This window comes from Stigmatopora argus, chromosome 22 (genome assembly GCF_051989625.1).
Source record: "Stigmatopora argus isolate UIUO_Sarg chromosome 22, RoL_Sarg_1.0, whole genome shotgun sequence".
In the NCBI taxonomy this organism is placed as follows: domain Eukaryota; kingdom Metazoa; phylum Chordata; class Actinopteri; order Syngnathiformes; family Syngnathidae; genus Stigmatopora; species Stigmatopora argus.
In genome coordinates, this window is record NC_135408.1 from 3,643,685 (window position 1) to 3,744,709 (window position 101,025).

Here is a 101,025-nt window from a genome sequence, read left to right on the forward strand (position 1 = left end):
GTCATAAACCGCCAGGTAACATTATGAAGTACAACACATACTATAACAGCAAGTATTGACACCTGAGCCCGGGATGAAACATTTTTAATTTCAGTGTTAATTTTAAATGAAAAAAAATATATGTACTCCAAAGCAGTAGTAGTGAATTCACAGTTTTAATCTGTTTTACGGCAAATATTATTTCATGAAAACAAAATGGAGAAATACATGTGTCTTATATTCATAGCAAGATTAAAAAATAACAGTTCATTCATTTTGATACAGTTGCAACAATTTGCAATGAGTGTAATTGTGAGTGTGGATTGTTGTTTGTCTACACGTGCCCTTCTATTATCGGTCAACACACACTCGCAAACTTTTAAATTACATTTGCATTTAAAATCTCTGTAATTAATTCCCAGACTGGAGAAAATTAACATTAATTTACAATAAGGCAGAGAGATCATGTTTTAAAAAAATGCAATTGTTTGAAGGGGTTGGATTTTTTTTTATAGATTAAAAAGCTATGTAAATTGCTGCTTCATTTTTAATATTTCTGGAATAAATTAAGTTATCACACATTTTTTTGGTCTTTTCAATTTCAACAGGTCACTGGTGTCATAATAGTCGAAGTGGAAATTCAGACATTGTGTTTAGAAAGACACTTACTTTTTATTTACTTTTCTGCTATTCAGATTAAGGCCACAGAAATGCCCTTTAACAGTGAAACTGTAATGTGTTTATGCTCTGCTTATTCATGCTTAAACACAACTAAGCTAAACATTTTAAATGTGTGACAAATCCTTTCTGAAGTACAGTTCAGTTGAATTTTAACTTTAAAAGATAGATTGCATTGCATTGGTAGCCCCTGCTGGACTTGGACTCATGTCACTGTTTTTTAAATGAATTTCTGTCTGTGTACAGGTGGAGGGTAGTAGGAGTGAAACATTTCCAAATCAAAAGAAGAGAACCATGTTTCCAAACGCTGCAAGCGCAGAGTTCAAACTGTGAATATTTTGCTGTCTTAAAATAGAGTGTATCATTACTTTTGAAAAAGATGATAGTGTGTTATGTTTTTGATGGATACTAAATTAATCTATTAAAAATATGTGTCATTGTGGTGGCACTCGAGCAACCATGCAATTTTAAAACACATTGGCAATCATTGGTGGCCCGGCAGATGAGTAGTGAGAGCGTCAGACTCACAGTTCTGGGGTCGAGAGTTCGATCCCAGGTGGGTCCTCACAGTGTGGAGTTTGCATGTTCTTCCAGGGCTTGTGTGGGTTTTCTCTGGGTACTCCGGTTTCCTCCCACATCCCCCAAAAAATGCATGTAGGCTGGTTGATCACTCTAAATTGCCCCAGGGTATGAGTGTGAGCGTGAATGGTTGTCCGTCTCCTTGTGCCCTGTGATTGACTGACCACCAATTCAGGGTGTCCCCCGCCAGGTGTCTGAAGTTAGCTGGGATAGGCTCCAGCACCCCCGCGACCCTTGTGAAGATAAGCAGTTCAGAAAAAGAAAACGAGTGAATGCCAATCACTATACATATATATACATATATACATATATACATGTATACATGTATACATATATACATGTATACATATATACATATACATATATATACATATATACATATATACATATATACATATATACATATATACATATATACATATATACATATATACATATACATGAGTTCAAAAGTGACAAAGGTCAAACACAAATATATACATAAAACCAAGTTGAGCACAGTATTTTTCTATGGAAGGGATCGCTTGACAAAAGGAAGTATTTTTTTATGGAAGGGATAGCTTGACAAAGGGAGACTGAGGGAGTGAAGTGAAATTTAGGAGGGCGTTCCTCGTGCATGTAATGATGTAGGTCAAAGCAGTGGTGGGAGGCCTGTCCTCCGTTGAACCCGTGCCGTGGATCCACTTTGAAGGCCTGCAGAGGGCGCGCACATCCAGCCCACGCCAGCATGCACACGCAACCCCTATCCCGAATTGAGGGCTCCTCACACTCCTAGCACAACTCGTAGATGGCGATTGTCTGAAATATTTTAAATCTCCGGTGTTACCCGTTAAAGTTTTGAGACTTTGGATCGTGACGAGTGGATGATGGGCAGCCACTATACTAAACCCGAAGCCCACGATGCTTCGCATGGAGGCAGTCGTAACCTTAGCTGACCTCCCCGTCAGGAAATGCTTTTTTTTTCAGTCATGGTTTTTTCTAAGACGTGTCAATCCTTCGTTTGAAACATTCTCCGTGTGTATCCACAGCACGCTTTTCACACACGAATAATACACGGACATTAATTATCACGACCCACCGCGTGCTTCATTATTCTGATGTGGACTACAAACACGCGTGTGTGCGCACACACGCACACCTGTCACTGTCTAGACAGCGAGGGAGGGGGGACATTAAGGCGGGGAGTGGGGGGTCCGGGGGGGTTGGTCCCACATGACCCATTTGCTTCATTCTATGCCAGCCAAAATCTATCTGAAGGCGCCTGAAGAAGAGAAGAAAAATCAACAACAAGACGAGCGGGCGAGAGAAAAAAGCAATCTCTCAACTAAATCTGATTGGCCCGACGAACCGGCACCGTTTTCCCCCCTGCTCCCAAACTCGAGGTCAGTTCGGGACGTTAAAAAATAAATAAATGCGAAAATAGAAATGCGTAGAAAGTGGAAGACAAGGCAGACAATCTAGCTTGTTTGGTGCCCGGTGCTGGACTGACGGCGTTGTGGGCCAATCGGGAGACGAGTTGCTGCTGCCTCCTTTGAGTGACAGTCGCGACGTCCAATGGGAAGTTTGTTCTTGTGATGGACACATGACTGGCTCCTCCACCGTCCTTGTGATACAGACGAGGAAGAGAGCGAGGAGGGGGCAAAAGTGAGAGTTCATTCACATTTGTGTACGAGCTTCATTCTATTAGTCTGCCTTCCTTCTGTTACGAGCACAAATACAGATATTTGTCGGTTTCTAACTCATGCTTATTAGCAATCACGCCGACAGATCGCCGTGTCACCACCGCTCCTTATAGTTTTAAATATTGTGGCTCCTCAGCGAGTAGGACGCACATTACTACTAGTAGTAGTAGTACTATAACAACTCCCACTGCTTGGACATAATGAAGCCTCTCTCGTTTCCCTCTCTCTCTTCCATGGGGGGGCTCAGAAAGTGACGAGGAACCCAAGACGGTGCACTGTTCTCCCCCAATGGCAGCTTTAAGTGAAAAGGCGTGCCTGTACCCTCTCCCACCCCCCCTCCACCCCTCTCAAAGTACCCGATGTATAGTTAAAAAATGGGAGGGCACATTTGAAGCTAGCGGCTTCTATGAAGGTAGGCTGCAGCGTGTGTTTATTGATGAGATGAAAAGAAGATGGAAGTGAGAAATGAAACAAAGTAAGAGGTACACGTTAGACATACTCTCGTTCCGACGTCGTCTATGCCACTTTTTGTGACGGCCAGCGAGCTTCGAAGTGGAGGTAAGACATGGGTGTTTTTCTAAGTAAGTATAAATGGAGTGGATGGGTATTTGCAGTAGGGAAGGGATTTTCCAATATGTGTGGAGTTTTTGTTTAAGGGGGGCACTTGCGTGCACTCTCGTCCTTTTTTTTAGTTACATCGTGGACTTAATTATGTTAATTAAATAATGTCAGATGGCGACACCGAAGCCTGCGCCGATCGCTGAGGCTCAGTCCACGCTGTCACCGCGCTTGCATGTCCATTTATATTCAGTGATAAGAAGGGGGAAAAAAACAAGCTGGACATGACGCAAGTTTCCCCATCTGTCACTATTCGCAACCTGCCCACCTACCTAACATGACCCAACCTAACGTAACCCTCTTTACTTTTTTTATTTATTTATTTTTTGGAAATCTCTTGAGAACAATGGTGCGTTCAAGTGTCCGTCAGTCTTGCTTTCGTTTTACACGCTGGTGCGCGTTTCGTGTTTTAGGTCACTGTAGATTGGTTTTCTCGAGCATAGCACGAAAGGTCCCACTTCTTTCTCCACGCGATATCACTTTGTGGAACTTAGCCTCGATCCCAACCAAGCACATGCCCGGCCCACATTTTTTTGGGAACATGAATTAATATCAATAGAGCTCGTGGAGATGGTGATACACGAAGACGTGCTCATCGGAGCGGAGAAGGAAGGCTGGCTTAAGATCCAACAATACAGTTAAGCTTCGAATCGCTTGTGTGTGTCACCAATTGACTTGTGTACCTTTTATTATCTGCCAGCGATATGTGAAAATGTTTTTTGGGTGACGGCTGGCCTAGATTTGGAGCCGTGCATGCTGTAGTGTAATTAAAGTTGCAAGAGGAGATTTTCAGTGCGCCTTTAGGGCGTTTTGTTGAAGGGAGGTATATCACAAGCTACTACACCCCCCATGTATATACATATATATATATATATGTATATAAGTATATGTATGTATATAAGTATATGTATATATATGTATTATATACATATATATATATATATATATATATATATATATATATATATATATATATATATATATATATATATATATATATATATATATATATATATATATATATATATATATATATACTGTGATGTAGATGCAGGCGGGGCCTAAATTGGAGCAACATGTCAGTTATTACGGCTTTATGCGTTCGAGCTCCTAAATTCATGTATATCCGTGTGTACTAAAAGGGACGAAGCAGAGGGTGCGTGTGTGTGGCTTGCTCACAGATGTTGTCTCACAGTCCATATTTTGGTCAGATTCAGAAAGAATGATACAGCATGTTGTTGCATTAACACCGTACAGGCTGCAGCAAGATCCAGGTTGGGATCATTGTGGGTCAATGCCAGAGGTCGATCCTGGTGTCGTTGCTAAAGTAAGAGCACTTCTGATTATTTTGTCATTTTAGTGCTCTTGTTTCATTTTTTTTATTCATATATTTCCACACTAGCAGGAATGAGTATGAGTCTCTTAATGGAATGAATGGCTCTTATGTGAGTTGACACATGCGTAGGGAGACTATTGCTGCCTGATGTAGCACATGTTATGTGAGATCACTCCAAATGTGATCGTATTGATCGACTGGCTGGCATGAGGGGGAGTGCAGTAAAATGTGCATGTGGGATTGAGTCCTTTTATCTGTAAAGCCTAAACTCAACACCTGTATTTTTGGACATTTTATTATTTGATGAATAGAAGAGGTCTTGTCTTTTGTGTGAGTGTGTATGTGTGCAAATGTGTGTGAGCTCTCACCACAGCTTGATGTCCAAAAGTGATTTCATCAACCCAGAGGAAGCGAGATAAGGCCTCAGTGTGACTTGTTTCATCTCAGTGGAATCACTATTTATTATATGCATATATTCCACATGTACATTAATATGCACAGTGTTTGTGCATCAACGTGCGTCTGCTTTTTGTGTCACTGCTTAAAATCCTACCCATGACTAATGAATATTTAAGAGCATGTCTGCAGACCAAGGAAGCTCATTATTATATGAAGGAGAAACTGTAGAGGTAGGGCTGTGTGCGCCTGTGTGTGAATAGGGTGATAATCCACACCCAGCAATCAATCCCAATTTTCTTTTGGTGTCACTATTCTTCCCTTATTATCTGTTTCCTTAAAAGTATTTTTTTACACAAACAAAATGCAGACATTTGCTTGTAATGGACACAAAAAATGCGGAAATTCCCTCAGTAGCACATGGATGATTGCAAATATTTTACAAATATTCGTTTGGTACAGTGCACCAAAATTCTGTTTTTACTAGATGTGAACACAGACGGCGGGTTGATGCCAAATGAAGTTAAATCACTGTGGCCCCAGGAGGAGACCCTGCAGTGTTACCTCTCAGTAGTATTTTTTTTCCTCTTCTGAAAATATTTTCAAGATAGGAACAGGGTCAAAGGGCATTTAATACTGTATTATGTGCTCCCGATTTCAGTTCCCACTGGCAAAAATACAAAAAAAGTGCATGATTACAGTTGTTAAATTAAGTTTCTAAATGTTGCTTTATTGTGAATTTGGCTGTGAAATTTAGCAGTGCCACATGTATTTTTTTAACATGATCATTCTATTACGTTGTGTGTTTAAAAAGGAACAGTGAAATCATGCACTAGAGTCCTTTCCTGGCTGAGCCACAGCCTTAACAACCATTTTGGCAATGGAGTTTGTATTTGCTGTTGAAACAAATGATACACACCAAAATGCATTTCTTGTCCTTTCGGTGAGTCTTTATGGACACTTGCTGTATTCCTCTAATATACTATTTGATAGAATATTCTTCACCCTTGAAGAAAAGTAGCATTTAGTTAGACGGAAAATTGTAGCACATTAAATGGCATGAAGCCATTTGGTAACGTAACTTTTCATTTAGATTAAAAAAGAAAAAATACACTACAAATGTCTTGTATAACACACCAGTAATAAAGATGGATTTTCCTTGTATAATAAGTATTACTCTGTATGTGTATAAGCAAATGGATTTAAAAAAATAATATTTTTAAATCCTGTAAAAAAAACAAAAATGTAAGGATGGGAGAAAAAAAAGAGTATTAATGTTTTTATGTTCACACACAAACAGACACATTTACCAGATAAGCACTCATTGTATGGTTCACAGATTTGAAAAAAGAATTGATGAATGCCCAAATCCTTTTAAATCTTTTGGTAAGCTTGGAGAAGTTTGACCGAAAGGAAAATAAAATGTATTTTTTCTTATTCATAGATTAATTCTTTTACCCAACAAGTACCAATATAGAATCTACTATTGTGTATTATTATTATTGTATAGATGGTGCTGCCTATCAGGATAAAAACAACATTGATTAGATGTTAATTAACAAAAATAATGATATCTTTAATTATCTGCACATAGATTTAAAAAAAAAGAAATGACTGCAAAATACTGGTAATCCTCCCAAATATTGTGCCAAATGGGAATGTTAGATTGCTGCCATTGCAAAACACACAATTTTAGCCGTACAAAAAAAAGAAACGTGGCCCATACTAGTAACAACAGGCAAATGTGCTGCTGGTGCATGTTATTAATGAGAGTTGTCTCCTGTGAATGCTCATTGCTTTCATGCAATTGAAAAATGCTGCTACATGAATTTTGGTGATTTTCCTCTCAGCAGCAAGACAAGGAAAGAAAGTAATCTGGCTGGTTTGGGATTGTGTGTGTGTTGGGAGGGGTTTGAGGGGGAATCTTTTGTAATGTGGTGGTGATTTTTTTTTCTCCAATCAAGGTCAAGCATTGAATAAACAAAATGTTTCCAACCACTTTAATTCAATCATGTGATGCCAATTTCATATAACAGTTCTTTATTTTTTTTTAAATTCGGTAGCCTCAGCTGCTCCCAAGTTTAACGGAATATGCTTCAGATTCTTAGAATTTGTTGGATTGTAGAACAAAATTTGGAAGCTTTTCAAAACCTTTGAATGCCATAATGAAAATGTCAGGGAAAACTTGAAGGCATATTTTTACTTTTTCAGAAGACTTTAACTTTGGAATATCTGCTCTCTGCCATTATCATGGAAATGCATAATTAAAAAACATATTGAAGTTCAGATTTTGATTTTTTTTTTGTCAAAACTGTCTAAAAGTCAGTCTAATAAAGCACAATATAATTTCCGTCATTCGGTGTGATAATAAATGCAGCATTTCTTAGATTGTATTTTTTAATATTCTCTACACTCTGAATACAAAACAAACATTCCAAAAACCTTTTAAAGCTGACATTAATGTAATTTCCCTTTTAAATGTATTATAACAGCAAAGCAATATCATTTCAAGATTTACCCATTAAAACTTTCACGTCAAGCCATTTCAATATTTCCCAGGGTTTTGCAGTTATTTTTAAATGCATGCACCGTAAACCATTCTAATGTAATTACTATACAGTGTTTATCAGATTCTTATGCTGCATGGGTCTTTGAGTTTCCAGTACCTTGTCTAAACTGCTGCGATTCTCTTTTCATTTGTGACTCTCAAAGCCTCTTTTGTTTTCTATAAAAATAAGACAATGTCCAAAAGCTTTTTGGTGTCAACGAGTAAAGGTCTTTATAACACAGAGCACTGCTAAACTATTCAAATCTGTGGTGTTAGTTTGGGAGAGAAAAAAACCCTTCATTTGTGTGTGTGTGCGTGTGTGTGTATGGCTGCACAAAAGATATAAGCATTGAAACTGATTTTGCATTCTGTTGCTTTGAACACACAAGCAGGTCCTGGCATTCAAATCATGTGAAAAATGTATCCTGGATTCTAATAGTGAAGATGTGAGTTTGCCAAGAGGCATGTGTGTCCTCAGTTCACCCTGCTACCCATATGGTTTGCTACAAGTCATGGTGAGCTGGGCCTGGCTGCATGGGAAAATAATCTAAGCAGAGGTTGAGCATTTTGGTATGTTGCTTTGTTTTATTTATTTTTTTCTAAGAGTAGTTGCTGACTCTTCAAACTAAGATCCTGACACTTTTGTATTTTTTGCTTCCATCTTTGCTCAGAAAATACTCTTTTTTTATGCCTTCAGCCAGCAAACAGAGAGCACAGTGGCCAAAACTGTTAAAGTTGCACACGGCCTCTCTCCAGATTTGTCTGGGCACTATGCACTGTACAAGGACTAATTTAAACCCATGATGCTGTTTACATTGTGGCTGTGTCTTAGAATGAAGGCATTTTGGTAGTGTTTACATTGAATTTATAGCATTTTTCTTACCCCTCCCTACCTTCCTTTTGATGCCTCCAAAAGAATTTGCATTGTGTTGAAAGAAGCTCTTTGGCAGACATGTTTCTTTTTGAATTCACATTTTCATTGGAAGTCTGATATAATCGTTCTCCAAATATTTCTTGGATACTGTCTCCATTGTTTATTGCCTGAAAGTCAACCTTGATAAAGAGGCAAGAAGATCTAGATTTCCCCCTCCTTCTGGAGACTCGTTATTAATTTGGCCAGTTTTAACGGTAAACTGCAAACTGAAACTTCCTCGTGTTTGTTGCCAACACTTTAAGCTCATGATAAAAGGATCGGTATGCAGTACCTGTTTCTCAACTACCAAATGGCTAATACTATTTTAGGATCTGGTAAAGTTAATGCGACTGTTTAAAAGTTGACGTTTAGAATAGGACTAACAAAGCAAATAGTTTCCTGTTTGTGGAATGTATTGAATTGTTGCCAAACATTTTCTCTTTAAGTATACACCACAATACTAGTTTTGACAGTTTATAAAATATATTTCATCACAAATTCATTCAACATCTGATCAAAATTGTTCCGCAAAGGGTTGCCTACAGATTTAAATTCATGTATCATTTAGAATTATTGCCTTAAATTCAAAGGTTGTCAGGATAATTCTTGCCAAACTAGCTGCCGAGAGGGTAAAAATCTCCATTCAATTATTTTTCGGTCTGTTATGGATGAAGATGAGTCGATTTAAAAGTCTATACATCTATGTTCAAAGCCTTGTTCTTGTGGGGTAAAGAAACCCCAAAAAACACATGATACTTTGATTTAATTGAAAAAAAAAGTGAACTAAAATGAGTAAAAATAAGAAATGAATGAATGAATGTAGTTGCACTACTGTACAGCCCATATAATAATTTGGATGTAACACTGGTCAGAATTTACCAATCACATTAAAATTGTATTCAACGAGAGTCCATATAATTTTGATACTATCTAAACTGCAGTTGGTTAACCCTCATGTTACATTTCAATGTACATAGCTAGTACATTTCATTTCATTTTCAAGAAGCAGCTAAGTAGCATTGGTAGCTTTTCCTGGCATGTTTTTTTTGCTTTTGAGCCTGATAGTTTTGTACTAACATTGAATGCTATTTCACACTTTCATCATGGTGACTTAATGTAGTTTTTTTGGGTGAATGAATAGTGTTGTCTTCGTGTTAAACATACCTTTTGAAATAATGCGCAAAAAGTCAAACGTTGACAGAGCAGTATCCTTCACCTGTATTTAAGATTTCGGAAGGTTTGGGACTTTTTGGAACAGCAACAGTCTACTCTTAAAAAAATATTTTAGAGCAGTACAGTAAAGTCGTGTTTAATTTCAAAAGAAATTAGATTATTCGTCTCTTATTTGCCCTTTCCATGTTATTTTTATTTTTTTTTGAATCAGTTGAGATGTTGAGTTAATAGGTCACAAAGAATTCTGAAGCTATATGGCAACCTCTCTCATTATTTGTATCACAAAAACCCATGATTTGAGCAGGGGTGATTATACTTTTTAATCTCCACTGTACACGGTTATTCTTTGAAACGCATTTTTTCAGCTGAGGTTTTGAAAAAAAATCTGTCTCTACACAAAGATGCATTTGCCAGCTGTCAAGCGCTGTTAAAAAAAGCACGAGCAACTGCTATGGTCATGCATTCTAATTTGTCAATGTACTGAGACATTTGCTTTCAAATTTGTGTGACATTGATTGCTGATTCAGCATTTCCTATGTACAGATTTAACTTTTTGCTTTTCAAGACTGCTCATGTACAATACAGACGCTCCCCTACTTACGAACGAGTTAGGTTCCGAGCGATTGTTCATAAGTTGAATTTGTTTGTAAGTTGATTCAGTGCTATATTTTGTATTATAATTTATGTTTAAGGCCTATATAAGTATATTGAAGGTTTATATAAGTGCATTTGTATGTTTAAGGCTTGTATAGGTTACACGCATTGGTTTGTACTGAAAAAAACATTTAATAAAATGGAGAATATGTACAGTAATGTATAGAGAGAGAGAGATTTATGTATTAGAAACTGGCCGAAAGAAGCGATCTAACGACGATTGCACAGTTTTCTTCTTTTTTTCATCATAAATGATGCGGTAGCACTGTATGGCATCATTCAATTGATTTGCAAACTTTGTGCAACGTTCAATATTTGGGTCCTGCTGCTCGATCTTTCTGTTTATAAATGGTACTGACGGTCGAACGATTCAAGTTGTATGCCTGTGAAACGCTCACCACTCTCACGCGCATCAAGCTTCGTTATTATTGCCGCTGGTTTCAAATGAAATGGCTTGCCTCTTCCTTGCAACTCCCTCAATAGAAGCCTTTCGCTTTTTACCAACCATATTCAATAATGGATGCACGAGATATTTAATGATACAAATGAAAAAGGTTCTTTGCGCACTGGAGATACGTTCACGCACTTCCGCATTGCAACGAAGAAGGTAGATGCTGGGTGAGCTGAGCCCTCACAGCGCCAGGCGTATTAGCGGCGGAAAGAAGCACTACTCGGAAAAAAATACAAAATCGAACTTACGAACATTTTTCGCCATAAACGCAATTTGCAGAAATGTTCGTATGTACCGTTGTTCGTAAGTCGTATGTTCGTAAGTAGGGGAGTGTCTGTATATATTTATACATATATGTATGTATGTATGTATGTATGTATGTATATATATGTATATGTATGTATATATGTATATGTATGTATGTATGTATATGTATATATATATATATATGTATGTGTATGTGTGTATATATATGTATGTGTGTATATATATATATTTAAAAAAACAAACAGGATAACTTCAGCGGTAGTTTGGAATCCTTTTGGACATGAGTTGAAGTGACCAAATATGGTTCCTTTTTCAGGAACGTGCGAAGCATCCGATCCAGATGCTCTGATGTAAGCCCCAATTGCCATATGTCGGGAGATTGTTATTATATGTTGTGAGGTGCTGCATTTACCAGTATTATCATCAATGTATTCTTACTTTTCCCAAGAGGAGCATCTATTAGCATTCATGCTCAATATCCTTCTTTCAAATTAAACATCTCCTGCCTCTATACAGGGTTAGGTCCCGTGTATTGCAAAACGCATTCAAAAGAAACCAGCGTAAACAGCTTGGCAGGTCAAATGATTGACACCTACAGTAATTTCAGAAACACTCCTATTGATGTGGCAGAAAGTAGTCATTAAAAGGTTGTTTCTAACTTTAGCCTCATTTTGGACAAAATAAAAATCCTGTTTAAAAGTGAGGCTGAAACTCGCCTTAGCCGCAAGTGTTGCGAAAAACATTCAAATGGCAAAGCAATGCCAATGGTCATGTGGCACGATCTTTAACGGAATGTTACCAGAACCAGCTGACTTGTTTGGGTTGCATTATGTCTGTGTGGGGGGGACGACACTGCTGTTCAAAGAGAAGAATTCGTCCACATCCAAAGCGACCACACTGGCTAGCCATTCATGTGCATTAGCAAGGCTGGTGATTACCATCGGCCGAGCTGAAGGGTGATCATGTGCTATGAGGCGTATCTGTAGTGACTCAGATATGAGACAACAACCATACACCAGTAAATAGTAAATGACAGTAAATCTGTGAAGTGTAGCGCCGAGGAAGGCAGTGTTCTGTTTTGCTGGTAAGATCCAAAATCCATTGCATCTCTTAGCAACAAACAGTACTCAAGTAAGATGTTGGAAATACATGCAAACAAAGTGGGATTTACAGCTCGACTGGCTTTTCTGGTTAGAAACTGTAAACATCTAAGTATCATGTACATATGCAGCTTCATTTGATACATTACTGCTAGTACTTTGAAAGGCTTACAGCTTGAGGCATGTATGACAGTAAACAATCACCCTCCCCTTTTTCAAATTATTCAAATCTAAATTATATTTTTAAAAAACGGTCTAAACGATGAAACTTGAATGATTTGGCAGCAAAACATACCGTGTGATAGTATAATGCAGGGTTTGTTTGCACTGTAATTTATAAGCAATACAACTTGTAAAACCACCTTAACATTTTCTTCCGGGAGTCATTCCTGAGCATGACCAAATATTAAGTAATTACAAAGTTACACATAGGAAATGAAGGCCAACTGTCGAAGTGTACTGAGACAAACTTCTGTATAGGGTATTTACATGTACAACTGTGTTCGTTCTTTTGTTATGTAGGAAAAAGACATCCATACCATAAGAAATTCTGGTGACTTTGGGTAATTTAATAGATAGTTTGGATGAAGCACGAGTGGAAAGATCTCTAAGAAGAGATTCTTTAAAGGCCTATGTTCATTATGCCTTTTAAAATATATAAATTTAGTTTTTTTATCTTTAGATTTCGTCTACAGCTTCCAATTGATTGACCAAATGCGGCCCAGCGGATGAGTGGTTAGCGCGCCGGCCTCATAGTTCTGGGGCCCTGGGTTTAAATCCAGGTTGGTCCACCTGTGTGGAGTTTGCATGTTCCCCCCGGGCCTGCGTGGGTTTCACCCGGCTACTCCGGTTTCCTCCCACATTCCAAAGACATACATGGCAGGCTAATTAGACACTCTAAATTGCCCCTAGGTATGAGTGTGAGCGTGAATGGTTCTCTGTCTCCTCGTGCCAACCGATTGACTGGCCCCCGATTCAGGGTGTCTCCCGCCTCGTGCCTGATAATCCGCTGGGATAGGCTCCAGCACCCCCCGTGACCCTTATGATGATAAATCGGTTCAGAAAATGAATAAATGCTCCTTTTGTTGGATAATATAATTTTCCCTCCAACCTTAATAAAACATTTTTTCTTAAACAATATTAATAATTTGATTATTTTACAGAATGTCCAATTGCGAAATAGATTTTTTTTGTCGTAAACTTTGTGACCGAGCTTGCTTAAGAGATCTGCCTTGTATGGCTGTTTTTTAATACTTGCACAATGCAGCTCTACACTGCTTTGTTGAGCAATAGCTATACCTTTGCATTAGTAATGCATTCTAGCATGTTTCGGTGTATGGTAGAAGTTGCATTACATAAGACCAAATTGTTTAGCTGGTCCACAGAGCACTTGGCTAGAGTGCATAAGGCGTCACGTGGTTGAGCACATTTCAATGTGTCAGCATGACACTTTTGGATGGGTCATATAGTATGTCAAGTGAGCTGATGAGGTATGTATTATATACATGTATTTACTACACAAAGACCACCCAAACTATAAATACATACATACGTTCTTGTATCTCATACATATGACATTCATGTGTAAATGGTGATCAATGATGACCTAAGAAACAGTATTCAGTGTTGTACATCATTGTTTGTATGCAGCCCATTTCTTTGTTATATTCGTGTATTTTTCACTGTCGGTTTTTCCCAAAGTGTGTTGTTGAGCTGGCCACAGTTTACAAGAGGAGCTCAATTGTGGCCCTTTGAAGCACAGGCCAACTGACAAAACGTGCACGGTCAAGTTGAACAGCTTAAAGCACCCTAGCACATACTGTATGCCAAATTTGCAGATGCTCACCTAAAAAAATCCTGCAAAATCCAGTTGATGTCATTCTATTTATCAGGATAATCACTGCCTGTTTATTATTGTGGTTGCATCGCTCATGAACTTTGATGCACGAGACAAACGGTGTCCATCATACACCGCTCCAGATTGCGCCAATAGCTTTTACAATTGCACGTTATTAACGTTTGAAATTTCTGACTCGGTCCCTCATTCTCATTGGTTTGTGCTTGCCTATCTAATTTTGTGTCCAATAAATGTATCATCATGATGAGATCCAAGTATTCTATGCCAAAAAAGCTCAAACCCAAAGGATTTAGTGTCCATGTAGGGAAGAAGAAGCTTGCTTTTGTGTGTTTCAATGCACAGATGGATGTAACATGTAGGTCACCGAGCTGGAAGTGTTTAAACCATTCAGGAACACACGCACATGTCCCTACATATGTCCATACACTTACACATACACAACACGATAACCTTAAGTGCTGAAATACTCTCACTGCTACAACTGCAGATTTTTTTTTAAGACAAGGCTATAGTGAAGAACATTCTGGCCAATTTTTGTCCATGACTAAAGCCTTGCTTTTATTTGTTCCAAATAATATTTTTTTTATGTTAGTGTGAAGTTTTTCTTCCCTGCAAATATCTGTTCTCTTTTCTATGGATATTCAATGCATAAAATAGTAATGTCATTAAAACCCATATTCGATCATGAACCAAGGAGATTTGTTTTTAACACATAGTACATATGATACTACAGAGTTTTTGTAGTTTACTTTGTTAGGCATATGCTGAACATAATGGCTCAGAACTCATAGTTAACTACTTTTTAATGTTGGGACATTTTTTTAATATTTATAAATGTTGATTTTATTTATTTTTCTTACAAATTGTCCTTGACATAGCTATGGAGAGGCTGCTCCTGATGCTTGCCTCCAAATGAAGACTCTTGAAATGAGCATTACCTGCTTTAGAGTGAAGGGGGTAAGGACTTCAGGAGACGATCATGTGAGTTGTCAGATGGTTCTTTTGGGTCAAATGCTCTTTAACAAAAGCACAGCTCATTGACAATTTTTGCCATTTATAATGAGGACATGCAGCGTGTGATTTTGCCATGGAATAGAATATGCTGGGTACAATACACTCACATAAATGTCTTTGATAACTTTGTCTGACCAAAAAAAACAAAAAAATGAGCGAGAGAAGATATTTAGTGTAGAATTTGCTCCCATCTGTAACTGGACAAAGGATCTGCTGTGGTTAACGGGTGGTGGTGGGTGTGTTTTTTGACAGAAAGTTGAGCAAGCTGTCCTGTCAAAAAAAAATGTAGACTGTCCTGCAATTGTGTTTATTGTATGTTGTTCTCTGCAGGGATTTATTTCATTTCACCACATTTGATTTTTTTCCCTGTTGTTGGACTAAATGTCTTAACACATTCATCTTTTGTGTTATTTTTCAGCCCGAACTTGTACTTAGTGCCGCGTGCACATATTAGGTCCATTTCCTTGACCAAATATAATAATGTAGTTATTCAAGATATCTCAACTGAAGAATGTTGGCAAATACTTTTCATGTTACTATACAATGTGATTGACTAAATAAGCAATCCTTTTGAACTGAAATGTTATTTTCTGTAATTGAAAGAGTGGCATTTTAAAAGGGGGAATTTATTTCGGTACTTTTTGGGGGAAACAGCGGTTAAGGAACAGAGTGTCTCTAGATTAAATTGTAAAAATTGTATTTCAAACATTCCATAATAATCAAACGTCATGACTTACTTGAAAAAACATGAATTGGTGAGGATTCGGTACGCCTATCAAAGTCCTACTTGAAGAAACGAAAACTGTTTTTAACAGTGGGCTCGCCGACACATACCTGTTAATTTCCATGCAACGCTATAGACAAATACCTAATGAATTCTTTAATACCTTAATGAGGGGCTTAGTGAGGAAAGAGAAGAAAACAGGGCCTCTTCTATTGAGGTCATTTTCACCTGTCTGATCAATGCTCTTTTATTTTCCATTGTTCTTGCTACACATTTACATTGTCTCTTTAATTAAAGGCAACATATCAACGCATGCACAGCGCAGTAGTTTTCAAATAAATAATTATGCCGCTGAATGGTGTTCATCAATCAGTCAGGGCTTCAAACAAACCCATAAATGATCCCTTAAAATCAGAGCGATGTAGATACTGTAGTATGGCGTGCACGTGCGTGGTCCACAAATCTCTGTGGCCTTTTGTCTCCAGATGTAAATGTGGCAAATGTAGCAAAGGCCTTGAATGCACGGTGTAAGCACTATTAGCATATCTATATTATTCACATGGCTGATACTGCTCCTTTCATACGCGTGCCTCTTGTGTCTGTTCTCAACCCCCATCCCCCAGTCTCGCCACTTCACCCCCTTCCACCCTCACCCCAATCACCACAGCCTTATTAACTGATGTCCAATTTGATGCAGCATATTACATGAGCTTGTCACGTAATACAGGCAGCTGATTAACCTGGAGTCTGCCTGGTGGAGTTATAGCCCAATTTTTTAGTAAGCCCCCCAGCCCCGGTACCCTCCACCACCACCCTCCTCAGTCTTTGTTGTGGCGGTTGCAACAGAGCATGCATCGCATTGGCGGTCTGAAGCATTGTGTCTGATTTCCAGCAGACAAACTGACCTCTGGGGATTTATTGACAGCAAACTCCACAGAGGCAGACACAGAGCTCGGAGCACGGAGGCAGGCGGCGAGGGGCGGGCTGTGGTGGGGTGGGGCGCTAGGAGAGACGAGGAGTGGTGGGTGATTGTTTCAGACAGGGAGACAGACAGATGGAGGGGGTAGGCGGCGAGGGGGGGTGATGAAACAGGAAACAGGTAGAGATACAGAGAACGACGAGATCAACGCGCTGGGTTGGGTAGCGGGGGCCAAAATTTGGTTGCATTTTCAGAAAGATTTTTTGGGGTGGAGCGTGGCGGATGTGGGAAAGAAAATGGCTGCCACCTAGGATGATCTAATTAATTTTGAAGGATCATCAGGCCCTTTAGTGTGAGGCAGGGTACAGGAGGTAGGGGAGGGGGTGGCAGGCAGACCCCTGGACTGATTAGAATTCACTGCAGGTAGGCGCTGGCTGCTGCTCACCCACTGTGTCACGGCTAAAATGGAATCACTGTTGTGAGTGGCAGTCTGGGCAAGTGGATCCTGCCTTCCTTGGCCTGCTCCCCTTTGTTGGCACAATTCACATGAGTCTGCCCCTAAGGCAGGTGGATTTCCATGTCTGCATGAACTGGAGATATATGTACAGTAGGTTTGCTTTGCCTAACTGTAGCGCCCCTGGCAACAGGCTAACCTGGCAGACAATATTTGCCGTGACAAATAGAATTTTGGCACATGCGTGGATGTTATTCTGTTATTAATTTGACTAGTCAAATTGGAATCAGCAGGGAGACAGGTTCGCTATGTTCCACCTATATTTTTGGTTCCAGAGTTGGGGGAAGGTCAGTAGCATTTTTTTTCAAGAAGTAGTAACGCTTTCTCCAACTGTGGTTGTTCAGTGAACTTTTAGTCTTAGATTGCTCATTTCTTGAATCCTTCTATTCTGCATTTCTCCCCTCTGTCACGGAGCGCCGCAGTTTGACACAGCACCTAGGCATTAGGTGGCGTGACCATTGAATGCAACATAATGTAACTTTAGACCGGACGTTTGTATATTGGAAGCTCCTTTTCCGTAATGTTTCACTATAGTCTTTGGTGTGGGGATACTCAGGGCTTTGTGCTTGGCCCAGTTATGTTCATCATTCGCTAGCTGCCACTGGGAAATCTCTTTAAAGTTATCCATTTCCATCTAACGCAGATGATACCCAAATTACCCATTGTGGCTTACAGAGTGCCCTAAGGACATTTTTACGTCGTTGGCCTAAATTTGTCATAATTCAAATTCAAAAAGACCAGCTCGACGTAAGCTTGCTGTTGTGTAACTTTGATATACTCTCATTCATTCATTTTCTGTACCGCTTACGCCAGTGGTCTCCAAACTATTCCACAAAGGGCCACAGTGAGTGTGGGTTTTCATTACAACCAAGAAAGAGGACACCTTTTTTTCATCAATCTGGTGTCCTACAAGTGCAATCAGTGGATTGCAGTCAAGTACTTCTTGTTGTCTGCAGAAATCTCATTGGTCAAAGTGTCTGTGCTCGATCGGTTTTTAACAAAAACCTGCACCCACAGCGGCCCTCGAGGACCGATTTGGGGACCCCTCGCTTATGCTCACAAGGGCCGTGGGGGCTGCTGGAGCCTATACCAGCCAACTATGCCCAGCAGGTAGGGGACACCTTGATTTGGTTGCCAATTGCAGGCCACACTTGGTACTTGAAATTAAAAATCATTTCAATTAAAAATCACATTTTAGGTGGTGACTATAACTTTCAATTTCCACACCCCAGTCCACAGTTTAAAAAAAACAGTACATATCAGTACAATTACCCCAAAATGAAGCAGCCAGGATTTTAATGGGCACTTGAAAACTAGAGCAAATGACACCTTTGCTTTCAACACTGCACCAACTGCCTGTTCATTTTGCAGTCATTTTAAATTTGTATTATTTCAAACTGCCCGAAATGTGCCGACCCAACTTATCTTAAAGCCGTTTATAACTTGTTACCTCCTATCGACGTGTGTGCCTGAGTGCCAAAGGTGCTTCTAAATAGTATTGCCTCTTAATATATTAAAAAGGCTATTTTCTGCCAAACCCGAAAAGTGCCAAATAACTATTTTGTTACCAAATGAATGCATGACCTTCTTTTTAGTTGTAGAAATATTTGGCATGCTCCGGACTTGCTCAGTTGGAGGGGCTTTGTAGAACAGGGGATGGGGGGGGGGACATCCCATGAATTAAGCTTATACTCATAACATGCAAACTGACAAAGGCATTATAAGTGCTGCTTTTGCTGCCATTTACCAGAAGGCTAGAGATATGTGATGCAACTGTAAAGTGTGGAAAATTTGATTGAGACATGCCCATTGAGTGCTTCTCACTACTTCAAATGATTTTCTTTTTCTGAGTGACCTGAAATGACACGATATCACTTATTATTTTTTTCATTTGAACTCTTTTTTACAGGCTGAATTTTCTTACATTAAAAAAGCTTGAGTCTAAAAACTTGCCTTAGCCTCTTCCATAGGAAGTCACATGCTTAATGATTTTGAATGGCGTGCTTGTGTTTTGCAATGAATGTCTTGTGTGTTGAAGATTGAAATTCATTTTTTATTATTACAACTTGTAAGAACTGCAGGACGTCTTTGTCTATTTGAGCGGTCGGAGATGAGAAAATAGCGCGCACGCACACGCTCACTCACCCACCCACCCACATACACACATACACACACACACTCACACACTGTGAGTGCATTAATTAATGTGGAATCAAGATCGTTTTTTTAAAGGGTGTGGTTTTGTTGCCCAGTGACTCAGATAACTGCTGGGAGATTCGCTTTCTCCAGTATAATTTTCACTCTTGTTGCGGGATTGCATGGAGGACCATCCTTTTTTGTTTTCTGTTTTAATTTGGCATTGAAAACTCTTCACACATCTGTTGCAGCATGTCAGAGGTAGACGTTTGTGTTGCTTCGGGTCTATAAAGGGAGTGGTTATTGGTGTGATTCTAAAGATTTGTTTTTGTCATTTTTTTTTCTCGCCCTATTCTTTCCACTGCAAACACCTTGGCAGAGCAACACATGATTTGGGAAGAGAGGACTGACAGCCTTGCCTAGTGCCCGGCCTCTGTTCAGCCATCTCCACCAGCAAACTGAAGCTTGACCCGCATTTCATCACCAGCCGCTCGTCATCTAACTGTGAGTTTCTTTTGTGGTATTCTAATTCAGCAGTTAAAATGCTTGGAATTATGCACCATCACATCATCTCATTGATTCTGGATTTTAGAATATTAGTGCTTTTATATGTGGTACTCTCACTAATGTAATCTAAAATCTGTGTGCAAGTACACACTTTAAGCATTAACCAAAAATGATTTCATTTGCTCCATGTGGTTATTCTTTTTTTTTCTCCCCAGTGTAATGTTTCACTAGAAACTCATTTTTATCATTATTGTAACAATTGCTTAGTGTCACCTAAATATCTTTACATAAAAAGCTTTGCATTCTAGCAAACAGGCCAATGATTTTGGTTGAAATTATGCATTTATATAAAATGTTTTTTGAAATACTCTCCACTCCCACATGATAATAAATTCAGGATAAACTAGTGAGTAGTGGGGATGATCAAAAGTGAAGTAATTCAATATTGATGGAGAAATTACAGTTATTTAGTAGCGAAATTATGAACCCATCTATAAAGATTTATCTAATCACACTTCTCTGCTGCGGCTCTTCCAGTGTTTCTTGTCTTGAGTTTAGGAAGCAACATCATAGTAAGCACATGACCAACAAAAGAGCCCGCTTGTCCTCTGAGCCCTGTGCGCCACCCACTGGCGATTTAAGGTGTTCCAAAAAACATTGTCTTCGTTAAACCGTGGTAAAAAACATTTAAAACTTTCAGGTTAATACATATGTACAGTTTTATTAGTAGTATTATTATGATTACTGTTACTATCACTTTACAGCTTAAATGCAATGAGATATAAAATGCATTTAACGGGCCTTTTTTGATGAAATAAAGATGCCATTTAGTTCTGTTCACCGTCAGTGTTAGTTTAATGTTGGGTTTATATCCTGGAATGGTGTCTATATAATTTTCAAACTGTAGGTAAAACATTGACAAAAGGACGAATTTAAAAATGCAGCTCTTGTATTATTTACCGTACCTCTGAAATTGGATAATTTATTAATGGACTTAACACATTTTAAAAAATAATTGAGAAAATCAAAGGAATTCATAGACATTTTTTTAAACAAGTAATTATAATCATTGGTTCAGAAAATGTCGGACTATTCCTCTTCTTTCTGTGCCATCAAAAGTAACATTTTTATGCCCACCGGTGTTCCTGTCGTTTCTTTTAATAACGCGCTCAAGAAAGGCACTGAAACTACTTTGGCTTATGGCGATGAGAAATTCCAGTATGGTAGCAACACAAGTGAGGCAAGTGCAGCGTAACTAACGAGGCTAAATAATTCAGCGTCTCTGAATGAGGTGTGTTGCTGCCTCGTTTTCAGGTCACATCAGTTGCAAGGGGATGACCGAGCGCATTCATAACATCAATCTCCACAACTTCAGCAATTCTGTACTTGAGACCCTCAATGAGCAGCGCAACCGTGGGCACTTTTGTGATGTGACTGTTCGGATCCATGGAAGTATGCTGCGAGCTCACCGCTGCGTGCTGGCTGCTGGAAGCCCCTTCTTTCAGGACAAGCTGCTTTTGGGCTACAGCGACATTGAGATCCCCTCGGTGGTCTCGGTGCAATCCATCCAAAAGTTGATTGACTTTATGTACAGCGGGATTCTGCGAGTTTCTCAGTCTGAGGCCCTGCAGATCCTAACTGCCGCCAGCATCTTGCAGATCAAGACCGTCATCGATGAGTGCACTCGCATCGTATCGCAGAATGTGGGCCTGGCGGGCCCGGGAGGCTTCCCCGTCATATCCGGAGACTCCGGTCAGGACACCCCCCGCGGCACGCCGGAGTCCGGCACGTCCGGGCCGAGCAGCGACGCAGAGTCGGGCTGTATGCAAACGTCCTCGCAGCAGAATGCCGATCGACCGTACACGTCGCTCTATCCCTACTCTGGCCTGTCCAACGGCACCCGCGAGCGCACCCTTTACATCAACCCCTTGGCCAGCAACTACGATCAGAGTGCCGGCGCTCAGAAAGACCAGCAGTCGCAGGATCCCCCGTGGATGAACCGCATCCAGGAAAGGTCGCAGCAGGTGGATCGCTTCATGTCCCAGGCAGAGTCCACGCACTGCCGTAAGCAGCCCCGACCGGTGCGCCTGCAGCCGGGCGGCGTGCACATCAAGCAAGAGGCCGAAGACGAATATGGCTGCTTCGACAGCGTGAGCGACTGCCAAGTGGAAAACGACCACGGCGTGGGTATGGTGAGCGAGTCCAAGGTGGAAAGCTTTGACTCCGGCGTCAGCTCTTCCATCAGCACCGAGCCGGATGCCGCGGAGCAGCAGCCATACTTGAGCTACAACCGGGAAGCGGGCGGCGAAGGCCAGCAAGGGGAAGGCGGGCTGATGCAGATCGAGGTCAACGACTCGTCCCCGGAGCAAGCGCAGGAGCCTGACGAGGGCGACCACGGCCACATCATCAGCGATGGTCTCATGATGCAGCCCATGACCAACCCGATCATGTCCCAGTCCCTGGCCGGCGCAACGCACTACCTGCGGCAGGTGGAGTCACACACCAGCAATCTCCGGATGGCGCACGCGGTGACCAGCAATTCCCAAGTGATCGGCGGCGCCGCCGGGGGCACCTTCTTACCCACGCTCTTCCCCCCGCAGCCGGCCAGAGATAGCAAGTCGTTCATTTACCTTCCGGGCCAGCAGACGAGCCAGTTTGTGGGCGTGCCCCCCAATGCCTTGCCGTCATTCCCCAACGCCATGAGCGTGCCCCCGGTGTCATCACAGCAGCAACAGGCAATGGGTCAGGGGGAGAAGAAACCCTATTCATGCACTCTCTGCTGTAAAACCTTTACTGCAAAACAGAACTACGTCAAACATATGTTTGTGCATACGGGTAAGTCACATTCTCTCAATATCTCTTCAAATACATGAGTTGAACAGATGCTTTGCCAAACAGAATTAGTATGACAAGCATAAACAATCATCATGTAATTTTAGTTCCAACTTTAGAATGCAGCATTTGGCTAAAATCCTTTTCCAGAGGATATATAAAAAGCAAAATAGTAGTAGTAGAGTAAAAGTGACTATACATTAATTGAGGGATTTTTTAGTTGTTGGATCACAATGCCTTGACAAATTGTATATTTAACAAAAATATATGAGAATTAACCCTGATTAAGGTTCTAATGTAGTATTTCTATTCAATCATATGCAATTATTTGCATTGACAATGCAATTTCATTTAACATATAAAGTACTTGCTTGGTGAAGCGGTAATGCCAAACATTTCAATACTATTTCATCATTTACAGTTTGATTCCAGCAGAGATAATAGTAGCAATTAAATATTGCATGCTTGCTGCAAATTTTATGAATTACTGATGGAAATGAATTCCAATTGTAGCAAGATTAAATACATTGTTGGAATATTGAAATTTCCCTTTTGGGATAAAAGCACAATGATACAGCATATGCTACGTTACAACTCGTGGAGATGAAAAAGTAGACAGCTACTGGATTAAAGTGGTTTAGACTTCAATAAAAATCATTTTTATTATAACACACTAATATGCCAGACCTGTGTAGATATCAATACAGAATCAATGTTTCATCCAAAGGAAGACTTAAAGAAATGTGCTTTTTAAAATATAGTATGTGGGGGATATAATGTCTTGACAGTAAAACATGAAAAATTTAATCAGTAAAAAAAATCTGGAGTTTCCGGCCACATCTTGTACTTGTTATTTATTATACTTGAAAACAGCTTAGGCGGCTCGATGAATTGAGTGGTTAGTGCGTCAGCCTCACAGCTCTGGGGTGCTGGGTTCAAATCCAGGTCGGTCCACCTGTGTGGAGTTTGCATGTTCTCCCTGGGCTTGTGTGGGTGTTCTCTGGGTATTCCGCTTTCCTCCCACGTTCCAAAAACATGCGTCGTAGGCTGATTGGACACTCTAAATTGCCCTTAGGCATGAGTGTGAGCGTGAATGGTTGTTTGTCTCCTTGTGCCCTGCGATTGGCTGGCCACCGATTCAGGGTATCCTCTGGCCCGAAGTCAGCTGGGATAGGCTTCAGTGAGGATAAAGTGGTTCAGAAAATGAATGAATGAAAACAGCTTGTGGGGCAATCAATGTCCTCAGATTGATTGTCTATCCTTGGCATTGTGGCTTCTTCTAGGCAAAATTAGAAGCACAGGATCACGGTGAGGCTGATGTTCTTTTTTTTAAATTCCCCTAATCCTATTTAATATGGACTAGCGTCAAGTGACAAATGACTTAACAGACGTGGGGGGGAAAAACATTTTTCCGTCATTTAACCAGACCAAACAAGTCTCAATGTAATAGAATTTTGAGTGCCCATAATTTCAATTTAGGTAAAGTAAGTCTAGCTATAGTGAATGTGTCTCTAGCCAGACACAAAGTGAGTTTTAATGCTTCCCCGGCAGTGGCCTTGAGGCGTCCACGAGATAAAGGCAGCAGGAGCAGTTAACTTTGAATTGTCAGCTGCTGACGAGCTCATATTCTTTAATGAAATGGGGACCGGACACCTTCTGTTCGATTCCTACTGCCTAACACGTGCGCAGTGTTACAGATTTGCGGAAATGACCAATGTTGGCTTCGACATGTGTTTGTTGATGCCTTTAACAGATGGAGCAGCTTCAGCCTCAGATAAGGAAAGGGAAAACATTTTTTACATTCATGAGTTTTTTTTTCCTCTTCCTCTGCGGATGAGAACACGGTGAGACGTGGTCTCGTGCGCGGCCGTTCAGAATCGGTATTTGCACATCCTGTGCATGTGAGGGTTTACCGGAGGATGAAAGTTTGGTATAATTGTATTGTCTCCCCGATTTTGTTCCTTTCGCCCACGCAGGAGAGAAGCCTCACCAGTGCAGCATCTGCTGGCGCTCGTTCTCCTTGAAGGATTACTTAATCAAACACATGGTAACCCACACCGGGGTGCGGGCCTACCAGTGCAGCATTTGCAACAAGCGCTTCACCCAAAAGAGCTCTCTCAACGTTCACATGCGGCTGCACCGCGGCGAGAAGTCCTATGAGTGCGTCATCTGCAAGAAAAAGTTCTCCCACAAAACCTTGCTGGAGCGCCACATGGCCTTGCACAGCACCGGCAGCGCCATCGTGGGGCTGACGGGCGCCGCCGGCCCTCCCGGCCCCGTCTCCATCCCCATCACCCTCCCCATGGCCGTTCCCGAGCCCGGCGCCGGAGTGGTGGCCCTGGCCATGCCCGTGAGTGGAGGCGTAGGCGAGGGCCCTGTTGTTGGCACGGGAGTGGGCGTGGCCGCCGAGGCAGGCTGCCAAGAAGGGACCACCTACATGTGTTCTGTCTGCCCCGTCAAGTTCGACCAAATGGAGCACTTCAACGACCACATGCGGATGCATGTCTCTGACGGATAAGTACAACTCGATGAACTTCTCCAAAAGAATGACAAACAAATGGCACTAGATTTTCCTTTTTCTTCTTTTAAGGTATGGAGAGTAATGAGTATAGACACTGGCACATTAAGTTTCCCAAAAAAACAAAACAAAACAAAAAAACAACAGATTTTCTTTTTTGTTATTCTAAAACAAAAAGATGGTGGCCTTAAGGCTTAGTAGTTTGATATTGATCTACTGGATGGATCCTAACTACAGGCCTCTAAATGTATGATTTCCTAAAATACTGATTTATGTGTTGAACACTACCAAAAGGCCTACGAAAGAAACACATACACACAAACACACTCTGAGTGTAGATCTAGATGAGCGAGTATAAGTGTGCGTTGTGTGTGGATGTGCATGTTTCCCAGTGTGCGTGCGCGTGTGTATGCGTGCGCGTGTATGTGTGTGTATGCGTGTGTGTGCGTGTGTGTGCGTGTGTCAGTGTGTGTGTGTGTACGTGTGTGCATACGTGTGTGCGTGTGCGTGTGTGCGTGTGCGCGTGTGTGTGTGTGTGTGTGTGTGTGTGTGTGTGTGTGTGTGTGTGTATGTGTGTGTGTGTGTGTGTGTGTGAGTGAGTGAGATGCCATTTAAAATGGCTCTTGTGAACGCATACTGACCAGTTTGGAAACGATCAATGTCCAAACTTACTGTGGTATAATTTAAAAACAACAATAAGAACTACAAAATTTTCTAAGGTCGGGTTGCATGCTCCCTCAAAAATACTGAGTCACAAGATTGCCTTCTAAAGTCAATTTAAAACAAAGAAAGTACTAAATTTGACACTGGGTTTTATTTATTCTTTTGGTATTAAAAGATTGTAATGCAGCTGTTGTCAAGGTACAAATTTCAATCAGTTCCCGTCAAACGTGGCAGGAACAATATTTCGTATGTTTTGTATTTGTCCATGCATTTTTGATTATTCAGTTTATTAAATTAGATTTTATTGATGAGACAAAGCGACAAAAAAAGAAACAAACGAATAACAAAAAAACAAACGCTTTTTCTGAACTCATTTGCATACACTGCCACTAATCTCCTAAAAGACTGTTAGTCAAGGCTGTGTCAATCATAAAATAATTTATTTCCTTTCTTTTTAAATACTCTTTTATTTCTCAGCCATTTTTTCAGTCCCTGTTCGAGCAGCCGGAATAAAATACAAAAATGTCCTTCCTATTTGCTGCTCCTGCCATTCACATCAGACGGTTAAAGGCTGTAGATTTTAAAATAAGATTTGTCTCTGAAACTATTGTTGTTAATGATTATCCTATGTGGTATTTCCTTTTCTAATTAGTCTGTTCTGTATTGGGGCTTGAAGTTGGCTGTGGATTTTAACAGTGCACAAGCAATACTAATCAAGCAATTTCAATCCTATTTTTTCCTTTTTAAATAACTGAACCTGAAAAGGATTTTAGCAAAAACACTCAAAAAGCCTGTGACATTTTGATCGGTAGGATTGGAGAAAAGCAAATAGCTCTCTCACACACATACAACCACAATTTGTGGATGTGCTTTCTACATGGTAGTATACATTCCAGTTTTTTTTTCTAAAAGCTTGGACACACATTTACATTTATTAGATTTGGAACTTACTTTAGGTAAGATATCATACATGAAACATTATAGCATTTAAGGCTGATATGCTGATTTTAACAATTTCACCAGGAATAGGACAAACACCAATACACACACCGACATACACTGCATGTATGTGTGTGTGTCTGTATGTATGTATGTGTATATATATACACACATACAGAACCACACATCACTAGTAGCTGTGTGTGCAACTGCAATTTTAAGGATACACCCCTTTATAATGATGTTGCTCACACTGCTGCAGATATTAAATAAACACAACACAAGAACGTGCTATTTTGCACATTTTCTTAAAATGCCCGTGCTTAATATTTAATCGTATTCGTTAAAAAAACAACAACTATGATTTGATTTTTTAATTTTTTTTATTTTCAAAACTTTTTTAAAATCTTAGTAAGTGGACTGCGTTATTTTCTTGCGTATATGTTGCACTGCTTAAACCAATAAGTGCACTACTGTTAACAGAGATATAGTTTTAGAAAAGAGGATTTTTAAAAAATCTAACATTTGGTTATAGAGTTCACGTGTTAGCATAGCTTTGTTTCAATTTAAAGTAATTGAGCGGTTCTTGGCTTTCGTTATTGTTTGCGGTTACCTACAGTATATTAACACATACTGTTTGTACTGTACTTGTGCCGTTTTGATGCAAGCATTTATTTAAATGTATAACACGACGTGTGCTCATCAATGTTTTATCTTTCTTTTTAAGTTCATGTTTTATGGAGTCACTTGCCTGTAACTCGATGAATCAATTGCATTTCTTTCGGAGACAGAATTTTCTTTAGAGCCAAACAATGAAATGGCAACAATAATAATAACAGCAATTTCTGTCCAATTTAGTAATCGTGATAAAAACAGCCAATATCACGCTACTAATAGTAATGAGAAAACATTTATCGTGTGTGTGTGTGTGTGTGTGTGCGTGTGTATGTATGTAACATAGATGATATATGTGTCCTAGAACAACTTTTGGGCAGGCGCGGAAAGGTGATGGAATGCAGCTTCTTTGATAATACTGTATGTGTCTGTGGGTTGTGCACCGTTGTGTCCTTTCCTTCCTTTAGTGAGTGTCGTCGTGTCTGTGTGCTTTTCTAGCCGAATCAAACTGTTGATAAGAGAAATATCTTGACCTTGTAGGGCTTCCTTTGCAATACGCAGCGCAGGTACAACACACGGAGCAGCTCCTTGCCACACCTTTTTTTGGGCTTGTCAAACACCTTGAAAACTGAGTAAAAAGTCAGTTTGCTTTCCCAAATTCCATCTGAGATTCTACTGTAGTTTCTCCCCACGTAAACATCGATATTCATGTCACATGTACCCCTCTCATTTTCGGTGTGCGTATCAGCCTGAAAAATGAAAAGAATAATCGGCGCAGTCCCTGTTTTGTAACTGTTGCTGCCAGGATGGCAAATGTGCTGCATGCTAGTGTTCTATTTGTCTCGACACAGCACGTGGAGGGTCATCTCTTGCCTTAACAGACAATGCACTAAATAGTCTATGTAAGCAAACTGCCGAGTTCTCTTTTCCAACAGTATTGCCACTTTTTTGGCGCACAGCTTACGGCGTCTCGCCAGTCGAGCGCCGACACTGCCAAAACTAATGTCATCTTTCAGCGCAGAGGCAGACATGTTTTAGTGTAATGTACGTATTCAGTGATTTAGCATTCCTTCATGGCACCCGCTTTTTGCATAGTTTGTATAAACACATATATCTAATGCACTATAGACTGTAGCTAGATGAGTAAAACCAGCTTTGTGTTATCAATGGTCTGAATGGTAGGTTAAGTAGCTTGTCGTTGGCTTTGGACAAAATTTTCATTTCAGAATTACACTATAAGAGTGTCTCGCTATCATTTTAATGTTGTTGTTGTTGTTGTGGTGGTGGTGGTTTTCTGGAATAACAAGTAGCCAATTTCTCCGGGTGAGGGTAATACCTCCTCCCATCATCAGTTGACTTTTTTGTATGAAAAGATTGGAAGGAAAGGAGCCTTCTTCTTCTACTTTTTCTTCTCCCTGGTGTGCATTAGCTTCCCTCCACTGTTCACAGTTATATAGTACAGTATATATTCTTTATTCTGCTTCAGATACTCGTGGTGGTGCGTCACAATATTTTCTCGCTCTTGCAAAGGTAAATCATAAAAACAGGCTTACAGAGTTTGGAGCCTTTTTTCTTGTAGTTTTGGTGAAGGGAGATTTGGGGTTTGTTTCCTAGCAATGTGTTGGTGTATTTTTCCCAGAACAAACCCTTTTGGATACCAACCTTGCAGCTCTGTGCATTGTGTTCTCCAACAATATGACTCTTTTTGTTTATTTGTTTGTTTCTTTGTTTATCTTAGTGTAGCGATTCGGGATTCTACAGTACATTGTTCGTCCGTCTCACACTACATTTGAGTCTTCATTTATACGTGAGACTCCTTTAGTTCATCCTGCTCACTTCATCTGGTGACCACCCCGTATGGTGGTTTTGTTAATACATGCATATAGTTTTCATTTAGCTGGGTTGAGGGTAGTTAAGTAATGGAGTAATATTTACGGTGTATTATACATGTGCATACAGTACAGTACAGGCTTTGCGTTGAGGTGAAAACACAGGACTGGAAAGATGAGGATTGATTGTAGTGTTTGTCTTCCTGGTTGTCTCCATCAGTTGTTCTTTTTTTGTCCATGCTTGAAATAAGTCACAGTAAAGAATAAAAAAAAAACACTCAGATTATACATAACAGCTTTTTATTTGCGCTTCTACAACACGCATCCGTGTGAAACAGATACTTTCTGACAAAGATATTTATATATACAGACAGTATATATATATAGAAATAGAAATGTAAATAAAATAATCACCATCTCCACACAGTTGAATGCATTTTCCCTCGTGGGATATCGGGAATATGCCTATCAAGTGCCTATCAGTACGTTCGGCAACTATACAGAATAGTTCCTTTCATAGTTTTTGTCTCCTACATTGCACAGATACAATATATACAGTGCACGATGGTCTATTTAGTTTAAAATATACTACAGTATTTATAAGAGTGAAACCAGGTGGTTGTGAGAGCATCCAAACCCTTTAAAATACCTGAGATGACCTATTCATATACAGTAAAAGCAGTAGTTGTGTTATTTTACATTTACGCTATGTGGAGGATTCAAAGATATCAAAGATGTGCAATCGCTTCCAAATGTCGAACTCATTTACTGCATTTTTTTTTTCAATTAAACCTCAACAAATTGAAGATGTTTTTTTTTAAATGCCTACTTCATGTGGGATTGTAAACCTTCTATGTATGTAGATTACCAGGCCCCATAGTTCAGAGTGTCAAAGTACACTGGGTGCCCTATGAACCTGATAATAGAATGTTATTGCATTAAAAAAAAATCCTTTATTGAGGAATGCTTTATCTTATTTGACAGCCTTACCTTACTATGTCGCTACTGAATGTGCCAAAAGAAACTATAGCAAAGATATTTATTTGCAATAACAGATCTTAAGGGAAATGGTTTTGTCATCAAGATTAGAAATTGGAGTGAAAATAACAGGATTATTGCACAAAGGTCTGTAAAAGCGCTTTGTGTCGGACATGAAGTTTTAGGATGGCGATGACGGTGTGGCTGTCAGATTAAAGGTTTTGGACAGGCTCATTATGGTATCCCCCGCGGACTAATTACCACAATTTCATTCTCTTGCCTGGTCAATGTGCCAAATTGAAAATTTTTAAGGGGGTGGGAACACTTCACATTAAAACTACTATTGTTAATTTCTCCAAAGGACTATTAGGGCGAGACTGAAAGGAAAAGAACAATAATTGCACAGTGTGGATGAAGTCCTTTCATTTTTTTCAAAAGTGAAAGATGCAATCTTATGAGGGGAGAACGGTCCTTGTTGGATTACATTTTTTTTTTTTTTACTTTGATGAGTTAAAAAAAAATCCCCCCAAAAATGAAAACAACAACAACAGAACAGGAGTCAAAATGTTGACTTTTTTGTTCAATGGAAGCCTGTTAAGATTGTTAGTCTTGTAAAACACTCACAGCTCATAACTAATGAAGTGATTGCCCTCACTTTGGTTCTTGAAGTCCTCCAAGCGTAATATTTACTAGGAGAAAACAGCTATGACTATAAACAGATACTTTTTCGGAAAGCTTAATTCCACTCGCAAAATAAGCATCAGCGATATAGGCAACGTGATAGCTCGTCCCTGTCATCCATTATCCACACACACACACTCTTCTTCCACCCACAATTAAATGTCAGTCTTATTTTTATGTCCCCTTTTCTCCTCAAATACACTACTTTTTGCAATTTGTTTAACGCAGCAGTTACCACCGTCCGATTAGCACGTCGTCCCTACAAGCAGTGGTTCTCAACCGTACCACCTTCAAAAAAAATCAGTTTTGCAATATTTTCAGTTGAAATCGCCTCATTTTTTAGGCCACACTCCACAGTTTGAACACTAACACTGTATTTATTATAGGAAATCAAAAACTGTACCTAAAGAAGGATTCTATAAAAATAAAAGTTATGAGTCAGAGGAAAACTTTTAGATACCATTGCAAATGGTAATTTAACAAAGTATTTCTGAAATGCTCAGTTACATTTAATTCAGTGATTTTTAGCAATAGTTGTACTTTTTTCCAGCACACTTTGAGAATCACTGTTCTGGATTACCTTCATTTTGGCTCTGCTCACCTCTTTGGCAGCACCATGGCATTCCTGACCCATATCGAACATTCCAGCCAGCATTCACATAAATTAAAATAAGCGAATTACATACATTTCAGTGAATCTGTAGTTTATTTTCGAGCCAGAAAATGACAAAGCTGTGAGCTTTTGCCGCTAACATTCGCAACCGCGAACAGGAAAAAGCAGACGTGGAGATTTAAAGGAAAATTGGCATGCTAGGCCGTCTTCGTGATTTGAAGTTCAATTGGCGAGGGAAGGCTGAACTAGACATTGTCGGTTCACACAAACCAAAGAAAGGGTTGAGATTAGGGAGTATTTGGGAGAAAAGTTTTTTTTTAATCTGGTGATTCTTTTGTTTTTTGGGCAGATATTTTATGTTGGTAGTTTTGTGCTTGTCTAAATTAGATTTTTATGTCAAATATAAAAAAAATCTTCAAATGAAAAAGTACCCCTGATATTTGAACATTTGAAATCATTTGTATCATTTCTAAAAATGCTTCTCATGGGGTCTTCCCACTTTTAACTCAATGTAGACCCCTCGCCTTCACTTTCACGTGAAGTTGAACGTTTTTTTTAAATTCCTTTCTTAAATGTACTCTTTGTAATTGCTTCTTTTTTCCCCTCTACATATTGAATCAATCCAGTTTGAAGAAAAATCCCTTCAAAATTAAAACTAACATCACAACTTGTGAAAAAAAAACATTTAGCCGTTTATACTTGAGATGGACCAAGACATTAAGTTTGCACATATTTGTAGGTTGTAAAGCCAAAAAAAAAAGGAAGTGGGAGAATAACGACACGGATTATCTTAAAGCTCACGGTAGCAACAATGAAAAAAAAAAAGATTCAATTGAAACCTGCTCCAAATCCTGTGCTCAATATGAAATAATGTATTTTTGTAATAAAAAAAAACCCACCATCATTCAAGGTCTTTCTCGCAATTTGTTAGCAAGCCCCCACGACCCTTGCGAAGGATAAGCGGTTCAAAAAATGAATGAATGAATGTTAGCAAGAATTTGATGTTTATTTAATTTCAATCTATGCTGGCTAAATAGGAAATCAAATTATGAACTGGTCTAAATACTAAAAAAACACAAATTGCTTCAATTCACATGGATGGGCGACTTCTTGCCCCCCTTTTAAAAAAAAAAAAAATTGCTGCACTATCTTTTTTTGTAGATGTGATGCTATTTTGTAAACTAAGATGTTGCTTATGTGTATATTTTGGTAAACTTTGTTCCTGGCTAAATTAGCTTTCTTATGAATGCCCCCAAAACCCTCTGAAAGAAACAAAACTTGGCAAAAGTGGAGCTGTTGTAGTACAAATTGTAGTTAACATCAAACTAAACAAACCCTGAGATAAATGCTGCAGTAACGTGTTTTGACGTTTATTTTAGGTAATTTATCCTCCCTCCAAGGTTGTATTTTATTATTATTCATATGAGGAAACGAGCTCGTTTAATTTTTTTTTTACTGCTGTTCCGAAATAGGGGGAAAAATGTTCTAATGTAGTATGTGCACGGACGTTGGATTTGTTTTTAATATATAGTACTAATATGATTTGTCAAACACTGGACTGGAGTGAGATTTTCAAGATTTCTAGGTTGAGCAATGTATCTGACAGACATGACTGCACAGGATATGGGATGGAGAATGGGGGGGTTGTTGTTAAAAGACATTGGCTGCCATTGAAAGCTATAGACGTTCTGCTTGGTGCAGGCAGTGATTTATCTGGCAACCAACTCATTTGGAATTCACAGCAGAACTGTGAAAGGAGCCGCACTTGGCTCTGGAGCCACAGTTTGCAGGAGTCTATCGACGTCAATGGCACTGAAAGCGTTAAAGTGAGATGTCAAAACATTTTCTATGATTGGGGTGAGGGTGTTTACTCGCAGATGCGACCCACTCAACCAAATTGTTGCTCGGTAACGGAATAGTAATCAATTGAATTTGTTTATTTCGACAAATGTGAGGAATTCCAATTTAGTCCAACTCTTGCATGTATTTTATTGATTATTTATAATGTTTCCATTAGTTTGGTGCCCATCTTATGACTGATCGCATTGACAAAATATAAAGGGAAATTCCTCCATGTGAGAAATATACAGATAGGACGCCGTTTTGCCACGGTACTACGGTAATTGTCATCGTTCCACTTTCTCAAACCAGAAAAGAAATTTGCACTATAGACTCATTTTGGTCTTCTTCTATCAAAAAGCAATATAGTTCACTAAACACCTTGTTGAAAACCATTGTTGTTGGCAGGCGTCCATGCGCGGTACACCGTATTTTTTCCCACATTTGAGGGGCATTAAAGTGTCGTTTGCTCCTGTGGTCTTTTTTTTGGACACATCAAAGCAGATGTTGAGGGGAATAAGATGGGATGTCAGTGAATTAAGGGATCCATTTTGAGTCAAAATCAAATATTTTTGTGTACACAAAAAAAAAACATTGCATATTTGGTCTATTTGGTTATTTGTATGTTTTGTTTTTGTTTTTTTAAATCTAGAATGTTCCAAAAAAAATGAAATGCACCTTTTTTTGTGATATTACCTTCATTGGCTGTATCCACCAAATCAACAGTTTTCTGTCCCACCATCAAGGTCGCAAATTATCATCACCATCGTACGCGGCATAGTAGCTTTTCTTCCTGTTGCCATCACTTTTTCTGGTGTAGCAGTTTGTCTAAATATCTTGCGTGTCCGAGGAAGCATAAGTACGTGCCTTCTTGTAATCTCCTTGTTATTATTGAAAAGCTGAAGCCAGCCAATTGTGTTTGCACTAAAAACCAAATTGCTTTTTTTTGTGATGTGGACTATTTTTAGTGGTCTTGTCACTTTAAAGCGTACAGTATGCATGAGGGTAGATTGGCTCATCTGTCCACCTATAAACAAATCCAGTGCAGCTTCTTGAGGATGTTGTGAATAGAATCACGGCTTTCGTCTCCATCTCCTTTTTCTCATCCAGTTTGTGACAATTTGTGACAATTTCACTTGTAAAAAAAGAGGGGGAAATGTGATTTAAAAAAATAAAAAAACACATACACAAGGCAATGCCATAACTACAATATAGCTTTTATTTTCAGATACCACGAGAAGAGAGTTACTAGCATTTTTTTTTCTTTCAATCCATCGGAAAGCATGAGGTCGCCTCAAGACTATTGGTCAATTTTATTTTATTTGACTTGTATTTATTACCGATTTTCTCAAAATTCAAGGAAAAAAATGTGTAGTCTTAAAATGCACCTTATCCATGTTATGGGGGGAAACAAAAGAATAATGGCTTTTTTTTTTCTAGAAAACAAAAAAAAAACAAAGAAGAAATTCTGGCAGTGTTATATCTCTAATTTAGCACCTTACTACACAGCATGTTTTCACTTTATGCCAGTTTAGCTTTTCTTTCATTTGGAATCTGATATTTGTGTGACTTGTTTATTCGTGGGATGTGCCAAAGTTTGGAGGCGATCTCCCCAACTGTTGACACTTATCATTTTCTTTTTTCCTCCTCCTGCTTCAGTTATTGCAAACTTTCCTATAATAAGTGTGTGGAATCATTTTATCTCAGCAAACAGTATCATAACTTGCCATTTTACAATAAGCCCTGTATTTCACATATATTTACCAGTGATGTGTATTCGTTATTATAAAGAAAAATAGCCGTAAAAGCTTCATTATGTTACACAATATTGTGACTTTTTTCGAAAAACTGTGAAGACTTATCTTGCATATACTTTATACAGAAGTATTAAGCCTTAATACAAAAGACTAAAAAAAGTGTGGAAGAATAAACTGATTGTTGCTAAGTAAGGATGATTTTTGTAAATGTTACCAGCACTTTTTTTGTAATTTTCACTCTCTGAGGTATTGTACAAGTTCAAGCTGTTTGTGAAGTTTGATTATGAAGGAATAAAAAAAAACTAGTACGTTCCTGTACTTCACACAATGTCCTAAAGGCTTTTCATTTCCCACCGTTTCTGTCGAACTCCAAATACGATGAAACCTTGAAGGATGATCCACTCCATTCTGACTCATTTTCTCCCATAGGATGTAATGGAAATAGAAATGATCAGATAAAACAAACCATTCTTAACACCATTGACTTTAATGACAAGCGTGGGTGTAATAACAGTAAATAAGAAACACTTGTTTCTTTCTTTTTTTACCGCAACTGTCGCACAAGTAGTTCTACACTAATCTAAGATCAATAAAACACTACTGCAATTGTACCTCAGAGGTGTTTGAAATCTGAGTTGTATTTTATTTTTTCCACTAAAGCCTCAGCTCGTGACCTCTTGCATAGCTGTATAACAGTAAGCCTGTAACTCATTATACTTAACAAAAGAACAGCCATAAATAATATGCCTCATACAGTTGGGTGTTGTCCCAGAATGCATTTGGCAGCAAAACTCTCCGGAAGAACCGCCAATGTTTTATCACACATTCATAAATAAGCATATAGTCTTTCTTTGCTTCACACATATGCACATTTGGGATTGGTTTGTTCATTCACATGCAGTTCAAATTGACTCTTGAGCATGAATGAAACTGACTGTCGGAATAGGCCAGTAAGAAATTTTCAGGAACAGTGTCAAAATGATTTAGAGGTTGGGTGAGAAGGTTAGGGTTGCTCTGGCAGCCGTCCAAAATCAAGAGATTGGACGTCGAGCGCCGTCAATGGCAGATAACGACTTTAATAGGAAGTCACGCATGCCCAAATCACACTCCCACGCACTTAACTTGGCCATAGAAGGAAAATAAGGAAATATAATTTCCGGACACGAATCGCATTCAAACTACACTCATTTATGGCAGCGTTTTGAGCATTTTAATCTCTAACATCAGTTTTAAAAACTAGACCCATAATAATAAATATAATTCACGTTAGAATTGCTTTAGCGTGCATTTCAGTGCTCCTAAATAGGGTTTCGCTATAATACAAAAAATGGGCACCTTGAGGTTAATTTATCTTATTGAAAATGTTTAACTGCCCCTTAAAGAAATAAAATCGTCTTTAAGCCGAATACTAATACAAAACGAATCAGGACGTGGAAATGGAAAAAATAAGGTGCTTATTTGCCATACTTTGTCGCCACCTAGAGTCGTATTCCGAAATTGCCAGCGGTATTTTAAAATCATTACGTACATGGCCCTTGTTTGTTGTAATTTCAGTAGTTTCCCTCATTAGCAGTCCGATCTGATACAACCATCCAAAACAAAACACTTTCCTGCTTGGATTTTAGGACTTTATATTCGCCGGAAATGCTTATGTAAGCTACATGAAACATATCTATTTATGCCATTATGAAGAAAATACACATTTGTTTGAGACATGACTTTAATGTTCCAAAAAGCAAGTGAAATGTCAAAGGTTTATTATTTATAATGGTACCAAAACTATCACTGAACATATTTTAAGTATCCACCCAAACAGAATTTAACCATCAATGCAGCCTGCCAACTAAAAAGATTTGCCGAACCATTTAAAAAGTGACAAGGATCTACTGTGCCTAGATGCAAGCCTAACAGTGAACACATAAAGGGAGGCTCAAGAGGAGATAAGCACAGGTAAATATAGCAGTTGAGTGTAATCCACTTTTTCATGAACCAGTGTATACTCATGCTACGGCAGTGGAGGAAAGAGAATGGACATTCATTTTTGTAGTTTGTTCCCCAGAATGATTTATTGTATTTGGGACCATACAAACCTAGTGAATAACAGGTATTATACTTTTAGGAATGACAATGGTTGATAGAGGGGGTTGCGGAACGCTTAAAATCAAGATGCACAACTTACAGCCATTTACCCACAGCTAAGTGGAGAGGACACTATAGTTTTGTTCCCATAAATAAGGCAGAATGCAGAGTCCATAAGAAATGGAAAAGTATTACATTTAGCCGAATTGGACAGTGAGGTGACGATGTGACGCGTTATTTAGAGGACCTTTTTCAGCTCGTCGTACAACACCAGCACGAAGGCGCCGCCCATGCCTCGCAGCACGTTGGACCACGCGCCCTTGAAGAAGGCCTTGCCGCCTTCATCGCGGGCGATCTTACGCCAGCAGTCGATGGTGCCGGTGTACATGATGTCGGCTGTGCAATGAGACAGAGCAGAGTTAATAAGTCGCCCCCAGTCGACGGGTTCCTAACCCACAATAAGTCAAATCGACTCACCTCCTTTGCGTCCGGACTGCATCATCATACGTCTACGGACAGTGTCGAAGGGGTATGAGGTCAGGCCGGCGACGGCCGTCACGCTCTGGGCAATCATCCAGCTCACCAGAATGCTAGCATTCTTGGGGTCGGGCAACATACCTGCCAACGACACAACACGCTCAAGTCACGCGGCCTTTGGTCAGGATGGAAAATAGGATCCGAGCGCGTGTGCCTACCTTTAGCGGTGTCGTACATGCCGAAGTAAGCGGCCCTGTAAATGATGATGCCTTGCACGGACACGTTGAAACCCTGATACAAGCCACGCAGACCGTCAGACCTGAAGATCTTGACCAGGCAGTCGCCGAGACCGTTGAATTCCCTCCCGGCGCCGGGCTTTCCGACATCGGCCGCCAGACGGGTACGGGCGAAGTCCAGGGGGTACACGAAGCACAGGGAGGTGGCTCCGGCGGCGCCGCCCGACGCCAGGTTGCCGGCGAAGTACCTCCAGAACTGAGCGCGCTTGTCCACGCCGTCCAGGAAGATCTTCTTGTACTTGTCCTTGAAGGCGAAGTTGAGGGCCTGGGTGGGGAAATACCTGATGACATTGGCAAGGTTACCTCTCCAGAAGGAAAGGAAGCCCTGCTCCTTGGGAATACGGGTCACACAGTCCATAATTCCCTTATACTGCTTATCTGCTGTGATCTGCTTGCTGGCATGTTGCACCTGGATGGAAGGAAAGTGAAAAGAAATGAGTTATGTAAGAGTAAAACCAATTAAGCTATGAGCATGAGACACATCACAAGGTTATGACCTTGGGAGCCATTAAATCTTAACCTTTCACGTTTTGCAACTAATTATTCACCACTATCAGTTCACGAGCAAACTAGGGTGGCCCGCAGTTGGAGTCTTAATTGTTGACAAGCATTGATAACCACGACAAAATTCACCTTGGTGAGTAAAAAATTGACAAAACGTGACACGTAAAAATGATACATTAGAAAGATGGGAATAATAAAGTTAAACTTGTCAACCCAGTCGTGAGTATAACACAGGACTAGCAGCCATTTCACGAGTCGACTTCCATATTAGCATAAAGCTGTCGGTTGATTTACAATAAGGTAGAAATGCACAAATGTCGGTCTAACTCAAGTGTGACGAAAAAGGCTGGTAATTATCAAGTTATTAGGTTTTAAGTCCATTAGTACACGATGTCCCGATGCCGCTTGAGTGTGTTTGTCCTTTGTTAGCAACGCCGGCTAAGGTTAACGTGGAGTGGAGGGGACGCTAGCATTAGCAGCCGGCTCGTGTAGGTCATTGCAATCCCGTGATGACCTTACTGGTTTTTAACGACATTTTCCTCGTCCACACGCTTCATATATATAAAAAAAGATGCGCATTGTTTTACAGGGGACAAACACTTAGTTGTCAGAAGTTTATCGATGAGCAACGTGACGTGCCGCATTGAGGAAGTTGCCACAAGCTAACAAACTAGCGGAGGAAAGACAGCTTTTTTCCGGAAGACGTTTTTCACCTGAAGGAGAAGCTTCACTCTCTCAATGGGTGCGACGGCTGTTTTGGAGATAGCGGCGGAAATGCCACCAGCCAAGAAATCCTTGGCGAAAGAGATAGCTGTCTCACTCATGGTTGGATGTTCTTGTTGTGCCTTTCAGATAACCAGTAATGCGGATTTCCCCGTTGCCCCTGTACGGCTTTGGCCTGAACCGACGAAATGGCCGATTGGAAAGCCGCGTTGCGGATTTATCTGGGCGATAGCTCGCGATATGAAGCGAGAAGTGCGTGTGGCGTCACACACGAGATTTCATATCCAATTCTTTCCACGTTAAATCTGTCGCAGACAAATGTAGATCAAGAGCTAAATTTGGCCACTCGTTCGTTCGGGATAATACGTTCGCTTAGCCGCCATATTAGATGTGGCAGTTCTATCTAGAAATCAATTCAAACTCAATACAAAGTCATTTTGACAACTGAGCTGTAATAAATTGATGTTGACCCAGTAGCAACAAGGGACTTCAAATGATAAAAAGGAAATAATAATTATGACTAAATTAAGTATTTATTTAGCAATTAAGGGTGGCAAGAACCAGGGGCGTAGCACCAAATTCGGGGCCCCCTGTACAATTCCAATCTCAGTGGCACCCCTGTGCCCCACTGTCTGTTTCAAAGTCGTTAATGCTGACAAATACTAATGTTAGCTCACCCAAAATTGTCTTGATATAGTACACTAAAACAGTTACTTTAAATAATAATCTGATTGTGGATTACGATAACTCATTTGAAGTGTAATTTAGAAATAAATATTTGTTAATTAAAAAATAACTAAATACAATCATAAATTATTTTTTTAGGTTAAAGTACATTCTTCAACAGAATCAAAATATAACTCCCACCCGGAACCTATCCCAGTTGGGTACATCCTGAAAATCAGGGTGAGAGGGGAAGTCACCATTGATTCCCATTAATTCTCACAAACATGAGCAATATAACTTGTGATCGTGACATGATTTATCTACTTTTGAAAGGAGGATTTAAATGTTTCACTTGAAGCTGCTTCAACCTTGAAAGAATATCTTGGGAAGTGTTTCATTCAATGTATTATTGTGTTGCTACTTTTCACTGTGTCATTTATAATGCTGGTTTTCTTTGGCTTTGTCTTCAACAATGCATCCTCTCAGCCTTATTCGACCTGTCTGATTGTAAAATTACTAGCTATAGCAACGAATGAAAGGCACCTCTATTCCACATCCAATATGGTGCCTATGCCAGCTTATTAAGTAGTACTCAAGATGGCTTCTATTTGCAACTCTGTGTATGTTTGGGGGTTGGACACTTTGCATGAGTACTAATCTGCATAGTATGACCATGGGAATGGCATGCCTTTTTATTCGATATGGTAGTTTGGTGCTGGTCTTGTTTGATATATCCATTTTTAGGCCTGTCAAACGTCACTCTTAAACATAGCAGCCATTTAGGTTAGACGTACTGTATGCGTCATTACGTTGCTGCATGTGACTCTCACCGCATTAGGTTACTGAATGTCAGAAAGGTGTCACCTTCACAGTATTCTTGTGTACCACTACTCACATTGGAACACAACTACAGACATTTTGTCTTGAGGAATATGGTTTTAAAGCTACTGAAGTGCTCATATAAAAACTGCAACATTAATGAGGCCTGCTGATGAGTGGACTAATTAAAAATGTGTTTGATAAACAGGCCTAGTGCAGTTTTCCCAGTATGTGTCCTTGTGGAAAGAAAGCCCACCAGTCCACCACCTTGAAAGGCCAACCTAATTTTTGCTTGAAAAAAATAATTATAGAGACAAGATTGTATTTTGCAACTCTTTCTTCTTCAATGTTCAAATTCCTGTTTCATTTGTGCCAAAAGAGATGTTCATTACATACAACTTACCTCTATTTGACACAGTAAATATTTCCATGTGTAAAGATATTGTATTAGTATAGCCTCAACCATGTGACCAAATAATGATTGCACAAAAGATTTGACCTACACTGACCAGTCTTTGGTGTTGATTCCTTCAGATGTAATACAGTATGGTTGCTCACCCACCACAGGAGGCTACTTTTGTTCTAAATTTAGTCATAAACACAAGACATTTGACTGTACGCATACATGTAGTGTATGTACAGAAAATTTTATTTGTCTTTGTTTTTGTTTGTTTGGTTACATTTTTTATGTGGCTGAAATGAATGTGTCCCTTTGATATTGCTGTCATTGGCCTACGTCAATGACAAAAATATTGGCAATGCTTAAAACAAGTCAACAACAATGTTTCAGGAATCCCCTGCAGAACACCTATTTGCCAGCTGTTGCTGGCTTGCAGTTTTGTGGAATATTCTGGTCGCATATAGAAATATACTAGATATACATCTTCATGTTTGTGTATAGACTTGTTATTTGTCCTAAGTAGTATGAGAATTTAGGCCTACGTGTTTGCTAATGAGTACAAATTACAGAATATTTTTGGTGCCAATAGTCCAGGAGGGTGCTAGAGGGACTCCTAAAAAACAGTGGAGGCTGTATAACAGTGGTGCAACGCAAAAAAGTAACCACTTGAGGGCAGTGCTGCAACGTGATAGAGTAAAACTTTCACAAAAGAATCTGTTGAATTTATGAGCGACTTGAACGAAGTACAAAATTAGAGGGTTTAGTGGAAGTGAGGTTTCATAACTTTAATTTTTATGTGTGTCTTATTTTTTATGACATTTCCTGCTAAGATAATATATTGCCACTTAACCATACAATTCAATGGGATATGCATATAGATCTCCCTTTTTTTCCCACAGGCAGGCCACATTCTATTTTAGAATTAAATTACCAGCAAATTATACTAAGGACATTACTGAAACATTCATGCTTTATCTTTTTTTAAGTTAATAAATGCCCTTTTTCTGCTGCAAAGAGATCAACCAACCAAATCTGTTAATGGCGTTTATTTGCTCCGCTCAACCCTTGATAAATTATCTCATCTGCTTCAATTCCATGTGGCTGCACAATCATTGTCTGAGGTGAGCAAAATGAAAAATAAGTCAATATTTACCGCGCAGTGCAATTCTCTTTGCGTGTCATTCCCTGATGACAAAAAGCACCCCATCCCACAGGCTAGTTGCAGCAGTGCAGAAAGTCAAAATTTCACAGTCTCAATCCTGCTGCAAGCTGATATGAAAGCGCCCCGTCTGCAGGGTACACAGTGAGCCAGGAACACGTTTCATTAACATTTAACCACAAAGAGTTCTCTGAATGTATTTTATTTCAACACATGAAACATCTGCATATGACTAAATGTGGTAAAATTAGATTAGATTAGATTAGATAACTTTATTCATCCCGTATTCGGAAAATTTCACTATCATAGTAGCCAGAGGGTGAGAATACAGACACAGGAAAAGACATTTTAGAAATAAATAAATAGGTAATAAATAAGTTAATTAATAAATAAGCGTGTTGCTGAAATATTATATATACATAACATACATACACATAGATGCACATGTATACATATGGTTGGTCTTAACAGTCAGCCATTTCTTTTGTTAAGGAGCCTGACAGCTGATGGGATCCTTCCTGCAATGAGGGTGCATCAGTCTGTTGCTGAAAGAGCTTCGGAGGGACTCCATAAAACTGCCATTTAAAAAAAAGCATGTATTATGCTAAAACATGTAGTCGTATGCTTGTTTTGTACAGAAAAGAGGTTAGCAGATTTTGATGCATTTTTGGTGCAATTTTAACCAAGTGCCATGGACGGCAATAGACAAAAAAATGGGATGAACGTCTATTGCCGTCAATGGCTCACCTTTAGGAATTTTTCATAAACCCCCATGGAAAGTTTTTTTTTAAATATTAACACTTTTAGGGACAGTGGTCACTATAGTGGACATCTATTCAAAATTCACACTAATTTGATGATTAGCCCTTTTATAGGGAAAGTTACTATTTTGGATTATTGAATTGTTTTTATTTTTATTTATTTTTTGACACTTACGGTATTTTAATATTTTACCAGGCAAATGTCTGTTTTGGTCATTAAGAAAGACTCCACTATTAGCAGCTGTGATTCTACCCATTATATCCAGGGGCAACCCTCCCAGTCAAAATGGATTGGACATCTTGCGCGGTCAATGGCAACCAATGAGTTAAGATTGCCCAAGGGGGAGTTTAAATAAACAAAGATTCGTAATTTGTGCATGAAATGACTCAAGCACTGGGTAGGAAAAGCACATCAACCAACACCAACATAGTTCCTCAGCACAATTCACAAATGTAGCGCCCATAAACTTTGCCTGACTACAATTATGAGCGCATTAGGGTCATAGCCTGAGAAAAAAAAACGGGTACTTCAATATCACTCCCCATCTAAGCCCCCTTCCCGTCACTGCTGTCCATCATGCCATATCTGCTCACAGCTGTTCCCCCCTAGGAAACATTCTCAGCCCCTCGGGATTTTCCAGAAGCGGATCACGTGCCCCCTATAATAACGGGAGACGCGGTCGGGGCCAATTCCCACTCTCCTCCGAGCGGAGCCACACACCGAGGGATCTCTCTTTTTTTTTGACATCGCAATCCATCCAAGCGTGGATGGAAGAGACGGAGATGGAGCGGCAAAGATCGCGAGAACTTGCGCGTGTCCTCCAGTAGCGCGCGCGTCCGCGGTGTTGTTGGCCAACTTTTCAGCCAGCATTTCTCACCTGGCCCTCGGAGTCGGATCGGGGTTTACTGCGTGCGTGTGCGAGCGCCTCCTCATCATCACCTTCCTCTCACGACAGGAGGATTGTATGTGGAAGCAGCAGACGGCTTACTGAGCTGCGATCCTCCGGGTGCCACTTTGACACTTTCCCTCACCAAAAGTGTCCGATGTCAACGCACACGATGATGTTAATCGGACTCCTGCTTCAAGTCTTCTCCCACGGTAGGCACTTTTATTTTTTAAATCACCAGAGCTTTTGCGCTCTTTGAAATAGACCAGGGGCAAAGTCCGCTGTTAATTACACTGTTATTCCACATAACTGTGTTACTACACATGGCATTGCAAATATCTCATTTCTGAACAGCTTCATCCTCATTAGGGTCGCGGGGGGTGCTGGAGACTATCCCAGCTGACTTCGAAGGGGCCAGAGGCGGGAGACACCCTGAATCGGTGGCCAGCCGATCGCAGGGTACGAGGAGACGGACAACCATTCACGCTCAGACTCATACCTAGGGGCAATTTAGAGTGTCCAATCAGCCTACCATGAATGTTGTTGGAATGTGGGAGGAAAACGGAGGACCCGGAGGAAACCCACGCAGGAGAACAGGCAAACTTCACACATTTGGATCGACTTGGACTTGAACCCAGAGCTGTGAGCCCGACGCGGTAACCACTCGGGCCATTGCAAATATATCGAGTATTTTAAAAATACATAACAGACAACATCTCCGTTTAAAGCTATTCATAGTGTTGAAAATGTACTTTCTGCATCACATTACAAAACAACGTATCGCGTGTCCATTCTGTAATATTTTGGGTTTGACACGTTCACGATCATTTAAAGAGAATTAAGAAAACTGACTGGCAAGCAGTACTAAAATAATATTCGTGTCCACTTAAAGTGGAATTTTTCCGTCATGACTGAATTCTTTAAATGCATTATGTGAACATGGTGGGTAAAACATGCTTTTAAAAAGGTGTCCGTTTTGAAGCACCTGTAAAAAGCAAACAGAATTCATAAAAAAAATTGGATCTGTTTAATTACATCTTGACCATCTATTTATATGTATAAAACCTAATCTATGCAAATCCGGTGCAGCCCAGGTCGGAACAGAACCTTTGAACTGACTAAATTATCTCATTAAGGCCACTTACTATCAATTTCAAAGGCAGTTTAAATGTGGATGACATCATGCATGGATAAAGTCTTTCTTCTTTCTTTGGACATGTTCCAAAGGGGGGTGGTTGGGGGTCTCACCCAGCATATATTGATTAGACTGTCCCACATCATGGAGACATTTCACTTATCTGGTATTTCCGTTTAAGAGGGGGCTTTTTTCCCCATTAGCACATGCGTAAATCAGCGACAAGGTACATAACGTGCATTAGATGGTGATTGCAGAGTGGTTTTCATATGATGTCAGGAGTTGCAGGATTCGCCATTTTATGGCAGCAAAATAAAAACCCACTTTATGGCACGTCATCATTTGGGCCACTTGGCTTGATTAAATTAGACAAATACTCTGGGATATTAAAAAAAAATGATTAGGATATTTTTTTTCTATCCAAACTGAATTTGGAAAGAAAATGTGTTTGTGTGCTACCATTGCGGGAAAAATCCCAGTCATCAATTCAATGAAATTGTTGAAGCTGAAAAACAATTCTCCAGTGAGCCATTAATGTTAGCTGATCTGCAATATCAATACAAAAAAATGGGGTTATTTATTTATTTTGCTTTATGAGTATTCTTCATTGCTCAAGGCAGATCATCAATTTGATGAGTTTATTCATGTGTGTGTGTGTCTCATCCTCAGGCTGTCCATTCATTCCTCTGACAAAAGACCACACACAGATCCTAGAATGTCACTTTATTGACCATATGATCATATGCATATCAATGGAAATGTGGAATAGTGCATTTCTCTTTGCCAGGATGCTGAAAAGATCATTCATTCATAAAGTATCCACATCTGCCTAGAACTAGAGTTCACGTAAAGTCACAATTTCGAGAACTTTTTAAAGGTTAACTCAAAATTGATACTGTGAGAAAGTACCCCCCTCCTCCCTTTCATCTCTGATCTATTTCAACGGGAACGCAAATCGTCAGCGATAGACTTTCATGCCTGTTTTAAAAAGAAATCATCACATTTGAAATTTCCTTCACAGGTATTAGAGAAAACAATGGAAGAGATGGAGCAGTAAAATCACATTTCATGCAATGTTATTTTTAGATTCGAATACATTTGGCCGTGTACATTCCTGTCACCTTAACGCTAGCAGTGTGGCACTTTAGAAGAAGCCTTTCCCCAAAAATGTCTGTCAGTGGTGACAAGCCACAGAGCTGCGGGCGGAAGCTCGCCAAAGTCGTCATTAAAGTGTGTATTCAAGATCGAAGGAGGCGGCGGAGGAGGATTGCACCTGTCTATGCGTCCTCCCCTATGGAAACAGCATTTGAATTTCACAATAGCAGCAAGCCTGTATTTTATTCAGCAAGAAAAACACAATGCACAGCAGATTGAAGAATTGGTCAACTGTTTCCTTCAAGGCTTTTTTTTCCACATTTACAATGGAAAAGCATGAATGTGCTTCCATTGGCTAGAAAATCGATTGGGAAAAAGTCATTGCTAAATGACATTAAAGCTAACATTGACCCCTGTATTATTCACATGAGCTGACTGTGACTGTTTTGGTTCTTTATTTAGAGGATGTTGACTGGAGTGTGACATGAATTTGCGGAGGTCTATTTAAAGTTATATTTACTCTGTATTGCAAATGACCAATTTGAGTTTTTATAGATAAGTATATTTGACTATATAACATTTGCTTCTCCACTTTTCCAACAAGACCACCTGTCGTGCACACTTTTTCTATATTGTGTGCTCACGACTCTGTTGTGTTTTGGCCGACTGCACGCAAAGATTGAACTGGCAACACGCCCAATGGAAATCATGGAGATGAGAGAAAATATTAGAGAGACTTCATTTCTTGCATCTGATATAGTAAAAATATCATTTATAGATTACAACGCGTTCAGCAATTGTGTTTTTTTCTCCATGGTCAATGCAATTGAGAGCATTTATATAGTGTTTTGGGGAGTAAACTGTTCTGTGGGTCGGTTTTAAAAAAAAAAGATGCTTTAGTTAAATGTTAAAGACTGTTAGTACACCAGATAATTGTTCTGAGAAGTTTGCCAGCCAATCGCAGTACTAAAACAGTGTTTGAATGTAATTCTGTGAGGACATTTGGTTGAGTGGTGACTGATGGTGTAGTGGTTCACCCAACTGACTTTGGTGTGGGCAAGCGTGGGATTGATTCCCATTCAATGGCGATGTGATTGTGAGTGCGATTGATTGTCTGTCTTCTTGTGTGCCCTACGATCGCCTGGCGACCAGCTTAGGGTGTTGTCCGCCTTTCGTTTGAAGTCATTTAGGATAGGCTCCAGTACCCCCACGAAGGATAAGCGACATTGAAGATGAATGAATGGCATTTGATTGATCGGATACAGTTGCTTAGGGGTTGGTAGTATAACAGTATTAAGGAACTACCATATTTTCTCGCATTTTAGCCGCTTCCGCGCATAAGCGGGACCCTTAAAATTGCCTTAAAATCGTTGAATTGTACAATTTCTCTCGTATAAGATGTCCCCAATTCACTATTTTCACCTCTATATTCATGGTTTTAATAGGGAGTACAAATATGTGACTTTGAAGGGAAAATATTAAGAAAAATCATCGCATGTGGTATTTCTCAGATACTGTATGAATCGAAAGGATCGTCTGCTGGATTGCACATTATTTGGGTCAATATCATAAGGAAGTTAATATGCCTGTCTTTGTAAATGTAAAATATCGAGTAAGTCTATCTTGACGAGAACCTGATGCTTTTTAATGATAGAAATTACATTTTTTTTTTTACCAGAAGTTTAAGATGTTGTGGGGGCCATATTGCTTCTAATGTTGAAATATTTTAATTCTTTCGATGGTTCATATTCCTGAAATAGTTCTCACTCGAACAAGAAATAAAAAGGAGATACATTTTTTTTTATTTAATTCATAGACGTCAAAATAAATTTTGTTGAACTTTTTATCTGTTAATCTTTTCTATATTTTGAAATAAATGACCATATCGGCCGCATTGTCTTGCATTATGACGTTTGGTGCATGTCAAGTCTAATTTGTGCGCATATAAGCCGTGCACTTGATTCAATTATCATTTTGTTGAGCTACAAATACAGGGTATATCCGAGAAAATGTGGTATGTTGAGTAAGTTGAAGAGTACTAGAGCTTTACAGCTTTGGGGATGGAGCTCAATTGCAGTGCCTTATCATATGCAGCTAAATTTAATAAACTGAGATTTCTTTTGTGAAATAAGAATTATAAAATCATTCATTGACCTTCAATCATCTTGTTTGGAGTTTTTCTCTCTCTCTCAGTGAACAAAAACAAAATACTAGAAGAATAAAAGGAAAATGATAGCTTGTTGTATTATCGTTGTAAATATCATTTCGACATATATTGAACAATTCACAGGCTTCCAACTCTATTTGATACAAATGTAAGTCTTAATTCTTGCAAAGACCTCTGCATTTTGATTGCAAGCTGCACAGGCAGAAGCATTTTGCCAAGAAACCATATGGCACATCATAGTTTGGCACTGCACAGTGCAGGAACATGAAATATTGACAATGCTGCAGGAGTAAAGCCGGAGCGCTCGACGCGACCTCGAGGCTGGCGGTTGTATACCAGAGGAGGAGTGATGATGTGATGCTGCTGCGCTACATTCCGGAGTTCCAGTTCATCAAAACCATACACAGGTCCATGTAGTGCTCTTGTGAGGCAATTGTTGACGTGAGAGCGGTCTCTCGTGGCTTGCCAGGCGGCTCCACACTGCCTATTCTATCTCTAGCAGGGCTGTCTCTGTTGGCTTTGTGCATGAAAACCGATTAGAGCGAGTGCAACTGTGCTTTACCTCTCACCGTTTTTTCTTTGCTTGATCAAATTAAGGCTCAATCTCAAATCATTTCTCCATTAGAGATGAGGACTTGGGGGTGGGCGGGTGTGGGGGGTGGACACAAACAAATGCAAGTTTGTCTGTTGGCAACAGAGTTCTCCCAATGCTTTTGTTGCCATAATTTGAAAGTCCTTTTGCAAAAGAGAGTGCCATTATTTTCGACATATGCAATACAATTGGCCACTTAGTAGTGGGATTTGTTGATATTTTCTTGGAAAAATTGTAAGACTAATTGTGCTATTCATCAAAATCCATTTAGTCTATTTAGAATAGGTACATCAACATTAGGATGATTCCGAATGTTTTGAAATGCAGACTATGATTATATCCTTTGTTGCAAGAAACATTACTTCAACATTGATGGGACGTGTGTATGTATATTAAAATTATGCTTACACTAATTATGAATTTTCACAAAAAGAGTGCAGCAGGGTTTTGTGTGTACCATTAACTCAATAGTTGCCACTGTTGGCAATAGATGTCTAATCCATTTTGAGTGGTTGATAGGTCACTGCCAGTCTCTTAAATATAAAATATGTTTTTAATTTAAACATAATTGTAATAGACCGTGATCGGACGTTTGGTCACCGGACGTTTGGTCGCCGGACGTTTGGTCGCCGGACGTTTGGTCGCCCGGACGTTTGGTCGCCCGGACGTTTGGTCGCCCGGACGTTTGGTCGCCGGACGTTTGGTCGCCCGGGTGAATATAATTTTGAGAGCTGGTTTCAACAGTAGATATTTAGATATTAAACTCTCTCTCTCTCATGCATATAATTTTGAGAGCTGGTTTCAACAGTAAACTCTGTCATGTTGTCAAACGTCCGGCGACCAAACGTCCGGCGACCAAATGTCTGGCGACCAAACGCCCGAGTACCGTAATAGACTATACACAGAATGGATCATGTAACTGTCTTTTTGAAGTTTGAAAATATTTGATTCTTTTTTTTAATGCATGCATTAGTACTGTAGAGTGACAACCCAGGAGAACAATGGTAGACATGTTTTGTGTTTATCACTTCCCTTCCATCTAGCGTAGACGCATTAATCATTAAAGTTATATAGGAGCATACACGCTGACGGAGGGGATTCAAAATAGATCTGGGAAGACAAGCTGAGAATCCACCGCCCCCCTCCCCAAAACTCCCCCAACTTTTGTCATGTGGCGCACGTAAACTAAACAAGGATTTAAAAAGTTGCTATCTAGATGTCTGAAAATATAAGCTCCAGAATTTACTCGTTGGTTTTTGTTTTGCCTTCAAATGCCTTGGAAGAATAGTCCACAGTTATATTAATAGTCTAATTGTCCATCGTGATGTTCATGATTAGTATTTGTAAAACAAAAAGCCTTCAAGCTAAAGAAAATGTCAGAACTTAATGAAGAACTTAAAGGAATGAAGACACTCATGCAAGTGAGCGCTATGGTTCAAGGTGGGGGCAACGAGGGGCAGCAATAATGGCCCACCGCATGGGGTTAGTGGTTAAAAGACAAAAGTGGACATGGTTGCTGACGGATGGTGATCACAGGATTGCCCCCCCCATCCCAAATGAGATTGCTTGTGCCTGGCAGATGGGTCGATTTCAGTATCTATAGCTTTGACCTAATTGTCTCCAAAATCAATTTGGCCACAATGTCCTTCTCTCAGGTGTTATGTTAGAGGGCAGTCAGGCAATCCACAGCATTAAGAACCTCATTACATCCTCTTCTGTACACCGGGCTCATGCTGGGCTCTTTGTTCTGTCAAGGCTGACGGCTCAAAACATCAAGCGAAATCAAACAAAGGCAGACTCTCAAAAAGGGTGATGTCCAAAGTCTTCTTTTTAATGAATTCATTTATTTTTGCAAAAATAATTGGAGGGCATGATATTTCTTGCCTAGTTTCCGAGAAAGGATTCATTATGAAACCTATACTACTCTTGCGTAGTTTCTGTGTGCAGTCACGTGACTGCCCAGCTCCATACGAATTGGTGAATTAGACACACATTCTCATGGCCATTTTGGATTGTTGGAATTCAATTTGTGGCATTGAAGTCACCGCAGTGGCAAATAAATAAATGAATGCAGATTTCATTCTAATATTTTACACAGTTAAAGTGCAGAGCTAGTCTTGCAATTCATTTGGATTGGGAGTCACAATTCAATTAATATGGACGTCTTGAGCGGTTCCATCTTAAATCTGGTATATGGTTTTGGCTCAAAATAAAATGACTTTAAAAACAACATAGTATAGTAAGGCTTTTTTTCTTTAAAAAAACGACATAGTATGGTAAGGCTTTTTTTCTTGAAAAAACGACATAGTATAGTAAGGCTTTTTTAAAAAAAAAAACAACATAATATAGTAAGGCTTTTTTCTTTAAAAAACGATATAATATAGTAAGGCTTTTTTCTTTTAAAAAAAGCGACATAATATAGTAAGGCTTTTTTTCTTTAAAAAAAACGACATAATATAGTAAGGCTTTTTTCCTAAAGAACGACATAGTATAGTAAGGCTTTTTTCTTTAAAAAAACGATAATATAGTAAGGCTTTTTTCTTTAAAAAACGACATAATATAGTAAGGCTTTTTTCCTAAAAAACGACATAGTTAGTAAGGCTTTTTTCTTTAAAAAAAACGACAATATAGTAAGGCTTTTTTCTTTTAAAAAAACGACATAATATAGTAAGGCTTTTACTTTAAAAAAGACAGTATAGTAAGGCTTTTTTTGTAAAAAAAAAAAAAAAAAGGACATAGTATAGCAAGTAATAGTATATAGTAGTAGTATATTTTGGTAATGTGACAAATCTCATCTCCCATATATTTTAAGTGTTCGACCTAAAACTCCTCGAGGTGTCAATCTGTACGACAGCCCACTCTAACCATATCCAATTATCTGATAATAATCCGCACTATAGTTCGACATGGCTGTTATAATTAACAATATATTGCGCACCTAATTTGCTATGATGTAGAAGTGCACAGCATCATAATGAGTTGTTTGTAAATCATCTTGAAACGCTATTCTAAATTGGCGCAATGGCAAATGAGATAATGTATAAGCTTTTTACGATGAAAAAAAACAAAACAAAACAAAAAATTTAGATTCCACTGGTGTAACGATGCCCAGGGCTTTCACTGCAGTCTTCCTGCTTAAGCATATGTTTAATTTTAAAAGATGTTGGATGACAACGAGCTGATTGGAGGAGAAAGTGGGAAAAGAAAAGGCTGCATCAGCAAGGACTAACACCAGCCTTAATTATGGCCGATTAACCAACTGTGTCCTTCTTAAGGAAACAACTCTGTCCAGGGGCGAGTGCAGCACACAAGCCAGAATACACAATTAATTCATTCATTAATTCACTCGCGGCTCTTAACACAAAGTGAAAAGCCTTCACACACTCCAAAAGTGATGGTGCCATGTTTTTAATCCTTAATTCGGTGGGGAATAAATGCATTTTAAATGTTGGCATGACTCGGGGGTCACTCATGTGCTGATTGGAGAGAGTTTGGACATCTACTAGAGCTTGCTGTTATTTGCCATCTGCTCAGCCCATTTTCTTTCTGAATGTCTTTTAGTTGACTGTGTTGAATGGCATCCAAGAGGCGCACTTTTGGCAGAAAAAATAATCATTACACATTATGGCCATGCCGTTTTGCTATTTTCCAGTTTGGCCATTCTGCTTGCAGGTCAATGATTGTCTTTACATTAAAGTACCACTTTTCTGAGTTTTGACACACTAATTAAATGATATAATCTTGTCAAAGAGTACGCACAGATCCACGACTATGTAAACTGTGCAATAAAAAATAATTTTATTAATGGTTTGCCTCAAAATAGTTGAAACCAATGGCGTGATCGCAGGCAAGGATTTCAGCAGTCGTTTTATCAGAAGATGAAGCTGTGTCCAAAAAATGGCCTGCTATCATTTTAAAGTCATTTGCTGTCATATGTTGTATGTGTCATGATATATTGAGAAGCCAGTAATAAAAGTCTGTATCAAATTATTGTATTTTTAACAAGTCAGCTCACAAAAATATATTTTTTCCACATGATACATAGAATGTATGATTTTTTTTCTCTTGTAGAAAAAACGAAGGACTTGCCTGATGAAAATTTCAGGAAGAAAAATGAGGGCTTCAGCCCAACGGATCTACTGAAAATAGTTATGAGTATCAATGAAAATTTTAGTGGCGAAATACAGGCGTTTCAAAGGCACCTTATACAGGTGTTCCTAATGTTGTGTCCAGCTGTCTAGTTTCATCTTCAGTGTTGTGGGTACCACGCGGGAATTTCTTTCCGTCACACTCCCCGTCTCCCGAGTCCCTCCAGACTTCTCTGCCACACTCTCTCCTCTCATCTCCAATTACTGGCCGCCAGCGTGGATGGCCGGCCATCCATCCCACGCCTTTGAATGGCTAGGAGATAAATTGGCCGCAGCCAATCACTTCCCTGTGAACGTTGGCGTGTGGTCTCCCATGAACGGTGTGAACCTTCATCATCTTTTCCTGCACACACCGTATTAATCAACCCAGTGAGAAATCAATAGAGTGCGTTATGACGCACATATCACAATAATTCACCCCCCGATCTTCTTCACACTTGCCCTGAGTCTTAAGAGATCTTAAGTTAATCAATGAGTGAAACTCTGTACTCTGTGAAGCTTTTATGTTTGTCAGATAAACGTTGTGTGTTCATAGATTTAACCCTGACGCTCCGCATGTGTTGTAATGATTTCGGAAGCCAAGCGTTTGGATTAGCGTCGCTTTTCACGAGGCCGTTTTGGTCCGTGGAGTCGTGGCAGGAGCTATGGCAGCTTTCCTGCAGCGGCAATAAAGCTTTGCCTCTGTTTATGATATATTTCATGCGTGAGTGAAACGTGGACCTCGTGCGGCGTCCGAGATTGCCAAAAAACGCGGCAGCAGAACGGGAATGGCGGCACTGCTTGGCCCTGCCGCTCGCCAGCAGTTAATCAAAGCGTGTGACCAATCTCAACACAATGCTGCGTATTTGAGTGTGTCTGCGCGTAATCTATATGTTAATGTACGTGAGCCGACAAACACCCACAGGCCTGTGCAGTTTGTCCAAGCATGTATTCTTATCAACTTTTTTTCAAACTTGCTTTATAGTTCGTATTTTCCTCTTACCTGTTCAGGAGAACGACAATCTGTGTGTCATCTAAGATTGAACTGTCTTAATGGATACACGGTCGATTGGTCGCCGATCTTTTGGTCGCCCGGAAGGTTATTGATAATTACCATTTAAATCGTTGCTCAAATTCCCTAAATACAAACTGCGAATTACTATTTAGTCATACTTAATGCCCTAGAAATTATTAGGCTAAAGAAAAGCTCCAAATTTCCCAGACTTTTATTGTTTTTTGTTGGAGAACTTGTTAAGACCCTGACTGACGTACCTTCTTAAAGGGACAATGCATGTACATACAAACTCTTATACACTCACACGTCGGCTCAGTGAAACTGCTCATGGCCATTGTTGGCTTTTATTGATGCGTAGACCGTGTTGTTTTACCTTGTTTTGTCGCCGGTCTTTTGGTTGTCGGTCTTTTGATCGCCGGTCTTTTGGTCGCCCGTTGTCGCGGTCAGGGCGACCAAAAGACCGCGACCAAAAGACCGGCGACCAAAAGACCGGCGACCAAAAGACCGGCGACCAATCGACCGCACACGGTCTAAATGTGCCACCTGGGAGTTTATTATACTCTTATTGTGGTTGTTCAGATTGTTTTGTTTATTAAGAGAAAGTCACAGACAGGGAGATGTTTTGGGTGAACAGAGAGAAATTAAGCAAGAAAAATAATCTTAACTATTATATAAATTGTAATGCAAGATATTGCCTTTTTTTCAAGCGCCACAAAATATTTTGTTCTCTGGCTAGATGAACACCAAATTGACAAAAAGACAGATTCCCATCTTTCTTCATGAAAATAAAATTTATTTGTATTTGAAAATCCTGAATTTAGCAGATACAACATTTCATTTTTTGGCAAGTTTGTTTTCTCAGAGAAACACAATTTGCCACTTTTTCAGTGCAATTGACAATAATAGATGTCTAATCAGGGACCTACAAAGTGTGCCTCCAGAGCCGCATTTGGTGCTTTTCATCCTCCCTAAATTGTCACTTGATTTACATCCAACCCATTTGAACTGTGATTCTGGCAGTGGATCAAGAGATCTAATAATAGTTCAATGCATAATAATGAGTAGTTTTAAGCATTACATGGAGTCACAAATAGAATTATGCACTTTTATGTCTTATCATGTGAGCCCTCCTTGATGATTTTTAAGAAACGAAGGTAGATGAGTTAGGTGGCGAAATGTAATTAAAAATCATGTTGAATTTGATTGATTCCCGCCCATGTGTTAAATCAAATATACCTAAACATGGGGCAGCAAAAGGAAAATGATAATTTATTCCTGTATACCGGTTGTCACTTGGAAAGGTGTTCCCGCAAATATTTCAGTGTTCCTTTCTTGAAATATCAAGTATTTTTACGTCTTTTATGATGCAGAAAACCCTTTTTCAACTTAGAATCGTTACATGCTTCATTATAACATGTTGTTTGAACACACCTGTCTGCAGCTGACATGAGTAAAGCAGAATCAACAAAAGAAGAACAAAAAAAAAGAATTTTCAACGGTTGTTAAATTGCAAACTAAAAAATTGGCCAAGCGGCAGTTGAGATTTGGCTGTGCAACAACATCCTTTTCCATGCAAGCCAATGTTCTACCTAAGGAATGTGACGCTATTCAACAACCTACACACAAAAAGGTATCTAATATGCACTCTAGGGAGTGACATGAGGAAGGCTTTGCAACTGAAAGCAGAGGTTTAAAAGAGAAACAATTTAGATGGGAATATATTGCGCTGTGCGAGATGTGTGTTTCAACCCTGATAAGAATGAGCTCATACAATGCATTATTGTCAGAGGATTTTGTGTTTGGACAGTGCTTACATTTTAGCTGACTGTTTACTTGGAGGCTCTCCAAAAAAGATGAATGCCCTCCTTCCCCCACGACTGTCAATCAATCTAATCAACCCACCCGCTGCGGTGTTTTATGACCATATTGCGAACGAGGAACACTTGCGGGCATTCAATTGAATCTTCCTGCGGGTTATGATAATGAGTACGGTCGTTCTCTGGTGTGTTCACGGAGCACAATTAATTTGATGTGTTGTCTCAATTACAAGCTATTTAGCCTAACGGCAAACGGCGGGACAATTAAGCCAGCAGCTAAGCGCCTTCCGTGAAGACCAGGTGTCACTGTGTCTCCATCAGGTAGCACTCCGGTGTCAGCCTCCTTTGATTGTCTGCTGGCAGAGCAGGGCTGCGTCCAGGAGCAGTCTTGCATGGTCCTCTATCGACTGCTGGAGTACTGCGCTGCCGAGGAGGCGGTCTCGCCGCTCGGCCCAAACGCCCGAGCCGAGTGCCTGGAGGCTCAGAACTCCTTGCAGCGCCACCGCCCCCTCCAAGTCTGCAAATGTCAGCGCGGCTCTCGAAGGGAGGAACACTGCCTCAGGGTCTACTGGACTGTGAGGTTTGGAGGTGGGATTGAAGCACGGCCAGCTTTGTGGATGTTTAGCGCTTACCTACAAAACACTTCCAGATCATATCAGTAGACAGGCACACCAATATACTGAAATAACATTGCGCTTGTATCAAGCACTCTAAACACTAAACTCAACTTTAGATAATTCTTGACATTTCATTAATGCCGTTATAACAAATTTGATTTGGGAGGAAAAAAATATTGTCACCTAAACTAAATGCTAGTGTAAAATCAATGCGTGAATTGGACAATGGAAAACGGTTGCCTACATCCTCCACCCAGCGGGCAGTATTTTTCAGGGTAAAAAAAACAGATACATGAACAAAGAAATGGACAAAATCGGTACTCGGACGTTTCGTCGAAAGACGTTTGGTCCCCAGACGTTTGGTCCCCGGATGTCTGGTCGACCAGACGTTTGGTAGAACGGACGTTTGGCAGAATGGACGTTTGGTCGCCGAGTTGTTACTGTTGAAACTAGCTCTCAAAATTATAATCATGACTGAGAGAGAGAGTGAGTTTAATATCTAAATATCTAATATCAAAATATCAACAGTAAACTCTCTGTCATAATTTGACAGCGAGCGAACCCGGCGACCAAACGTCCGTTCTACCAAATGTCTGTTCTACCAAACGTCCGTTCTACCAAACGTCCGGTCGACCAAACGTCCGGGGACCAAACGTCTTTCGACGAAACGTCCGGTAACGGACAAAATCTATAGTAGTGTGGCTACAGTTTATTTAGTTCCATGCGTACCATGAAAAATGACATCCATTTTGTTCAGCGTAAATTTCAATGAAAGATGGTAAAGAATCATAAAATAATACACAGAATATTTTCATTTAATATTCTTATACACTTTATATACTTTAAAAGACTGGATATTTTGGCTGTTCTATTACGGTTTGGCACACGGCAAACTGCAAAACATCAATTTCTGTTAGTTTTTTTGTGCCCTGGCGACCAATGCAGTGTGTACTGTAAGCTAGAAGAGACGATAGCTCAAACCTTAATGAGGATAAGTGATAGAGAAAACAGAAAGAATATGTTTCCAGTGGTTTAAATTAAATGACTCTGAAAGTACTTATTCTGATTTTATACAGCAATGATGGTTTCTATAAATGTAACCAATAGACAACAAGCTTTTGCTTCTGTTTTTAGCATATGACGAATATGAAGTGTCTCCATATGAAGAACTGGAATTCAGCCTGGTGAGAAACATTGAGATGTCACATATGGCCTCCATCATGGCAGGTACAGCCCTTGAAATAAACAAATCAATGAAAGGTTGTCTCCTCACAGGAGACCTGACACATTTCCTTTCCCATCAGCTTCATCTGTCTCCATGGACGGTCACAATCAGTGTCTCAAGGCGGCACAGGACTGCGGCCTGTATGAGAAATGCGGTTCCCTGCGTTCTGAGTACGTAGTGGCGTGCACCAAACGAATGGCCGCTTCTGACAACGGCTGCAACCGGCAAAAATGCCACCGGGCCCTGCGGCGCTTCCTGGAGCGTGTCCCAGAAGAGTACAGCTTTGCCCTGCTCTTCTGCCCGTGCTCCGATACCCTTTGCGGGGAGCGGCGTAGGAAAACCATCGTGCCCTCGTGTTCCTACGAGGAGAACAACAAGGGGGAGGACCGAGTGGGCAAGCCCAATTGCCTCAGCCTGCAGAACTATTGCACTCGGGATGAGCTTTGTAGGTGAGAACAGATAAAGACAACCTGAGCCATAATAATGACATTAGATGTTCCGTAAGCAGTATAGAAAATAATGTTATGGAATCTCGGCATTTGATTTTGTGTGAGAGTGTTTAAGAAAAGTTCTCACTTCAGAAACTGAGATTGTCATGCCCACTATCACCTCAGGAGGTACTTCACCAGATTCGAGAGATTGGAATTTACTTGGCCACAACTTTTAGTCTTTCTCTTTCTTTGTAAAATAAGTTTTAAAAAGCACAAAACACAGTTTTACAGTCAATAACCATGTAAGCGATGCCAGGCTTTTTCATTTGTTTTGTTTCACTGCTGTGGTAGCCAGCGTTTTGACTTTTTTATTTATTTTTTCCTCCAAGAAAATCAATTGGTAGATACTACGTGTTGTGTGGAAAATTGCAATTGTAGGGAATTGAGCACATATAAATTGACCAGCTCGTATTTATTCTGATGTTTTGATCAAAACATTTTAATGAGGACAGTTTTGACCAAGTGACAAAGATGGTAAAGAAGAGTTGTTAACAACGAAATAAGAACCGTTACAAAAAGGCTTTTGCAGTTATTGTTGCCCCGGCCAATGTCGTCAAACTGCACTACTAGTAAATCCTGGGTGTAATATTTTCAGATAACAAGTTATTAGTTTTTCAATCACTCTTTTATGCTTGTAAGACATTTACTATTCAGTAAATCCAATGTTAATGGAGCCAGAAATGCTTCTGTGGCGGGCGCTCTCTCTTTCACTCACTTGCGTCGTCTTATGAAGATTCTGCCTCCGTTTTGAACTTATATCGTAAAATCTTTTTTTACATTCCAATATGTCTGCTTATCTCTGAAAATCTCATTGGTTTCAACTATACAGTGGCAAACCCATTGCAAAAGTTGTTTTATTCCACAATTTCAATAGTTTTAGATCTGCGTCAGTCTTGATTATTGATTTTTAAATTCTCTTTTATATGATTCTATAATTCAATTAGTGTGTCAAATCTTGTGATCGCTGGATTTTAACGTATTACATTTATTTATAGCAAATCCCAATCCATTTCTTTTCCTTACTCTTTGCAATGCCAAATAACAATGTATGTACACATTAGGGGAAGGCCATCATAGTTAACTTGTGAGAATTTGTAGTGTAATGATCAATAAGACTTCTTTTAAGTGAAAAATTTAAAAAGAATTGCATGCAACACTGTAAAACAATTTAAAAGGAACTTCCAACCTTGCAGGCATAACTGATCAACTCATGATTAATCTATTCCAGTTTGCTTTGGCAATAAAACTGTCATGAATGTACAGGCAGGGCACAACATATCATGGCTTGAGACTGTTTATTGATGACCAAATAACACAATTTCCACCTGAGAAAGTGGTTCTTTGCGATAGTACTGGTGGGATGCTTTGTCATTGTCTTTGGCTTGGCAAAAGAGAGGGAATTTTTACCCTCAGGTACCTTTAAAATTCTGAAATCCTGTGTTTTTGTGTGTGTGTATGTCAGATCCCGGTTTGCTGATTTCCAACACAACTGTCAGCCAGCTCCTCTGTCTGCTTCTGGCTGCATGCGAGAAAGCAGAGCAATGTGCCTCAAGGCCTATGCTGGACTCATAGGTGAGAAAAAGTGGAGAAGGTGTTGAGAAATTGAATCATTTTGGGGAAAATGGCAGAACACGGCTGGAAGGATTATTTAAAAATAATCAGCAGGTGTCATGCACTGATATTTGACTTTTAGAATCCTTCTTGGGAAAGAGACACTCGTTTTCAAAGAAATCTTTGCTCATGTAGAGCTTTTGGCAATATACTTTCATTATGTTTGTGAGTCATTTTTGGGCGGGTTTTAGTTTCAATGTATGTCCCTGATGGTCTAGTGCACATGTGTCAAAGTGGCGGCCCGGGGGCCAAATCTGGCCCGCCGCATCATTTTGTGTGGCCCGGGAAAGTAAATCATGAGTGCCGACTTTCTGTTTTAGGATCAAATTAAAATGAAGAGTATAGATGTATATTAAATTTCCTGATTTTCCCTTTTAAATCAATAATTGTAATTTTTGAATAATTTTTTTTCTGTGTTTTTAGTTCAAAAATCATTTTGTAAAATCCAAAAATATATTTAAAAAAAAGCTAAAATAAACATTGTTTTTATATCTATAAAAAACTGAATAGTCAGGGCTTTTAATCCATTTATAAAAAGTCTATCTAAGTTTATCTAAAATGGTCTGGCCCACATGAAATCGAGTTGACGTTAACGCGGCCCGCGAAACAACCTGCGTCTGACACCCCTGGTCTAGTGGCTAGGATTCGATGCTCTCGCCGCCGTGGCCTGGGTTCGATCCTCGGTCAGGGAAATTTCTCTTTAATTTGATTTTTTTTTTTTTTTAAAGCACCAATTTCGTTATACGCAGCTCTGTATGATGACAACAAAGGCTTTTGATTTTGATTTTTTGATTTGATTTGAATGAATTTCATACAAAGATTACAGTTCCTTATGAGTACAGATTCTGTGCAAAATATAGTAAATACAAACGGGTTCATGTGAAATGAATCTGGCATTTTGATGACCTGTAGAAGCAAATTGTTAGCATGAATGATAGCTATTACCAGTCAGAGACTCAGTCTGAACTTGATGGTATGTTCTAACCGCCATGTCCGTCCTAATTACGACTTTCACACCTTAGATATAATGTAACTCAAATATTGATGAGATTTCTAATTCTATCACTTTCCTCACAATACCCTCTACATTGATAATAAAGATTCAAGAAAAAAATCACCATTTATTTAATGAACAATTCTTTCCAAAAAAACTACAATTTCTTCTACTTTTTCTACTGCTTCAGAATTCCTCTTAGAAAGACCATACAAAAGAACCTCACATTTGAATATCCATCAAGCAAACCAATTCAATATCTTACCTTTATATTAAAAAGTGCATTCTTAACATTTTTATCCCTTTTATTGGACCATGAATGCGTTCAACAGTGTTTGCAACAGAGACACGGGGTATTAATATCTTAGCCTACTTGTAGCTGATGTTCACCCTGTTTTGCAGGCACCATCATGACTCCCAACTATGTGAGCAACAGCAGTACAGAGGTGTCCCAGTGGTGCACTTGCGATGGCAGCGGCAACGAATGGCAGGGTTGTCAGCGCATCCTGCACATGTTCAAAAACAACATCTGTCTGCGTGAGTATCATTTCCTAGACATAGCAATGCATCTCTTGGCTGTACTCCAATAATTTCAAGAAAAAATTACCTACACATCATAATGCAATCTTTTAAACCAGGGGTAGGGAACCTGTGGCTCGGGAGCCACATGCGGCTCTTTTGATGGGTGCATGAGGCTCTCCGCTAACCCGTGAGATAAAATATGGAAAAACCCGAGTCCTAAACACACCAATAGCAGAATTACGTCGGCACGGTGGCGTTGACACGACCTCTAGCGCATTTTTGATCATATTTTTTTAATTAGACTCTTCTCCATGAATATCGTCATTGACACTCATTGATTAGCAATGGCATAACAATGTTGTCAAAAGAATTCAGTCTTTTTGTACTTTAAAAGTGATAAAATGACAAAAAAAATGCCCACATTTTCATGTATTTTGGCCTTTAAAATTTGAGCATGGCTCTCAAGGAAGAGCATTTGAAAATATGATTTTTTTATGGCTCTCTCCGTCAAAAAGGTTCCCAACCACAGTTTTAAACTATACAGTGTTGTTATTTTGTCCATCAATAAAGCGGAACCTGGCAGTCCCCAAACCAACAAACCAGGTAGAGCCTTGCTGTTTTGGTTCCCATGTCATTCTTATCAATGGCAGCTAGCCCAGATGCAAACCGTCTATTTTTACACAGTTTAGCTAAAAAAACATCCCATGTCATTTGTCAATTGGTCAAAACAGTCTTCAGCAAAGAGTTTTGACTCAAAACAACCGAATAGGCTACTCACTGTCTGCTTCTTTTCCCTGTATGTGCTCAATCTACTCTGCTCAACACTTGGTCAGAAAGAAAGAAAATAGAGGTTTATATTGTAAGGGTTGGTGTTTTCCAATAAATGATTAAATTTTTTGGAAAAAATATTAAAATCCTGGCTGCCACAATAATAAAACTAAATGGAGGGCGCAGTAGGAATTTGGTAGCAATTCTGAATTTCTGCCCAACAGTGCTGTTAGATAAAAACAGTTTTTGTGCTTTTGTGGTTAATTTTACAAAGAAAGGGACTAAAGTTTTTCTTTTTGCGATTGAACTATTTTAATATTCATACGGGGCGAGCCGGAGGCCATGTGGTTAGCGTGCCTCCTTTACAGTTTTGGTGTCGAGGGTTCAATCACAAGTCAATTCCCACTGTTTGGAGTTTGGATGTTCTGCCCAGCCTTGCGTGGCTTTTCTCCGGGGGCTTCGGTTTCCTCCCACATCCCAAACACATACAACTCCGTGGTTCAGAAAATGAACAAATATCCTAAATCCTGGACTAGTGTTTTTTTTATATACAGACGCTCCCCTACTTACAAACATTCGAGTTACGAACAACGGTACATACGAACATGTCTGCAAATTGCGTTTATGTCGAAAAATGTTCGTAAGTTCGATTTTGTATTGCGCGCCTTTTTCCGAGTAGTGCTTCTTTCCACCGCTAATACCGACGACGCCTGGCGCTGTGAGAGCTCAGCTCACCCAGCATCTACCTTCCTCTGCCCAGTTCGTTGCAGTGCGCAAGTGCGTGAACGTATCTCCAGTGCGCAAAGAACCTTTTTATCATTCAATATCTCGTGCATCCATTATTCAATATGGTTGGTGAAAAGCGAAAGGCTTCTAGTGAGGGAGGTGCAAGGAAGAGGCAAGCCATTTCATTTGAAACGAGTGGCAATAATAACGAAGCTTGCTGCGCGTCAGAAAGTGGTGAGCGTTGCACAGGAATACAACTTGAATCGTTCGACCGTCAGTACCATTTATAAACAGAAAGATGGAGCAGCAGGACCCAAATATTGAACGTTGCACAAAGTTTGCAAATCAATGGAATGATGCCATACAGTGCTACCGCATCATTTATGATGAAAAAAAGAAAACTGCAATCGTCATTAGATAGCTTCTTTCGGCCACTTTCTAGTAAATCTCTCTCTCTAATGTATGTATACAGTACTGTATGTATTCTCTCCATTTTATGAAATGTTTTTTTTCAGTACAAACCAGTACGTGTTACTTATACAAGCCTTAAACATACAAATGCACTTAGATAAATCTTCAATATACTTATATAGGCCTTAAACATAAATTATAATACAAAATATAGCACTGATTCAACTTAAAAAACAAATTCAACTTATGAACAATCGCTCGGAACCTAACTCGTTCGTAAGTAGGGGAGCGTCTGTACAATGTTCCTTTTCATAATAGATTTTTCAATTTGTCCAGAGCGTGATGTCTGAATTAGAATACATTTCCATTTTTAATAGGGTTGAAGGTTTGCTGGACTGATTACCAGTCTATCACCGATATATGCTCATCCAAAAAGGCCAGGATTGTACATAAAATAGTCAGGAATAAGTTCACTTCCTCCATCAAATCCCAGTTTTATAACCCTAACAAATGCAGTCGTCCAATGTATTCAAATATAGGACAGAGTGCCCAAGTCAGAGCGACTTGCTATAATGATGAATAATGAAGCTTGCAAAGACACCCCCTGCTGATTCTGCCTCAGGTGCCGCTATCAGCTCCATGGGAATTTCCGTGGCACCCCCCACTGAGACCAGCCCGGTTCCAGCTCCCGAGCCTTCCCCGAGAGTCGAGGAGGAGAGCGTCCACGCCGTCAACTCTCTCCCGGAATTCACCACCGTAAGCGAGCCCTCGGCGCACGAGCGTTTAACACACACCACAACCTCGGTGCAAGACTAACGGAATCTTACATGGCAGCAACACCTGTTATTCCAGAAACTTACCAGCATTGCTAAGCCCCTCCTGGCCCATTGTGGTTGCCGATTAGTTGAAGGTGTTTTCGACGTCAGACTCAACCCTCAACTTTTAATATTCATGTATGCACACCCCTACACTCTATATTCTCTTTCTTTTCTCTTAATCCTCCCACAACAACCCGCTGCCGCAAAATCTGCCACCAGTGGGCTGCCTTCAACATTGATAAGCATAGTTTATTTAACAATAAGCTTCGTTGGAGTTCTTTTAATTTTTATTTGACTTTGCAGGATATGATTAGGCGAGCTACATAGCGATAGTGCGTCCGATCCGTCAACACGTCCGGCGTTATTGACAGTTCGTTACGGCCAGCGCGGTGCAACGGCAGCCATATGTTTTAGCCATATGAACCTTTGCATGCATCAATTCACTTAATTAATCATTAGCGGAGAAAAGTGCACATCTTCGGCTTTCGGGCATAAGTAGGCATCGTGACATAGGTCGACAGCTGGGTGAGTGACTTTCCGTGGTGACAGCTGTTTCCTGCTCACATCACAGAGCAGCAAATGTGTTTGCAGTGTACACACTGTAGAGACCATCCGCTACAGCTGCAAATAGAACCTTTTAAGTGAAGTAGCCAATAGAACTTGTGAAAGGAAAAGATTGTACGTGTAAACAAAGTTTCGAGGTGAAAAATGAGTTTTTGCTACTTCTTTTTGTCAGTCTAAACTTTCTTCATTGTTCACATCCGGTACAAATAAGCATGTTAATAATATTTGAACATTTTTTACATATTGAACTCAAATGCATACATCGATCACAAGCAGAAAAGACCGTAATTTGGCCAGCCTAACTTTAGTATGATAATATTAATAATTAATGAGAAGAATGTTGAATCCTAACCTGAGTAAAGATGTGTTTAGCACAGATTGAATATGTATATGTGCTGGATAATATTTTCTTCCAGACATCCTCAGATAAAGCTATTTCCAAACCGATTTGAGGGTTCTTGAAGTGGAATCTGAAATTTTGTAAATATTGGAGTAAACTGCAGTTATTGCACACTTTAAGAGTGGCAAAGGCCCACCCAAAAAATCTCTAAGACACCGACAGCAGGGAGTGTTGGGAAATTTGGAGCAAATGAAACTACAGATTTGAAAATACCTGAAAAAAAATTGATTAAGTGATTTTTTTTAGATAGCTGATGAAATCAGGAAAAGGTTTAATTAATATATTATTAATTCACAAAGGTGCCTGGTAACTCTTTTTTTTTACTCCCACTGCCATCAAAACATCTCTTTTGTTCAACATTTATAAACAATTACAACGTTTATGCATAAAACATCATATATTATAGCAGGTCAAGAGGAGAAAAACAAAGTTAAAAGATTGCTAAAAGTAATTTTAGCCCTTGTTATGATTACATGAAATGTCCGAAAACATGAGTAAAGAGAACAATTCAGTGCTTAATTCATAAGAAACAACTCTAAACATTTTTTTTCTCCTCAATTGGCCATATTTTTTGTGTTGGACAAAAAAGTAGACGTAGACAACATCACATTAGCATCACTTTGTGTCCAGATTGCATAAAGGTTTTTCTGTACTGCTTACAGGAAACAATATGTTCCCTAACATCTTACAATTGAAGTGAAGCATCAACCTGTTGTTGTTCCACCTCAGCACCAGCCAGAGATGGAAAAATTGTGTTTCCAAGTTGTTCATTCATCCATAGCATTTTTATGATTGCCGTCTCAGTATTGCCGGAGGCCAATTTCTTCCCATTTGATACGAATGTTCATTTGAACTCAAGGATGAGCTGATTGTTTTCTGCTGTCAAGGTCAATATGACCACACAATGAACCGTTTCCCTTTACCTTGAGATTCCTTTTTACTTCAGGGAATTCCTTTAAATTGGATGCCAACTGACTAATGGAAGAATATTTTTGCGATGAAAAGACGGCATGTCCAACCCCATGGATAAATTCCAAATTTTGAATTCATCAAGAAATGCCATATTTTCCCGACTTTACGCTGCAATGGATTAAAAGTTTTACCAGCCAAAATATGAATAAAGTGGGATAAAACAAGGACAAATGTTAAAAATTGTAGCCATCACTAGAAAACAGAGAATAGCAGGCTCAATAGTGCAAAACATTGACTGTTGTTCAGATAACTAAGGCTTGGACAAAGCCACATAACTTATTTGCCAATTTATTTTTCGAAATGAAGGGCGACTTGAGAATTTTAATTTAATTTAAAAAAAAGAGAAAAAATTGTAAATATTCTCTATAATCTTCAGTTAAATGACACACAAAGTCGAGAAACGTGATTTACATTCGTGAGCCGCACAAAATGATGTGAAGGACCGGGAATGTATCAGGTATCTACGATAATTATTATTTATTTTTATATCTCCTCTTCAAATTTCAACCCTTTCCATTTCCAGATTGAGACCAGTGAAGAAGCGGAGCAAGAAGAGGTTAAAAATGAAGAATTCAACATCATCCCACCGTATTCTGAGAAAGACTCCGACAGTGAGTCGAGGGCCACGGAGAGGCAGCGCGGGGCGGCTAGCGCAGCGGCGCCAGTCTTCCCGTTATTCCTGCTGTCTATACTGGTCTTGGACTGGGATTGTTGGAGCAACTAAAACGTGCATCGTCTGCTCATTTCTCTGTCATTTCCACACTCCGACACACAGGCTCACCTTTGAGAGAAGTTGCCAGAAAGAACTGCAAACCAGGCTTTCATTGAAAACGAAAACTCCTCTCCCTCCTAAGAGTTCAAAGATATCAATTGTGCGGCAGTATCTGTGTCTTAGCTCCGGTGCAGATAGCGGTGCATGGCTGAACTGAGAAGTGCTGTCTGGGCAAATAGTCCTTCCAGAGACTGCTTCACACTCAAAAGTACATCCCCTCTTTTAACAAGAAGCACATTGCCAAAGGCCACTCTCGCTGTACGTGCTCGCCGAGACAAAACCGCCGGAGAAGTCGCGTCGTGTGCTCTGCTGCGCCCGCGACAGAGTACTCCTTCTGACTTCTTTTTCGGGCCGCATTTGTTACTACTACTATTTTCCTCCATGCTCTCAATGAGTGTGTTTCTATTATCGGGTTATCGGAAAAGTGCCGCTTTGCGAAAAACACATTTGCGTCAAAGTCTTTTCTTGAGCTTCAAGTGAAGAGATGCAATACAAAAGAAAATTCAATCTTGCTTTTGCAACGCCGTTTGATTACCGTATTTTCTCGCATATTAGCTGCCTCCGCGTATAAGCCGTATCCTTAAAATTGCCTTCAAATCGTTGAATCTTACAATTTGTCTCGTATAAGACACCCCCTGATTCACAATTTTCCCCTCAATATTCATGGTTTTAATAGGGAGTACAAATGTGTTACTATGAAGGGAAAATCTTGAGAAAAATCATCGCGCGTGGTATTTCTGAGATATATAAATGTATAAATCGATTCCTGGATTGCACATTCCTAAAGGGTGTTGCCAGCACATAGACAAATTCAAAAAGGAAGTCACGTGACCAGTACAACCAAAAAGTGTGTCCGTAGCGGTCTGGTTTGTCATCCAAGAAATGGCAGGCACAAGTAAGTGAGTTTTTTCACGTTTCATGCAAAATAAGGTTTATCTTTTTTCCTGAATTTCATTCATAGACATCAAAATTAATTTTCCTTTGCGTTAAGGCATTTCTTCCTGTTCATCTTGCAGTTTGGTGCATGTCAAGTCTAATTTGTGCGCATATAAGCCGTACCCTCGATTCAGTCATCATTTTTTGAGCGACAAATACGGCATATATGTGAGAAAATACGGTAAATGTTGCGGTGGCCAAAAATTTGCAGATATCATGTTGACTTTTACAAACCATTTGACAGCAATCTTTTCCGACAGACTGCTTGACCTTGAAGGAAGATTTCGAGTTCATTTCCCCTAAAGCAAAGTTGCAAATCTGTTCTTGCCATGAATATTTTGTCATTATTTCAGGGCAGATTAATTATCCAATCATCTGCTGCCATTAGCAGCAATAGATGAAAAATCCTTTTGAACAGAGATTCCGTGATTATTAAACAGCATTCAGTGATTATGTTTCAATGCCATTGATGACGATAGACATCCGATCCATTGACTGGGAGGGGCTGGCGTCTGGTACGGGATGGCAGCTAATTCATGCAAAACCATTAAGGCAGGTAGTAAAATTGAAAGGTTGTTATGTTTCCCTAATTTGAGTGTCATAAGTGGTCATTTGTCACCATGTGCTCAACATAAAAAGTGTTCCTTTTTAGAGCAGATAAAGGCAGCCTATAACATTATCGTAACATGTGGGCACCTTTTCCGGCCCTGAAAAGTAACATTTAGCCATTTAGTTCGACAATTATCCCTATGGGGTACATAAGGGTAGATGAAGGACTTGTATGTCGTGGCGTGCATGTGCCAAAGAGAAAACACATCAAGCACTCCCCATGAGTAACAGAAAATTAAATGGTGGTGACAAAAGCAAGGAGGGCCTTCGGTCAAGTCGGTACCACGCGGCGGCTTTTATGCCCAAGCGAATTTCGTCTCTGCAACCTTTGTTCCTCTCACAGGGAGCTCCTCTAGTCACTTGGAATTATTCTGAGCAGGATGAGTAATGAGAGAGGGCAAAGGCAATGAGGTAAACCTCCACAGCAGAAATGAAGGGGGCTAGGGGGGGCTTGAAGCAATTACGGCACAATTCAAAGAAGTCAACATTTGGTGGAAATGTGGAAGGACTGCTCATGGGAGGAAATTGGCAATTTATAGCTGTCATAGTCGCCCCCTTTTTTTTTTTAATCCTGAGGTGATGTGTTTTGGTGGCACTTCCCTGTCATGTAGTGCAGATGTTGCGGAATGAAGATAGGAAGATAGGCACGGACACTGGAGGCTGCAAAGGCTGCCGCCTGCTCCGCTCATTGAGCAGCACATCGAGCCATTCTCCCTGCCTGGAATAACTTTTGCTGATGTTAATGATTTTTTCCCATGGCTCATTTTCCTGGGAAATGACACTGTTGCAGGGTTGTAGGTAAAGATGAGCATATGGAGCTTTTAACTGTTATTTCGGAGCAAACCTGACAATGAGTTTTCATCAAATAAGAGCTGTAATTGGCTTTGGAAGAGAAGGCATACAACCTAAATGTGTTGATTACTATTCTAAAGATAAGATTTCACTAAGCACTTAAGCAGGCTGGGCCTTTTCCAAAGATGTATCATAAAAATAGGTACATAAAAACGAGTTTGCGTGTTGTAAATGTCGAGGGAGGAGCACCGCTATACATTCTCATTAACTGTAAATATGATTATATGTAATCAGTCAAGAAGGCAGCATGGCCCAATACTTATTTGACTGGTTTGCATCGGCAAAGACACGGTGGCTTTTGAAGATTAATAAAGGGGTATATTGGTGGGGGCTGTTCTGCAGTCTGACCCTTATTTGAATTGACACTGTGAGGTGGCAGATTACTTTAGAATATAAAATGACACGTGAAGAATCAAACAAACAAACAAACAAAAAAAGTACCTGGCGTTTTAGTGTTGTGGCAATAATGCTACTTATTTGCTGTTCTGTGGCGCTGGCCTTACAGACTGAACATGTATTTTTCTGTATCTTCACATTTCAAATTGTGCATTTATATTTGGAAAGTATGTTGAAAAAAAACATTTTACCATTCCGTAGCTTGCATATTGATGTGTTAATGATTTAATTACTCATTCAAATCACGCAAAATGATGTACAGAAATGTGTTTCACGTGTGTAAAAAAGCAACATATCAATTATGCCAACCAATGTGACAATGCTGTGTGGAAAAAACAAAAAGAAAACAGTGTAATTTTTGTGACATTACCAAACCGTGTGCCAGTTTGTTAAAAAAAAAGACCAATAAAAGCCACATTGGCAGCTTTTGCCATTCGTATACTGTTGGATGGAAATTAAATGACTACTTTGTGTTGCTGATGGTTTTTTGTGACGTTCTGACAACTGCAAATTGACTAACCAGCTAATAGTCATTATAATGATAATACCATTATAGTACCATTATGGCATACATGCATGTCTGAACTAATTCTTAAAACTTAAGGCCAAGTAAATAGAATGCTCAATCTACATAAGTACCTAAACTACAACTCATATATTACACATTCAATGACCATGTCATAAAATACTAAAAAACAACGAGGAATGTTTATTTAACATTTGCATATGTCAAAATGGTTAACAGCATTTTTTTAAGCTTCAATCTACAATCGCCAAAAATATCTAAAACCCCCTCAAAAAATTACATTTATAAAACATTACATTACAAAACATTATGACAATCAGCACGATTGCGAGAAAACAGTTTTCTAAGCCATGTGACATGGTTGTATGGCCACTTGTTGCTAGGCAAAATCGGTGGCCTAAAGGAGAGTGCTAAAACACACGTGCACACTCACAGGCGCACAGCCTAATTTCATTACCGGGTAATAGGAACTGAGAACAAAGAAAGCAAAGGGAATCTGCAACGGTGAGAGGAAATTGGCCCCTAAAGAAAGGATGTTAAAACGACTCCATGCGTATTATAACCTGATGTAAAGTGAATGTATGAGTATTTTTTGAAGAACTTCTCTATATTAGATGCGAAATAGGTAAGAGGAAAGGAAATGAGGACAAATCTTTCTTTGCCACAATTCTTTCCATATGTTGGATCTGAACTTCTTGTTTCCGTTTTGTAGCGAAAACATGTTAAGTTTCTGCAGTCATTTTGCTCCATCCTGACCTTAGTGGTAGCTAAAATTATACACAGCCTTCAAATGACAGGTTCTTGTGATATAAAAATAAGAGACAGGATAGCTCATTTCATATCAATTTCCACTAAAGATTTTTTACCTAGAATCTTGAAGAGATGTGATCAATTTTTTCAGGGACAGAGAGCAGCTATTGAAAACTGATGGTTAAAAACTTAAGTTTTTATGCTCTATTTTTGGTCATTAACCAAAAAAGCAGTATATTAGAAATTGTTTTTTTAAATGATCAATCCTTGTATTATACTATATATATATAGATACATCATTATAAATACATTTATATATTAAAGCAGTTAAAATAGTGCAAGAAAAAACAAATTTCAAATACAAAACATTCGAACCATTTTTTTTCTAGAAAAAAATTGAAAGATTTCTACCATATTCTAAAATATTTTCTCAGATATGTTTTGCTATTATTTTATGGTCTAATGAAACCACAGCAAATTTTGTGGCAAAAAGGGTAAGTAAGTGTAGACCTTTTTTTTCTTTATACCTAGTATATGATATACAATGAGACTAACCAATCACAGAGCACAACATGAGGAGGTTAAAACAAAACAAATAAGTTTAATACTGCTTCTTGGAAAAATAAATGACAAGCCAGACGTTCCTTCTTCCCTTTTAATTTGAGAACTCATGCCACCTTTTGCATGAAGTCACTGCGATCAAATGTGCCGCAAGGTTTTCACTCTGAAATGATTTTTTTTTCCTGTTGCGACTTTCACATTGGCTTTTTCTTCAAGTCACTTTGTCTTTTGGATCCCCTGTGCTCTGCAGCTGACAAGTTTCTTTTGCAAAAACTTCCACATAGTGCCACATTCCCGAACAAAACGTCTAAGAAGTCAAATGAATGACGCTTGGATCTATTTAGCTGCTTCGGTATGCTGTTGTGAATGATTTCCCTGTCACGCTATAATGGTGCACTCGACAAGAAATTTTTTAATGATGTTTACCATATACCTGAACGTTGCTTCCAATTAGGGATTAAAGACAGCACCAGTGGTTCTATTTTTTTTCCCAACCAATCAACTATTTTTGTAGCTATGCTAATTGTTTTGAATAATCTCTCGTTTTCTTTGGTTACTTGTTGGGTTTTTTTTCTCATAAACCTTCCACCCCCCATTTGTGTTTTAATTTCCTTTTTTAATGAAACAGATTTGGGATTTATTAAAGGCTTTGTATTAGTGGTTATTAAAACTGTAAAAGAAGAAAGAAACTCTAAACTCAAACGCAACATGGTTCAAATTAAAAACATTTTAACTGTCAATACACGAGGACTCGGCTTTGATCATGAGGTACCTGAGTATATATTTTATTACCATCACTTGAAGAGTCTAATAAAACCCAGCATATGAACTTTGCCTTTTAGATAAAGCTCAATTTTTTTCCCCGACATGTTTCTCAGCTTTTAATCTTTAAGGCTAAAGTCCAAAATCACATCTCTAGAACAGTAATAACCAACATATTATTTTGCAAAGTCAATACAAACTGGGATTTTGTTGTTGTTGTTGGTACACCTATGTATTAAATCTCATTAGATTGAGGAGGTGTGCTTGTTTGTCCCCTCGTTTGTTCTAAATTACTTTGTAAAACACTCTCAAGGGTAATTACTGTCGAGTAGTGCAAATGTAAGCAAAGGTAGTCATCATTTGCCTATCAAGGCTTCCCTGTGAGTCATTGTTTCAGTAATTTGTCTTGTCAGAGGTGTTTGCTTCGGCCCGTTACTTCTCTGCATCATGGCTCATTCTTGCTATTGATGCTGTGTCCCCACATTTGCCATCTTTAACTCAAGGGGCCTCTAAAATGCAATGAACATTGGCACTTATTATCATAGTGCTGAATTTAGAGTGGCCTGTGTAAAGGAGTAAAAAATGATTTGTGCTTGTTTCTTCCTTTAAGTTCACAACACAGAAGAGATATATAACGATAAGTATATGCATGAAACTTTATGGATTATATGATATTAGTCGATGCAATATTAACCAATTAAATGCTGAAAGAGTAAGAAATTCTGCCTAGTGCCATATCTAGTATCTGATACTGTATTGGGGGGAAAAACTGCGTACAGTTGAGTCTGTATGAAATTACAGGCACATTAAAACAATAAAAACTTTTATGGTAGTCTGTGGTCTTCATATTAGCATGATTAACAACATTGTCCCCAATTTTTATTGAGCAATTAATTGTGTATTTGGCCGAGATGTTTCTTTAAATGACATTTTCAGGGCATTTTTTGTTGATCTATTTGGTATTTTTAAATGTAAATAAATGGAAAAACAGCATCGTAACATCAAAGGTTATTTTTTAAGTATTAATTGAAAGTACATATATTTATGGAAATTGTTGTATTAAATAATATTCAACCGTGACCACATTTGTGAGGCCGCAATATCAGTCAAACAAGTCTTATCCTTTCAACTAAATCCTTAGTTCTTTCAGCACTTGATGGAATGAAAGAAACATGGTAGACATAATGCATATATCAGGTAGATTGATTCATTTTTCCTAGTTTCATTGCAATATTCAGCCTTCATTTGAACAGGGAAATAAACACCTGTAGATGTTATCTATATTTCTTCAGTCCATCCATCATAAAAGGTGGTCTTTTGAACTCTTCATTATCTGTATGCAACTCCCACACTTTACTGACAGTCGACACGGTCATCACTTTGAGTAAAGCCTCTTGGGCCGCAGCACTACAGACCTTTGTGACAGTTTTATCATCGCCAAGTCATCCCTCTTGGCTTACCAGAGCTTTAGTTTAATATCATTTGTTGTTTGGCGCGGACAAATTGAAACATTCTGTTGTCGTAAAACTAAAAGAGAAGCAGTTCGAGTTTGGCCTTGAATAAACCCAGTTTATTCCACCTAATTCCTATTACTTGGTATTGAATTAACTGCTGGGTCCTGTTTCTTAGTTGATTTTTTTAGGTGACAAAAAGGCCACGAGGGTAAGAATCAACCCTTATCGCCAAAATCAATGCGTTTTACGCATTTTGACTCTCCAAATGCCACTGAGCTTTCCTTCCACCTGTGTGGCTTTGATCTCTCCTCCTCCCTTCCTTATTTGTCAAAATGAATAACATCGGTGGTAATGTCGCCTCTTCTTATTTGCTCAAATTTGAGTGGGTTCGCAAAGCTGTCATAAAAGGCCTGCCAGACCGCATCTGACAAAATAGCAATTTGCACAATTTCCCCCATACGGACACTTGCAGCCCCCACTGCAGCAATTGCGCATATAAACAATGCCCCGCAGTGCTACCTAGGCAGCCCTCACACAAGAGCCAGGCTGTATTGAAAGAGTGTGCGCGACACCTGCCAGGCTGAATTACACTGCTGCCAACGTCTGCACATTTGGTAAAATGCAGATTTTGTTTTGGGGACATAGATTTATGGGAACATTTGTGCTCATCCCACCGTGAACGTATTATATGATAATGCTATAAATTGGACAGTTTGACAATTGTACATTTATAAGCTGAAGGCAATCTGATTTTATTGACCATATAGGCAGGAGCTGCAATGACGCGGGTCATTGAGCAAGTGGTGTTGTAGATTTTCACCGAGAACAAAGTTGGCTCTTTTCTGTGAGGAATTGAGAATTTCATCTTCGGAGAGGAAAATGATGATAGAGTAGCTTCTAGCGTTGTCGGTTGGAACAGATAACAAAAGATAGTAAGTGATGATGTCGAACACTTTAATTTAAAGATCCTTTTTTTTCCAGGGAGGGATTTACAACCCATAAAACATAACGTGCCCGACAATGAATTGCATTCTGGCCTTCAGTTTAGATGCAACTCTGCACCTTTCTCCCTTCAGTTAGATTACACATCGGCATCTAAAATCATTGCCTTGTTTTTTTGCAGCATTCGTAAAGATGAACCACTGCCTTACATGAACATTAACCTTGCCTGTTTTTCATATACAGTACGAACATAGTCAATAAATATCGTAAATCACAGTGTGTCCCATGTCAGAGGTTCCATTCTATTCCCGATTGCCATGCTATACTTTGCAGCGCTATCTGTCTTAAAAGCTAACATTTTAAAAAAGGAAAGTGCCCTAAAATGTTCACAAAACATCTGAAGCTTCTTCTAAAGCTCGGCAAGATGGCAACTGTGCGTTTCCACTCAGTGAAAATTACAGCATGTATATACACGAGTCCGACTGTCAAAGTTTGAACTTTCCAATTACTTTGAAATAAGTTTATTTCCCCTGATGACATAGAGTTCTCGCAGAAAATCATGCAGTAGAGAAATCCAATCAACTGCAAACAGCCATGCTATGTATTTTGCTTAAAAACCTAAACACGCATTGTCCCCAAGTTTCATTTAAAATGGAAAATGTATTGACAGCAAAAAAGGCATACTTTCTGCCTTATTGTTATGGAAAATCCATACTTCCGCCAAACAGTGTTGTGTTTTGATAGCACATCTGTCCTTCCATTATATATTCTTATCTGTGTGGGCTGACTAGACCAGACTATGCTCTCCAGTTGTCACATTCGTAATGGGGGCAGATGTCCACCCACAGAGATGCACTCTATGCAACAGACATTTTGACATAAGTGAATGTTTGATGGGTAGCTTGCAGACCAGGGATGTCCAAACTAAAGCCCGGGGGCCAACTACGGCTCATGACGAAAAGATCATTGAATATGGTCCGCAGAGAAAGCTTGAATTTAGCCTTCATTCTGTTGCATATATATGGGTTGTGATTTCCTTTTTTTCTTGTTACATTTTCTCTCAATTCTGCAGTTTGTTTCATGTTTCACTGCCGCTGACAGCAATAGGCTTCTAATTCAATTTAACTTTAACTAGCAGCAACTCTCCCAAATATATTGGACGTACGTCAATGGCAGCCAATGAGTTAATACTGTAAAATAAATCGACATTTTATATAACGATTCTATTTATGAACAAAGCTATTGACCCTTACTGTTAAATGCAGAGGTATCAGTCACTCTTAATTCATTGGCTAATTGTTTTTGCAGAGCATGGTATTAAAAAAAATCTAAAATCTGATCAGTGGAAGACTCTCCTTATATCATGGAGCAGTACAATGTTTAATTGATGATTTATTCTCATTTAAATATAATAAAAGGATAAGGGCATCAAGACACAACACAATTAGCAAGGATAACTACCTCTATCACTAATCTTTCATCTGTCAACATTATAATTTGGCCTATTCTTTATTGAAGTTCCAAAAGGATTTTCTTTCCAGGGCTCTTCTTTCCAGTGTAAACATTGAATCATTTTGTATGCTTTGGATATAAATTCCATTCATCTTGTCCAATAATAACATAGCTTATACTTTTCGTTGCCATAAACACGCGATAAATATTTCATTTTTATGTTGTCTGGACCCCTTGTTTATTTTCTGTAGCGGTTGTCCTCATTTTTTTGGTCCGAGCTTAGCTGGAGCCCATCCCAGCTGACTTTGGGGCAAGAGAAGGGTTTCCAGCCAATCATAGGTTTTCTCCCTCCACAGAACATTTTCCCAGATGGACTCTGGTTTGTCCAGACCGATTTTGGCAAAGATCACGGGTGCCAACACTTGGCCACGAATGTATGAATCCACTACGAATGGGTTGGTGGATGTAACTGACTTGAAAACAACCATGAAATTCAGGCAATTCATTGCCTTTAAACGCCCCCATCAAAACGTGTCTGTCATCTGCCCGCTATTTGTTCCACCTTCGACGTGGGGACAAAACGGCAGGTGTTTTGCACAGAAAAAAGGACAGATCAAAAGAGGAAGTGATGATGAAGTGTTGTGTTGATGTGTGTCTTCGAGAACAAGCGTGGCCTTAATGATAAAACACGGGCAATGAATAAGTCTGGCAGTGGACATAGCGAGCCTGTCAGCGTAAGCATAAAACCGTGATGGGTGGGTGAGAGCGTCGCACTGTTAAACCTTCATGCACCACGATGAACGGCTCTGAAGACACAGATGAGGGTTGAGAACGTAAAACATAGTCGTAATTAAAAGGTGCACTCAGTGATTGTTTTTTGCTGAAAGTCAGCAAATATCTGCCTGTGGTGCGTCGGCTGTTCATTCACAGGTGTTTCCCTGTAAGCTCAGAACAAAACCCGCCTCGGGACAGATATTCAATTTTTCCTTCTCATGGCATCTCATAAAAAAAGCCATCAGGGTGGAATTTAGAACTTTAGGGCTTACTTAAACTCCCACTATCACAAGTTTATACGCACTATTTAGATGAAGGAATCTTGTCGAAGACCATTCATATGTAAATGATCAAGACTCCATCATATTGTAGAATAAAAATCATTTTTGTAATGTTTTGCCTCTGCATAGTCGACACCATTGATGTAATCAACTCATTGAATTACAGTAATTGAGACTCGGTGTCTTTATCAAGCAAAAGGTTGGAATACAAAATTGAAAGTGGGTCAGTGTGGGATGAAAATTTCGGAGAACATGATCCTGGGGAGATTTTACTATAAAAATTAAAACTGGTGGTAAATTCAACATAATACAATGCATGTCTAATGCTAAGACCATGTTGTTTTGATTTGTACAATTTGTTGCTAACAACTTTTCATTGACCCCACGTCGTTTGTTGATTTAGCAGCTCGTCCACTTCCTTCTATTTGCTCAACCCACACAGCTCACCACTTAATGTTTGTATTAGAGCCATTTCCCTCACAACACGTATTAACCATTTTTACAATGAAACATTGGAAATTCTTGTAAAAAAAACCAAAAACAAAAACAAAAAACCTAAATGCTGGCCACAACAGGAGTAAATATGAAACATGAAAAACCCTGCCTTTTATTTCCTCACTTCACATAAATGACTGTGGCTTTCTGGTCAAGAGAAAATTTGGATTTAAGCTGTGTTTTGCGCTTTTTGTGTGTGTTTATTTTACAAAGAAAAAGACTACTGGTTGTGTGTCAGTAAAGTTCTATCTAGCAAATTTGGTAGCGTACCCTCTAAAGGGAAAGTGGAACTTTATAGTGACTCCATTTTTGGATGCCATGATACCTGAAGATCAATGGCAAATTCACAAAAGCAAGGGATGATGTTGTCATTTTCTCATCATGAATTAGGTGAGGCAAGCTAAATAGTCTGATTGGTGGAAAGGACAATGAAAGATCCTCATCCAGGTGGAAAAATTTCAAGGACATTGAGAGACAATTTTGAAATGTAATTAGTTAAAGATACACTGTCTTTGCTAATATAGTTTAAAGTACATTACCTGGCTTTTGACTGATTCTTATCCTGCGGAGATAACGCTGACCAATGCCCGGAAGATGAAATCTGACTGAACTAAGATGTTTCCAAAAGAAGCATGTTGAAATCAATAGAAAAGACTGTCAGGAATAGAATTTTACAGGTCAAATGTGGAATTTCAGGTCAGCGCTTTTGATAGTAAAACACGTTTGCTCATATCAGAAAAGAATTGTACACAACATTCTAATGCAGAAAACCTATTCCTTTTTTATGAATGAAGCAATCCATGACGGCAGTTTGAAGATCTCGCCACCTTGCTTGTCATTAAAATTCAATCGTGTTCTTCCCTATAAGTCAATAATATATGAAAGCTTTGATTAAAAAGTACATCAAAGGGAGTTTGGATTTACAGAAACCCACCTTTTCGCCGCCTCTCACATGTAGAAATAAAGGCCTAATTACCTGCCTGAATAGATGTGATGAAAAAAAGAGCTTGTGTGAGTCTGTTGAGCCTTTTTTCCAATCCATCTGCTCGGTTTGGAAGAATAGAAGGCACACTTTCAGGGCTTGTATGTATTCTCATGCCTGTCAAGCACATGGCAGCTGAGCTGAGCTGAGTTGAGCCTGTTCCTTGGATTCCCTGTTTTTTTTTCCTTCTATAATCCACCTTGAGTTTTAAGTTGCTTCTATTTGCACATTAGCATTTCTCAGTGCACACACACTTCCCTTGAGTCACATTACTTTGTTAGAGACCACTTGTCATCATCTCCTCCAGCCCGACCTTTACTCTGGCCTTAACTTCACCTTCGGGAAAGACTTCTTACCCGAGACTTTGCTGATTTACGGTATGGGGGGCTTGGTTGTTGGCCCCGTAAGGGAGGAGGGTCCCCCTGCATGCTGATATACTGCATGTCCCCACAACGTGAATTACACACGCAAGGTGTAAATGTTACTATGCCGTAAATGCCAGTCGGCGTGCGAAAACGATGATGTCACTACATGCTTTTCTTCCTGCCGTATCCACAAGGCCGCTTTGGGGGAGAGCAAACTATTACTCAAAAGCGAGGTTTTTGCTTTTCAGGTCAGACCAGGCCGTCTGTGGGCTGATTTTTGGCCCTTTGATTGTAACAGGGAGAGTGTCCAAACAGCAGGATGTGCTTTACACAAAGCGGTCTCCTCTTTTGAAAGACGCACAATAGCAGAGGCGCTTTCTGAGACTTTTGCTTTGCGGGAAAATTATTCCACTTAATGGATTCATCTCTGCTCCCTTCTGCCGCGACAGATAGGACGGAGAGTACACTGCCAAATCTGCAGGAATGTGGAGAAATACGGTGGGATGAAGCACTGCAAGAATGGAATGGAGAGAAGAAGGAGAAGTGCAGATGGGATATCTCAAAGGTTAAGATGCAGCCACAAGCTTTAAAGCTGTAAATCCTCCTTTCTTTAAAAGATCACTTATTCCCCCCCACCACCCCAACCCCCCTTCATCTTCTTACAGTCCTCTTTTCCATCCTCCCTCAAATAAACACACACAACACTTACATAAATGCACAAACATACTCGGGTGCCATACTCCACCTATCACAATGTGGAGCCTTTCTCACAATAGGACTGTATGTTTGTGCAGAGCCTTTTTTAATAGAAAGAAATAATCTTGAGAAATGTCCATGAACCACGGCATTTCAGTTCAATCTGTTTCATAAGGTACTCAGCGAGTGAAAAATTCATTGGAAATAAGTGAATTCGTGAGTGCACTCACTTGTTATTGTGTAAATACATTCTTATGTTATGTTCAAATGCGTGCTTGCATAAAGGTTTTAAAAATGTATTTGGAATTTTGCAGTGTTTTTTGTTCCACCTGGAAAATGTCCAGCCTTGAAAATCTTTTACTGTCTTAATTACGGTCTTGTGAATTTTTACATGGTCTAAAAAAATGAAAACAATCATGTCTGGTGAATTTTATAAAATGTCCCAAGCTAATTGATTTCCCTCTAATTTGCCATTAAAGTAAGTTGAGCATATTTTATTGTTTAAATATTGCCATGCTGAACTGCTTTTTCCACGTGTACGACACTATCGGTAATGTAATTTGTATTCTTATTATTCAATCCAAGCCCTGAGAAATTCGTTGCTCTGCTAAAATATAACCTTGACAGCAATAAAAAGAGAGTCTGTATCTTTATAACAAAGAGCTATCATTCAAAACACTGTTAGAGTCAAATAAATGAAGAACTTAAATGATAAATGAAGCGTTAAAAACAAAACAGCAGCCAGTGGGATATGTGACAGAAATCATTTAACATCCAGATATTAATGACATTTTGTCGGGAGTGGAAATCCTCGGGCTCAGACGTGGAGTGAAGAGCCCGGAGGAGTGTGCTGGGTGATAGGACAGGATGCAGAACGGGGAGGGGGATAAATTGGCGGGATATCTTGTGTGCATGAAACCAAACAGGCAATGGATCTGGACAGCGAGGCAGGTGGGTGAGAGCAGATAGAGCGGAGTTGGAGCGTCGTGTATACAGATTAAGAGTAGTGTTAATGCTGACCCATAATCTCCGCCTCTGTAATTGAGGTCGTCTGCCAGGGGAGGCAGCAAGAGTTTGGAGCGTGTCTCGCCTTTGCTTAGCTTCAGGAATAAGCAAGCGCATGCAAGAATATCCTTCCCTGCACCTTTGGACTGGAGAGTGCAACGTTCACAAAGTAGACAGACAGAAGCCAATGTTAAAGACTCCATTAATTACTGACGCGAAGACAGGAAAATTATGAAATGAAAAAAGAAGAAGAAAAAAATAAGAATGTGTCCATAGACTATGGACGTGTGCGGTCGTTTGGTCGCCGGTCTTTTGGTCGCCGTTTTTTGGTCGCCGGTCTTTTGGTCGCCGGTCTTTTGGTCGCCCGGACCCAAACAACGGGCGACCAAAAGACCGGCGACAAAACAAGGTAAAAGAACCCGGTCTACGCATCAATAAAAGCCAACAATGGCCCTGAGCAGTTTCACTGAGCAGACGTGTGAGCGTATAAGAGTTTGTATGTACATGAGTTGTCCCCTTAGGAAGGGACGTCCGTCAGGGTCTTAACAAGTTCTCCAACAAAACACAATAAAAGTACGGGAAAATTTGAGCTTTTAAGTATGACTAAATAATAATTCACAGTTTGTATTTAGGGAATTTGAGCAACGATTTAAATGGTAATTATCAATAACCTTCCGGGCGACCAAAAGACCGGTGACCAAACGACCGAGTACTGACTATGGATGTGTATTTATTTATCAAGAGTAGTATGTGGTTATGCAATTTTTTTTTTGATTCTGTGCAATCCTCCCTTGAAAATCCTTGCCAGCCAGGGGGTCTATTTATTTAGTGAATAGACCAGCAGATAGATACATGATGTGATTGAGTCTGACAAAAATATTTAAGGAATGTTCTCACTTTTCATGCATGATGCCAATTGACATCAAAATTATTCCCAATTAGGGAAAAAGGATTTATATTCTTACTTTTTCCTTCAAACTCAAACCCTCAATTGGCGCCTTCCTGTGTAGTTTGCATGTTCTCCCCGTGCCTCTATGGGTTTTCTCTGGGTGCTCCGGTTTCCTCCCACATCCCCAAAAACATGCATAGTAGGCTGATTGAACACTGAAAATTGTCCATATGAATGCGAGTGTGATTGATTGCTTGTCTTACTGTGCCCTGTGATTGGCTGCTAACCACATCATAATCAGCTGGGAGATGCTCGAGCACCCCCACGACTGTTGGCATGAAAAATAAATGAATGAAATCCTTGGTAATATGATTGTACAGTGAAAATCGCTGTTAAAAAAGTGAAAATACTTTTTTTTTAAAATACGTCTTTTAATTGTAAAATTACCCCAAAAAATAATTTCTCGCTTCTTCTGAATCTTTGAGGTCTCTTCATGGTATGTCATACAAGTGGAAAAAAGGCAAACATACTCACTGAATACCAAACATAAAATGCATTAAAATAATACAATCACGGCATTAAAAAAAACCAAATTAAATTAAAACCACTCAGCTCGTTCAAAATGTCTGACTATGTCATACGCTGTGTAACACTGCATCAAGTTTATTGTAAGTAATGCTATAATATATAGAGGTTATTTCCATCAGCATCTGATGGCTGAAATTAATTAGTGTAATGTCATTGCTATTTCATTGATTGAATTACTCTTAATGTGCTGAGTGACAAAGCCTTTCCTATGCTCCGGTTCTGTTTTAATGGTAATCATCATGCCATAACTGGTAGGTACACTTAATTAGTGGCAAGACAAAAAAAGATGAAAATGTTCTCGTAAAGGCAGAAGAGGGGCTCATAAATTAATCTCATAAAACTAAAACCGACAATGAATTATTCATTCACATAGAAAACGAAATGGGTCAAAAATGCTGCCTAAAACATCTTGTATACAGTGTGTAAAAAAAAACCTAATGGATGATTTTTTTTTTTCATTTATTCCCACCAAAGTGAACCAACTAACAGGAGAAGCCATTCAGAGAGTGCCCTTCAAGAGATGACATAATATTGAATATATTTCCACCTATGTGAGTGTAGAATTTTTAAGACAGAAAATGATAAGAAGCAATATTTAACAGCTCTTGTATTGCATCTATGTCAGGGGTGTCAGACTCGGGTTGGTTCGCGGGCCACGTTAACGTCAACTCGATTTCATGTGGGCCGGACCATTTTAGATATAATATTTAGATTTTTTTTAATAAATGGATTAAAAGAACTGGTTTAAAAGCCCTGAATATTCAGTTTTTTATAGATCTAAAACAATGTTTATTTTAGCTTTTTTTTTAAATATATTTTTAGATTTTACAAAATGATTTTTGAACTAAAAACAGAGAAAAATGGATTAAAAAAAGAAAATTATTGATTTAAAAGGGGAAAAATCAGGAAATTTAATATACATCTATACGATTCATTTTAATTTGATCCTAAAACAGAAAGTCGGCACTCATGATTTACTTTCCCGGGCCACACAAAATGATGCGGCGGGCCAGATTTGGCCCCCGGGCCGCCACTTTGACACATGTGATCTATGTAATGTCAAGATTGATGAATGAATAAACAGTCAACAATATCTTTGTGTCAAAATTGACTGCCTTTTTCAAAGGCGAGATTAACCCGCTAAATAAATCACCAATCTCCCCCCCATAAATGAAGCCATCAATTGATCAAACTGTGTCACAGCCATTTGGCATTTACCTTGTTGGTTTTTGTTTAACTGAATCCAAAATTCACTCTGGCCTCTATACACTCTGGGCTCCTATACATCAGTGTGAGATCAATATTGTAATAACCGAAGAAGAGAGCGCCTCATCATAATCAATATCTGCAACGTATGACACAATGCAGAGGTAGACAGAGAGAAATCATTGTGCCCGAAAGCCGGGCCGAATGTTTCTGGCACCTCATTCATTACACTATTGAATAATCCATCTGTCACAGCCACACAAGAGCAGAGGGACACAGTAAGCTGTGATGCAAATACGTGTGCAGGCGGCTGCACGATGGAGGAAGACCCACACATGGCTTTCCGCATTTGCTTAGTGTAAACAAAACATACAAAGACTATAGTGACGGATCCGTGGAGAGGCTTGAAAGTAAACACAGTTTCAGCGCTGTTAGACTCACTTGTCACATCACACGTTTTCATTTAGGAGGTCAATTCAGACGCAGCGTGATGTTTATATTCAGCCAGGATGACATTTTCATCAGCGTTTGTTTCCTGGCCGTATGAAAAGAAAGAAAAAAAAGAGATATCTGATTTTGAAAGGGACCTTAGATTTAAAAGGCGAGGGTCCAAGATAGCTTTCTGTAGAGTTGTGATGCACCCAATGTTTATTCAGAATGTAAAAAAAATAGAAGTCATTCTTTTCAGTGAAAAATTAAATTAGTGGCTCTATTGTACATTTCAAATGATTGCTTACATCTGCCAAGGACGATTACGCCGTCATCGCCATTGTCGGTTAATAAGATTACATTTAAACTATGAGTGATTTTGAGGAAGGGTGGAGGTATGGTGCCAGTTAAAAAAAAATCAATTCTGGTAGAGAGATAGAGCTGGATTCATGTGGATGAAGAATCACGGATTTTTCTTTGAACATGTCGAATATTTTACAATTAAGGATATTTTTAATTTTATATCTGCACTTGCTCAAAGACACAGTTCATTATAAGTGAATCTCATTACAAAATAGCATATTACATCTTACACAACGGGAACACCATTGGCCAATCACAGGACGATTATAGATAACCCCTTTCCCTCTCACATTTATTGTTTTTCCGATTTAACAATGTAACGACTAAAGGGGAATTATGTATTCATGAAATGGATGTAATATTTCAATAGCTGTTAAAAACTTGTTTTGGGGAAATATTTTTAACATGATTCCAAATGGTTATGTCGCCATTTTCCCATTTTAATACACGATATGCAAGCACGAAAAGTTGCTATGGTTTTGATTCTGTGTTTGCAATGGATGTTTTAACATCAGGCAATTACTATAAGATCAGTTTTTAGTCTCTGTGGGTTATATAACATAGTTGCTACCACATTCACAGTCAAAATAAACAACGTTGTGTACCAATAGAGCAACAACAAAAACAAAAAACTCCCAAATGTCAAATGAGATGTGACAGCTTCAGACACAATATCAGAATATGCATTGAAGGTGCCCTTGAAAAATGGAGAAATGCTGAGAGAGAAAATTTTGACAGGAGAGACCTAGATTCGCACCACTTGTACTGGAAACGTTATGTACGTCATGTACAATATTATTTATCATTGCACTATGTTATCGGGAAAATTACAGTGGTTCTCCTTTATTATTATTATTTATCATAACACATCTAATTTTGTGTTTTGTGTTAATCTACCTTGCTAAAAATGATTTTTCTTAACCCAGTGGAATTTGCAACCTTTATGTTTGAAGACTAGTGGCATGTACTCATTTAAGTTTTGATATGTAATAATGATTGCTGTATGTTCATCTTTACTAACATTTGTTAGCCTCTGTTTTTTTGTCATTGAAACATTAGTATTACAACTCAGAATGATCTTATCTGGCAACCCAAAGCAGAAGGATTGCCCTTTGCATCAATAATTTGATTCTAGTTGCAGTCCTGTTTTTTGACACCAGTCTTACATATTTCTCCTTTAAGCACTGAAGTTGCTTTCACCTCAGGCACTCTAAGTTTTAAAATGTAATATTAAAAGATTCAGTATCATTTATGTCACCTGTTGGCGTTTGCGGCAGATTGATCGAGCAGAAAACTTTAGAGTGTTTTACATTGAAGAAAGCGTCTTCCTATTTGGTGTTTATCCATGACAGCGACATCAGTTCACTGAAGCCCAGGGTGAGAAAAAAAATCTATAAACATTAGTGGCTCCAACGTGGTTTAAGATCCCAGGGACATGTGGAGTATTTACTGATGTTAATTCAGTTTGAATATCTTTTCATCTTGGCACACAATCAATGCACTTAAATCATTTGAAGCGGTACCTTTTTTCTGCCCAAAATGAGTCGATTTAGCTAAAGAGAGGAGGTAAAATATAACAACTAAACAGCTGACCCTTGATTGACCATATATATCACAGTCAGTGGCGGGCCGTCAGGGCCTTCAAGGCCTTCTCTGATGGCCTAAGAAATATCTGAATCATATATTATATTTTGTCCATCAATACTTATTAAATAATTCTAAATTGTCTGTTAGCTTCCTTTCATTGCTTTTCCCCCTGGTTGCACTGCTTCCAGATGTGTTTTCATATTGAAGCATTTAACCAATCACATTTCAGCCATTATTTGTTGCCAGGGTCAGAAATCTGCCTCAAGGCCTTCACAATCAGTTCTGCAGGCTCTGCTGCATTAAACAAGCGTCGATTAGACTGTTGCTTTAACCAATCAGATTTCGAGTTGGCAACACCACAATGCCTTCTCGCAGGCGTAGGGATACGTCATCGCTTTCACCAACTATGATTGGCTAGTGATTAGCCAGAGCTACCAAACTGTATCTGGAGCTCGCAAGCTGCACAAGCAAATATATTGTTGTGTTGATTTAAAGCCATTTTAAAGACGGACTATGCCAGAAATACGACAGGACCGGATCGACTTTCAGGATTAGCTTCGATGGCGATAGAAAAGAAGGAAGAAAGAAAGGAGGATGGATATTGTGTACAGTTAAAAATTATTTTGGGTGAGTAAAATATGGCTATATTCCTAAATAATATTTCAATTGTGGGCCCGGTTCTGATATCTGAAAAGATCCAGTATTTGTATTTAATCATTAAATGCTGCTAGGGAGTGGATTTTACCCCATTTTTGTGCATTGATTTATTGATTATTATTTTATGTGTCGCAGCTGTAGCTGCAGTAGAGGTTTTCTAGCCATAAAATAGTTTTTGAGGGTTGGATTGATTTGTTGAATGCGCTATGAGAAAATGCACGGACCGCCACTGTGATTCACAGTAGTACCATAATCTATTGGGTCTAAATTACTTATTTTTGCCTTTTTTAAAGCCTGTGGCTTATAGTCCATTGCTGCTAAAGTATACAATTTTATTTGCTAATGAGCTATATTTCTTTACCGGTAAATACAATGAGCACACATGTATATATTGTATTGACACCCAAATAAATATAGCTCATTAGAAAATAAAAATTAGCAGCAGGTTTCCATAATCTTTTTTTTTTGGCATATAGGCAAAGTTAAATTAAGGTGTTTTCATGAAATGAAGGAAGACCATAGCTCAAGTCAACACTACACCCATTCAATGTTTCAATAACTTGATGATAAATAGGTTTTATTATTTTTTAAGGTAATTTTTACAAGTACATATCTTTAACTTTTCCCCACCAGATATTCTGAATGTAGTAACAGGTTCTACTGCCTTATCGTGGTTAGAGTTCATGTTGATTTAAGATGTCTTTTTCCCCCTAAAACAAATAAATAAGGCTGACAGAAGTACATCATTCTTCGAAGCGGCTCATGATAAAAATTGTTATGTTTCAATATTTGTGCACCCTTCAAAAATACAATAACACAGAATTGATGACCCCAAGGTTCTGCTTTGTGTAAAAAATGAGAATACTTGTAGGAAAGGTTCAGGTTATTAAATTACCTCAATCTCATTTTTTTGATATTGTCTCAAATCTTGTAAATAAGGAAAGCTCATTTTTCTCCTCAGCTCCATATCTAGACGAGAGCAAACCTAGCTTTTATTCCTGCCACCTTTGGTGCTCCCTCTTTACATCTCAAGTGAAGTGAGTCTGATGTGGGAGGAGTCGTCTCCTCAGATGTTCAGACGAGCGGACAAAAGCAAGTACATTTTAGGAATAGCTCTTGGCTGGAGGTCTTGTCAGTAGACTTGAAACTGGAGGCTAATAAGAAGGCGCTGTTGGGAGTTTGCGTGCATGACTGATATGCCGAAAAGCACACTTTGATTAGCTGCTGGATGCATGCAGTGAAAAGTGTAGCACAGAGAGCAGATGCAAACCTGAACCCGAGTGGATTAAAAACACAGAAGCTTACGAGTGTCATCCTCCAGGACTAGACTCAGTGCATTTTGAGGTCAAAGCGATATTAAATTAAAACCCATTTCACTACCAACAAAATGTACACTATATATTTTTTTAGCTTGTCTTTGAATCATGGGAACGACATAATGCAATTGTTGTTTCATCCTATTATATTTTTACTTCTGAATTTTTTCTGGATCCCCTGCAAGACACCCCCCCCCCCCAACAAAAAAAGAACATTGCAAAATGACACTTGCAGCTCTGTAAGGAATAAAATAATCTGCTTAGTTTATTCATTGCTGTCATGTTTGAAACGCAATGTTCGTGTGTGTGTGTGTGTGTGTGCATGTTAGCCATTCAAACAACAACCTCTGTATGCTTGAATTGCATATAATTTGGTGTCATTCTTGTGTAAACATCTGTTGCTTGCTTCTAAGATTTTTCAGTTCACAATTTTTCTATTTTTTCATTTATTTTTGGCTGTGAAGGTTTGAGTCTTCTCTTTTTTATTTCTATGAACATAACTCCACAATGATTGACCATTTTTTTCCAGCGCAACAGACCAAACACCTCATTGATGTTCATACACGTCACCCCTTAGCTTTCTGACATTAAAACTGGTGGGGTTGCAGAATTATTTATGAAGACAGAGTCTGGAGAAAGTGAAGATGTGGAACATTTCATTAATAGGTAAGCCAAAGTTCTGAATGTTTTTTTCTCCTCTTTTAAGAATTTCTGTTTTTATTTACAAAAACATTCTCATGGTAACATTGTTATTCTGAAGAAATATTGCATATGACTTTGTTTCTCCTTTGTTGCCCAGCTGAACTTTATCTTGCTCTGCTGTCTGCAGGCGACTAAAAGAATTGTTGACACATCCAGTACAGCTGTTTTTAAAGGCCTCTTTTACACCTCAGGAGCCACCAGTGACCACTGAAATTCCTCGGATATAAATGGAGCAAAAATATTCCCGGAATATCATTTTGACAGAGGCAATGAGCTTGTAGTGAATGTAATATGAAATAAATGGAACACAAATAGAAAAGAAAGGCAAATGTAAAGTCAATGTAAAGCAAAGTAAATTGAAAAACACACCAACTGGAAACAAGAAGGTAAAATTTGGTATACTTTGTTTGAGTAAACCTAAATTGAAAAAAGCCTCCTTCCCTGATGTAGGTTATTTCAGAGCCTCAGGGCGCTGACCCTTTTTTCCCCGGTCCAGACTCTGAAACAAACGAAACTCACAGCCAAGGTCTAATAAATATCCAAGCCTCTAAAATTTGGCCAAAGCAACCTTTACAAAATGAAGAAATGTCCGTGAAAAGTCAAATTATGAATGATGTAAAACTAATTCCCATTGATCATAGATGCAGAGTTTACGATTTGTAATCCTTCTGGTGTCAAATGAGCAGGATGCCTTATCGTACAGGACATAATCACCGGACACAATTAGAGGCTTAATGGACAAACATGTTGATAATCCTTGACAAAGAAGGATGATGTTTTTAAAGCTGTCATACGGAAACTAAAATAGCTTAATCACAAGAAGAAGAAAAAATTACAATCTTATGCAAACTTCAAAAATCCAAATCATGAAACTACTTCTCTAGAAGAATGCACTCTGCTAATTTGCATGTTAATTTGGGCCCACAGCACTGTATCACCAGAATTTGCAGGGTTATCTGAATTTCCCTTTTCAGTTAAAATCATAGAAGCAATTTTAACGGCAAGGTCAAGACGGCACATTCGCAAACACGTTGTGCAGACCAATAAAGGTCATTTTTTTCCACATTGCTTGCACCTGCTTTGTTGGGTCTCTTTTCTTCCTTTTTCCATCAGTGACAATTAATCTTAGTGAAGAAAAGGTAATTTGTTTTTTATTTCATGCACCCTTGCGTGCGTGATTTAAGGGTTCCTGACAGAGCGAATGACAAGATGACGGTGCGGGGAAAGGAGCGCAAAGACAGTGGGAGATTAATCTCGACAGCTCCGCTTGGTATTGCTGGCGAGTCCTCTAATGCATAATGATAGCGAGGCTGTTTACTCCTTGAACTTTAATTGCCAAAGCTGGTGTCGATGTGCTGTGATTTACAATGGGATCAAGACATAACAGTGCGATATGACTATCTCTATAGACATGGGAGATAGATAATCCAGGGGCAGCGGTTGGTCAAAAACCAGGACTGAGGATCTGTCATCTGATCCGTTAAAGCTCATCGTGGGATACGCATGACGGGAAATTACGACCACGCAACAGAAAGGGATGCAGTGATTTGTGGTTTTAAAATAAAACAAGAACAGCAACGCTTGTGCCGCCGCAGACAGATGGCAAACATCTCAAGGCAGCCCAAAATGAGAAGAAGATATACGATGGCAAGCGCGGCAAAGAAAGATGATGCAATAAAGCACTGACACAACAGAAAAAGGATGGCCCTGGAAGGAAGTGATGGATGGAGGGAGAGCAAAATAAGCTAGAAGTCGGTGGCAATGCTTTGGAGCAAGAGAGAGAGAAAAAAAAATGCTTGATAGCACGCTTGGCAACCATGCATTCACAGAAGATAAAGATAGAGACACGCTGCAATAGGAGATGAGAGGTGGAGACGGCCAAATGGGTGGCCGGCCATCAGCGTGCAAGCCCCAAGCAATGAAACATTGCACTAGGATAATGAAGATGGTTCTGCTTGGTCACACTCCGCATTAGCCCAGAGTCAGGCCGACCCCAAAATGTCAACAAGTTAATAGACTGGGCATCACTGACTCTTTCACACTGCTGCTCCCCTTTGCAATCAGCAATTATTTGCCCAAAATTTGTCTGTAAACAAAAACAGATATCTCGACACAGAGTTTCTTTCAGAAGTGCCACGCGGCGTTGATGAATGCAAACGTTTGATAGTCGAAGTGCCGTGCGAGGCTGCTGGCGTAGCTGCGCACGATCTTTCGAGGGAAGAAAAACACTCACGGTTTAAAATTTGATTGGTTTAGGCGTGTGAACCATCGTTTGCACATAGAGTAGTATGATATAGACTGTTTTGCAAGCCTGTGTATGCGACAATGAAAATGTGGTTATCCTTATTACCGTGAGAAAATCAAGATTGGCGCTTCCTGATGAGAAATGTAAATTCATGCTGTATAACTCTAAAGCGCAGTTAAGTTTGATGATGATGTAGTAAACATTTAAGAGGTCAGCCAAGCATCTTGTGTTTCAAGCACAATTAAATCAGGGGAGAATTTCTCAATTAAGATGGTTTGATAGACAAGAATGTTGACAGTCAGCTAGTGCGATATTCCCGATGCTCATAATACTTTGGCTCGTACATAACTTTACATATCAGCCATGATTATGTCAATTAGCATTTCGATCACACCAATCCAAGTGCCTTCTCCTTTATTAAAACAGTTTTTCGGGAGCATTTTCGCAAAGGCAGACAAAATTACGCCAATGTTAAGATTGAAATATTACAGAAGACAACTTCGGCAAACTGTTTGGTTTGAATAATCGTGAAAAAGCTATGAAAGGATGAATTTTAAAAAAATCTGTATGTCTATTGAAAGTACAGTGGTACCTCGTGATACAACATGCTCGTCATACAACATGCTCGTGGTACGACAAAAATTCCGATCGAATAATTCGCTCGCGATACGATTAAAATTTAGAGATGCGACCAAGCCAGGTGGCCATGACATGAGAGGGTGTTTATCATTGTAGCACACTGTCTTTTTTTTGCTGCATCTCTTTTGTGTATAACTACTATATCTACGAAGACTGAACGATTTATCCAGACAAGTTTCGACCAGGAAACGCACAACGCGCATGCGCGGGCAAAAAGAGGGCTTTCTGGGTAATGAAGTATACTCGTGCACACAGCACTCATAGGCAATGGCACCCTTTCTCAGAATAAAACTTGATTACCCACAATCAATACGTGGGTAAGCTCAGCTATTGCATTTCTCATTATTCTTTCTAAGGAAAGAAGGTCCCGCGATCGTTCTTTAAAGACTATTTCTCGTTGGCAAGTGGTCGTGCGTTATCCTATTGTGAGGACATCTGTGTGCATCATTTTCGGAATATTTTAAGGCAATACAACAGCAAACAGTCCATCGATAGCGAACGTGAGGGTGGAGGCGTGGCAAACCGCTAACCCAGAAAACGAAGGTAACAAAAGATTAAAACTAAATTAGAATTCAGTTTTATGTAAAGTTACATTAAACGTATGTTTGAGTGTGTCTGTATATATTTATCCAAGTTAATCTAAATTTGTTTGTTCGTTTACGAGTGCTGTGGATAAAGTCCCCCCAAACAGCCCCCACCTCCGCCCCCGTGTGTGTCGTTGTCTCTCCCCTCCACGAAATGCCTCTAATTTTACATCTATTAAACACATTTTATTACTATTAAACCACTCGTTATTTATTACTTTGTCAATATATGGCAAATTAGAAGAAATAAAACATTTTTTCCAATCCAATATCCTGTTTTTGGTGTTTTTTCAGAGGGTTGTAACGAATTAATTTGTTTTCAATTCATTTCAATGGGAAACGTTCGCTCGAGTTACGAAAAGCTCGACATACGATCTCAGTCTCGGAACGGATTACGATCGTATGTCGAGGTGCCACTGTAATCAGGAACTGACAATGTATCTATTTGGCATACCTATGACTGTCGGCAGAGGATATGAAAGAAAAGGATGGCTAATTTCATAATTTACATTTTTGCCATTTAAAGTAGTGCTTTGCCCCTCTGCGGCGGCTTATTAAGCTTTCAGTCCAATGCAGACTTCACTTTAGCCTTCCTTTCATATATAATACATTTTAACAACTTTGTCTTTGATTTATTTGCAACATCTCACTCAGAGCTATTCTAAATCTTAAAAGTATAATTGAATGGTAATTAAATCAGCTTCATGAGGCCCACGGCTCAGTTTGGCTCCAGTAATGCATTTATATCTCGAGGTTGTGTCTTGTGTTTTGCTGCACATTAGAAAGATATCGTAATTATATCACAGCTGCCTCATAAAATGACATCAACATGCACCATACATGTCATATCTTTCGTGGCTAATGTTTTGCCATTGGATTTTTTTAAATTATCTCTACCAATGCAGTCCTACTCCCACGGTTGATGTTTGCTATAGGCAATGTGAGCAACTGTCAAGGGTGCAATCTATTTGGGGTGCATGAGAGACCTCTTCCAATTAAAAAAATAAATAAATACATGCATATATATGTATGCATGTATTTATTTATGTTTTTAATTGGAGGAGGTCTCTCATGCACACAGAAAAATACCTGCATATATATATATATATATATATATATATATATATATATATATATATATATATATATATATATATATATATATATATGCAGGTATTTATTTATTTATTTTTTAATTGGAAGAGGTCTCTCATGCACCCCAAATAGATTGCACCCTTGACAGTATATATATATATATATATATATATATATATATATATATATATATATATATATATATGCATATATACACAAATATTCCAATCTAAAATGGTAAACATGGCACAAATGTATTTTATACATATATATATATATATATATATATATATATATATATATATATATATATAGATATATATATATATATATTATATATATGTATAAAATACCTTTGTGCCATGTTTAGCATTTTAGATTGGAATATTTATGTGTCTATATATATATATATACATATACATATATGTATATATATATATGTATATATATACATATTTCTATATATATATACTCCAATCTAAAATGCTTAATATGGCACAAAGGTATTTTTAAGTGCATATTCATTTTATCACATTTATACTTATTGTTGTCTTTTGTTTTAATGCTAAATGTGATCTTTTTTATCTTTCAAAAAAATGAGATGGTGATGTTTACTACAGTGTTACCTTGCCTTTAACAAAGTTTAGCAGGTTTTGGGTACTAAGACTAATTATTCAAGCTTTGGAGGTGAAAATCTTTCCCATTTTGGCTCCAAGTCAAGCTCGATTGTTGGAATTTCTCCCATTCTTGCTCAAAGCACGTACAACTTCAGTTGCTCAAGAGTCCAGGTATTCGTTGAGCTGCCCATTGGTCCAAATATCCACCTAATATCAATTTTAACCCTGAATCTCCAGTCAGGAAATAAAGGAACAAGCAAGTATTGCTCATCCTTTGTGCCCCACTCTTTGATTGACAGGTAAGTCCCTTCCACTCTTAAATTTAATCATCCACTCCCGGTACATCCATATCCAGAGCCTGCAAATCTCTAATGTACAATAATTAAATCAGGAATTAAAACAAAGACTGGGTTGTGTGCTGTTGTTTGAGCTTGGTTAACCACAATAGATTGTGACAGGAAATATAGACAAGAGGTTTGGCATCTCCCCTCTCTGACAGTATACCTTGGTGACTATATACTATATACTAATTTACCATGTGTGTTTAGAAATGTCAGTCAAACTCCTCTTTTACAACTTGAAAATGAAGATAAAAGTCACAAAGCCTTAAGTCTGTTTTTACATCAGCTGCTGACTGCTCTTTTGTCCTCATCCATTTGATTACTTTTTGGTTTCTTTTTAATTAACTGTGTTTAAAAGGCAAGTGTGTTTAAAGGTAAATCAGAGAGAACGAGGGAGAGGTGATTTTTTTTTAATTTTCCAAATGAATATAGCGCCGTTCCCTTCAGAAGCTTTATGCTTGGCGTGTACGAGCATGAATAATGTGTAAAGTAGTCTGAATGGAAGGGATAAAACGTGGCACAATGGGGACTCGCTGATGTTTCGCTTTCCTTCAAGTCTTTATGTGATTTCCAGCACGTTGTGTCTTTTGGACCTTGATCTCAAACAGAGCAGTCCACGTTATAGTATCCTCGCGCACTCGAGCGTCATCTGCGTGTCAGCAAGTTCATCAAATGTGTCTCTGGAGAGAACGGTTTGAACGGCTGCCTCGACACGGTCACACGGTCTCGCCGAAGAACAGGCGGCGAGCGTCGACGTTTGACGTAAAACTCCAGTGTCGTGTTTCTCCCGTGGGGTCGGGTCAACTGTTGCCTGTCGACATGCCGCTCTGGGGCCAGTTTGTATGTGCCCTACATGTTACTAAACAATAACTGGGAACCTTCGACTGCAACCGGAAATGTGCACCGATTCTAATCCAGCCGGGAAAGCAAATTTTCTAAAGCACAAAGTGGTTAGTTAAAAAGAAATTGCGGTTCACTCAAGTGTCAGAGTGAAAAATTCTATTCAACCTGGAGGTTAAACATTTTATCGCTTAATAAAGTGACCCCTTTCGACCCCCTAAGCCTTGGGGCGGGAAAAAATTGTAATTTTTGTCCAGTCCTTTCCATACATATACATTATGCGTCAGCTGGTTAGGTATCCATTGATTGTTTCCGCTTAAAATGATTTTAACACACGTTTTGGAACCTGTACCGTTCCACTCAAATGGTTATATACAGTGCAGGACATGCTGTATATTGCAGGTATCAAGTTAAATTTGCGTGAATTAAAAAATGCTGCCCGTGACAGTGGGTGCTTTCCATACTTAATCCTGCAGTTTCGCTGAGAATGCGTATCCAATTTTGATTCAATAAACCATGGTAAACATAGCGCCGTTTTAAATGACTACCCTTTTTTCCAGGGTTTATTTCTGCACAAACTTTCATCAACCCGGTACCTGAAATACTCCAATCAAATGTACTAATCACTTCCCCAATCAATCACTCTATGAAACTAATTAGATAAATAATTCTAAACTGCATTTCATTTGAATTCTTAAGAGATTTTGAGGGTTTTCTCTTTTGCACCTACAATTTAGCCATAAATTCCATAGCTGCAGTGTTTTTCGACATTCACAATTGTTTACGCGTCACACGATGTCTCAACTTCAATGAAATGGTAAAATTCTATATTGAATTGACAATTTTGTTCAGTGTGCGCTGAAAGTGTGGCATCACACCTGGTATACCCACACATTTGACAAATGAACACAAAGGAATGAAAAGGACAATCTGCATATACTGCAATTTTCAGACACTAAAATGACTACTTTTCAACCACAGTGATGTCTGACACTAATACATACAGAGAGCTGTAAAGTATGTTCATGATGTTCAAATAACTACCTGCAGTAGTTTCTCTTGAAAGAGTTATTCATTCATTTCTCTCGCGTTTGCGGGGGTTGCCGGAGAACTATCACAGGTGAAAGACAGACTACACCCTAGACTGGTTACCAGTCAGCCGTAGAGCACACAGAGAGACAAACGACAAAACACACTCAGAATCAAACCACCACCAGCGGGAATCGAGCCCACGCCTGCCCACACACGGTTTCCAAATAACTACTACCTGTACGAGAATTCAGATATCAGAACCGGGCCCACAATTGAAATATTATTTAGGAATATAGCCATATTTTACTCACCAAAAATCCTTTTTAACTGTACACAATATCCATCCTCCTTTCTTTCTTCCTTCTTTTCTATCGCCATCGAAGCTAATGCTGAAAGTCAAGCTTGTCCTGTCGTATTTCTGGCATAGTCCGTCTTGAAAATGGCTTTAAATCAACACAACAATATATTTGCTTGTGCAGCTAGCTCCAGATACAGTTTGGTAGCTAATCATAGTTGGTGAAAGCAATGACGTATCCCTACGCCTGCGACAATACATTGTGGTGTTGCCAACTCGAAATCTGATTGGTTAAAGCAACAGTCTTATCGACGCTTGTTCAATGCAGCAGAGCCCGCAGAACTGATTGTGAAGGCTTTGAGGCAGATTTCTGACCCTGGCAACAAATAATGGCTGAAATGTGATTGGTTAAATGCTTCAATATGAAAACACACATCTGGAAGCAGTGCAACCAGGGGGGAAAGCAATGAAAGGAAGCTAACAGACAATTTGGAATTATTTAATAAGTATTGATGGACAAAATGTAATATATGATTCAGATATTTCTTAGGCCAGCAGAGAAGGCCTTGAAGGCCCTGACAGCCCGCCACTGATTAAAAGGTAATTGGAAGGAACAAGAATAGCACAAAATCAAGCTGATGATGATATGATCGTTTAAAGAGAGTACTTTAGTGAATTACATAAATTAGACTGCATTGAGCCATAACCCATGGTCTTTTTCTATGTAAAACACAGTATATATAATACAATGATGTTTTCAATCATAAAGCAGAGAAAATCCTTATTAGTCAAAGGAGACAAGTCTCACATTACAGGAGATAATAGTGCTGCTGTAAAAGTGTCTCGCTGAAAGAGAATTTCCATATGAATTTGTTGGCTTTATGCTCCCAGTGTCCCATGAACTTAAAGTGGAGCGCGGGGAGGGGGTCACGTAACATTAGATTCATTGTGTCTGCACCCGCTTCTCTCGGCACCTGTCTCAAAGGGCAAATTAATCCTGTAGCCAAAGCATCCAAGCTTCCCCTCCCCTGCAGTGTGTACAGACGAGACACATCTGTCTGAGCGCTAACCCGCGGCCCGACGTCTTTTCTGGTATGCATCACAAGCTACCTTGACACGAGGGAAAGCGTATTGCAGCATCCAATGCAATTTGTTCTTCTCCTTTCTGCCCATTTAACCTTAATCAAATATTATCTTTGCGGGCAAAACATGTGAGCCAAGAAATGTCACACTATGCCACAGGAGACAACCTGTATTCACGTCGTTAGTGGTTGTTTTTAAAGTAGGCCAACAGAAGTACAGTGGAACAGGTTGGGTAGGGACCCTGTGCAGCTCAACTCTCTATTTGTCTAATAAAAACGTGTTATTCATGAACAAACTTAATTAACAGTACTTTTTTAATTATTAGAAAATGCCATTTTGGGAGAAATTGCGATGGTAACTTTGCAGTGGTAGGTAAAGACGTTAAACATATTTTGTTGATTTGGGGCATTTCAAGGTCACTTCTTGTCATTGGGAATGTAGCTTCGTGTTCAATATGAATGGAAGTCATCAGGGAGTTTTTTTGTGCATCCAATCACATTGATCTTAGTGTCAAATGTTTCCTAAATGTCCAATGCAAATTTTTTTTTATCATGAGAAGTGATCAAAACAGTTTGAAGTTGGAACTGTTAAACGTACTCAGGCAAGGCATGATAGTAAATTCATAAACTACTGTCTTTGCATCAGTTTATCGTGGATAAACTGTACTGTATAACTATTAATTTTTTGCATAGATGGAAGAAAAAAGTTTTAGTAGTCTTAATGTGCAGCAAAAAATCCAATTATTATTATTGTTATTATTATTATTATTATTATTATTATTATTGTTTTTATTATTGTTGTTGTTATTATTATTATTGTTATTATTATTGTTGTTGTTATTATTATTGTTGTTATTATTATCATTATTATTATTATTATCAAAGCTTAGAATGGTGTCGTTCCATTTCGGAGAATTTTTTTTCAGACCATACCGTTCTTGCTGGATTTCTCAGCGAATTCTGTCGTGGCAACTGGCGTCGCGAAAACAAATCCTAGTAGATTGCTACGAGTAAATCCAACAAATACGTCACGTATTCATTCAAGGCTTTCGGTAGTAGTGACATGCATATAAAGCACTAAAAGCATGAGTGAGTCCAGTGCTCAGGTGGTGGCTTTCCCTAATGAGACATGGCCATTGGCTCCTCTTCGCTTAGGCTCAACAACATAAGTAACCAATCACACAACTCGGTGCCGGGCCCTCAAGATTGAAACCCTAGGGACTGTGCATGCCTGTTAAGCGGCTTTTTCATGCTTACTTACACAAATGCAACAGATGTACCGAAGTGTTTTGCTCACAAATCTGTTTATTTTTATGGCCTCAGACATTTCGGCTGCTATTTTCAAGTTATGATCTCGCCATATTGCCACACAGCTGCAGAGCATCCAAGATTTAATTTTTTTTTCCTGACGCAAATATGTTTGCCTCGACATCAGATTTCAGTCCGATGAAATGAGCAGCTTTAAAGTTCAAGTTCTAAACAAAAATGTTAGACACCCTGTCGTCTAGGTGATACGAACAGCTCTAAGATGTACACAGAATATGACTAGCCATTGTGTATTTCCCATTCAATTACAGTCTTAAAATTCTGTTTTGCCGCCTTTGTTTTTGTAATATATTTATTTTTCCACTGCTCATACCTGCAGCATATACACATGGGGCATGTAAGTGCAGTATTAGAGAGGTAAAGAGAGCGAAAAGTGGCTGTGTAATAGAATGAGAGCAAGAAATGGAAACAAGATGAGGACAAGAAAGTGAGGAAGGGCCGAGTGAAAGGGATGGTTTCTCTGGCCTGTCTCTGCACCCCTTTCAACCTGCTCAGTGAGCCGTGCGCTCGGCCTTGTAAACTGCAGTCTGACTTGATTACTTTGTCAGTCTTGGATGTAAGTGGCTTTTGCTTGCTGTGCGAAATAGGCAAACATGACCGACCCAGAGTAAGAAGTGAGCTGAGGAGAGGGTAGACTCTCCAATTAAATGAGGGGAAATGGTATTCTGCGATACGTGTGAATAAAGGAACAATCCTGTCACCATAAACCATTCAAATAGAAGAAACATACCTGGTGTTGTCTCGCCCTCTTGGCTATAAAGTGTATGTTTTGATTGGTGGGTTGGAGTAGGGGGTGTTGTCTATATTTTCAATATGTTTTTCTTATTATTTGATTAACGTTGTGAGCTGTCCAAGATGATGTACATCGAGAGAGGTCGATCGCTTCTTCCCACCCATGGCCCCGACTAATGATATGATGCCCGCCTCAGGTATATACCTTGTATTTTTATTTTTTTATCTTTTGTACATTTTACCCACATCCAAATGTAGTGATTTTAACTCATTGATTGTTATTCCCTTATGTACAAAGTGCCATCCCAAGAAAAGATCCAAGTGATCAAATGGTTATCATCATATTTACCTGTGGTTAGAAGCAACAATTTGACATTGACTGACTTTTCTATCCCCTTAGGGGTCGCCTCAACAAACCTGTCGATCATCCCAATAGATTTAGCACAAATTTTATGACAGATGCCCTTCCTGACACAACCCACACATATAAAGACTGAAAATACCTCAATTATACCTCTGGCAATTAAATCCTTATAAACATCCCTTTAATGGTAACTTTGTACATTAATCTTTAACATATGCTCATAATAGTTTGCTACAAAGATGAAATTGGTTGGTTTCTGCTATCACATTGCCCTCCACTGGTCAAAAATGGTACTAACGTATTTACAAAGTAAATTTCTATTTTTGACGCAGGGTTGATTGTGCAATATTATTAGCAGGATAGCCATTTATTTTATAATATTGGTCAAAAATATTCACCATTACAATTATAACTATATTAAATACGTTTATGTTAGTTATGTATATTAATATTAGTTACTTATAGACTTATATCTTGTTTGCAGCAAATAGTGGTTGCATGCTATGTGTTTCCATATTTTAAAATTGTGCAGGTGATGTTTGTTGGAGTCCATTGATACTAAGCAAAACATTTCCAATGCTCATTTCTCTTCTTCCTTAACAATATATCGTTGTTTTAATTAAAGTAATGCAGGCCTGTTTTCCAGTCTGAAAGATGTTGAGTAATTCAATATGATGTTTTCCTTCTCACAGACTTTCAACATAAACATTTGGACCCCACACTATTTTGGGGGTGGCTTTTGACCCTCGCTAAAATGCATTAGGCAGCTGTCACGGGGGGATTTTTGCTGGGGATGTGCACCTGTGCAATGTACTTTTAAGGTGCTGACTAGGGAATCGTTTTTATTTTTTTTATTATACATCATAGATCTACTATGAAGATGAATATGCCAAACAAAGGCTGTGATGAGCCTGATGTTGAAAGACAGGAACATGATGAGCTCCACTGCAAAGAAGCAAGACTGTGTGGAGGCCAATGACAGCAGCTGGACAGGTCATTAAAAAAATACAAGTTCTTGGTACAAGCATGAGTCAAAATGTGCATGTTCCTTCAAAAATCAGAGCTGAGTTATTGATCATAAGTCACTGTAAGAGAATGGACATAATGGTGTGGCTGTAAATGAAGTTTAAGTTGACTTTATTGCTTCAATCCTTGGATGTATCGTTAAATGTAAAAAGCCTTGGTAGTATTAAATTCGCTTAGCAAAAACAAAGCATTGGCTCTTCTATTGTAACAGGATACCACACATTTGTTAGTGGTGCACACATTCTTGGCAGTAAACATGTTTTGGAAGCCAAGTATAAGTTAAAAACGATGGTTGAAATCCATCCCAACGTG

At 39.1% G+C, this 101,025-nt stretch overlaps 3 protein-coding genes across 7 annotated transcripts; 2 read left to right on the forward strand and 1 right to left on the reverse strand.

Moving 5' to 3' along the window:
* Positions 1 to 2,465: 2,465 nt before the first annotated feature.
* zbtb20 (zinc finger and BTB domain containing 20) lies at positions 2,466 to 35,638 on the forward strand. 5 transcript variants are annotated; one of them, XM_077593259.1, is made up of 4 exons: positions 2,466 to 2,618; positions 19,919 to 20,043; positions 21,361 to 22,881; positions 24,855 to 35,638. In XM_077593259.1, exons 3-4 carry the CDS (start codon positions 21,381 to 21,383, stop codon positions 25,394 to 25,396), a joined length of 2,043 nt encoding a protein of 680 aa, XP_077449385.1. In that variant the 5' UTR covers positions 2,466 to 2,618; positions 19,919 to 20,043; positions 21,361 to 21,380; the 3' UTR covers positions 25,397 to 35,638. The 5 variants fall into 5 exon arrangements, with proteins under 5 accessions (XP_077449385.1, XP_077449383.1, XP_077449381.1 ...); XM_077593257.1 differs by lacking the exon at positions 2,466 to 2,618 and adding an exon at positions 3,039 to 3,499; XM_077593255.1 differs by lacking the exon at positions 2,466 to 2,618 and adding an exon at positions 3,039 to 3,476.
* A 1,374-nt stretch (positions 35,639 to 37,012) lies between these two features.
* Positions 37,013 to 39,604, reverse strand: LOC144068623 (ADP/ATP translocase 2). The gene is made up of 4 exons (XM_077593262.1): positions 39,380 to 39,604; positions 38,085 to 38,571; positions 37,867 to 38,007; positions 37,013 to 37,785 (listed from the first exon to the last, which is right to left on the reverse strand). Exons 1-4 carry the CDS (start codon positions 39,488 to 39,490, stop codon positions 37,628 to 37,630), a joined length of 897 nt encoding a protein of 298 aa, XP_077449388.1. The 5' UTR covers positions 39,491 to 39,604; the 3' UTR covers positions 37,013 to 37,627.
* Positions 39,605 to 43,907: 4,303 nt separating this feature from the next.
* gfra3 (GDNF family receptor alpha 3) lies at positions 43,908 to 67,658 on the forward strand. The gene is made up of 8 exons (XM_077593198.1): positions 43,908 to 44,293; positions 56,351 to 56,617; positions 57,781 to 57,873; positions 57,951 to 58,320; positions 59,825 to 59,934; positions 61,370 to 61,504; positions 64,017 to 64,150; positions 66,672 to 67,658. The coding sequence occupies exons 1-8, from the start codon at positions 44,239 to 44,241 to the stop codon at positions 66,870 to 66,872; spliced, it is 1,365 nt and encodes a 454-aa protein (XP_077449324.1). The 5' UTR covers positions 43,908 to 44,238; the 3' UTR covers positions 66,873 to 67,658.
* The last annotated feature ends 33,367 nt before the right edge of the window (positions 67,659 to 101,025 follow it).

Bases quoted from the DNA above. Each gene is read 5' to 3' on its own strand.
- gfra3 (XM_077593198.1), top strand. From the start codon at position 44,239: ATGTCAACGCACACGATGATGTTAATCGGACTCCTGCTTCAAGTCTTC. The intron at 44,294-56,350 runs GTAGGCACTTTT...TGTCTCCATCAG, and splicing joins GCTTCAAGTCTTCTCCCACG to GTAGCACTCCGGTGTCAGCC. The intron at 58,321-59,824 runs GTGAGAACAGAT...TGTGTATGTCAG, and splicing joins ACTCGGGATGAGCTTTGTAG to ATCCCGGTTTGCTGATTTCC.
- LOC144068623 (XM_077593262.1), bottom strand. From the start codon at position 39,490: ATGAGTGAGACAGCTATCTCTTTCGCCAAGGATTTCTTGGCTGGTGGC. The intron at 38,572-39,379 runs GTGAAAAACGTC...CCTTCCATCCAG, and splicing joins GAGTGAAGCTTCTCCTTCAG to GTGCAACATGCCAGCAAGCA. The intron at 38,008-38,084 runs GTAGGCACACGC...TGTCGTTGGCAG, and splicing joins CATGTACGACACCGCTAAAG to GTATGTTGCCCGACCCCAAG.
- zbtb20 (XM_077593259.1), top strand. From the start codon at position 21,381: ATGACCGAGCGCATTCATAACATCAATCTCCACAACTTCAGCAATTCT. The intron at 22,882-24,854 runs GTAAGTCACATT...TCGCCCACGCAG, and splicing joins ACATATGTTTGTGCATACGG to GAGAGAAGCCTCACCAGTGC.